Below are 144179 nucleotides of genomic sequence, written 5' to 3'. Positions count from 1 at the left end.
TAAAATGAATAAGTGATGATGCCGCAGACTCCAGTTTAATGACTTCTATCCTGCAGTAGTTCCATCTCCTTACATGGGTGCCAAAGTAGGAACTTGGTAAGTTTTGCTAACTACGTAAGGTTATCAATGTCGTAACCATGTGTTAGGCACATAGATTTCTTTCTTTTTGCTGGAATGACGTTATCTAAACTGCTAGAGCAGATAATCTTGAGCAATCTCATTCAGCCGCCAGACTCAGATCTCAGGAAATTAGGTTATCTAAGAGATATGGGCAGACTTCTAAAAAAAAATAATTCGTTTAAAATTTTTTTTATTTTTTTTAATTGGATGAAAGATTCTTTAAATTCTAATAATGATTTACAATTTTCAGAAGTTTTATACACATGATTTCATATAATCCCGTAATAACCCTTTCTCCCCCCACCTCTGTTATTGCTCTTCCTCTCTGCCCTCTCCCCACAGGTAAACGCTACTTTGTTTTCTGTACCTGTGAGTCTGCTTCTTTTTTATTTTATATACTAGTTTGTTGTATTTTTTAGATTCCACATATAAGTGATATCATATAGTATTTGTTTTTCTTGGTCTGACTTATTTCACTTAGCATAATTGTGCAGACTTTTTACAGCAGTTGATTATATTCAAAGATTTCTTAATTAAAGCAGAATAGAAAATTTGGTGTCCATTCTTCCCTAGAAGTGGACACAAGATAAAAAAAATTAGAGTTGCTACATGTATACAGGTCTGTAAACTAGTGGAAACTTGGTGGGGGAAAGAGACTAATCCAAAACTATTCCTGGCCCGTGCTAACCATCCTCTCCTTAGCAATGACCCAGTGCCTGGAAAATAGTAAGAGGCCAAAAATGTGTTAGCTGAAATAAATTAAAGAGTCAAGGATTTTCTAAAGTAATAGCCTCCCTGCTTCCCCTGTTGCCCTACTGCAGTCTCTTCACATCCAGCAGCCAAGTGATCCTTGAAAAGTATAAACCGGAGCATGTAATCAGAACTCTTCAGTGACTCCCATTCTTACTCTGAACAAAAGCCAAGGTCCTTGTAACAGTTTATAAAGCTCTGCAAGATCGGCCTCTCTGTCTCTTTGAACTCATCTCCTACTTTCAGCTTTGCTCGCACCCCTCCATCCACTCTGCCTTCTTTGCTGTTCCTCCAGCTTGCCAAATATGTTGCCATCTGGGGGAGCACCTCCCCACCTGGAACGCTGCTACCCTAGATTTTGCTGCTGCTCGCATCCTTTGCAGTGCATAATTAAAAACTGAAACAATTCTCCCCCCAGTTCCATATTCACCTCCCTAATTTACTTATCTCTACTATTTATGAATAATAAATAATTTACTTGTTTATTGTGCCTATCATCTATTTTATCCCAACTGGAATGTGAGTACCATGAGTGCAGGGATTTTTGTTTGTTTGTTTTTCTAGTACCAGGAACATAATAAGTATTCAGTAAACACTTACTGAAAAAATAAAAATAGTACAGGGAAATATTCTGAATTCAGTAAAATCAGTGTTTTTGTGGAATGTCAAAAGCAAAGTTAAAGGATCTGTTAACAAAGAAGAGAAAGACGAGAAAATATTTTCAGAATAACCTGGAGAGGAAGTTTTAGGACTATAAAGGAAAAGTGGAGCTTTACGGACAAAAGAAAGAAAGAAAAGAGGGAGGAGAGGAGGGAGGAAAGAAGAAAGGAAAGGAAAGTGACTTTATGTTGGCTTAACAGGGTGCTGTCTAAGACGTTCCTCTTCAAAGAGTGTTTCCAAGCTCCCTTCCATGGAGCATCATTGGTCAGGAGAGGAGGCAGCTAGGACTTCAGGCCCCAACATCCAAATCTGCCCCTTAATTTTATATCTTCAATATTTTGAGTTTCTCAATAAGATTTTGTTTTGAAAAAAAAGTACTTCAGATTAAAAATGATAACACGAGAATGAAACTACTGCCACAAAGTGCGTTATGCTGGGCAACTTCTAAAAGATGTTCACTGAAGCCTGCTGGTAGAAAAGGTCAGAATCACAGAGAGTGGTCTGTAGAGAATCCCTCTCTCAGCAGCCAGCCTTCAAGTTCTGAAGCTCAGGAAAGAGAACGGCTCTAAGGCAAAAAAGAAGGAACACGTGGGTCTTCAGGGAAATGCACAACTGAACCTGGAGTTGAGGTGGTCCGGTGCAGCAAGAACGGAGAGGGCCAAGAAAGGAAAACTGCTCCAACAGTTCGGCGGTTTATCTGAGGGAGTAAGGGTGCTGCGCAGGGCATTTACACCCTCAGAGGACACCAAGATAAGAACACAAAGACATTCTTGGAAACTACTCAGAAAACATGAGTTAGAGCTCTGTGGAATGTGGTGGGAATAAAAAAGCAGTGGGGTTTTTAGTGTTGAGAACAATGGTGTGGCGGTCTCGCTGAATAAGGGTTGTTGATTGTCCTTGCTGGAAGCTGAGGAGTGGGATTCCTTATCCAACAGGAATTTGTGCCTGCACTGAGGGATTTGTGACAAGTATGTATGCAAGGATGTATAGTGCATTTGGAGGAGTTTATACTACCCAGGCTCTTGGCTTTGAGTAGTTCAGTTCCATTTTTAAAAATTATTATTAACTGTTGAAATTTACTTGGAGCTTTGAAGTCTTGTCTACCCTGGTATATCCTATGCTCTTAGCATTTCACTTTATGCTGTTCTAAATATTCCCTGCCCATGCTTAATTTGGTATATGTGATGATTCATGTTGTTTGCACAAAAATAGTAAGTCTGGTAGTCTGAGGAAAGAACAAATAAAGTTGTAAAGAAAGGGCAATATTAATGTCATTCAGTCTCAGTCTTACATATTAATACTATTTTACTTTTTTCTGTTGGAATTGATATTATTAACATGTGACTATTTTGTTGATACTTTGTGCCCTGATATTGCCCTGATTTGGTGATTTGGGTTAAGGAATATAGGAATCTGAGTGTAACATAGAAACAGGGAGGATAAATTTCCTATAAAGATGCATATTGATATGTACAGAAACCATAATAGAAAGTTTTATTTAATGATAAATAAAAGTGGTCCTACCTATATAGAAGTAGAGGGGAATTGTAGCAAATATCTTTGGAAACACAGAGAGAGCTATGAAGCCACTGAAAACCATGCCACATGAGAAGCAGCTGAAAAACTAGGATTTCTTAACTTAGGGAAACTAGACCCACTGAATATAAAAGCTGTCTCCAAGTAGTTGGAGGCTTCTGGAAGAATAAAAGATTGGGCTTGTTAGGTATGGCCTGAGGGGCAGATGATGAGAGATGCAGTTTCCTGAAAAAATGGAGCAGAATGTCTGTGACATTCACATCTCTGCTTCTGGCTCTGAGAGGAAATATAGCACCCGGGTGTGCAACCCAGCCACGGTGGCCACATGCCCGCCAATGGAGAAGACAAATAAAATGGGAACATATTGACAAAGTGTCTGCTCTGCTGACTGTGCCTGCACCATGGCCAGAGATAAACTGTGACCGGCTCCTGACTTGTTCTCCTGAAATCTGGCCCCAGGTGTAAAGGGGGAGATACATAAGCCAAAGTAAAGACAAGGTAGATAACAGGTGATGTCAGATTTTTGTAGAGATTAGCAGAAATCAGGTATCAGGTTTTTGCAAACCTTAGAGACAGTGGCAATTCCAAAGAAAAACCTATGTGAAGACCAAGTACAGATTCTTCCCATCTGGCCAGTGCAGCCATGGACATCCCAGCAGCACCTACATTGATTTGGTCTACTGTATGCTTGCCCCATGCTGGTCTCTGGGAAAACTGCTGCCACAAGGATTTGAATGCTTAGAGTTTGGGAGTGTATATTTGATTTTGTCCTTAAAAGCTTAGTATCTGTTCCTGAAGGTCCTTGCAGCCCACGTGTCAGACGACTTGAGTAGTTAAAAGAACTGAAGGGGTTAAGAACATGTTACCCTATACACACTACCAAATGTAAAATAGATAGCTAGTGGGAAGCAGCCCCATAGCGCAGGGAGACCAGCTCAGTGCTTTGTGACCACCTAGAGGGGTGGGGTAGGGAGGGTGGGAGGGAGGAGATATGGGGATATATGTATACGTGTAGCTGATTCACTTTGTTATACAGCAGAAACTAACACACCATTGTAACGCAATTATACTCCAATAAAGATGTTAAAGAAAAAATGTTACCCCAAAGTATACTACACGCAGGGGCATGGTAGCATGCCTGATGCCACAGGGACTAATTGACATGCAAAACATGCTATAGGACAGTGGTTCCCAACCTTTTTGGCACCAGGGGGACCGGTTTCGTGGAAGACAATTTTTCCATGGACGGGGAGGGTGTGGGGTGGGCGGGGGGAAGGTTCAGGCAGTAATGCGACTGATGGCGAGCGCTGGGGAGCGGCAGATGAAGCTTCACTAGCTAGCCCACTGCTCACCTCCTGCTGTGCGGCCGGGTTCCTCACCTGTCCACGGCCTGGGGATTGGGGACTGCTGCTATAGGATGTGTCTGAGAGGCAAAATGTTGTCCAGGGTGCCAGGGTTAAATCCCACTTCCACAAGTGATTGGCTGTGTGACTTAGGCAAACTCCTTATCTTCTCTGTGCCTTTACTTCCTCTTTTGTAAAATGGAGAGAACAATAATAGTAACTACATCACGAAATGAGGATTAAAGGAGTTAATTCACGGAAAGAGCTTATCTCAGTGCCTGGACATAGCAAGCAATTAATAAATGATTATTATTTGAGTATCAAATTGTTTTTATCATCGCTGTGCTTAAGTCAAAGACAGAATCAGACTCCTGCTTCCCTGTAAGAAAAATAAGCCTAATCTAGTTATCTAAGTATTTGGGTATGATTCTTGACAAAGATGTAGAAAGACATATGCCCAGGGGCATGTTGATGTTTCCTACCTCTTTCTTCCTTGATATCTCTAAACAAGAGTTTACCACAGACTCACTACTTTATTCTGTCCATCTGTCCACTCAGTAATTCTAACTTTAATAAACATTCATTCAAATATTAAATTCCTCAGTAGATCTATAAGTCTAGGTATCTTGCAGATACCTCCCAACATTCCAAACATTGAAGTCTAGTTCTTCTCTTTGCATTTCTAATATTTGACAGTATACTTGGCCCTTTCCAGAATCATCTTTGGCTTAACAATGCTACCTTACCGAATTTCCCTCAAATCCATTTTTCTCTTTAAATTCCCTCAAATCCATTTTTCTCTTTAAATCTTACTATGGACCTACCCAGATTCAGGGCTTCTTGATTTATTGCTTGGACTACTAAAAAGGATTCCAGCTCTAACCTTTTATTGTCTCCTGTCTCTCTCCTTTCTTCTGCATAACACTTCCCTCTTCTACACGGTCATCTAGACCGCTCTAAAATGCAGATTTGATCAAGTTTATATACTCCTCATTGCCTACATTTTAGAGTCTAAAGCTCTGGGTGAGGTATTTATGGTTCTTCATGGTTCCAGTTTACCCTTCCAGTCCTGCCATGTCTTCCTGTGCTATTCAGACTTGAAGACTATTGGCTGATTCTTCCCCACTACCTCCCCTGTCCCAGACAAACACAGATTACCCAGGACCCTTCTGGGCCTTTGCTCATGCCAGTTATTTTCCTTAATGCCCTTTCTCCTTTCTCTACCCTGAAAAGCTCTCCTCAGTCTTTAAGATCCAGCTCAACCATCACTGCTGTAGAGGTTTCTTTGCCTTCGGCTTCCTTGCACAGAATCCCTTGGCATTGCTTTCATATAGCGTTTTGACAGCATTGAAGACATAGCTGGCTTAAAGGCAACAGATTAAATGCATAAGTGGCTTACTGTGTTGATTAGATTCGGTGCTTTTTAAATATATGAATTCTTTCTTCTTCTACATCTTAACCTCAGTAACTAGCTCAATCCTTAGCACACAATAGTTAATCAAGTAGGTTTATTGAATGAATTAATTAATTAATGAAATCTCCCACCTCCAGTATATTTTCACTTTTCATCAGCACAATCAAATAAAAGTTTGATTGGTTTGCTTTAAGTTATCTATTTACTAATTTCTAGCAATCTACTTGTGCATGGGTAAATGCCACACTAGAGAGATGGTTCTGCTTTTCTTTTGGAATGCCAGTGGACTCAGCTACAGGAAAGGGGTGATGACCACCATTTATTTATTCATTGCTTATTATGTGTCAGGCCCTGTTCTAGGCTCAGGTGATTCAGTGGAAAGAAACACAGACAATGCCCTTACTTTCCAAGATCTTTAATTCTATAAAGAAGAGACAGAAAATAATCAAGTAACCAGAAAAACAAGGTAATAGTGTCTAGCGATAAGGACAGAAAATAATCAAGAAACCAGGAAAACAAGGTAATGGTGTCTAGTGGTAAGGACTAAAAGGACCATAAAATTGGGTGATATGGTATATTGTAACTAATTAGGGATGGGGGTTAGAGTGGGTGGTTCCTCTCTGATGAGGTGAGATCTAAATGTTGAAAAGGAGCCAGTCATGTAAGATCTGGGAGTGGAGAGGACAGCCAGGGCAGTCTAAAGATAGGAACTGGGAAAAGAAAGGCAATAAGTGTGGTTGGCACATCATCCGCGAGGAAGACCATATAGTGCCAGATACTTACTACCTGCTTTCCATATTTCTACCTTTACATCTAATCGCATCCTTGGAAGAAGGCTGTCCACATTTTATAGAAGAGGAAACTGAGAGTCACAGCAGTGAAATAACTTTCTCAAAGTCCCATATGTTGGAAATGGAAGGAACAATTATTCTAAACAAATTGTGACTGTCTCAAAAGTTCAGGATCAAAGTCAGGCTTAAGTAAAATGATTTTAGATATCATTGCATCATTACAGTCTTTTGATAAACTACTGTGTGAAAAGAAGCAAATACACTGACATCCCTTAATATATTGCTGATATTAGAAGAGATGATATTGCCCACCTTCAAGGGTAAATGTACTTTTAACTTTAAGCTTTTCCTTGTTTGCAAGTTATATATTTCAAAAATAATTTTTATCCATTTAGAACTATGTTAGAAGCTATGTAACAACAAATTTCATTTTAATGGAATTCTAATAGGTCAAATTAAAATGCCAATTGGTATAAACACCAATAAAATGAAAATTCATGGTTTGATGAGAATATAGACTATTTGAAAGTTTTTTTCTACTGAAGTATAATTCACTTATTATATTGATTTCAGATATATTACATAGTGATTCAATATTTTTATACATTACAAAATGATCACCCAAATCTGGTTACTATCTGTTACCATACAAAGTTATTACAATATTAGTGACTATATTCTCTATGCTGTATATTACTTCCCCATGACGTATTTTATAACTGAAAGTTTGTTCCTCTTAATCCCCTTCACCTATTTTGCCCATCCCCTCACACTCTCTGTTCTGGCAACCACCGGTTTGTTCTCTGGGTATATGAGTCTGTTTCTGTTTTGTTATATTTCTTCACTTGTTTTGTTTTTTGGATTCCACGTATAAGTGAAATCATACAGTATTTGTCTTTCTCTGACTTTGTTTAATATAATGTAATATCATCTAGGTCCATCAATGTTGTCACAAATGGCAAAATTTTATTCCTTTTTTTTTTTTTTGGCTGATCAATATTCCAGTGTGCAACTTCCCTGGAGGTCCAGTGGTTAAGACTCTGTGCTTCCACTCTAGGGGGCACAGGTTGGATCCTTGGTGGGGGAACTAAGATTCCACATGCCGCGTGACACAACCAAAAAAAAAGAATTCCTCTGTGTGTGTGTGTGTACTACATCTTCTGTCCATGAACATAGGTAAATAATGCTGCAGTGAACATTGAGGTGGCATATATCTTTTTGAATCAGTGTTTTCTTTCTCTATGGATAAATACCCAGAAGTGGAATGCTGAATCGTACAGTAGTTCTATTTTTTATTTTGTGTGGAACCTCTATACGTACCATTTTCCATAGAAGCTACACCAATTTACATATCCCCCAGCAGTGCACAGAGGTTCCCTTTTCTCCATATCCTCTTCAGCGCTTTTTGTTTTTGACTCTTTTGATGATAGCCATTCTGACACATAGGAGGTCATAACTTGTAGTGGTTCTGATTTGCATTTCCCTGATGATTAGCTATGTTGAGCATCTTGTCATGTGTCTGTGACCATCTGTACATCCTCAGTAGAAAACCTTCTATTCACGGGCCTCTGTACATTGTTTTTTTGGTCCCACAGCACTGGGATCTTAGTTCCCCGACCAGGGATTGAACCCACTCTACCTGCATTGGAAGCACAGAGTCTTAACCACCGGACTGCCAGGGAAGCCCCTGTACATTTTTTAATTGAATTGGTTTCTTTCTTTCTTGTTCTTCTTCTTCTTGTTCTTCCTCCTCCTCTTCTTCTCCTTCTTCTTCCTCTTCTTCCTCTTCTCCTTCTCCTTCTTTGTCTTCTTCATTTTTTGTTACTGAGTTTTATGAGTTTTCAAAATAAATTTTGGATATTGTTTGCAAATATTATCTACCATTATTGTTTGCAAATATTATCTACCATTCAGTAGATGGCCTTTTGTTTTATTGATGGTTCCCTTTGTTATGCAAAGGCTTTTTAGTTTGATGTAGTCCCATTTGCTTATTTTTGCTTTTGTTTCCCTTGCCTGAGGAGACAGATCCAAAAAAATAATGCTACAACTAATGTCAGAGATGCTACAACTAATGTCAACTAATGCCTATGTTTTTTTCCTAGGAGTTTTACGATTTCAGGTCTTCCATTTAAGTGTTTAATCCATTTTGAGTTGATTTTTGTGTATGGTATAGAAAGTGGTCCAGTTTCATTCTTTTGCATGTAGCTGTCCAGTTTTTCCAACACCATTTATTGAAGAGACTGTGCTTTTAAAGTTTAAGGATAAAATAAGAGGCAATTCAGTGTTAAAACACAACATTTTTCTGTTAAGCCTTGTTTCCTATTGATATTAAAACATTCTACCAACTCTTCAGGGCTGACATAGCACATTAAACTAATAAGAAAATGCAACCATGAAACAATTGTGGGCACTTCAAAAAGAGCATTCAGTTTATAGTGAATACAATGAAAAGATATACCTCTGTTCTGTTTTTAAAAATTAATCTGTCAGTGGTCAGTGATCATGGAAAGGCTGGTTAAAATGTTAAAATCCCATGTAACTTTATTCCCTTGGGCCAGAATAAACTTGAGGTTATATGGAAATTAATTATACTAACACTGGGAGATATTTCTTAAACCAAAGGTACCAACAGATTCAAAATTAGAGTAGTATCTAAATTAATGGATATAGAAAACTTGACCAGCTGCCTTAAAGAATCAGGCTGCCAATTTCTAGAATGTACACGAGGAAAAAGTTGACCTTCAAAGTCTTGTCTAAGAAACATGTCTCCTCTCAGCAGTAAGATTCAAGTTTTGAGAAACTGTCTTGGAGAGGAACTAGTATAGGAAAACTTTATCTATCTGGCAACTACCAGGGTGTCGTGACCATAAATCATAAAAAGGAAGTAAAAAGGATTTGGGCCAGTGTGTTCCTTAACCATCAGAGAAATTTACTAGTGTAAATTCCTGAGTCTTAGACACATGGCAGAATGGGCAAGGGCTGTTTGCTGAGATTTATTTTTCGCTCCAGGTATGCTTTTCCTGTCCCAGTGATCTCCTGGTAATAATAAATATCCTACTTTACATCCAAAAACCTCATTAGAAATAAGGACCATAGTTATCAATTTGATTTTAGGAGCAAGAGATTAGAAGTGATGTTTCCCTGACTTTATACAGTCTGCCTCACTTCAGAAGAGGGACAGAGCTTTGTCCATAAGGGTGTCTCCTTATAAACAAAGAAACAAACAATTTGTAAGGTTTTCTGTACATGCCTTGGAGATCTGTGCTTGATTAGGCTTCGGGAGGCTAAGGAGGAATATGACTCAATTAAGTTCAGATTTTGTTAAGGCACAGATGAAGGAGAACTGAGAGTTTTATTTTTAAACCACCCCCCTAGGGTCTTAATAAAATACGAAGTAGTCATTACTTAACGTACTCTTTGGTCCTTCCTAACAAAACTGGAAGAACTTTAAAGAGCATGTGATTTCCATTTTACCCCATGGGTCCATGTCTCTTGGTCAGTTTGGAAATCAAGCCTAAAACAACAACCAAAGAAACTTTAAATTTACATCCAGGTTAACAAACAGGTTTCATATTTCCTGCCAGATCTCATCAATTAGAGGTGGCTGCCTGGAATTCTGTGTTGAGCAGAACGGTAAAGTAGATTGACTCAGTGGGAAGGAAGCCAGGATGGGTTATTTTTGTTTACCATGGACTCAGGGAGGAACTGTGACAGGGCCTATGCCATGTGTTCACTGACTCTGACGGAGATATTCAAAGAGACAGTGAAGACAGATGATTGTTTCAGGGATCATGACGGAGGAAAAATAAAACTTCCATACCAAGAAGGGAGAAAACATAAAAAGTACATACGTGTATAGGGATTCCAGAGTAAAGTCATTTATTCATTCATTTAAAAAGTTTATTGCATGCTTATTTAATAATAATATTATAAAATATATTACATATAATATAAATATATTTTTATTTAAGATACTAATATATTAAATATATAAATGTAAAAATAATGTAAAGTATGCATTATATATGAATAATGAAACAATAAATATTTACTGAGTGTATTTTCCAGGTGCTAGAGATGTAATAGGAAACAAAACAAATTTCCAACTCTGCTATATTCCTTGTGAGGAAAAAAACAAACAAAAAAAAGCAGTTAAACAAATAAATACATGCCTGTGAGTTATAAAGGCTGAGAATAAAAATAAAGCAAGGAAAGGGAACAAAGATTATTGGGAGTGCTGTTTCATATGAAATGGTTGGTGAAGGCTTATCTGAGAAGGCAGCCTTTTGGGTCCTGTGGAGGACCCAAAAGAAGTCAGGGGCAGAGCTGTGCAGATGTACAGGGAGGGCACTCCTCCTTCAGGGAGGAGCAAGTGCAAAGACCCTGATGCCAGGGTGTCCTTGCTGTTTGAGGAACAGCAAGGATTTCAGTGGGGCTGGAGTCGGGACCACTGAGAGTGGAGGGGATGAGGTGAGAACAGGGGCAGATGATGAGGGCCAAGCCTAGTCGGCCATGGTGAGAAAGTTGTCTCTTATTCGGAGTGAAACAAGTTACCAATAGAGAGTTCTGAGTGGAACAGTACCATGATCGACCTGGCTGTGTAGGGAAGGGAAGGGGAGAAAAATAGAAAAGAGTAGACCACTTAGGAGGCTGCTACGATAACCCAGACAAAAATGATGGTAGCTTGAACCAGTTTAGTTGTGGCAAAGGTGAGGAGAAGTGATTATATCACGATATATATATATATATATATATATATATATACACACACATATTTCCATATCCATATAATATTTACATTTTTAAAATTTTATTCAATTTATTTAAACTGGAAAGATAAACTCAGCTTGCCCATTTCTCCTGCTCCCCACCCCCGCCTCTTGTAGCCACCAATCTGTTCTCTGTATCTATGAGTTTGGGTTTATTTGTTTATTTGTTTAGATTCCACATATAAGGGAGATTTTACGGTATCTGCCTTTCTCTGTCTTACTTATTTTATTTAGCATAGTGTCCTTGAGATCCATCTATGTTGTCACAAGTGGCAAGATTTCATTCCTTTTTAGGGCTGAATAATATTCCATTGTATATATGACTCCATTAAGTTGAGGTTTTGTTAAGGCACAGGTCAAGGAGACTGGGAATTCTTTACAACTTTTCTATTCATTCCTCCATTGTTGAACACTTGGGTTGTCTCCATATCTAGGCTATTGTAAATATGCTACATGGAACATGGTGATATATATATCTTTTTCAAATAGTTTTCATTTGGAACCCTTATACTTTTTTCCACAGTGGTTGCACCAATTTACATTCCCACAATTTACATTCAAAAGGATGTATTTTGAAGGTAAAGGTGATGGAATTTGTTAATGGATTGGAAGTGAGATGTGAGAAAAAAATATCAAGAAAGACTCCAATATTTATGGCCTGAGCAGCTGGAGAAATAGATTTGTCATGTATTGAGATGGGGAAGATTGTGAAAGCAGCAGTTTTTCAGGAAAAATGTTTGGACATGTTAAATTCTTTTTAGCTTTTAAAATCAACTTCATTGTGGTATAATCCACAATAAAATGCACCAATTTAAAGTGTTCAGTTTGGGGCTTCCCTGGTGGCTCAGTGATTGAGAATCCGCCTGCCAATGCAAGGGACACAGGTTGGAGCCCTGGTCTGGGAAGATCCCACATGCTGTGGAGCAACTGAGCCCGTGTGCCACAACTACTGAGCCTGTGCTCTAGAGCCCACGAGCCACAACTACTGAAGCCCGCGTGCCTAGAGTGCGTGCTCTGCAACAAGAGAAGCCACCTCAATGAGAAGCCCACACACCACAACAAAGAGTAGCCCCTGCTCGCCGCGACTAGAGAAAGCCCGCACATGGCAACGAAGACCTAATGCAGCCCAAAATACATAAATTAATTAATTAATTTTAAAATAAATAAATAAAGGGTTCAGTTTGATGAGTTTGGGCAAATGTATACACTTGTATAACTACCATTGCAGTCAAGATATATAATGTTTTCTGTCACTTCCAGAACTTGTCCTAGTCCTTTCCCCAGCCACCATAGGCCCCAGGCAACCACTGATCTGCTTTCTATCCATATAGTTTAGATTTGTCTATTCTAGAGTTTCATATGCATGTGGTCATATAGTATATAATTTTTGGACTGACTCCTTTCAGTCCAGAGCAATATTTCTGTGATTTCATCCATGTTGTGTGTATCAGTAGTTCATTTCCTTTTATTGCTGGGTATTGTTTGCCTTTTTATTACTGAGTTATAAGAGTTCTTACTATATTCTGAATATTACTCCTTTGTCAGATACATGCATAGCAATATTTTCTCTAGTCTGTGGTTTGCTCTTTTTTTGAAGAACAGTGCACATTGATGAGCAGAACTTTTAATTTTGTTGAAGTCTGATTCATCAGATTTCTTCTGTGGTTTGTGTTTTTTGCCAAAAAAATGCTTGCTTACTCCAAGGTTGCAAAACTTTCTTCTATGTTTTCTTCTAGAAGTTTTATAGCTTTAGCTTTCAAGTTAGTTTTTTTTTTTTTTCGGTACACAGGCCTCTCACTGTTGTGGCCTCTCCTGCTGCGGAGCACAGGCTCCGGACGCGCAGACTCATGGGCCCAGCTGCTCTGCAGCATGTGGGATCTTCCCGGGCCGGGGCACGAACCCATGTCCCCTGCATCGGCAGGTGGACTCTCAACCACTGCACCACCAGGGAAGCCCTCAAGTTAGTTTTTATATATGATGTACAGTTTATTTTTTTCAAATGGATATACAGTTTTTCTAGCACCATTTGTTGAAAATAATTTACTCTCCCCACTGAATTATGTGGACACCTTTTTCAAAATTCAATTGACCATAAATGTGAGGGACTACTTTTGGATTCTCTATTCTGGTGAATTGATCTGATTATGCACTCTCATGGCAGTTTCACAGTGTCTTGAGTATTAGTTGTTTTTTTTTTTTTGCGGTACGCGGGCCTCTCACTGCTGTGGCCTCTCCCGTTGCGGAGCACAGGCTCCGGACGTGCAGGCTCAGCGGCCATGGCTCAGCCACTCCATGGCATGTGGGATCCTCCCGGACCCGGGCACGAACCCACGTCCCCTGTATCGGCAGGCGGACTCTCAACAACTGCGCCACCAGGGAAGCCTCTTGAGTATTAATTTTATAGTAAGTTTTGCTTTGTCCTTCCAGGTAGTGGTAGTAGCTTATTGTTGTTACCAATATCTGGATTTTCTCATCAGCCCTTGGTTGGCTTCTCAGCTCTTCTAATTAACTGTGTTACTAACAAATACATTAAATTCCCTTTGCTGTAAATACTTCAAGTGGTTTAGGTTTTCCAGGTTTAATTTGACTAATATAAATTCTTACAAAATTGGTGGGTAAGTCCTATAATTATCCCCACTTTACAGATGAGGAAATTGAGGCACAGAGAAGTTAACTATTTTGCCTATACTTAAAGAGCTAGTAAGTGGTGAAAGGCAAGTTTCAAAGCCAGGTAGTCCAGCTCCTGAGGTTGTGCCTTTAACACACTTCTCTGCTGCTGGCAGACATCATTATACAGATGATATTCAAACCTTGAAGCTGAATGAATATATGCTGAATGGAAATAGGAAGAGATGAGGTCAGAGGACTGAGCCAGGAGAACTCCAATATTTACAGCTCAGAAAGATGAGGAAGAACCAACAAAGGAGACTGAAAAGAAGTAATGCGTGAGAGAGGAAAACCACAGAAAGGAGTGTCCTAAAAAGCAGGGGGAGAAAGTGTTTCAAGAAGGAGGGAGTGATCGACTACGTCAAATGCTGCTGGTAGATCAAATGAGGTGAGAATTGGGAAATGCTCGTTGGATTTGGCAACATAGGTTGTTGATGATCTTGATAAGAACAGCTGTGGTGAAACTGTAGGGGAGAATTAGCCTGATTAGAGTGGGCTCAAGGGGAGATGGGAGAAGAGAAAATGGAGATGGTATACACAATTCTTTAGCTTCATTGGTTTTGGGGGGTATGGGTGGTAGCTTGGAGTGGTAGTAGTAGGGGTAGATGAAGTCACGTTTGTATGATGATGTGGATGATCTAATGAAGAAGAAAATATCTATGATGCAAAAGTGAGGAGAGAAAACTGCAGAACCCAAATCCTGGAGGGGGCAAATGAAGATGGGAGTTAGACCCAATGCCAAGAGGGAGAGTCAGCTGTAGGTAGGAGGAAAAATAACCCCTTTCTAGTAGCAGGAGAATAAGGCAGAGGATGTGGGTACAAGGTGGTTTGACAGGTTTTGTGGTAGGAATGTGTGGAAGTGCTCTTCTGGGAGCTTGTATCTTTTCAGTGAAATAAGAAGTTGGACCATTAGCTGAGAATGAAGAGAGGCAAGAAAGTTACAGCAGCTTAACAAAAATGGAAAAGGTATCAATTATGAGAGTAGGAATTAAATAGATCAGGGAAATATAGTAGAATTGCCAGGTGGTAGCACCAGGGACTTGCTTGAAGGTAATTATCAAACATTCAAACTGAGGTTCAGTCAGTTGATACTGAATAAGTAGCTCTCATTTTTTAAATGGCCACTTTCACTCCAGTAACCATGTTGGGAAAATTTAAAAAGCCAAATCTTTGAATTTTTAAAACGTGGCCAAAGGAATCTCCCTATAATTTTCCAATTAAATTATACTATTATATGAAGATAACTTCCTGATTTTGATCATTTTACTGTGGTTCTGTAAGAGAATTGGTTTTTTTTAGAAAATACACGATGATATTTGAGGGGAAAGGGACATTATCTCTGCAACTTACTCTTAAATGGTTCAGAAAAAGAATAATGGGTATGTAAATGGAATATTATTCAGCCATAAAAAAACGAAATTGAGTAGTGAGGTGGATGGACCTAGAGTCTGTCATGCAGAGTGAAGTAAGTCAGAAAGAGAAAAACAAATACCGTATGCTAATACACATATGTGGACTCAAAAAAAAAAAATGGTTCTGAAGAACCTAGGGGCAGGACAGGAATAAAGATGCAGACGTAGAGAATGGACTTGAGGACACAGGGAGGGGGAAGGTAAGCTGGGACGAAGTGAGAGAGGGGCATGTACATATATACACTACCAAATGTAAAATAGCTAGCTAGTTGGAAGCAGCCTCATAGCACAGGGAGATCAGCTCGGTGCTTTGTGACCACCTAGAGGGGTGGGATAGGTAGGGTGGGAGGGAGACGCAAGAGGGAGGGGATATGGGGATATATGTATACATATAGCTGATTCACTTTGTTATACAGCAGCAACTAGCACAACAATGTAAAGCAATTATACTCCAATAGAGATGTTAAAAAAAAGAATAATGTGTATATATAAATGTACATATACATATATACATGTATATATGTACATTATGTATATTATGTGTATATATATGTATGTGTGTATATAGAGAGACACTGACAGAAAGGCAGGGAGAGCAAGAGGGAGACAGAGAGAGAGAGAGACAGAGAGAGCGTGAAAATAGAGCAAATGTAGCAAGTATTAATATTTGGCAGAATATGGATAAAAAGAATCTAGGATTTGTTTACACTATTCTTGCAACTTATCTGTAAGTTCAAAATTATGTCCAAAAAAAAAAAACCCACAAAAAGACTGGCTAAAGATTTTTAAGCCTATCTTTGAGATGAAACACATTTGAAAAATTACTAAAATCTGATTCTTCCTATAACCTTACAATGCCATGATTCAGAAATTTTAAGTAACTTTTCAGAAGTTATATTTGAGAAAAAAGTCAAGGCAGGATTGGTGCTAGTTTATTTTTAGTCTGTGTCTCAAAGCATTAGGAGTACTCTTCCATTGAGATATAAATGTCTATTATGAAGAAGGAACATGGTTATACTGCTTGTTGCATAGACCCTCTCTGTATTTGCATTTTCCCCAGGACTGTGCAGCATAACAAAGAACAACTTACTCAACACAAAATTCCAAGAACCATAGTTGATCCCTCTCACTCCGTCTGCACATCTAGTGCATCAGAATATGCTGTTGATTTGATCTCCCATATCCATCCTGAATTCCTCACGTCACTCCGTCTCTGTGATCTCTTTGATCATCATTCTAGTCCATGTCACCACCATCACTGCCCTGCAAACCTGTTTTCACTATTGCCTCCCCCTCCAATTCATTTTCTACATTCTAACCAAGGTCTGTTTAAAGTCAGTCATGTTTATGACTGTTAGGGAGTTTGGGATTGACATGTACACACTGCTATATTTTAAATGTATAACCAACAAGGACCTACTGTATAGCACAGGGAACTCTGCTCAATATTATGTAACAACGTAAATGGAAAAAGAATTTGAAAAAGAATAGATACATGTATATGTAAAGAAAAGTTTTTTAAATGATTGATGAGGAGAAATATTTTAGTTTTGAAATTTATTTCTAAATTTTCAAAGAGCAAATTAAAAGAGGACTCCCTTCATCAACAACAGCAAAAAATAGAGTCAGTCGTGTTTAGATACGTAAAATATTCCAATGCATTTGGAGTTTTCTGGGCCCTGCATAGGCGTCCAAGCATCTCTCCTCTCCTCCCATCATTCCTCACACTCCAACCACACCAAATTTTTCATGACTCCTGGAACAAGTCATGTCTGTTCCCATATCCGCTGTCTTGGCTGGAATGCTCTTCTCTCTCACCTCGCACATCTCATCATTCATGCAGCAAAGATTGACGAAGCACTTGTCATGTGCCGGGCAGTGTTCTAGGATTTGAGGTTACAATAATGAGAGTGCAGACATGGCCTTTTCACAGGGCTTACGTTCTTGTCAGTGACATACTCAGGATGCTTAGAGCCTGAAGTTAACATAAATTTGACAGGCCCTCACTGAGAAAAAAAGAACCTACAAATTACAAGTACAAAATTAGGTACAAAAGTTAGCACTTATTTAGAATAACAGAAGAAATTTCAACCACTTTCTTGGCCTTGGAGATCAAGCCTTCCTGATACAGCTTGCCTTCCCCTCTTCACCTTGAACACTGCACAGCTTCCAGAAACTCCCAGCACTTATAGGGCCCCCAGGCAAGACAGGGACTCTGAAGTTTAAACTTCACTAGCTTCATGGGAAACTTGCCCCTAATTCTGTGAACAAGACAGGTAATAAACAATTACACCAATAATATTTTTAGGGAGTGATAAGTACTATAAAAAATATAAAAGTAGGCCATGTGACACAGAGTACCTGGGCAGACAGTATTAAATATATTGGAAGTGAAGATCTTAAACTTGATTCCAGAGTAAGGATCATACAAAAGCCACAAGCCTTTAAAGGTCACAAGTTCTTTGCTTTCTTAACTATTTCTATTGCAGCACATTTTAAAAAAGTATTTCATAGAAGGGTAGCAGAAGGCTATGTTGCATTTATTATGATACAAAATCGTTTATATCTTTAAAGAATCTATACATTTAGTTTTCAGAGAAAGGAAGGATTTTGCCATAAGATAAAGCAAGCAAGATAGGCAACTGTCACTTTTATCTTTGAGATTGTGTTTCAGATCATCTTGCAGGGTATTAAAGGCATATTAACCTACCCAAAGCCCTTTTGGAAATTGTCTTCAAACTCCAGGGCTTCTATTTAAACAGAAGCGCACAGTGCAGTATCTATTAGAGAAATTAATGGAAAGAAGAAATTGTCTTCAATTTTAATAGAAGACAAAGAGCTAGAGATGCGGAAATAGGAAAAGAATATGAAAAACGTTTAAATTCTCAAGTACCTCACTGTAAATGGTAAAGACCCAAAGCCTGTGTGTCAATTTAAGCTACTGAAGGGTACGGTCATTTAGAGTCAGAGAGAAATGGAGATTGTCAGCAGCACTGTACTGTCTCAATCTGGAAGAAGAAAAAGATGAAAACTCTACATGTTTCTAGACTTTCATTGAACCACTTCTTTTAATCTACTTGAAATTGGACTTTGTCATTTTACAAGAACACTACTTAGCTCTGCAAGATTATCTTAACAAAAGAGTATTTCAATTCAGGAGTTTAGAGAAATTAATCAAATGGAGTTGGCTGTCATAATGACCATTCTGGCTTTCATCTTCACTGAGATAAAGTTATACACTTATAAACAGTCAGGAATGAGAGTGCTCCCATCTCCTCTTTCAAATTCTCCTGTCAGAAAAGTTCAGAACAATTGATGCAAACTAGTTGCAGAGAATTTTTATAATGGAATTCCTTCTGTCAGCCAGCTTTTTTGTTTGCTTGTTTGTTTTGCAAAGGGTGGGAGTCTGGCTAATTACTTTTTATTTCAGGTGATATAGACTATGGTAATTTATTTTTTTTAAAGTCAGTAGACAGAAACATATACAATGCAAAGTAAATCTCTCTTCCCATTTCATGCCCAATCTTTCTCCCCAAATGTAACTAATAAGAATAGTTTCTTATGGACCCTTCAGGGAATAGGGGAAAGATATACACACACACGTACACACACGTACACACACACACACACACACACACACACACACACAAAGGTATACACATGTTTAATGTTTTACACAAATTGCATTATACACCAAAGAGTGTTTGAATCTTTATATTGTTCAATTTGAATAACTGTTGCCAGATTACCTTTCAAAGGGATGGTATATTTTATTTTCCCACCAGAAATGTATGAATGTATCTGTTTCTTCATACCCTCTCCAACATTGAATGTTAGGAAACTTAAAAAAATTTTTTAATCTAAAAGGTGAAAAAGATCATCATTTTTGCTTCTGCTAATTATGAATGAAAGTGAATATTTTTTCATTTTTTTTGCCATTTATATTTCTCTTTCCATTAAGTACTTATCACCTTTGCATGTTTCTCTACTATATTTTGTTTTATGTGGCAATGTGTGTAAGCCATTTGTAAGTTTAGAAAAATCACCATTTGTAAATAATATCTCTTACAAATACTTTTCCAAGATTTTAAAAGCACCTCCCATGGTGCTGAGACCCAGTTGTTTCTTCCTCAGAGCTTTGGTATGAATACCCTCATTTTTCTAATTATGCATGAATTGGAAGAATTAAGTTCAGCTTTGGACAATCACAGGTATATGACCTTGCCTATGTGCTCTCTCATATCATTTTGTTAGAAATTCACCATATAAGAAAATGGACAAAAGACTTCAATGAGTACCTCACAAAAGAGGAGATCCAGGGACTTTCCTGGTCGTCCAATGGTTAAGACTCCGTGCTTCCACTGCAGGGGGCATGGGTTCAATCCCTGGTCAGGGAACTAAGATCCCACATGCTGTGTGGCCAAAAAAAAAAAAAATCCACACAGCCATCTCGGAAAATTGTTGGGTAGCACCTATCCACAGAATCTGACAATATGTATACTCACTGACCCAGAAATTCAACTTCTAGATATATACCCAACAGAAGTGTTTCACATGTTCACCAAAAGACATATAAAATGGGTTCATAGCATTTCTAAACTGGGAGCTACTCAAGAATGCTTCAACTATAAAATGTGATATGCTCATGCAATGGAATACTATACAGTAATAAGAATGAACAAACTAAAACTCCACACTATAATATGGATGAATCTCACAAAGATAATGTTCAGAAAAAAATAGAGAGAGAAATCTGTTATGGATTGAATGTGTTCATCCAGAATTCATATGTTGAAGCCCTAACCCCCATTATGACTGTATTTGGAGATAGGACCTTTAGGAGATAATTAAGGTTAAATAAGCTCAAAGAATGGGCCACGATTAGATAGGATTAGTGTTCTTATAAGAAGAGACACTAGGGAGCTCACTTGCTTTCTCTCTCTGCCATGTGAGCGTGCAGCATGAAGAACTGTGAGAAATTAAATTTCTGTTGTTTAAGCCACCCAGACTATGTGGTTTTTTTGTTCTTTTTGTTTTTTAATGGCATCCCAAGCACACTAATACAGAATCTATCATAGTAATCCTCCATTTATGTAAGTTCAAACACAGGCAGAATTAATCTATGGAATTAGAAGTTAAAATAATGGTCACTCTTGGGAGAAGTAGAAAATGACTAGAAGGGAGCCCAGGGAGATGTCTGAGGCACTAGCAATGTTCTGTTTCTTGATGTGATTGCATGGATGTCTTAACTTTGTGAAAATTCATTGAGACATACACTTATGATTTATGCATTTTTCTAAATGTACATTATACCAAAAAAATTACAAAAATTGTCTTTTAAAAAATTTCAGTGCCTTAGTTCACTGCTCCTAGCCAGGACATAGTTTTCTGGGGGTCTTATTTATTTATTTATTTTACATGGAGCTACTCTTAGGAAACAGCTCATTCCCCCCATTCAGCAAATTTAAATAGAGAATCCCAGATCTTCAACTCCCTCACTGTCTTTCAACAGCTGTAATTCACAGTTCCCTCCCATTCAGACATTCTTTTTTAACTACAAAACATTCGTTCACAGAAAAGAAAATTAATTGGATTTCACCTGTAGTTGTCCAAGTGCCTCTTCTCTCAGATGATTTTATCTTATTTTCTTTTCTGGCATCCTCTATATTAGATCCCTAAACAACTTTTAAAAGATCAATTAATTTAGGAATTATTATAATTTTTTAGACTTCTTACCTAGCCTGCCTCCCAGAGGGTGAGCCCTGATGGACTTGCCTACCTCACTGATAGAAAGTGGTTTGTATTTCATACTCTCAAAGGATTTGGTATGTTTTGCCCAAGCTGACATCTTCATTTCTCCATTTTTCTTCAAACTGTGGTGATTGTCTGTAGGAGGGGAGGGGAGGCATGAAGGGGTGGAGATCAGTGATCCTTTAGGATACAATTCATCTTCTTTCCCCCAGATGCTTATGGTATGGATGGAGGATGCCTATCATATTCTGGTTCTCTTTCCCTGGCTTGGTTATATAGCTATTTGTTTAAATCCTGCTGCCATAATAAAATTTTCTTTCAGCCATGTCTGTAGTTTTCACTGTTTTAAACTTATTTTTAATTTTTAATAGTTTTTTTATTTTTGGACAAGGAAAGGTCTACAAATACAAATTTTTTCATTATCTTACCCCCAGAAAGTCCAAGTCAAGTTTTCCTAACTACCAGTTAATTTACTTAGTTACCATATCTTCTAAGATGCATTAGTAGGTAGTTGATTTAAAAACAAAAAACTTGTATAAACCCCTATAAATGACAACAATAATACATTTATGCTAAGTTAAAATTGTCAAAACTTTTAATAAAGACTCCTGATCATGATTGACCCAAAATGTTACATAGTAGAATTCTATCAGTTCAGACCCCAAGAAAGAGGAAGAACATCTCCTTCTCCTCAAAGGACATTTAACCACTGAATTATTTTTTTCTTGATGATGACAGTGTCCTATTTACTGTTCACTGTCCTACCCCCACTGCCAGCACCCTGGACAGTGTCCAGTTCTAAATAAATATTTGTGAGTGAATAAATAAACTGATGAATGGGAACGTAATCATAACCAATAAAATATAAATATAGCATGCTGAAACTATAAAAATAGAAAGGAGAAACATCTCTTAGCCATTTCTTCACACTTTTTTTTTTTTTTTTTTTTGGCGGTACGTGGGCCTCTCACTGCTGCGGTCTCTCCCGTTGCGGAGCACAGGCTCCGGACGCGCAGGCTCAGCAGCCATGGCTCACGGGCCCAGCCACTCCATGGCATGCGGGATCCTCCCGGACTGGGGCACGAACCCACGTCCCCTGCATCGGCAGGCGGACCCCTAACCACTGCACCACCAGGGAAGCCCTCTTCACACTTTTAAAGCACTTTGCCAGAATGGTACCAAAAATCAAACTAAACATTTCACTTAATAAGCTAGAAAATTGAAACCCAAGAATAGAAAATAATTTTAAAGGATGACACCAGGAATGAATGGAAAATAAACACATAAAGAATAAGTTGGTAAACAAAACCATAACCTGACTCTTTGAAAATGCCACAAAATGAACTATTGTTTAAACCTCAACAGGAAAAAGATTGAAAGCAAAACTCTATATTGATATATTTGAAACATCTCAATATTTTGTAAATAGTAAGTGTAATTTTCCAGTAAAACACCCATTTCCAAAATTACTCCAAAAAGGGGAAGAAAATATGAATTTGTCAAAGCACTACCCTCTCCAAAAGATACCGCTTCCAGATGATTTCATAACTGAGTTATTTCAAATCCTCAAGGAATAAATAATTCTTCTGCTTTCTAAGTGTTTCCAGATCTAGAAAAAGAAGGATCACTTCCAAGTATATTTTACGAGGTTAACATATTGATACCAAAACCTGGCTAGAGAATGATATTAAAATAGCTAATACTTAAAATGACCTTTTAGTATAACAAGCACTATTTAACTGTTCTAGGAAGATCAATCCATTTAATTCTCACAAAATGCTTACGAGATAGATGCATATTATCACCCTTTGCAAATAAGAAAACTTAGACACAGAGATGTTAAGTAACTTCTCTAAGATCTCACAATTAGTAAATGGTGGAACTGGAATGCAAGCTAGGTAACTTGGTTCTAGAAAACAAGCTATTAACCATTATACTTCCTGCCTTCCATAGAAAACAGAAACTACAGCCCTACCTCATTTATGAATGAAGATGCCACCATCTGAGATAAATTACTAGCAAGTTTAATTCAAAAGTATATTAAATGGTAAAAGAAGAAAACAAACATATATCATGACCAAGGTAGGATTTATATAAGAAAATCAAAGAAGATCAAGAGTATAAAAACAATTTATATAATTCTAAAATTCTAGGTAAATTAAAATTGTATGTAGTCATTCAATCAGATAAGAGAACAAAATAAATCGTATATGAAAGAAGCAAAAATTATTTTTGTTCTTTCACACACATATATGAAAGAAGCGAAAATTATCATTATTAAAAGAAAATATAGGGAACACAAAACAAAATGAAAAAAATGTTTAATAATATGAAAATTCAGTAAAGAGGTTGTTGAATAGATTTGACTGGGGGCAATTAGACCTAGAGTCTCAAAGCAGGAGTTGTTAATCAGTTGATCACTTTCTTGAATGATAAGGATAGGATAGAAGGTGGCCATAAATACAATATATGCCACCTAAAATTACTTTGGGCACTCAGTCAGAGGTTACTGACTTTAGGAATAGACCTTCATTCATACTTGCCCTTTGGGAAGCTGGGGCAAAAATAATGTTCTGAGAGATTGCAGCAAAAGTATGTAATTTTGTGTACGTAAAACAGCCTCTTTGATCTGCAAATGTCCCTTTGGGCTAGCTAAAAGCTGAAACCACGTTATAAAGATCCTTCTTTTTAGCTAGAAGCGTTCTTTATGTGTTAAGTGAAATGCCTATGGTCATGATGGTTTACTAAGGCATTTCTACCCTAGTGCAGGTAATTTAGAGCAAGTATGTTGGCCTCTTTGGTCTTCAGTTTGTTCATTTGTAAAATGAGAGGGGTTGAACAAGATAATCTAAGGTTTTTTCCAGCCCTAACATTCCATGATTCTAAAGCCCTCAGATCCTTCCCAGAGGGCAGGTACTGATGGCTGTAATGGAGGGAAAGTCCTGAGGTCCTGATGATATTAAGAGAGAACAAAACAAGGGTGGGATGGGGAGGGGACTTGATGCAAGGAGGGCTAAAGACAAATCCAAGTGTTTCAGAACTTTGTCTAAGGTATGCCTCATAAAAGGATAATTTTTTATGTAACATATAAAAAATTAGATGTGTCAGCCATACAAGTAAAAATTATCAAGCATTCTTAATTCAGCTTTGTTCTGAGACATGAAGTCATGGAGGTGACTCTGTTAAATACTATAACAACCATTTATTTCTAAGATCCTGTTACTAATTTCTAGTGTGGGTTTTTTCCCCCACACCAAGCAATTCCCTGGCACCAGCTAGGTGTCTGTAAATTTAACTCAATTCTGACATTATGTACCTGGAGATAGCATCAGATTCCATAGTTAAGAGTTCAGTCCCACAAGACTGCCCTCCATTTTAGGTGCCAATAGCAAGTCCAAATTATTACCTGTGTTTCTAATGAACTGGCTATAAATCAGAGTTTCCCATGACCCCGCTCCTTGTGTTCAACTAATTTGCTACAGTGACTCACAGAACTCAGGAAACCAGTTTACTCACTAGATTACTAGTTTATTATAAAAGGATATAATTCAGGAAGAGCCAGCTGGGAGAGGTCCACAGGGCAAGGTATGAGGAAAGTATGAGGAGCTTCGATGCCTTCTCTGAGCACTACGCTCCCCAAATCTCCATGTGTTCACCAACCCAGAAGCTCTCCAAACCCTGTTGTTTGGGGTTTTTATGGAGACCTCATCACCTAGGCATGATCAATGAAATCTTTGGCCATTGGTTATTAAACTCAGTCTCCAGCGTCACCCGCTTCCCCAGAGGTCAGGGATGGAAGTGGGACTGAAAGTTCCAACTCCAGGGTTGGTTTCTCGGGCAACAAGCTCCATCCTTCGGTGACTAGGGCCTTTCCAAAAGTCACCTCATTAACAAAGACACCTTTATTCTGCTCCTCACTTTGGAAATTCCGAGGGTTTTAGTAGTTCTGTGCCAGATAGAAACAGAGATCAAATATGTATTTCTTACTAAAAAACCAGAATATCACAACTACAAACTTGTATTTGTTACAGGTATATAGAAATGAAGTTGTTTTTTTTTTTGTTTTTTGTTTTTTTTTTGCGGTATGCGGGCCTCGCACTGCCGTGGCCTCTCCCGTTGCGGAGCACAGGCTCCGGACGCGCAGGCTCAGCAGCCATGGCTCACGGGCCCAGCTGCTCTGCGGCATGTGGGATCTTCCCGGATCGGGGCACGAACCCATGTCCCCTGCATCGGCAGGCGGATTCCCAACCACTGCGCCACCAGGGAAGCCCGAAGTTGATTTTTTAATATTTACTTTTTATGTGTCTTATCCTTACTAAACACATTTATTAATTCTAACAATTTATCTGTAGGTTCTTTTAGATTTTCTAGGTACATATCATTACATTTGAGAATAACAACAGTTATATTCGTTGCTTTCTAAAACTTATAACATTTTTATTTCTTCATTCTGCCTTATTGCCCTAGTTAGGATTTTTTTGTTTCATGTTAAATTGAAATGGTGGTAGATGGCATCCTTGTCATATACTGTAATTCTTTTGTACAGTTAATTTTTATACAATTAGCATTTATTTAGATTTACCTGTTTACCTTTGTCTTGCTCATCATTCCTTCCTGCCTTTCTGAGCTTTCACCTGCATACTTTTCCATACTTTAACATTTCTTTTGGTATGGATCTGTTGGTAACAAATTCCTTTAGTTTTTCTTCCTTTTTGAAGAACCTATTCTTTCAAAACTTTGAAGACTATCTTTCCATTGCCTTTGGGCTTCCATTCTTCATGTTGAAAATTTAGCTCTCAGCCTAACTGGTCAAGAGAGTTAGTCCCTAGTTACCTGTAAGAAGCAAACATAAATCTTTGTGGAGAAAGGTAATATAGGCTTGGAATTATATCGCAAAATTTTTTTTGTCTCCAGCACTCAATCAAAACTAACCAGGCATCTGAGAAGAAAAGAGAACAGAAACAAAACTTTGGAGAAACAGTGGACAAAACTGACAAAACTACAGGTAAAATCCTGCTTCCTCAGCCCCCACTGCTCCTCTGTTAACTGCTTTTAAGGCTTTTCTCCTTGACTTTGGCTCTCAACGTGGTCACTCTGACATACCTAGTTATGATTTTCTTCTTTTTTTCTTTTCTTTTTAAATTTAGCTTCAGCTTTCTAAATCTGTGAATGATATCTTTTATCAGTTTGGGAAAATTCTCAGCCACTATCTCCAAATAATGTTTCTTACCCTACTCGCTCTCCTCCTCTGGGAATTCAGTTACAAGTATGTTACATCCTCTCAATGTATTCTGTATCCTCCTGCCTTTTACCTTCTTTTCTTTATTGCCCACCCCTTTGTCTCCCAGTGTTTCATTCTGGGTATTTTTTGGTTTTTGCTTTGTTTTGTTTTATTTTACTTTTCTGACTTAGGTTCAGGGTCATTAATCCTATACTTATCTTCAACTTAGTTCCTTCTTTTTTAAAGTTTCCAGTTGTGTGTCAAAATGCTCATGCTTCTCTTTTATGTCTTGTATCATAATAAGCATAATTGTTTTAAAATCTATTTCTGATAATTCCAGTATCTATTTCTTCTCTATCACTTCTATTAGAGGTCTATTGTTTATGGAAAGTTTTGTTTCTGTTCCCTTTTTTGCTCGTGTGCTTGGTTATTTTTGATTGAGTGCTGAAAATTGTGTATAAAAAATTGTGAAATAATTCCAGGCATAGTATAATATTATTTTTCTCCACAGAGGATTTAGATTTGCTTATTTACTGGTGAGGGAATAACAATCTTGGTTTACCTTAATCCAATTTAAGGGATAGATGTGTTTGACACTGGACTTCAGTTCCTGGAATAAAAACAGATTATTTTCGTACACCCTGATTCTTAACGTTTGGCCCTTTGGGTCTCAACCGAAAGCACAGAGACATTTACTATTTTGTTTGTTTGTTTGTTTCTTTTGGCAGGTGCTAGCCTCAATTTTTTTCTGTCTAGCTGTACAAAACTTTTAAAAGGACTGCTCAATCTCAGGCTCTCAGACATCTTTTCAAGAATTGACATATGACCCTAGAGGAAAAGTGCTCCAAATTGAGGACTCACTTCCTAGGTTACCTTTTTCTCCTAGATCTTGATCCTGTGACTTTTCACTATCACTTTTCACTATCTTCCTTTGTTTTTCTGTTGTTCACAGTGGGAATTTTGTTCTGAATTATGCAGTCTTCTATTATTGATAAATTTATTGATAAATTTTTCTTAACCATAATATAGCTGGATAAAAGTTACTGACTGAGTGATCACAGAAGTACCTTATACATTTTATATTAAAAGAGGTAAAAGGATTTTAAAATTATATTTCTAGTTCTCCAAAGTATAATTCAGATAGAAACATTTATCTTTCAGGCAGCAAAACATGACCCTGTGTTCATTATGCGATTGATTTTGTTATACGAACTGATCTCAGCAAATTTTACACCATATCATCCTCTTACAAGGGATATAATAATTGTTGTCAGGCAAAGGCAACCATACTACAAAATAATATTTAACAGAAAGTTATTTAGAATCACATTGTATCATATGGTGACCTTTCTGTCAGTGAGATATTTAGAATGTAGCAGTTAAATGTATAGCCTTTGGCAACAAAAACACCTGTGTTTGAGTCCTAGGCCCATCATTTGCTGGGGTAAATTAATTTCTCCAATCCTAATTTTCTTATTTGTAAAATGGGATTCATAATGCTATGTACCAAATCAGGAATATCTTGAGGTTAAAGAAACCACTATTTAGAAATGAATTATTTAGCATAATGCTTGGCATATGGTAAATATTTAATAAAGATATTTATTATTAGCCATTATGCTAGATCACAATTTTCCAACCTTGGCTCTATTGACATTTTGGGCTGGATAACTCTTTTTCTGTGCAGGTATTCTATATATAGTAAAATTTTCAGAGGTATCTTGACCTCTATTCACCAGATGCCAGCAATATCCCCTCAGTGGGACAACCAAAGATGTCTCCAGACATTGTCAAATGTTGCCTGGAAAACAAAAATTTCCTGTTTAAGAACCTCTGTGCTAGAAAATCATGTATATACAATTAGTCATCCTATTTAAGTGGGAAAAATGCTAAATTTGAAGTTAGAATATCTGAATTACTATCCTAGATTTTCCCATTATTAATCTATGAACTTCAGAAAATTCCTTAATTTCTCCCATTTGAGCTTCCCCACTGTTTCTGTATACACACATATGCATATATATGTTCATATGTTATATAAATGTGTGCAAATATCTGTAGCTATTTAATATACATGGCAGTTCTTTTTATCCTTAAAAGGATCATACATGAGCAAACTGTGAAAAATAGCTTTGTAAACTTTCTCAATATTTCATTAGCTTGGTAAAGAAGAAAATAATAACTGCATACCTCCAGTTTTGAGACTTATAGAAACAGAAAACTGGGCATCACATGTCTTTTACAGTGAAGTAGAATCTTACTGAGAAGTTAGGTCAATTCAGTGGGTAGACAAAAATTAGGTAGAGCCAAAATTACCCTTGAAAACCTATTAGAAAGGTGCTAAATTGGAGACCTTTTAATGACCTCTTAGTAATTAAAATATATCCAACGTTTAGTTCATATTGGAATAGATATCTATTTCTTTAATTGAGTACCAGATGAAGTGTTTGGAGGCACATTTTTTTTTTTTAGGAGGCACATTTTTTTTTAACTACTGTATTATGTTTAACAACTGTATTAACCCTCCAATTAGCAAAACACTCAATGATGGGAGGCATAAGCGACAGGCTAAAGAAAAGAAAAAAATCAGGCTAAAGTTTGTGTTTCATTTCTATTGTTCATTCTGAGACAGATATACTCCATTGCATGGTATGATGAGGATCATCACACACTGGTTGTTTATTCATTATTCATTTAACCACACATATGTCGAATTTAAGTAACTCAGTTGTATCGATGGGACTCTGAATACTCTTCGATTCCTTTGCCTTTGAACATGCTGTTACCTTTACCTGGAAGACTTTCTCCTCAATCTACCTAGTGAGCTTCTAGGTATCTGGATTCGTTTCCTAGGGCATCTTTAGCAAAGTACCACCACTGCCAGCTTAAAACAATCAGAAATTTATTGTCTCACAGCTCTGGAGGGCAGAAGTCCAAATGCAAGGTGTAGGTAGGGCCAGGCTCCCTCTAAAACTTGTAAGGGAGAATTCACTCTTGCCTCTTCTAACTTCTGGTATTTGTTGGCAACCCTTGGCATTCCTGGGCTTGTAGATGCACCACTCCATTCTCTTCCTTGATTTGTTGCATGGTTGCCTTTTCCCTGTGTGACTCTGCTCTGGGTCTCTTCTCTTTTTATAAGGATACCAGGCATATTAGATTAAGGCTCACTCTAATATGATCACATCTTAACTAATTATATCTGCAATGACCCTATTTCCAAATAAATTCACATTCTGAGGTTTCAAGAAAGACATGAATTTGGGAGGAACACTATTAAGCACAGTAGAGTAGCGTTCGGCAGTTTCCTCAAAGATAATCCCTGTGAATTCTTTTTTGTGTTTTTAAATTGACGACTTTGGGCCTTCTTTCATCAGCACACTCAGGTAGCTGTAGCAACTGTTTCTCATTATCACTCTCTCCCCTACCAGACTGAGACTCTTAAGGAGAGAGAACACATTCTGTTTATTTTTATATCTTAAGCACCTACTATATACACTAGCACATGTATGTCCTTGATAAATGTTTGTGAAATGAAATGAATGAATTACGCTTCACCTAGATCCTGAAGACCCTCCAGATATAAAGACAGGTGGAACTGTTCTCCTTTAAATCTCAGCTAAGGTAAAGTGGAATGGAATATAGTAATACACAACTTTCAACAAAGTACAGGCTATAATTATCCTTAATTCTTTATAAAATCTATGTCAATAAAGTGAAATTTTGTCTCTTTATCTGTTACTACATAACAAAAAATAGCATAACAGAGTCTCACAAAATTTGAAGGGACATTGTCTAATTTAAAACATGAGCTATATGACATAAACAAAATCTACTTTGTAGAGCCCTGGGAGGTGCTTTAAATAGACAGGCAGTCATCGTCCAGAGCAGCCAAAGCTGAGGTAAAGTGAGGGCAGTGACTAATTAGAAGAAGCATTCCATACATAATAAGACACTGTGGTCATAAAAGAACAGTGTTTTCAAATTTGAACCAAACTGTACTGATATGGGCTGATGTTCCAGATTACTGTTGTTGCTGTATATGGAGCTGCTTTCACACAGGCAGCTTCGTACGTATGTATAGTGTCTTCCAGGATGAATAAAGAGGGATTGATTTTTTTAAGCCATTTGGGAGCTTCTAGCTGGTTCACTTAACAGAATCAAGGACTGTTAGACCAGGAAAGTATGTTAGATATCATATAGTCCAACTTGCATTTTGTAGAAGTGAAACTGAGGTTCACAGCTTAAATAAATATTCTGAGTTTCAAAAGTCAACTTTTAAAGGCTATTTAAGATAGAAAATAAATATTTCCCAGTATTTATCTCTTAAAGAAGTATATAAAATTGTGACATAACCTCATTTATAAAATAATGTATATGAACATAGAAAAAGAGTGGAAGATGTATAGTAAAAGCATATACAAATACAGATGATTATTGTCTTCTTTACATTTTCTGATGTTTCCTATTTCCTATAAATAAATAACATGAGCTGCTGTGGTTGATCCCAAGGCTGGGCTCCCTAAAGTTGTTTGTTCACCTCTCCTTGCTCACCCATTGCCAATAGTGAAGGCACCTCCATGTAAAACTTAATTTTCTGTGGAGCAGAGTTTTAAAGTAATTAGGATAAACATTAAAGCAGTTTTTCCCAAATTTCAGTCATTTGTATATCATGTTAGTGAGTTTAAAATATCTGAGTACCAGCTGAATATTACTTACCTTACTGAAAGTTTTTAAAAATTATTTTTGAACAGACACTTTAGCAACAAGATATAAGGATACCAAACAGGCACATGAGAAGTTATTCAAAGTCACTAGTCCTTAAAGAAATGTAAATTGAAACCACAATGAGACATACTACACACCTGTTCCAATGGCTAAAATTAAAAGATTGACCATACCAGTGCTGGCAAGGATGTGAACCAAACGGAACTCTCATACATTACTGGTGAGAATAAAGAAAGCTCAAACCACTTTGGAAAACAGTTTAGCAGTTTGTTAAAAAGTTAAGTATGACTATCATATCCAGCCATTGCACTCCTAGGTATTTATCCAAGAGAAATGAAAGCATATGTTCATATAAAGGCTTGTACATTAGTTTTCATAGCAGCTTTATTTGTAATAGCCTAAGTAGGAAACAACACAAATGCTAATGGATAAACAAACTGTGGTGTATCCATACAATGGAACACTACTCAACAATAAAAAGAATGAACTTTTGCTATTACATGGTTGAATATAAGAATAACTATATTAAGTGAAAAAGCCATACAAAAGAGTATACTTTTATAAATCTAACTACATATATATGTATATATATATATATATATATATATATGTAATGATTACATTTACATAAAATTCTAGAAGGTGAAAACTATCATATAGTGACAGAGAGCCAAAAATTGTTGCCTGACCATGAGAGAAAGTTAGGGGAGGGCAGGAGAGAAAGATTATCAACGGGCAGGAGGAACTTTTGGAGAAGGATGGATAAATTTATTATCTTGATTGTGGTGATTCTTTCATGGATATGTACATATGTCAAAACTTATCAAATTGTACACTTAAGTATGTGCAATGAATTATATGTCAATTAAACATTTATCACGGTGTTGAAGCCAAAATAATTCCCCCCAAAACTTGGATACTGTAAGCCTGTCTGATACAGTATCATTGGTGTTATTAATCAGCTACTTCTTTTGACGTCGCTATACTTATAACCACCTTTTCCATTCCATTCTAGCTGGACTACCACTCACTTAACAGAACAAGTTTTACTAAATTTGGCTTAGCGTAAGTGACATTTGAGACCACAGAATTTTACAGCAGTAGGGAGTAATTGAAAGTTTTTGCACAGCTGAGGAGTGAAATAATCTGAGCTTCTGTTTAAAATAATCAACCAGGGAGTAAAGTGAACAATAAATTGGGATAAATAAAAGATGAAATTGTGCATTTGTAAGGATAATGATTAAAATGTTAGTATAATAATTCAGAAAAAAATAAGAGCATTCATGCTGGTTAATGTTGGCTTTGGGAATGGCACGTAGGGGAAGAATTCAAGAGATCCTGTGGAGATAAAAATGTTAGTACTTGGAAACTTCCTGTATGGGTAGTAATATAGAAATCATTAAAGATCACTTGGATGTGTCAAGCCTAGATGAACTTGGACAATGTTGATTCTATGAAATGTATGGGTCCACAAAAGCATGGGTATGTGAAGTGTCCTGCAGATGGAAGGATAGGTGGGTCTACCACTCAGGAAATACACTGGACAAACTGATGTAGACTTGGTAGTTGTCTGTCATGAGATCATAGCTGAGATAATGAGAAGGGATAAAAATAATCAAGGAAGAAATGGTAGAGAGAGATTGGTTCAAGATGGTGGAGTAGAAGGACATGCGCTCACTCCCACATGTGAGAGCATTGGAATCACAGTTAACTGCTGAACAATCATCAAAGGAAGACACTGGAACTACCAGAAAAGATACGCCACATCCAAAGACAAAGGAGAAGCTGCAATGAGATGGTATGAGGGGCGCAATCACAATAAAATCAAATCCTATAACCACTGGGTGGGTGACTCACAACTGGAGAACAATTATACCACAGAAGTCCACTAACTGGAGTGAAGGTTCTGAGCCCCACATCAGGCTTCCCAACATGGGGGTCCGGCAATGAGAGGAGGAATTCCCAGAGAATCAGACTTGGAAGCCTAGCAGGATTTGATTGCAGGACTTCGACAGGACTGGGGGAAATAGAGACTCCACTCTTGGAGGGCACACACAAAGTAGTATGAGCATCAGGACCCAGGGGGAAGGAGCAGTGACCCCAGGGGAGACTGAACCACACCTACCTGCTAGTGTTGGAGGGTCTCCTGCAGAGATAGGGGATGGCTGTGGCTCACCACGGGGACAAGGACACTGGCAGCAGAAGTTCTGGGAAGAAGATGGTGGAGTAGAAGGATGTGCGCTCACTCCCTCTTGCAAGAGCACTGGAATCACAACTAACTCTGAACAATCATCGATAGGAAGACACTGGAACTCACCAAAAAAGATACCCCACATCCAAAGACTAAGGAGAAGCCACAGTGAGATGGTAAGGGGGCGCAGTCACAATAAAATCAAGTCCCATAACTGCTGGGTGGGTGATTCACAAACTGGAGAACATTTATACCACAGAACTCCACCCACTGGAGTGAAGGTTCTGAGCCCCACGTCAGGCTTCCCAACCTGGGGGTCTGGCAATGGGAGGAGGAGTTCCAGGAGAATCAGACTTTGAAGGCTAGCGGGATTTAATTGCAGGACTTCGACAGGACTGGGGGAAACAGAGACTCCACTCTTGGAGGGCACACACAAAGTAGTGTGCTCATCAGGACCCAGGGGAAGGAGCAGTGACCCCAGGGGAGACTGAACCAGACGTACCTGCTAGTGTTGGAGGGTCTCCTGCAGAGCGGGGGATGGCTATGTCTCACTGTGAGGACCAGGACACTGGCAGCAGAGGTTCTGGGAAGTACTCCTCAGCATGAGCCCTCCCAGAGTCTGCCATTAGCCCCACCAAAGAGCCTGGGTAGGCTCCAGTGTTGGGTCGCCTCAGGCCAAACAACCAACAGGGAGGGAACCCAGCCCCACGCATCAGCAGACAAGTGGATTAAAGTTTTACTCACCTCTGCCTGCCAGAGCAACACCCAGCTCTACCCACTGCCACTCCCTCCCATCAGGAAACTTGCACAAGCCTATTAGATAGCATCATCCATCAGAGGGCAGACAGCAGAAGCAAGAAGAACTATAATCCTGCATCCTATGGAACAAAAACCACATTCACAGAAAGATAGACAAGATGAAAAGGCAGAGGGCTATGTATCAGTTGAAGGAACAAGATAAAACCCTAGAAAAACAACTAAATGAAATGGAGATAGGCAACCTTCCAGAAAAAGAATTCAGAGTAATGATAGCGAAGATGATCCAGGACCTTGGAAAAAGAATGGAGGCAAAGATCTGAGAAGATGCAAGAAATGTTTAACAAAGACCTAGAAGAATTAAAGAACAAACAAACAGAGATGAACAACACAATAACTGAAATGAAAGTTACACTAGAAGAAATCAATAGCAGAATAACTGAGGCAGAAGAATGGATAAGTGACCTGGAAGACAGAATGGTGGAATTCACTGCCACGGAACAGAATAAAGAAAAAAGAATGAAAATAAATGAAGACAGCCTAAGACCTCTGGGATAACATTAAAGGCAACAACATTCACATTATAGGGGTCCCAGAAGGAGAAGAGGGAGAGAAAAGACCCAAGAAAATATTTGAAGAGATTATAGTCAAAAACTTCCCTAACATGGGAAAGGAAATAGCCACCCAAGTCCATGAAGTGCAGAGAGTCCCAGGCAGGATAAACCCAAGGAGAAACATGCCGAGACACATACTAATCAAACTGACAAAAATTAAAGACAAAGAAAAATTATTGAAAGCAACAAGGGAAAAAAAAAAAAAAAACATACAAGGGAACTCCCATAAGGTTAACAGCAGATTTCTCAGCAGAAACTCTACAACCCAGAAGGGAGTGACATGATATATTTAAAGTGATGAAAGGGAAGAACCTACAACTAAGATGACTCTACCCAGCAAGGATCTCATTCAGATTCGAAAGACAAATCAAAAGCTTTACAGAAAAGCAAAAGCTAAGAGAATTCAGCACCACAAAACCAGCTCTACAACAAATGCTAAAGGAACTTCTCTAAGTGGGAAACACAAGGGAAGAAAAGGACCTACAAAAACAAACCCATAACAATTAAGAAAATGTTAATAGGAACATACATATCAATAATTACCTTAAACGTGAATGGATTAAATGCTCCAACCAAAAGACACAGGCTTGCTGAATAGATACAAAAGCAAGATCCATATATATCCTTTCTACAAGAGACCCACTTCAGATCTAGGGACACACAGACTGAAAGTGAGGGGATGGAAAAAGATATTCCATGCAAATGGAAATCAAAAGAAAACTTTAGTAGCAATACTCACATCAGATAAAATAGAATTTAAAATAAGGAATATTACAAGAGACAAGGAAGGACACTGCATAATGATCAAGGTATCAATCCAAGAAGATGATATAACATTTATAAATATATATGCATGCAACATAGGAGCACCTCAATACATAAGACAACTGCTAATAGCTATAAAAGAGGAAATCGACAGTAACACAATCATAGTGGGGGACTATTATTATTAATAGTGGGGGACTTTAACACCTCACTTAACACCAATGGACAGATCATCCAAACAGAAAATTAATAAGGAAACACTGCTTTAAATGACACAATAGACCAGATAGCTTTAATTGATATTTATAGGACATTCCATCCAAAAACAGCAGATTACACTTTATTCTCAAGTGCGCACAGAACATTCTCCAGGATAGATCACATCTTGGGTCAAAACTCAAGCCTTGGTAAATTTAAGAAAATTGAATTCATATCAAGTATCTTTTCTGACCACAACACTATGAGATTAGAAATCAGTTACAGGAAAAATATGTAAAAAACACAAACACATGGAGGCTAAACAATATGTTACTAGATAACCAAGAGATCACTGAAGAAATCAAAGAGGAAATCAAAAAATACCTAGAGACAAATGACAATGAAAACACGATGATCTTAGAACTGCTTTTGCTGCATCTATGGGATGCAGCAAAAGCAGTTGTAAGAGGGAAATTTATAGCAATACAAGCCTATCTCAAGAAACAAGAAAAATCTCAAGTAAACAATCTAACCTTACACCTAAAGGAACTAGAGAAAGAAGAACCAACAAAACCCAAGGATAGTAGAAGGAAAGAAATCATAAAGATTAGAGCAGAAATAAATGAAATAGAAACAAAGAAAACAATAGCAAAGATCAATAAACTAAAAGCTAGTTCTTTGAGAAGATAAACAAAATTGATAAACCATTAGCCAGACTCATCAGAAAAAGAGGGAGAGGACTCAAATCAATAAAATTAGAAATAAAAATGGAGCAGTTACAACAGACACCACAGAAATACAAAGCATCATAAGAGACTACTAAAAGCAACTCTATGCCAATAATATAGACAACCTGGAAGAAATGGACAAATTCTTGGAAAGGTATAACCTTCCAAGACTGAGTCAGGAAGAAATAGAAAATATGAACCAACCAATCACAAGTACTGAAATTGAAACTGTGATGAAAAATCTTACAACAAACAGAAGTCCAGGACCAGAAGGCTTCACAGGTCAATTCTATCAAACATTTAGAGAAGAGCTAACAGCCATCTTTCTCAAACTCTTCCAAAAAATTGCAGAGGAAGGAAAACTCCCAAACTCATTCTATGAGGCTGCCATCACCCTGATACCAAAACCAAAGATACTAGAAAAAAAGAAAATTACAGACCAATATCACTGATGAATATAGATGCAGAAATCCTCAACAAAATACTAGCAAACAGAATCCAACAACACATTAAAAGGATCATACACCATGATCAAGTGGGATTTATCCCAGGGATGCAAGGATTCTTCAATATATGCAAATTAATCAATGTGATACACCATATTAACAAACTGAAGAATAAAAACCATGTGATCATCTCAATATATGCAGAAAAAAACCTATGACAAAATTCAACACCCATTTATGATAAAAACTCTCCAGAAAGTGGGCATAGATGGAACCTACCTCAACATAATAAAGGCCATATATGACAAATCCACAGCGAACATCCTTCTCAATGGTGAAAAACTGAAAGCATTTCATCTAAGATCAGGAACAAGGCAAGGATGTCCACTCTTGCTACTATTAATTCAACATAGTTTTGGAAATCCCAGCCACGGCATTCAGAGAGGAAAAAGAAATAAAAGGAATACAAATTGGAAAAGAAGAAGTAAAACAGTCACTGTTTCCAGATGACATGCTACTACCCATAGAGAATCCTAAATATGCCACCAGAAAACTACTACAGGTAATCAATGAATCTGGTAAAGTTTCAGGATACAAAATTAATGCACAGAAATCTCTTGCATTTCTATACACTAATGATGAAAAATCTGAAAGAGAAATTAAGGAAACACTCCCATTTACCATTGCAACAAAAAGAATAAAATACCTAGGAATAAACCTACCTAGGGAGACAAAAGACCTATATGCAGAAAACTATAAGACACTGATGAAGGAAACTAAAGGTGATACAAACAGATGGAGAGATATACCATGTTCTTGGATTGGAAGAATCAATATGTCAAAATGACTATACTACCCAAAGCAATCTACAGATTCAGTGCAGTCCCTATCAAATTGCCAATGGCATTTTTTAAAGAACTAGAACAAAAAAATCTTAAAGTTTGTATGGAGACACAAAAGACCCCGAATGGCCAAAGCAATGTTGAGAAAGAAAAACGGAGCTGGAGGAATGAGGCTCCCTGACTTCAGACGATAATACAAAGCTACAGTAATCAAGACAATATGATACTGGTACAAGAACAGAAATATAGATCAATGGAACAGGATAGAAAGCCCAGAGATAAAGCCACACACCTATGGTCAACTAATCCATGACAAAGGAGGCAAGGATATACACTGGAGAAAAGACAGTCTCTTCAATAAGTGGTGCTGGGAAAACTAAACAGCTACATGTAAAAGAATGAAATTAGAGCACTCCCTAACACCATACACAAAAATAAACTCAAAATGGATTAATGACCTAAATGTAAGATGGGACACCATAAAACTCTTAGAGGGAAACATAGGAAGAACACTCTTTGACATAAATCACAGCAAGATCTTTTTTGACCCACCTCCTAGAGTAATGGAAATAAAAACAAAAATAAACAAATGGGACTAATGAAACAAAAGCTTTTGCACAGCAAAGGAAACTATAAACAAGATGAAAAGACAGCCCTCAGAATGGGAGAAAATATTTGCAAATGAATCAACAGACAAAGGATTAATCTCCAAAATATATAAACAGCTCATGCAGTTCAATATTTAAAAAACAAACAACCCAATCAGAAATGGGCAGAAGACCTAAATAGACATTTCTCCAAAGAAGACATACAGATGGCCAAGAAGTACATGAAAAGCTGCTCAACATCACTAATTATTAGAGAAATGCAAATCAAAACTAAAATGAGGTATCACCACCTCACACCAGTTAGAATGGGCATCATCAGAAAATCTACAAACAACAAATGCTGGAGAAGGTGTGGAGAAAAGGGAACCCTCTTGCACTGTTGGTGGGAATGTAAATTGATGCAGCCACTATGGAGAACAGTATGGAGGTTCCTTAAAAAAGTAAGAATAGAATTACCATATGACCCAGTAATCCCACCACTGGGCATATACCCAGAGAAAACCATAATTCATAAAGACACATGCACCCCAATGTTCATTGCAGCATTATTCACAGTAGCCAGGTCATGGAAGCAACCTAAATGCCCATCGACAGATGAATGGATAAAGAAGATGTGGCACATATATACAATGGAATATTACTCAGCCATAAAAAGGAATGAAATTGGGTCATTTGTAGAGATGTGGATGGACCTAGAGACTGTCATACAGAGTGAACTAAGTCAGAAAGAGAAAAACAAATATTGTATATTAACGCATATATATGGAATCTAGAAAAATGGTACAGATGAACCAGTTTACAAGGCAGAAATAGAGACACAGTTGTAGAGAACAGACGTATGGACACCAAGTGGAGAAAGTGGGGTTGGGGGGGTGGGGGGATGAATTGGGAGATTGGGATTGACATGTATACACTAATATGTATCAAATAGATAATAACCTGCTGTATAAAAAAATAGATAAAATTCAACAAAACAAAAGAAAAAAATAAGAAAAAGAAAAGAAATGGTAGAGAGATGAAAAGAGAAGAAAAGATGCTTAATTTACTGGACACAGAGAGGGAAAAGAGGACAGGGGAGGCTAGTGTAGGCACAATGATAGCATAGTGTTGCAGAAGCTGAGAACTGAAAGTTCAAGAAATATATGTGTTAAAGATTTCCGGACTAGAAATGATGGAGAAAATTAAAGCAGGTTTTCAGTAAGAAGGGTGAGAGTGGACAGCTCAGAGTTAAGAGAGGTTTGTCCAGGCCCGGGATAAGGTAGGAGGGAACGTGGGCATCCCTATAACAGAAGAGCACTAACCTGACACTATTTTTTTGAGGCACTTTAGGAGAATATTAATCATTTCTTGCTAGAATGTGAAATGGTGCCCTAGCAATTTATTGAAGATATTGGAGGAGGAGAAAAATTGTATTTTATGGAGAAATCTTTTTTATTTTTATATTAACACCTACTTCAAAGAGTTACTGGAGAAATTAATCTGGCCCTGGATTCCTTAGCAGAAAGAAACTCACTAAGTTTCAAATGAGTAAAAAGCAGCCTAATGGACTGGGAAGAGGCTCCATTACCTTCAGCTATTTTAATACCCAGATACTGGCTCAATTTAGCAAGAATGTGACTGAACTTATCCCTTATCTTGTGACGTCAGGCAATCCTAGCAAGAACACCTTACTGAGATCTGCCTTCCTACCCAGCTCCAGAAGCAGCTAGAAGTGGGCATAACCAGAGAGATCAGGAAGAGATTATTTTCCCTTGGGAATGTAACTGCCACCTCTACCCAAAGCCAACAGGTATCACAGGTGGACTAGGGGAACAGACAATAACTCTTCTATAAAAATACAATTTGTTTGATAGGACAGAAAACATGACAAACCACATTGTTTAATAGTTTTGAATCTTTCAAGTACATCAGTTTTGTCCTATTCAAATTTCTTTAATTTTCCTGGCGTAGTTTTGAAAGTTACAACGTATTAATGTGTATTGAACAAACTATTGTGAAGTAGCACTCCCAAATCACCATACTTGAAAAGATTTTTTACTTTAAAAAGTATCTTGGGGCTTTCCTGGTGGCGCAGTGGTTGAGAGTCCGCCTGCCGATGCAGGGGACGCAGGTTCGTGACCCGATCCGGGAAGATCCCACATGCCGCGGAGCGGCTGGGCCCGTGAGCCATGGCTGCTGAGCCTGCGCGTCCGGAGCCTGTGCTCTGAAACGGGAGAGGCCACGGCAGTGAGAGGCCCGCGTACCGCAAAAAAAAAAAAAAAAAAGAAAAAAAAACAGCATCTTGCAGCAATGAGCTGTTAGTTTTACTTAGGAACTGTCATTCAAATATTTTAAGCATTCTTAAATAATACATGCACTAAAAGCCACTATGTACATACATCTGCATGTACAGATCAGATTGAATTTTAACAAGTTTTCTTTACAGTTGAATTAAAGAATGTAGGTAAATGCAATAATCTGAGTCGGTAAGAATGTCTGGTGGAAAGGATAAAGCGATGGGGTTAAAATAAGCTTTATCTTTGCAAATGAACTGGTGTAGCATAAAGCAGAAAACATGAGTCTAAAATCAAGATATTTCTATTTCACTTGGCACTTTTCCTGGAAACATTAGGGATTCAGGAGAAGTTGGGAATCAATTATATTTAAAATATGAGTATATCAAGGTAAGATGCAAACTTTCCCCTTCACGGGTTACTTAGAAGCCACATTTCTTTCCTTTATCTTACTTGTCCTAGTTTTGACTATTTGTAAACAGCCCTCTCCCCCTTCCGCAATCAGAGTCAGAAAGTACCAGAGATTTAAATGTAAACTGTGCCAAGGCTAAACAGCTGTCCCCAATCTGGGTTCTTCCTGTGGCTGCTGCTGTGTAGTACTCAACTCCCTGCTCCTACCCCGAGTCAGGGCCACAGATGTCCACAGGAAATGCATCAGAGAGGTCTGATGGGAGTGAATCAGATGCATATGTTTCTTGGTATGTGGTGATAGGCATCCTCAAAGTGCCTGTCACAGGCAGTACTCCCTCCAGGCCAGAATTTGTGAATTTAGGTTCCAGGCTTGTGGATGCCAAGCATCCACACAAGTTTGCTGTAAAACTACCTCTCCTTCCCCTTTTCTGTACATGATCAGTTACGGAACTTTGGAGAGTTGCCGTGATGAAACGTGTAATCATTTTGGGATGTGGAGGGATGAGCACATCTTTGCAATTGAGCTTAGTCACGTCCTCATGTGAGGGGGGAGTGCAGGCTGTCCCCAGAGGGACTTTACTGCCCCGCAATATCAGAGCACATGGAACAGTTTAGCCAGAGAATAGGCTCAATTCCACGTTTTAAAATGTAATTTTCATTCAGTTATAGTCCGTCAAAAAACTGCTTGATGGCTGAAGCTTGAAGTTACAATGTTTCTGAGCCTTATTTGTCCATCATCACAATTAAGTATTGCCTTTGGCACATAACAAATATTTAGATGTTTTGCCAGATTGTCAGAAACAACAAACATCCCATTGTTATGTTCTGTCATATGACAGAAATGCTACAATTTCAACAATTTGTTCAACATTATATCTACAACTTACCACCACCAGCACCAAGTATTCCCTGTCTCAGTGAAGTGATAGATCCAACTATTTGCCCCAAACTACAGGAGTCCTTCTAGATTCCTTCTTCTGTACCTTCAATATTAAAAAATCCTAAGGCCTATGGTTTCCACCTCAAAAATCTCTCCTTTGATTGCCTTTGATCATGTGTTTTTAAGACACCTCTCATAAGAATTACTGCGCTCGCTTTCTAACATCTCTCTGCCTTCATTTTTGCCTCCTCTGGCCATGCTTCTCATTACCATCAGTGCGGCATAGGTATTCTCATGTACAACTCCGACCTTATTGCTCCCTTGCACAAATTTTACCATGCTTTGTATTGCATACATCCAAATGTAAGCAATTTACAGAGCATACAAATTCCTTTATTATCTGGTTCCTACCTCTTCAGTCTTCTCTTGAGAAACTGCTCCCCCCTCTCCTCCCTCCCCATGCCTTTTATACTTCAGCAGTACCAAACTGCTCAAAGTCAGCAAAAGTTTGCAATGTACCTCATACAATATTCAAGACATAGAGAAGGTTCTCTATGTTCTCTCTGTCTTGAACGTTCTTATCCTCTCCTTTTTCTGCCAAATACCTCCAATCAAGTAAGAAATGTGTTAAGTGATGGAGTGTTCTAATGTACCCAATGGTAAAAAGTTGCCCTCTCACATATTTCAAATGAACTTTGTATATATTACTCAGTTATAAAAATAACCATGTTCTATTGTAAATGCTTGTTTGCATTTCTCTTACCCACTAAACTATGGCTTCCTTGATTACCTAATCATCTTATCTTTTGTTTTCTTTGTATCTACTCAGTCTTGCAAAGGATTTGCTTGCTTTTTCACTCAACGTTATCTTTCTGAGTCATCCATATCGATTCGTTTAGCTGCAGTTGGTTATTTGGCATTCTGGGTAGTATTCTAGTATTCCATTTTATGAATGTATTACAATATTTTATCCATTTTTCCATCAATGGACTTTTGTTTTCTTTCTAGTTTTTTTCTTCTTATTATTATAGACAGTGCTGCTATGAAGCCTTGCACACATCTCCAGATGCACATGTGCACAAGTATGTATTTGAAGGTAGACTTGCTGGATTGTGAATCATGTACTTCTTCCATTTTTCTAGATAATGCAAGTATTTTCCAAAGCAGTTTGCTAAAGTGTAGTTTTGTTTTTTTTCAAAACTATATTGGCCAGTCAAAATTTTATTGGCCAATGTCAGTTAAATGTTATGTTTGGGGTTATCTTTTCAATGGAAATCAGTAGAATCTATGTCAGAAAAAGTTTATTTGCATTGTTTTAAAAACAATCATTTCTATTGCTGTCGGTTTCCTACAAATTACTAAATCTTTGAATACATTTACATTACTTTTGATTTCAGAGTTGTAAAATAGCATGGCCTGTAGAGAGTCAACTGCTGTATAGACCAATAGAATCAGTTAATCCTGGAGGATCTGCTAGCCAGGGATCTGCAAACTATAGCTGGCTGGCCAAATCCGGTAGTAGCCTGCTTTTTAGGCCCAACATACTAAGATTTTTTTTTTACATTTTTAAAGAGTTGTAAAAAAAAAAAAAAGCAACAAACATATGTGGACAAAGCCTAAAACAATAACTATGTGGCCCTTTACGGAGTAAGTTTTCCTACCTTTGTGCTAGCCAATTCCCCAAATTCCATTAAAAATAATCTCTTTTTTTTTGGGTAATTTATTTATTTATTTATCTCAGTTTCCCCATTTTTTTTAATTTTATTTTTTTAACACACACACACTGTATTTTATTTTTACAAGAGATAAATCAGCTGACACCAAGCATTGTTAATGGATGACCACAACAAAAGCAACAATGATCGCAATTACCAAACACAAAACACACTCATACTATGTCATAATATTGACATGCAGTCCAGTAATCCTCCACTGTAACAGCTCCTTTACTTTGCAGTGAAAATTGATTTGTATATTTTTTGCCTCTGAGTCCTTGTGGGATCTCTTTTGTCCTTTATAAGGACAATTTTTTTTTCCTCCAGGCAGATTGTACAAATTAATATTCTTACCAGTGGTGTGTAAGAAGTCAGATGAGTAAAATTTGGTTTTATGTTGGAATTTTAATTGGCATTTGCCTATTAATTAGTGAGATTGTGTATCTTCTTATATGCTATGGTCATTTCTATTTAATATTCATTTTAATGCCTGATTATGTCTCTTATTCATTTGGGGTGATTATTTGGCCTCCATTTGCAGTTCTTTATATACTCTAATAATTTTCCACTTTTATGTGTTGGAGATATCTTTCCCTAGTGCATCGCTTGTCTTTGTATTTTCTTTGCAAAGTTTCTTTGGCAAGCAAATAGAATTTAATTTGTAATTAAACTTATCAGTCTCTTTATGTTTTGAACTTTTTGGGCTTTGAAATCACTCCATATCACAAGGTCATAAAGATATTCTCATATATATTTCTAACACTTTTAACACTTTAAAAAATTTTGCTTACCACATTTAAATTTCTAATTCATGTATAACTAAGTTTTTGTACTGTGTAGAAATGCAGTATTTTTCCAGCTGAGGTCTCATCACAATTTAAAGAATTTTAAATTCTTTCTATTTGTAATATCAACTCTGCATATATCAAGTTTTCTTAAATACATGAGTCTACTTTTTCTATCCCTATTTTATTCCACTGATATATTTTCTTTGAACCAATAAACTACTGCTAATTAGTAAATTATTATTAAAATTACTTTGTAAGTCTTGTCATCTAGAAGGTCAAATCCTTTCTAGTGGTTCTTCTTTTTCAGGATTGTCTTGGCTATAATTTTCTCTTTGTTCTTTCGTGAACATTTTATAATCAGCTTATCATCTTTCAAAAAAATGTTTTGGGCATTTGATTGACATCTAATTTAATCTATAAGAATAACTGATATTTCTATGATATTGAATATTCAACTCTGAGTTCTTGATTTGTCCCTTAGTTTACCTGGTTTTCTTCAGTAACTTTCAGTGAAGATTTATAACTTGCATGTCTTTTATGAGATTTATTTCTAGGAAATATCTTTCTGTATCTATAATTATATTTATATCTATCTATCTATACAAATATCTGTATTTGTTACTGTAGACAGGTCTTTTTAAGGTTACATTTTCTAAATTTTTATTTCTGTTGTAGAAAAATGCAATTAACTTTTTAATACTGACCTTATATTCATTGATCATATTACTCTTTTACAAATACTAATTTTTTTTATTGATTGCTTTCATTTTCCAGTATTGACGATCATACTATTTTCAAACAATGGAAGTTTTGCCATCATTTGCTTAGTTCTTTCCTTCTTTATTCTTTTCTCCTTCCTCCTGCCTTCCTTTCCCTGCCTCCTCTCTTTCTTTCTTTGATTACTTTCTAACTGTATCGTCTCAGTCCTCTAAATACTGTACTTAATGTTGAACCAAACTTGTATTCCTAGTTTTTGGGTCATTCTTATACATTGCCTGCATTCCGTTTGCTATTATTTTGTTTTTGCTTTGAAACTCATGAGTGAGTCTGATCTTAATTTTCCCTTCAGATACTCTCCTGTTATTGGTGTCAAGGTTATATTAACCCATAAAATGAATTAGGAAGTATTCTTCAGGAAAGTTTGTATGAGAATGGAATTGTCCATTAATAAGGTAGAATTTGCCTAAAAAAAAAGTCTAGGCCTGTTTCTTTTTTCTTTCTTTATGGGAAGATTCTTAACTGTTAGTTAATTTTATTTAATGATTATAAGATTATTTAGGTTCTCTATTTCTTCTTGAAACAGTTTTTGTAATTTGTATTTTCCTACGCAACCGTTCATTTTATCAATTTCTTAAATATATTGGATATAGCAGAATATAACATTTTCATGCTTTTTTAATTTCTGCTCTATTTTTTGTTTTTTCTTTTATTCATGCCATATAATGTTCAATTACAACCTCCCGACTCATCCATCTTATTTAGCCTTGCCAGTTTTATTTGTCTTTTCAAAGATCCAACTTTGGATTTGTTGCTCTTCCCTATTATATATATTTCATGAATTTATTATTCTAAGGTAATTATTTATTTCCTTCCATTTTCTTATGATTTATTCTGTTGTTCTTCTTCTAACTCCTTAAGTTAGATGCTCACCTCATGAACTTTCAGCTTTTTTCTTCTAAAATAAAAACTTTTAAGGCTGTAAATCTCCTTCTAGATAAGTCAATTGTTATTGATATGCAGTATTTTCACTGTCATCCAGTTATGTTTTTTTAACTTTCGCTATGATTTCATCTTTCATTCATGTGTTATTTTAAAACACAGTTCAATTGAGTAAAATATAAAGATCTAATGGTATTTATCCAACGATTCAGGAAAGAGGCAGCATTCAACCTAGCAGGTAGATTGGAGCTCTGAAGAGCTATACAGGGCAAGAAATTTTATAGACATAAGGGAGCAGGAATATGGCAGTTGTACTAGGGGAAGAAAAGCAGATTAGATATTCCTTTGGAGGATGGTAGTGGTCCACCAGGCAGATTACCTAACTAGTGCTGATCAGGCAATCCTGACTGGCTAGTTTAAAATTCCATTTTTGGAGTAGCCAAACCTGTAATTACGTTCAGTCTCACTTTGGTGTTGTGGGGCTTAACATAAGCTAAACTCCATTTGGGGCCTGTTATCTTGTCTTTAACATATTTAAAAGTGTCTGTGTGCATCATTTAACAATTTCTAAATGTACATGTGGTTTTGATTTAGCTTTCCTTAGTTGTGCTAAGTTCCAAGAATGTGTTATTTATAATGAAAAGTCTTTGAAATTCATTGGACCTTGTTTAATGGCTTGGTGTATAATCAATGTTGATAAATATTCGATGGATGCTTTAAAAACGTGTGTTCTCCAATTCTTGGGTAAAATATTCAATACATTTCCATTAGACAAGCTTTTAGTATTGTTATTCAGATCTTCTGTATCATTACTGATGTGTGCACATGCTTTATCAAATATTGTGAACAGTGTATTAAAATCACCCATTATCATGGGGAATTATCAGTTTCCTCTTGCAGTTCTTCTGTTATTTTTTATAGTACACAGTTCAACTTTATGCTATTGGATGTAACCAAGTTTAGAATTGTATCACCCTTCTGAACTGATTACTGTCTTCTTTGGTAAATTGTAAGTTTATTTTGTCTGATTACAATATAGCTACACTACACCAACTCTCTTTTGGTTCAAATTTGTTTGACATATCTTTTTTCCATCATTTTGCTTCAACCATTCTATATTATTATGTTATAGGGGTGTCTCTTAAACAGAAGATAGCTGGATTTTGTTTATTTGTTGTATTACAATCTTTGTCCTCTAACTGGAGAATTGGATCCAATTATATTTATTGTGATTAATATATTTGGATTTATTTCTACCATCTTATTTCTAATATTTCATTTTTTCTCTTTCCTTATCTTCATTTAGATTGCTTTTTATTTAATTCTAGTTTTTTTCCTTATGCGAAATTTGACCTTATACACTCTATTCCTATTTTTTTGGTGGTTACACTAGTAATTTTTACATGTATAATTAATTTAATAAAGTCTAAAATTAATCAGTATCATTATCCTCCTTTGCAACAACATAAGTAAGCACTTTAGAGTGCTTTAACTTAATTAACACTTTCCCAAGTTACAATCACCATTGTCCAGTATTTTAGTTGACGTTTTCTCCCCCACACATTTTTTTAGTCAATGTTTTCTTAGATTTACCTATATTGTTACTGTTTGCTTACCATTCCTTTTTGCATATCAGATCTTCTATCTAGTATTATTTTGTTTCACAAATTCATTCTCAACAAGTTCCTTCAGTGAGAGACAGGTGGCGATAATTCTCTCAATTTTTGTTTGGCACAGTCTAGATGGGACCACTTTACTATAATTTTTAACTTGGGAATTTTCAGGTCCACAATTAATATAAATCTCAGCCCTACATCCATCTGAAGTCTGATCTGATCATGAATTTTCACCAGAAGCTTTTTGGTATAAATTTACCTGCCTGAAGTAGAGGCTAAAAAAGCAAATATATTTATGTTTGGGGACTGGGAAAGAGTGGAAATGGGATTTGAGTTTTTTCTTTTTTCTAGTTCACCTCTTCACTGCAGATGTTTCTTTTCAGTAGTCTCTGCTTTATGTAGGAATCTCTGACCTGATTTTCACCTTGTTCTGCACTAGGTTTTGTAAGAAGTCACAAGCTGTGTTAAAATTGAAGCTCTAGGTCACCTAGGTTTGACAGGGCCTCCTGAGATAGGTAAATGTCCCTAGGGCAGCACCATCTTCATCACTCAAATACCCTTCTGGATTCCTAGCTCTCCATTTTTTGGCTTCTCATGTTTTCCTTCCCTTTCTTGCTGGCTCAATGGTGCATTTAAAGGGGCTTTAAAAAATACTTTATCAAGCATTTGTAAGTGTTGCATACAAGTACAGCTTTTAAGGATCTATTCTGCATCTTTCTAGAACCAATGCATTCCACTCTTAATAACTTATGCATGGCAGCCAGGAGGACTACTGTTGTTACCAAAAGGGGGACCCCTTCCAGGGCCCGAGAGTGGGCTCTTGTCTAACACTTGGAAATGAATTGTCTGAGGAGAAATACGTGCTGACAAAGCAAAAGACTTTATTGGGAAAGGGCACCCAGGTGCCCTAGTAGGTGCCCTACTACCCTGGAGAGTAGCAGGGTAAGGGAACCCAGGAGAACTGCTCTGCCACGTAGCTTGCTGTCTCACGTTTTATGGTAACGGGGTTACTTTCCGTGTTGTCTCTGGCCAATCATCTTCTCCGTGCCCATATTTAGCCTGATTCAAGGCCCTCCCTGACAGTGCGCAAGAATTTCTCAGACAGGATGGTTTCCAGCACAAGGATTTCTGGGAGGTTGGTGGGACATATTATGGACTGACATCTCCTCCCTCCTTTTGGCCTCTCCCGAATTCTCCAAGTTAGTTTTCAGCGGCAGCACTGTGTTCCTTATCGTGACCTCCTGTTGTAAAACAACTTACGCAAGTGGTTATTACCATGACTGGCCAAGGCGGGCAGTTTCAGTCAGCAGTTCCCTAACATTTTCTCCTCCATCCCTGTAACTCACCAAACTGCATGCCTTTGGACAACCTCCGCAAACCTCAGTTTTCTGAGTTTCCTTATCTGGTGCCTCCTTATTAGATCCGTTAAAACAGAAATTTTTTCCGTTTACATAACCTCCTTCAGGGAAGAGATTTAGCATTTTTGATAAAACCCTTAAAGTTCTGGGGACCTTTAATAAAATTAAGACTTCTTGTAGGAAACACACACTTGCTAACAGGTGAAAGTCTCAGTCTAAAAATAACTTTACACTTTGATTTTCGTTAACTGTATACTCTATCCCCATTCTTTTCCCCTATGAAATACCCTTATCAAGAGTGAATCTTTGAATTGGATTCCTGCAGGGCTTTTTTTTTAATCTTACAATAAGATAGACCTAAATATATGATATATGATCATAACTGAATAGTCTGAAAAGTTTTTATTAGCTAATCTTTCATTTATAAGAAAATTTAAATGAATTTGTTTTCATCTTTCAGCTCTAAGTTTAGAGGCACTATAAACAAATCAGACTATCTTAGTTTCTACTGGAAATAAGATATTCCTGAACTGCAAAGATAAATATTACCTTCCAAAGGAACTTTTTCTGTTTTAAAATTTTGTGCAAATTTGAAAACAGAACCTAGCTTGAAAAGTTTAAACAGAAATGTTAAGACCAAGCCCATAAGTTTTACTTGCATTTCCTGTTGATATGCAAATTTGGTGATTATTCTGGCCAAGGCATTCCCCCTCTACCACAAACTTTCATCATTATGTTAATCAGAAGAAATGTATTAAATTTTTAATGACCATGGCTCCTTACGAAGAAACTAAGGACTGGCTACATGAAAAAAAGAAAAGACTTTTCTAGCTCATTTTAATTTATTGTTAATTATGTAAGTTTGAAATAACATGTTGATGATATAGCTGAAAAGTAATAAAAATTAAGTACTGGAGTGTTAGAAAAGCTAGATTTCTCACAGATTGAATTTGAGTAAATCACCTTTCTATGCTTCAGTATTTTCTATAAAGGGAGGATAACAGTATCTCAGCATTTGAGTCAGAATGAACTGGATTCAAATTCCTGGCAGTTTGAACTTAGAAGAGCTCCTTATGCTTCTTTGTGGGGTAGTTACATCCATACTGTAAGGATTAAGTAGTGTCTGCACCATGCACCAAGAAAGAGTAAAGAATAAAGATATGAGGAGAGTACTTTTGCTGCCGGTGAATTTAAGGTCCTTTCCTCCTCGTGAAAGAATTCAGAGACAAAGTGATAGGTAAAAAGTGGATTTATTTAGAGACACCACAGACAGAACATGGGCCATCTCAGAAGGCGAGAAGCCTTGGGGGAAACACACTCCACAGACAGAGTGTGGGCCATCTAGGAAGGCAAGAAGCAAGAGGCCTTGAAATATGGGGTGGTTAGTTTTTAATGGGCTGGATAATTTCATAGGCTAATGAGAGGATTATTCCAACTATTTTGGGGAAGGGGCGGGGATTTCCAGGAATTGGGCTATGGTTGACCTCAAAACTGTCATGGCACTGGTGGGTGTGTCATTTAGCTTATGCTAACGTATTACAATGAACATATGATGAGGCTCAAGGTCTACTGAAAGTCAAATCTTCTGCCATCTTGGATCCAGTTGGTTCTCACTAGTTGTCATGTACTGTGGCTATGTCATTCTTTTAAAGGTTGTGCCCTGCCCCCTTCCCTCCTGTTTCATTTTTGATTTTGCTATATTAATCTAATTATTTAATGATTGTTTTAACTTTTTCTTAATGTCTCTCCACTGTATTCCCTTTACCCTTTCATTAGCAAGTACCACTTTTTCTCCTTGCTTTTCAACTTTCTCTACTATAAAAAGGATGCAAAATTTGTCAGTGCAAAGGGACATCTCTCAAGCACTGCATCATTTTGATGTTAAAAATAGCAACTGCATGTTCAGGAAAACCCACCTGTATTTCCCTATTAATTCCCCAGGGTGTGTGTGTGTGTGTGTGTGTGTGTGTGTGTGTGTGTGTGTGTGTGTGTGTGTGTGTGTGTGTTTGCAAATATATAAGGAAAAGGGGATCAATGTTAAAGCTACTTATATACTTGGCATTGATTCATTGAACCAAAAATCATGGAAGCAAAAAAAGAAAAAATTAGGAGAGCTTTAGTTCTTCTGAGTTTATAGCTGCTAAAAACAGCTTTTATAAAGGAATCGCCTTTGTGCAAAAAGTATTTTCTTGTTTTTTACGCCCTTGAAAAGGAATCACATATCATACATGAAAATGGTGTGCTGCTTGACTGCATCAAAATGACAAGGGTCCAGCAGACACATTATAGCTAAATTTTAGTAGGTAGAGCAGACACACTTGAGCTTATTTTTCTCTGACTTTCTCACTCCCCATTCCAGCCCCTCGGGTACGCACGTTACACGATTCCCTAGAGTCAGAAGATGGGATTGGAGAGTTTCAGTACAGAATGTAGCTCTGGACATCACCAAGAAAAAGGAAGGGAAGAAAGAGAAGAGAGGGTAAGCAAAAGGGAGGGGGAAAAGGAAAGGAAGGAGAGAAGGAAAAAAGGAGGGAGGGAGCGCAAGAAAAGAATGAAAGAAAAAAAAACAGAAAGCAAGGAGAGAAAAAAAATAAAGAAAAACTGAGAAAGGAAGAAGCTTCGCTGAAGGGAGGAAAAGGAGCGAGGAAGTGGAGAAGGAAGAGTGTGAGAAATGTTTTTGTCTCAGGTCCATTAGAGAGAGAAATAGAACCCTTATCAGCACTACAGAATCTCGAAGAGGCAGTGTATTTTCTTGAAAGCCCCGAAGCTAAGCAATTCCAAGAATGTTTGGCAAAGCCCTTTGGCGAAGGGTGAGGGGGGGGCGGGCGTGGGGGTGGGGGCTTTCTCACACCCCCACCCCTGGCCCCCTCACAGGATGTGACAGGATTTGGGAGACCTAGAGGAAACCTTCAGGTCACCCAGGGAACTGCTCCTCTCGCTGGTCCTGCAGTGGCGAGGCGGGGTGGGGGTGGGGGGGTGAGAGCGCCGAGACGCGCGGGGCGCGGAGATGTGCAAGTGGCGAAGCTGGACCCAGCGCAGGCGGGAGAAGCCGCCCGACTCCCGGCGCGGGATCTGCTGAGAGACCAAGGTGAGTCTCTCCGGGTGCGGGTCCGAGAGATGTCCGGGTTCCCCGTCGCCCCCGGGCCCGGGCCGAGGCGGGCCCGGAACCTCCCTGGAGTCCGGCCTGGGCTCGGCGCCGCCGCCCGCCGCCAGGAGCCCGCGCTGCTCGGGACGCGCCTGGGCGGACGCACCGACCGACCAGCGCTCTGCGGCGCTCCCCGCCGCCCGCAGACCCAGTGCGCTCATTGGTCGGGATGTGTCTGCTCAGCAGCCTCCAACTTCTCCCGAATCCCATGGGTGAGTCCCGAGAAAGCGAGCTGGCACCTGGGAGCTGGGGGGAGATGGGTCCAAAGGGCGCGAGATTTCCCTCGGGGGCGGTGGGAGCCGTTGGGACGGGAGCCGGAGGGGAGCGGCGGCCGCGCGGAGCGCCTGCGTGGAAGGCGCACGGAGCAGGGTCCGTGGCTCAGGTCCGGCGAGATCAGAGCGCCCGGGACCCCGCGGCTGTGGGCGAGGGAGGCGTGCCCTGGGAAGAAGCTGCAACTGAGACTTGAAGAGTGAGGGACTGGGGTTAGAGAGGGTGACCTGGACGAGGGCTCTGCAAGTGATGTCAGGTCGACTCTTCAGATTCATTTCCATAGCTTCCTGCAGCCTCTGCCTGGGAGAGTTACGTCCGGTTACTGAGATCAGCGCTACGAAATTGCAGGCTGGCTGATTTGGGGGCTGGGAATTTGCCATTCCGCTGTAAAGACACTGTTTGTTTTTGTTTTTTGTTTGTATTTTAAAGTAAGGTTTGTTTTCATTTTGGTTTCTGTCAGATTTTCTTCTCATTTGTAACTCACTTGCCTATTTTTACTTTCCCTACCCTGAAGATCTTTTCATTATCCTGCTTCTTCATCTTGCTTTAAACCTTAGTTTCCTCTTACATAATTTATGCTGAGAGAGTGCTTAAATCTCGAGGGTTGGTTGGTGGGAGTGGTGGTGGGAGTTCTTTTGCAGATGAAAGTTTCCTTAATCTGTCTTAACCTATTTGTAGTATTTGAACAAAAGAGTAATTGCAACTGAAGTGTTCTCTTTATTTATTTATTTTCCAATAAATTTATTTATTTTTGTCTGAGTTGGGTCTTCTTTGCTGCGCGCAGGCTTTCTCTTGTTGTGGAGCACAGGCTCGCGGGCTCAGTAGTTGTGGCTTGCGGGCTCTAGAGCGCAGGCTCAGTAGTTGTACAGGACTGGCTTAGTTGCTTCGCGGCATGTGGAATCTTCCCAGACCAGGGCTTGAAACCCTGTCCCCTGCATTGGCAGGTGGATTTTTAACCGCTGCACCACCACGGAAGTCCCAAATTGTTCTCTTTAGCCTCTTGGTCAAGTTTACTCCTCCTCCATATACGATGCAAATGGTAATTTTATTAAACTGAAAAGAAGTACCTCGATATGCAGTGTCAGCATTTGGAAGCTACTAGTCTGCACACCGACTATGAAGGCATCTAGCTGGCATTATTGCTGGGTTCCAGCACTTAATCTTGGACTCCATGCTGTGTCTTTTGTTGTATAGCAACACTGCACATGGGAGTAATATGTTTGGGGCTTTGCGTTCAGAACTCCGTATTATCAGATCCAGGAAACACCTACAAGTTTCCCTTGTCCGGGGAAACAAGGAGGTGATTCCTCTACCATATGTGCCTCCTCAAATCTGCAGCTATCGTCTAAATATGGAACCTGTTTCTCTCTGTATTTTTTGAATTGAAGTACAGTTGATTTACAATATTGTGTTAGTTTAAGGTGTATAGCATACTGATTCAGTATTTTTGTAGATTATACTCCATTATAGGTGGAACCTGTTTCTCTTGCTTCCTGTGCCTCAGTTTCCGTAATACAAACTGTAATTGCATAGTGTAACCTCAGAGACTTGCAGAAATGTTAATGTACTAATGTGTTGTGAAGATGAACATTGCTTTGGTTTATACTTTTCAACAAGCCAGTTATCCTCTGGGTTCTTTGATTTGATGATGTGATAAAGTAATGTGTACACTCAACTGGTATAAAAATTGCTGCTGTATATTGCTTTGAAACTCAGTTTCTATTTAGGCAAAATAATCTTTTATTCTTTTGGAGATGTTGTCAAGCTGAAGTTTGCAGTATTCTCGTTAGGGTAGATGTCCTAATCCTCTATCCTCTCTTGCGGAAGTGTCTACTTTTTGGCTTGAACTTTCCAACATATCTCCAATTGAGGTGGAATACTTTAAGGATGTAGGTATGTTTGGGGATATCCTGCTTTATATGGGACTACAAGTATCGACTTTATAATTTTTGTATTCTTTTGTATAATTGCCTCCTTTTCCCCCTCTCTAAAATGGGGTTGGGTGTGGTTGCATTGGACATCCAGGTATCTGAGGGATGGTGATATGTTTTTTCCTGAGGTTCAAGATTCTGACCCCTATTTTCTTAAAAGAAAATAGTGAATCAATTGGAATTACTGGAAATGAATGACAAAGTTAATTAGGAGGTTAAACTTGCCTCATTTCTGCTTTGGTCAGTGCTGTTGAAAAGTGCTTCTTAGGAGCAAAAGACTGAAAATTTACAGGATGTTTATAGGAGGGGCAGATGGAGAGTTTGCAAGTGATTCAAAGATGATATTATTTTGATTCAGGTATAAGGACTAAACAGCTTCAGTCACTGCCTTTATTTTCCCCTGTAACAATTTCTGCTAAGGTGCGGAACCATTAAGAGCCCAGCTGCCTCAGTACCCCAGTCTCAAGGGTAAGAAGTAGACGCCCGGGAAAAGTAACCCAGAAGGGAGAAAGACATAACTGCCTACTAGTTTTCCTGCATGGTGAAAACCTGGTGGCGCAAATGAGCAGCTTCAATTTAACCCATGGCTGCCCTGGTTCCTGGCCCTAGATTTTACTAGAGAAACTAATTGTTTTTTCTAAGAAAGAACTAAAAAGAGAAGTGGGTCATATTATAATATATCAGGAGAACGTTTCTCTAGATTGTTTTCTGAAATATTATCAGAGCAGGGGGAGAAATACTCAGGAAATGGAAATACTCAAGCAAATGCGATTAATATTCAGGTGCTCTTGAAGTCAGTCTTGAATTCATCTGGGAGAAGCGGGAAAATTATTCTTTATTGTTTACCTCTCTGTATGGTGTCCAAGCGTTAAGTATGTTTCCATCTTTTCTTTCCCCACCCACCTCCCCTATTAAAAATCCAAGGGCTACTATCAATGCAATTCCATATCATAACCCAAGAAAGAGGCTGTGAGACTAAGCCAACATGAGTCATATAACCATTAAGACATTTTAACATTCAGGTACACTACATTCCACTTTTATTGAGCAGACATGGTTTTCATGGTCTAATAAAATATTTTTATTTGATAGTCTGTCCTTGGTTATAGCCTCATGTAATCCCAGGGACAGCATGCTTAAGACTTTGTATCCAGAACTTTAAAGTCCACCTGTGACTCACTTATTAATAACTCACTGGGGAAATTAAATTCCTAGTTATCTGCTGATAACTGATGGCCTGATCACCCAGGCCATACTTCAAACGTAGAATCCGTTTCTACTTTATCCTGTGCCTCAGTTTCCGCAAAACACACTCTCAGAAAATTATGTGTATTCAACAAAGATTTCTAACTATGAGAGCATCTCTGAGCAGTCACTTCATCTAGGAACTAAATTATATGCTTAATTTGCATCAGGCTATACACAGCTAATCTGTTAGTTTACAATGCTCTTTTCTACAGTCAGGCAGAAAAATTGAACTTGTGTGTTCTAAGCTTTGGTGAATAGCTGATAAAGAGTCACTAGGCCTCTAAAAGAAATATAATGAAATCTAATATTTAGGCTAATATCCCCTTAATTTTACCCCCTAGACTTCTGCAATAAGGTTTAAAGTAGCTATCATTGTATGATGATGCAATTTTCTTTCAGAATGTGTTCTTTGTAATTGTATTCTTTGAAATGTGTTCATTGTAAATGTGTTCTTACTTGTGTAGCTTTGGGCAAGTTACCTGGCTTTTCTGTGCCCCACTATCCTAAGGTATAGAACTGGAATATTCAAATCCGCCTTACAAAGATTCAGTGAAGTAGTACATGCAAAGCACCAAGAACTGTGAGTGGCACATGGGAAGTACTCAATAAGTATCAGCTATAATTAGCAGAAGTATTAATATTATTAATTTAAGAACAAGTTAAGTATCTTAATTGTTATCCTGACCTGCAAGGTTGAATTTTTTTAATCATATTTTTTTCTTCTTCAGTTGCACAAAGAAACAGTACTTACGGTTAGTATCTTTCATCCCAGATTGTAAACCATGACTTTTGGTCCAGTGAGTGACCATTTTCAAAATGTTGTCTAAACAGTTAATAGATACCCATATTAGCAGTTGTTGTAATTTTGAACTGTAAAATTAAAGATGTTTTTAAGATGAAAAAAAATACTACAAGTGTTTGTTCCTTTTTGTTTTTATCTGTATTCATATTTAAAATTATTGCTTAGTCAAAACCTCGAAGTATTAGTCATTGATTTCTAAGCTTATAAAGGAAGTCAGTGGAGCAAGCTATAAAATTCACCTTTGATGTTGTACAAAGTTCAGAAGGGTGAGTTTAAAACTTTCCTTAATGATGGTACAGAAGTTATTTGCTTATGAACTGCTGAAGGAATCGTCCGTGAGTATTTAACTGAGTCTCCTTGTCTGATTTTGCTTGGATCTTCAGTGATATGTCAAAAAAATCCAAAAGATTGTGACCAGAATCTGTCTAACTTATGTGACTATAGACTCTTTGCTTTCAGAATCAAAATTTTGACTTTCAGCAAAAAAACTTTTATTTCTAATTTAAAATGAGTTAAGCTTTTACTTTATTCAGCCACATTAAGCATTTAGAAAATTGTATATAGATCTCTTCTTTTTATCTATTGATTAATTTATTATGATTAGTTTGAAAAAAACTTTTTAACGTGTTTTTTTTTTTTTCCAGACTTTAGGTAATGGGCAGATCAGAAAGTCAGATGGATATAACTGATATCAGCACTCCAAAGCCAAAGAAGAAACAGCGATGGACCCCACTGGAGATCAGTCTCTCCGTCCTTGTCCTGCTGCTTGCCGTCATTGCAGTGACAATGATAGCTCTCTATGCAACCTATGATGGTGAGTTACTCACACACCTGTGCCCACAAACATGCAGAAGACAGTGAAACCTTCATCTTAGGTTTTTCCCATCTATTAAACAATGTGTTAAGGAAAGAGACACTTAAAGATGGTGATATAAAGATTCATTTATAAAATGTAACATCAGTATGCCAAAACACCTAACTTTGACTAAAGTACAATGTGTTTTATGCTTGAGGTAAGTTATTAATTGCCAAGTATGTTTCGTGCACTCGTATGTATTTTAATGAAGATTCTAATGTATAATTTTACTTGATGAAAGTATTCACAATTTTATAGCCAACTTCAATTAGTCAACTTCTGTTGTGTCATTGAAATTCGAAACGGCTTTACAAGAATTTAAGAGGTCTAATTTGAGCCTTAGAAGTTTTTCACAATAAGGATTAGAAAAGGTTGGTTCATTAATGGAAAAAAAAATGATTACCAGACTAAAACAACTGATGTTTCAACTTAATAGACCTAGGGCTTAGTGGTCAGGGATGATATAAGAAATACATTTTTTTCCTTCATTTAAAAAATTTTAAATTTAGGATTTGCTTATTTTATTCCTCTATATTTTCTTCTAACTACTGTCAATGATATATAATACTTAGGTTTTAGTTCTTGCTTTAAGGAATTGATTATTTAATTGGCCGTTTATAAAAGAACAAAAGGTAGGGAGAAAGAATATGTGTATTGCAAATATTTATGCATATATCCTCCTTTTTCTAGATGGTATTTGCAAGTCATCAGACTGCATACAATCAGGTAAGAAGATAGTTTTTAAATTTAATAGTTTTACAATTGATGTATAACATTTAAAAATCAAATGCTAATAGATCTCTATATTTGCTTTGTGTATATTTTTATTTGTTATAGGTCATTAATTAATAGTCAAAGAACATCAAAATATACTTAAGTAATAGATTTGTTAATTTATTCATTCCAAAAAAGAATTCACTCTTTTCAACCCCAGAGTATATGGTAGGGTAGAGATAGAGAACTATATCTGTAGCTTTATGGAGCTTGCCATGTAATTGGAGAAAAAAAATCAGCACTTGAAATGGCACGCATCATACCATTAAGTGCTAAATTTCTCAATTCAGATCATTAGAGGGGTAAGAATGAAAAAGGGAGTGACATATAGTTCCGTAAAGCAAGGTGGAAAAGTTAATTTGGGAGGGGTCTTGAAGCAGGGCTAGGATTTGGAAGTGGAGGTACAGAAGAGGGAATTCCAAACTAGAAGAAAGAACAGGAGTAAATCGTGTAGAGAAGCAGTGAAAATGTAGGCATGATAGATAGGGACACGTTATGGAGAGTTTGAAAATTCATATTTAGCCTTGATTTTGTAGTAAAAGAGAAAAGGATATTTTCCTGAACAGATCACTCGTTAAGGTAAAAGTTGGAAGATGATTCTGAGAACGCTAGGCTGGGTGGATTGAGTGAAAAGCTAGGGAGGGAGGGCAGGTAGGGGCTGCTTCTGTAATCCAGGTGTGAGCTTAGGAGGGCTGCTTGCAGTGGGATGAAAGAGCTCTGAGACAATGTGAGGAACAATTGGATGGCTTAATAGCACTGACTTGCTAAATGAAGGCTATGAATACTTTGAAAATGACACCAACTTTGAAACCTCAAGGGACTCAGGAGACCGTGGCAGCTCACACTGAAATAGCAAAGTTACGAGGTAAGTTTGTTTTAGGGAGGTTGTGATTAATGTGGATTTAGACCTATTGCGTCTAAGTCAGGGGTAACATCCAAGTGGTGATAGACAGCAAGAAAGTAGAGATCAAGTGAATTTAGGATCTGTCAGCCAAGGGGTGATAGCTGAAGCCTTGGGAATATTTGAGTTCCTAAAAGTAGAAGTGTAAGAGCTGAACTTAAGAGGACATCAAGAATTAGAGTAGAAGGAAAAGAAAAGTCAGAGAAGGGAACAGAGAAGTGTATGGAGCTATAGAAGTCACATCAATTAGAATGTGGTGAAAAAAAGAACATTTTGACAAGGAGAAGAAAGGTGGTAGCTGGCATAGCACCTTGGATATGATCACAGTGTTTATGCCCTTTGACAAGAGATTCTAAACTTCCTTTCTGATGTCTACATTTCTTCCAAGAAATAATCTGTCCCAAATGATTTTTAACCATTTTCTGTTGGATTGTCTTATCTGGGTTTTTGTTATTCACTGACCTTTGCAAAATAGTAATGGGAAAATATTGTGGGATTCTAGGTTATAGTCTAATGTCCTTAGTATGTATGTGCTCTTTGTTTTTCTGTATTGCTTTTTGCCTTTTTTCCCCCCCGCACTGCATCTCAAGTACACTGACCACATGTACACTCTGGGACATGATGTGGGTAGCTTGAGGGAGACCTGATTGGGATACCAGCCATTTGCTCCTCAGTGTAATAACATGCACTTTCCCATCCAAGGGCCTTCCCAGAAACAAAAGAAGTTTCTTTATTCCTCAGGGAAATGGCTGCACAGGTGCCTTGGCTGGGAGATGTCCAGGGTCTCTGTGCCAGAGTTGGTATGTGCCCAAGTTGTCAAAGTTACCATTTGCTTCTCCCTAAATCCTCTCTCTCCTTTCTCTCTACCAGCTGCCCTATTATATGCTCATGCTATTCTGTTTTGAGTAACTCCCACTTATGTGTTGCCCTCTAATTATCTCTAAGTGTCTCAGTCCTCAGTATACTTGATGCATCTATTAAGTCTCTTAATCTGTAGGTTCTCTCAGATTTTTCTCCCTCTCACTCTTTTTTCTTGGATTTTATTTTTGAAGAAACTAGATCCTTTGACTAGGTAGGCATATCTTTGTAAAATCCTACAGGTGATTGTACCCCAGAGATCTGAGCAGGTTCCTTTAGTGGTACCCACCTAAGGAGCAATATGACATTTGGAATCTGGAATCTTACATGTGACTTAATGTTTAGAGGTATGGCTTTGGCTTTTTTTTATACTGGTTGGCAAGGCTTAACTCATTAAAATGTATTTAAACTGTATCCTTTAATTGTAGTTTAGAAATCATACCAAATGTAAAAAGCACCGCACAGAACTATACCTTGGCAGAGAAATGTATACAATAGAAGTAGCTTCAGTGGTAAACAAGGTTGCTGAATAGCTGTGTGTTTTTCTTCATTCTGCTCTTTTGGTTCACAAGCTGCTAGAATACTTTCATATTCATAGTTACTCTTCCTCCCTGGGGGGAAAATGATGAAACTCACTCTTATGGATAAAGTTTTTACGCCCTACACACACACACACACACACACAGAGAGAGAGAGAGAGAGAGAGTCCTCTACTGGTTAGAAAATATTTTCTGCCACAGAAAACATAACTATTGCTTTTAGAAGTTGCTTCAGATTAAGAAAACTCTAGGGGAAATCTAGGACAGAAAAAAAAGGGAGAGAGTGAAAGAGTGGAGTGGATGGAAAGAAAAGAAAGACAGAATAAAAGATGTTGAAAAAAATATAAAGTCTCCTACCAGCAATTCTATAGATTACTTTAAAAGATTGGGAGAATTCAAACCTGAGCACAGAAATTGTTGAGAATTAGAAAAGTTAGGTATTGATACCCAAGGCGCTTATTTCAAGTGAAAGTTGGTTTTAGCTGAAATCTTTCTCCTCATGGAAGGGAAAGTCATGGCAAATGCACTTCTCTCTTTGATCCTTTGAAGTCAAGGCATGGAGGTCAAGCCACACCAAGGCAAAAATAAAATACTGCAGAAAGCTTTGGATCATCTTGACATTTGTTTGGTGTTGGGTCCTTTAAATCTGAGCCTCTATAAATTTAAATATTTGTAATATACATAAAATGCTGTTTACAAGACGTACTTTAAATTAACTTGCCTGTATAAGAAATGCATCCCTCTGAAAGATTACACCAGACCTAAAATGAAACAAACACTTCTTAACAAATTACAAGTTAAGGCAGTGTTCAAAACCCTACTATTAAAGTATGAGTAATACTATTCATCTCTTATTTACTATATAAGATTGTTAAAAACATGGAATTATAGAGCTTGGATGTGATTTCTCAAACGTCTCTGTGTAAATCTAAATCCTGAAACTGGCTTCCATTGCATTGCAACCTTACTAAGATTTCAAGGAATCATATACTTTAAATCAGAATTTCTCAGCTTCATCACTGTTAACATTTTGGGCTGGATAATTCTTTGTTATGGAGAAGGGGCCTGTTCTGTGCATGGTAGGGTGTTTTACAGCACCCTTGGCCTCTACCCACTAGGTGACTATCAGCACCTTCTCCCAGCTGTGATAACCAAAAAGTATCTCCAGACATTGCCACATGTCTCCTTGGGGCAGCAGTATCATCTCCACTTGGGTACCACTGGCTTAAATAATCTCAAGAGATCATCTAATGCTTTTCCCTTTGTGGTAGACAGAATAATGCCTCCCTAGAGATGTCCACTTCCTATCCCTGGATCTTATGAATATGTTACCTTATAAGGCCAAAGGTACTTTGCAAAGGTGATTATTAAGTTAAGGATATTGGGGAAATTATCCTGAATTATCGGGATGGTCTTATGTGATCACAAGGTTCTTATAAGGGGAAGGGAACAGGAGGGTCAGAATCAGAGAGAAAAATGTAACAACAGAAGCAGAGGAAGCCAAGTTTGGAGTAATATAGCCATGAGCCAGGGAATGTGTGCAGTCTCTAGAAGCTGGAAAGGGAAAGGGATGGTTCTTCCCTAGAGCATCCAGAAGGAATGCAGCCCTGTTGACCCCTAGAGCCATAAGATAATAAATTCGCGTTGTTCTGAGTCACTGCATTTGTGGCAATGTGTTGTAGCAGCAATAGGGAACTAATAATACACCCTTCCATAGTTCTTTTATTTGGGGGCTGTCTTTGAAGAGTTAAAACACACACACAGTGTTTCTTGCTAAACTAGTGTTTTATTACTAAATTGAGGTATGTAATATAATAAAGTAAAAATAGAAGATAAAATAGAATAATAATAGCTAACACTTACTGAATGTTTATGTGTCTGACACTATTGTAAGCAGTTTACATTGGATCCTCATAATGACCTTGTGAGGTAGGTACCATTATACATTCCTTTTACAGATGAACAAACTTGAGCTAGGATTGCACTCCAGGCAGCCTGACTCCAGAACCTGTATTCATGACCACTTTTCCCTGTTGCCTCAAAGGAGACCAGGAGTCTATCAAACTTTTAATACTCTATGCCTGTACGTACAGTATTTGAGAACAGATTGCCTCCGCTCATGCTAGAACTTGGAACTAAAGGACATAAGATGACTCTCAGAGAGTTGAAATAATTAAATACAGACTAAGAAGGAGGAGAATGAATATTTCTTTGACCAAGAAACAAGCTACTTTACTGAGAACAGCGGATCAGCTTCATCAGTGATTTTAGTACATCAAACACAACATGGAATTAAGGGGTTTAAAGAAGCAAACATTAGCAGTGTAGTCCTAAACTCTCCAGGGGATAGAGAAACCAAGTTAAGATACACGAGCCATACAGTTCTCAAGAGAGAGCAAGACCATCTGTACAGTTGTGCAGGTTGTACACTGCACAATTGTGGCAGCCCTGAGGGACAGGTTTGTGGAGCATCAGGACCTGGATGAAACCCCTCATAACTATCCATTTCCTTTACTTTAATTCTTTACTCATCAAGCAAACTTTGGATGAGTATTTAAATATTAATACAGGGAAAGGAGGCATTCTGTTCACTTGAAAGATATGTTAAGCTTGGTGAGATTATGTATTCATATTCTGATTTAAAATCACTTTTGTGTGGCTTGAGCTGTAACCCTTGAAGTAAATGAACCTTCCAAATATCTGAACATTTCTTCAAGGACCAGATCCTGGTAGTGCCCTAAGTGAAGTATCTTGTTACCAGCTGGCCTTTTCATGGCAGCAACAAGGAATCTCTGCATTGCTGTGGGCCATGGTCCCTCCTTTCTTGCCTGTTAACACCCCAGAAGCCTCCACGAAGAAAAATGACACAACTAGATGAGTACAGGAAAGACCGCAGACAGACTCTTGAGGGCTGCTAGGCATGTAACAGCCTTTCAGAGTGGGAGATGAGGCTATTTCATTATGTAATTCAGCTTGAAAAAATCCTTCAGGCAGTAACGCAGCCGGCATCCTAGTGGAAAGGCTGCTGAAGCACACCTTTGTTAATTTAACTGTGGCATGTGGCAATTTGCTTTGGGCGGCTTCCCTGACACCATTCTCCTGACAATTGTGTAGCAATACTTGCTTCAAAAATTCTCCAGTCAAAATTAGCATCTGTCAATCACATCCTTTCCAAGAAAGGGAGTCAGTGATGTGATGTGATAAATACACACATATGTAACTTTTTTTTTTTTTTTTAACCTTCTGGGTAGATTTTAAGCAGTAGTGCACCATCTTTTTTTAGTGCAAGGTCAAGGTATTGAAAACATAGTATAGTTGGACTAAGTGGTTAAAAGGAAAGAAAATTAGCAATGCCTGATAAGCTTATTTGGAATCTTAAGGTTTATTTTACAACTGCGAACATTACCTGTGAGTAAAGGAGTGGATATAAACGCTAGCTTGCAGGGGGTGGGGTGAGGACCCCAGCTTTATGTTCAACATTGTAGAATGAGAAATATGGGAGGGCCCCTCTGCAGTTGAAGGGTCTTGCTTTGTCCTGCTCACCAAAATCCATGGTGTAGCAAGGTGCTTCCCAATAAGCCTTTGATATAATATGAAGCTCCAGTTAATAATATTGATAGATTTTTAAAGGGAAATTGAAAAATAAAGAGTTACAAAGACTGTAAGGGGAAAGTTACACAAGCCCTTGAATCTTGAAAAATTTTGTTCTCTGAGATCATTCAGAAAAGGAAATTCTGGGGTGGGGGGTGGTTGTTTTGAGCCGATTTCTGACTGATTGAAAACTGGAATAAATTCTCTTTGTTCAAAACACCCTCACCCCATACCCACTAGAAGGGCTATAATAAAAAAGATAGACAATACCACGTGTTGGTGAGGATGTGGAGATTAGAACTATCATACATAGCTGGTGGGAACGTAAAATATTTCAGTCCATCCCAGTGCGATATATAAAAAGCATTTTGGAAAACATTTGGCAGTTTATGTGGAAAATTAAACATACACTTTCCATAAACCCAACAATTTCACTCCTAGGTATTTACCTAAGAAAAATGAAAATACATGTCCTCAAAAGCATTTCATGTGATTTTTAAATTACAGCGTTATTCATAGTAGCCAAAACATGGAAACAACCCAAATACCCCTCAACAGGTGAATAAACAAAATATGGTATGGGTATAAACGGGAATACTACACAACAGCAAAGAGGAGCAAACTGTGATACATGCAACAATAGGAACCTCAAGAATGTTATACTAAGTAAAATAAGTCAGACAATAATAAAACCTGCATATTATATAATTTCATTTATATGAATTTACAGAAAAGGCAAAATTGTAGAGGCAGAAAGTAGAATAGCTATTGCCTAGGGCCTGGGAGTGGAGCAGGGATTCCTGCAAATGGGCAAAAGGAAACCTTTTGGGGTGATGGAATTTTTCTAAATTGGATTGTGGTGATCACTGCACAGCTGTATAAGTGTATTAAAAGTCATTGGGTGAATCTTATGGTATGCGGATAAAAAGCAACAAAATCACCCTTATCCCTTTTTTTCCCATCTCTCCAGTGTCCATTTGTAAGTAATTATCTTCTGTTTTGATCTTATGCTTGTTATTGTAATTAAATATTGAGTCCGTTGATTCCTATTTCCACAATTCAAAGTGATTCTGTGTAGTTTTCAGTGCCTACCAAATCACTAAATAACTTAAGCGTCTCAGTTTGAGTGAGTACCTATTATTTCATCATATTAGTGTTATGTTGATGAAAAGTCTGTGGAAATTGTAAATCAACTAGGAAGTTGAAGTTATTTCGGAATTAGACATTGGAAGCATTGTTTCCATGTGCTGGAGTTTCACTTTCAGAGCAAGTGAGAGATATATGTGGTATGGTAGGGCCAGGTGGACCTGTCATCTGTCAATCAAAGGCGGAATACTGAGTCTACCACAAAGTGGATACTGGTGACAATCATACTTCTGGGAAAATGTGTTGGCTTTTATAAGGGTTCTATGAAGTGTTTCCCTTTTCACCTTGACTACTAGTGTGTCAAGAGATCTGTTTTTAACCTATAATTATAATCTTTGTATACATTTGATTCATTAGCATTATTCATGCCCTCCTCCTTCTTTCTCAGCTAATGTATTTGATTTTATTTCCTGTATCCCTGTAAGGCCACTTTGAATTCTTTTATGAACAATGTAGGTTAATAATTAGATGACTAGAATATAGATAAATTCCAACAATAGATATGTGCAGGAACAAGGCTGTTAAATAGTAAACTTTATTTCAAAGAGATGCAAGTGTTATGAATAATTAAGGCACAATCTTTTGAAAGATTACAGCTTCTTTTTCCACTAAGCCAACAACATGGTAGAACTAAGATGTAAGTCCAGGCCACATCCTGTGTTGTTAGTATGCGATCTTAATTAAGTCAGTTTAGCCCTCCGCGTTTCATTTTCCTTACCTACAAAATTGAAATTAAAAGTGTCTTATTTTACAGAGAAAACAGCAAAGATTAATGACAGCCTATTTCATGTTATGCATCCTTCAAGGAGATGCACCACAGGTATAATGCACAGATATATCCCATTTAATGTGTTCTTTCATGAAAGTAACAGATGCGCTACTTAAAGCTATTTATTGAGGGGGAAAAAAGCTATTTAGTGAGAATCAAAAGAAAGCAGTCAATATATTTTTTAAGTGGAAGGTGTAGCCAAAAATAGAGAGAGGGTAGGGGGTGGAGGGAGGGAGAGAGAGAGAGAAAGTACATTTTAGATAGTCTCGGGTAAAAATGTCATCTCTTATTAACATTTTCCTTGACTACTGTGCTCTATGTTAGCACAGGGAGTGACAGTTCAGCCTGTGAATGAACTGTGAAATGAACACAATCAGAAATGGGCACTTGGATCCATGTTTCCTGTAAAGCAAAATGCTTTTTTTTGTTTGTTTTCTGTAAAGCCAGTCAAGCACAACTTGATTTGAACATGTAGCTATTCTGTGCTCACCCTTGCAGACATTCACTGTTAGCCCTTCCCTCCCCAGTGATTAACCCCTCAAAGTAAATAAGCCAGAGGCCTGTGGTAAGAGGAGAATAACTAGATTCTTGTTATTCAAAGCGTGGTCCACGGTACCATCAGCATCAGCTGGGAACTTGCAAAAATGCAAATTCTCAGGCCCCACCTCAGACCTATTGAATCTGCAGCTGCATTTTTAGTAAAGTCCCCAGGAGAGGAGAGTGCACAGTAAAGTTTGAAAAGCGCTGAAGACTAGTGATTCTCAACTGTGGCTGCTTATTAGGATAATTGGGGAAACTTTTCGAATATACCCATGCCAGACCTCCCTCCTCTCTGACACACAGAGTTCCAATTCCTTCAGCGGAGTGGTCTCTGATAAGTGTTGGGGGAAAGGAATTTAAGTAAATAAATTGACATTAAGAAATGTAGGAATTCCCTGGACATTTGCATTTTTAAAAGACGGTATATGTTAACCAACTGGTTGCTTTAACGGGTGCGATTTCAGACTGTGCCGCTCAGTAAAAACTAAGTCAGAGCAGAGGGTCACTAGGCCTGTTTTTCTACTAATAATGGAGAAGCTGAACCTGGACTGTCCCCCTGAATTTCCCCAGTAGAATGCGGGCACAGATGTTTTCATAGAGACTTCAGAACAATGTCTTTCCTCATCCATTCATCTATTCATTCATTTTTTTATATTTCTCAAAATCATTAATTGTGCACCTTCTAAATGTTGAGCACTTTTCTAGACACTGGGAGTGTGAACTAAGATAAACCCTGTCGTCAGGAAAGTGACAGTCTGGTCAGCATGACAGACCAATAAACAAAATTACCATACGGTTTGGGTAAGTGCTAAGGCAGAGAGAAGCAGTGCTACAGTCATTCTGAGAACAGGGCGCCTAAACCACATCAGTCATTATAGACTGGCAGCTAGAGTGATTGTAACTAACAGGGCCAGGAAAGCATTCGCAAGAGGAAATGTCATCTGCTAGTTCAGAAGGCCACTCAGAGGTTGCCAGGCCAGTGGAGCAGAGGGCAGCATGTGCACAGGCTGGATGCAAGATGCATGCAAAGGCTGGGTGAGTGTAGGATCTGCAAGTGGTTCATGATGGCTGGCGTGTAATGTGAAATGCACTGGGTTATAATTCCTCTTCAAGTCTATAGAAATGAATAAATATGTTATGGGGAGCATCTAAAGGATTTTAAGCAGAAGTGGAACATATTCAAGCTTGCCTGCTGGCTAGCACAGACTTGGTGAAGCGGAGACAAAGATTTACCCACACAAGGGAATACTATTTCCAGGTCCCGGGTATGAGGGAGAGCTTAGCAAGGTTAAAGAACTGGAAGAATGGCTATAGGGCTGAGTCACAGTGGGCATGAATGTGGATGTGAGAGTGGGGGTGAGAAGGGTGTTTGAGTGCTGGCACAAGAGATAGGCAGAAACTGAATCTTGTAGTCTGTGGTAAAGTGTTTGAGCCTTCCTAATAGCAATGGGAAGTTATAGAAGGAAGGGTTTTCAGTGAAACATGACTTGATCCGAATTGTTGAGAAGGGTCACTGACTGTACCTAAAGAATGACTCTGGGCAAGGAATTGGGCTACTGCGCACTTAATCTGGATGAGAGCTAAGGGTTGCCTGGATTTGATGGTAACAGGGTGGAAAGAATAGATGGATTTGAGAAATATTTAGGAGGTAGAATTTATAAGGCATAGTGTTTATGTAAATATGTGAGGTTGTGAAAAAGGAGTGAAATGTAACTCAAGTTTCTGGCGTGAGAAACTAGGTGGTAAGTGTTGCCAGTCACTGAGCCAGGGAACACAGAGGAAGAGCTGGTTGGATAATAGGCTGGGGCCCATGCAGCAAAAAGTTCCCTTTGAGACAGTGTAGATTTGGGATACTGGTGAGTCTTCTGTGTGGCGTAGTTCAGGGAAGTCTAGGTTGGAGATAAGGATTCAGCAGTCATCAGCATAGGGGAGAGGTGGTTGAGATTTCCCAGGAAGGAATGGAGATGTTTTCAAAGAAACTGAAGAGGAAGAGCCAGGGAGGTACAAGGAAAATCAGTAAAGTGTAAAATCACTGAAGCAAAAGTTAGAGAGTATGTTCAAAATCAGAGTCTGATCACTGGAGTTAAATGCAGCTGAGAGGTTGAGTAGGACAAGAAATGAAGGCAGAAAGGAAGAGGTTGAAGATTCCATTGAAGATGGGAAAGTTGATGGATCTTGTTCCTGGGGATGTAAGAGAGGATATATCCAGAGAAAAGATGGCAGGACCCCTCTTAAACAGAGGAGGACCCCCTCTTCCTCTCTTACCAGGGGGAAAGCAGCGATGATAGTGTGCATGCAAGTACGGTTAGAGGCTGAGAAGGATGGGAAGCCATGTGGCTCATCCAGTTACTTCAGTTTTCTCTGTGTAAGAGGAAGTAAGGGTATTGAAGGCTGGAAAGGGCCAGTGTATGGAGTGGAAGGGAAGGCTAAGCAGGACCACGTAGAAAGGCTGTGCACAGAATTGATGGCCCTGTTGAAGCTGAAGGCCATAATTTGAAATGGCATTAAACCAGGAAGTTATGGGGTTTTCCCAGCATCACAGGTAATATCTTCCACAGATATTTATGGAGTACTGTTCTAGTTGCTGCAGATGCAGAAGTGAACAACACAAAGTCCCTGCTCATAAGGAGCTTGCAATAAAGAAGTCAATCAATAAATCTGTAAAAAACATTCTTAAATATCTTAGCCTAGAGTTGGAAGGGAAAAGGTAGGCAGCTGGGAAGATTCAGGGTAGGCTCATGTGCAGGGGCGAGGGAATGAAATACTTTGCTGAGTTGATGGTTTAAATGATGACACCACAGGATGTAGGCTGGATAGAAGGTGAAAGAAAGGCAAAGGAAGAACAGAGTGAGCATGAAGTGAGAATTCTCAGGAAAGTAGAAGAGCAGGTGCAGAGGGAATAAAGAAATGAAAAAACTTCTAAGGATGGGAAGGCCAAAGTGTAGGTTACTCAAGTTGAATATTTCTTGGTGTTAACAACATTAGGACCATGAAAATGCAGGTACAGATGTGGAATGGAGGTGAAGGTCATGAGAGTTTCTAAGGTTAAGAAATTCTTAAGCCAGAGAGTAGCAGAGATTGTCCACATAGTCCCTGATGTTACTTGGGAAGATGGTAGAACATTTGTGGAAGGGAAGACAGAGCGAGGTGTTGAGTCTTTAATAAACAAAGATGAATGTCTAGGAAGTTAGTGGATGACAGAGATAAAGTAGATGAGGTGGGTGGGGCTGGTCAGCTGGCAGAATCCTAAATAAACACAGTGGAGAGGAATGATTTGGAGGCTGCATAGAGTGATAGAAGAAGACTGGTTTTGTTTTTCAGTGTGCAGAGTGCTGAGGGAGAGAGAGCTTCAAGGGAGAGGGTTTCCCTTAAATCAGAGAGCTGAAGGGAGTATCCGTGAGTAGGCTCAGGGCTTAATAAATCATGCCTTCTTGCCCAAGATGACTCTAGAAATGCTCTTCTAATCCTGTTTCCTCATACAACCCAAAGCCCTTTCTTTCATTCTCTAGAGGTAGGATTGTAGGAGATACCCTTCTGAATGGAGGGAAGTGTTTGCTGACAAGAGTCAGATTCTAGAATCATAGGATATGCCACCCGATCTAGAAATTAGTCCACACGGGGTAGGGTTTTCGACTTCTTTGTTGTCATATGTGATAATGTCACTCCAGTGGATCAACAGCAGCCGGTAAAAGGACACACTGGAGGGCTGCCTGTCTGGCATGTTGTGCGGGAACTCCGTTTGATGGAATTCGAATTACTCATGAATTCATTTTTATTTGTTTTTTCACCAGCTTAGATAAAAACTCAAAGTGAATCAGTGAGTTCTTATCTCAAAACAAAATGTTTGTTTAAACATTTTTCAGAGGCACCATCTCCCTTCAAAATTAAAAGAAACAAAAAAGTCCAAACGGAACTATCACATTTCAGATACTTTTCAATCCAGAGAAGTCTGACAGTAGGTACCTTAGCTTGAAACTAATAAAGAGAGGTTTGGTCCACAGCACAGACTAAAGGATTAGGAAGTCAAACTGAAATCAATTAGCAGGTAACCAGTAGCCAGCAGTGCATCTGTTCCTTTGTGCTTGATGCTTAAAGCAAAAACAAGCAAGCCAACTATAAAATGGTGAAGATGGCTTAGGCCATATCTTTTAAGTAGTTCCCTTTGTTAATCAAGGCTTTCTTGAACTTCAAAGAAATTCTTATTGAAAGAACTCCCAAATCATTAAAGACTTATAATAAGATGTGCTTGAGGATCTAGTAGTTATTTAAAAATACTTCCAGGAAAGAAAGTTTTTGTAAAATCTAGGGGCTTAATCTTCTGGTATAATGAAATTAATTGAGTGAAATTAGGATGTTTCTGATACCTCTGCCAGTCTGAAGCCAAAATGAATTCATTATCCCTGAACACATGTATATAGCAATCAATGATTTCACTAACTTAGAAGCCAAGAAACAAAGTATTAACAATTGTATTTGTTCAGAGAAATAATTTAATTATATTTAAGTGAATCAAATAAAAAAGCAATATATGAAAAGTCATTAACTGAACAGAATATTTCTCAAAGCCCGGTGTATATAATATTCTGTAGCAAGGAAATGACAATGTGTTGAGAAGAAATGGCACAAGTGAAACCTTGAAAGTCTCCTTAAACTCGTATCCATGCAAATATGAATCTTTAAAAGAGAATATAAGTTAGCAGCTATAGATACTATGCAACTTTACATGATGTATTTCAACAACTATGTAATAAAATTAAAACAAAGAAAAGAAGTGGGAGGATTTGCAAAGCTGACGAACTGGTTGAGTTCCATGAAGGCCCTTGTTGCAGGATCAGCCCCTTTGCAGGCCCAGGCCCTTACTAAGAACAAGGTCAGCGACTCTGGTTCCATCTCCAGTCAGTCTCACGTCTGGTGAGCTGCCTCTGACCCCAGCTGTAGTGAGTGGGTTCCTACCTTGTCCCCTGGGACCTCACTTCTGGCTCATTCCCTAGCTATGGAAATTGAGTTTCTGCTTTTTCTTCCCCGTCTTCTGGGACTGAAACCCAGCTTAATTCTTAACCTCATTGCCTTTTGCCTGAAGAACTTTCTTGGATCACCACACTGTCTGCTGGGTACAGCCCCCTCGTCACAGCTGCCTGCAGTTCCTTGTCCCTGTGTAGCTTCTCTCCATTGCTCTTAGCCAGGAACTTCCTCTGTTGCTGATTCCTTGTGGTCTATCTAAAATAAGATTCAGTCTCACTGGATTGGCTCAGACTGCTTCTACCTGAGCCCAGTTTATGTACATGACACACATTTTATATGGAAGAAAAATGTTTCTTCATTTGCTGAGGAAGAAACAGCTCACTAATGTTATATGCCAACACAGAAAGCCAAGGATCCGGCTTTTCCCTCAACCATCAGCCAACCACACCTATTAATTTTAAAAACTTAAGGAGGGAGGAATCAGTTCTTTGTCTTGTTTTATTTAAATATAAGAAAATCTAATTAAGTGTTGAAAGTTCAAAATTTTTCAGATACTGCCTATCCGACTTTAAATGAACAATAAAAGCCATTTTTATTCGAGTGTAGTAACAGGCATAAGAAACCAGTATCAAAATATTTTAAGATCTGATAAAGTAAAAGTATGGCTTTTAAATAACAGGTGGTGATAATTTCCTAACAGAAGACTTAACTGAGAATGAAGGATTCTTTTGGAGTGTCTGTTATGAACTAGTCATTGTGCAAGGTGTTGGAATTAGAATCGTTGCTGTGGGTAGAGGGTGTACCTATAATTATCATTGTTTTTATATTCTGCGGATTACCTGGTAATATACTTTGAGCTATTTCTTAGAAACTGCACATCTCATACTGATAACTTATTTCATGGTTGATGGTCTAAGGCTCCATCTCTCACCTAGCCATACAGTCATACGAATGATGCCATGATGTATGAACCTTACAGAAGAGGTCGTCCCGCAGCTTAACATCTGCAATCCACGAGAACTCTGTCTAGATTCATGGGGACACCTTGTCCAAACTAGGGCTCCTGAAAGCCTAAGTTGACTTGGCAAGGGCATGTGTTGAAGAGATGATTTGGAACTTTTTGACCAGCCATACAGATAGATTGAGGATGAAAGGACCCGCTTCTATTAGATGCCCAAGATAAGGACTTCTAGGACAAGGCTGGCTGTTTCCTGCAAGCTCAGCAAGAGTAAATCTTTCTTCCCATGATCAGATCTCTTTCCTAAACTGGACAGGGTGACAAAGGCCAAGCCCCTGACTATTAGTTCCCACAGGTCTCTTTCCACCAATCAAAGACAGGTAGGGTTCCTCCTGGGATTCTGAGGCCCTGGGGATCTAGCTCTTCATTCTTTATCTATCCTGTGTCCTTCCTTCTGAGAATGGCCTATCTTTCCACACTCACAGAGAGCCGCTCTACACTCCAGTCCTCTTTCGGTTGCCTCTTTTATCAAGGCTGTCACTCACCTTCTCTGCCTGGACCACAACTCTGTTCCTGACTCACATATCTGTTGAATGAATGAAGGAATGAAATGGCTTCCCTCTTCCATCTTTGCCTAGCTAACTCTTTCGCTCCCAGCACATCCTGTATGCTTACCCATGACTCACGTCTCACTTGTAGTTAGTTGTGCAATGTCTAGTTTTGCCCCTGTAATAACTATTTCTATCTTACTTATCACTCTGTTTCCAGCAGCTAGCAAGGTGCATGGCACATAGTAAGTTGTCAATAAATATTGGTTGCATAAATGAATATTTAATTTATTTTTTATATTTATTCTGTCAGGTTCCTTATCTTGGTCACAAAACCAATGTTGTCTAGGCAAGGTGTTTGTTAGGGCACCTGATACACAAATACAGCAGCAAAGAAGTGGTCTCATTCGGGCTTTGTCTCACATACGTAAATTAGATTTCTCAGTTCTGTATCTCCCTCTCAAACTCTTTTCTGTCTGATCTATCTCCTTTGCTAGCAGTAAAGTCAATTACTCTCTTCCTTGGTTGTTTAATTTACCTAGTTAATTCTACCCTCCTAAGCTAGAACTGGGTCAACAAGGAAACAGTTTCTGTATGCATTTCTCTTTCCCACTATTTTCCTGTTTCAGGGAGATTTTTCAACTAATCTCCTACTCAGGTAAGCATTTCCAGCTCCCTGCGACCAAAATCTCCATTAGTCTGGGCTTTCTTTTCCAATTCCAGTTCTCTCAGAGCTTCTTCCTTCTCAGTAACTCATCTCTGCTCTCCTTTAATGAGGCCCTGTGCTCGCCTTCCCTTGAGTGTCTCTGTTTGGCTAAGTGCTGCTGGTTTTTGACCATCGTCCTCGAAGGTTCCTCTATCCCAGGTTGCTTCACTCATAGTACGCTCATTCAGACTCCTGGTCAGCTCACACATACACGCATAATAAGCTTATTTATAGATGCACACTGCAAGTGACTCCTTACCTCTAAGTTACATAAAATAGGAGCTTTACTTGTCAACTGAATACTACATAAGTTCAGGAATTGGAAATGAGAACAGAGCATAACAACCCTTCATTTCTAGATATAGTTACACTATAGGAGTTCATATGCATCATAAAAGAAACAGTCTTGTGTCAGAGGAAGACCTGCAAATTCTGTGAGGGCAGGGATTATATCTGTTTATTCGCCATGACATATATTCAGATCCCAATAGTGTCAGACATGTAGGGGTACTCAAAAATCGTTGTTGAAATGAAATGAAAAGTTTCAGAGTCTTTTCATGGTCCACAGGGAAAAAAATCTTTTTGGAGAAGACAAATGATTTAGCATAACCCTCTGGGTCTTCTATAATAGAACAGAGATACATATTCATTAAAAAAATATAAACATGTGGAGCCTAATACCACCTTGTGTCAACTAAATGCCTAGTTTGTTAATACATACTAAATTTCATAGTGCCCACTGGAGAAGAGTTTTTTTTTTGTTTTTACAATTTTGACCTCGTTTGAGGTAGCATTCTACAGCACCAGTGACCCAGCTAATCCTTTTGCTATGATCTTCTTGTACCACGCCCTAACCAAAATTGATGCAAAGGCAGAATGTTTTGAGTTACTCTCAGTAATTACGTATTACTGAAGTTGGACTGATCATTTCTGTTCAACAATGTGATCCAAAATTGCAAAATGTTTAAATGGGAGAAACATGGGTATGTAATTTCATTGCTTCCTCTTCAGAAACATCCACCAGTGTCCAGGAAGCTTGGGATCTAACTGATGAGAGTTACTTAGGGAACAGTGTAGCCTTTTCATAACCTTCTATATCTTTCCTTAAAAAAGGAACATTATTATTCATTAACATTATAATCAACACACAGCCTTGATAACTTATTTTAAGTGATATATTGTATTTAAATTGCAGTATAATCTCTAATAGCTTTTTGCCAGCAAAGACTCTTTTTGGATTTAAAATGCAAATTGGACTTGAAAAAGAAAATTTATTTTTAGACTTACGACACTTTAACTTAACTGTAACACAGTTTCAGGGCTTCCATTTGTTCACAGAATGTTTCTGGTTGTCAATTTTGGAGGAATCCCTACTGGAAAATTATTGAATGTCCTCTCTTGGCTGTGAGCCATTCATTTAAATGGGCTATGAGATAAGGCTGAAGAATTTCACTAGTTTGGGGAGAGCCAACTAAAGATTATTACTGTAGGTCCATTAGACTTGAGATTTCTGTAATTATCTCAACAAGTGCTAGGGTCAGATGAGGTGAAAAAGTTTATGTAGCTATGCTCATGTTATGGAGCAATAAAATCTTAATTGGGCATCAGAAAGACAGTGATTGCTACATAATTTAATTTGGATTCTCTCTCTGTGGAGCTTCCAAAATTTTTTTAATGCTATTTGGAGTTACAGAAGGATGATACTGTAGAAAAACATCAGTTTAAAATTAGACCTAGACTCTATCTAAAGTCATATTGGTGGCTTTGGGCATGTAACCACTCTATGCCTAGGTTTCCTTAAAACAGAGGTAACATGTCCTATTTATAGAGCAATGGGAAGATATCATAAGGAAGAAATATAATCAAAACCAGAGAAGCAGTTTAACATCATAGTTAAGAGCCTAGGCTTTGGCCACCAGACTGCTTGAGGATAAACTTCAGTTTTGCTACTTACCAACTGTGTGACTTTGGATACAGATTCCTTACCATCAATTTCTATAGCTAGAAAGTGGGGACAAAAATATTGTTACCATATACAGTTTAAATGATAAACAAAGTCAAGGAATTTAGAAAATTGACTCGCGTGAAGTAAGCACTTGGCGCCTGACACAGGTCAAACATTGACTTGTTATTATTATTATTACATAAGCATCTTTGGCTGAACCCTAATGAAAATCCTATAGTTTACATTTTGCCTATAAATCTGACAGTGAGTTTATCTGTAAATCTGATAGCAACTGGATTCCAGGTTAACTATGTATAGCTTGTGCCTATGTGTATGTGGGTGTGAGTGTGCGTTTGTGCTTATGCGTTCAAGGTAAATTGGTCACATGTGTACATGAAATACAATTATAAACTACTCCTCAAGCTAAAACACAAAAAATAGGTCTCCTTTCCTGAGAATTGCAGCTCTACAGAAAAAATTCACTATCTTGGAACTTGCCTCAAATCTACCTGTGTAAATACACAGATAATTTCTGCACAGTTATATAGAGATGACTTTTCTTGGTGCTGACCAATTGGGCTAGTGCAAGACTTGACCTTGGCTTAGCTGGAACTTACCCAGTGGCTGACAGGGAGTGTTTGACTAAATGATTAACTAGCAGTCCTGATTACATCCAGCATTGGGTGTTCCCTCCCATTCTTCCCCCCAACCTTTCTTCAACCAAGATATCGCAAAAGCAATTTGAAACAGGGATTTCGTTTAAAAGGGAGGATTGGATTTTGCAAGAATCCAGAATGTTTGTAATGAAAACTGTTTGGTTTTATAAGTATTAGTTGGTGTGCTTGCTAATATTCAGTCGTTTTCTCTTTAGGAATGGTCCCCCAGATTCTAGTTTCCACATTGTTGCCTTCTGAATGGAGTCCTTTGTGACCCATTGTGATTACATTGCATTTTCCTTGTGTTCTTTCAAAACGTTCTGACTCTGCCTTAATTTTGGTCAGGGGATGGTGGGAGGAGGGTGGCAGCGGGGAATGAGGTCAGCAATACTTTCAGAATGTTGTCAAAGGAGATTTTTAAATTGTCAAAAATTGCCTAGTAAGTAATATCAAGCTTGGTATCTATTAATAAAGCAAACATTTAGGATAGGAGTTTGGGTCAGAAATGAATGTCCTAAGGCCTTCACAGGAGCATTTGCTCCTGGGTGCCCCAGCATTTCTCTGACCTCTTCTGGACACTTCCATAGCAGTCATAAGCCAGGCTGATGATTACAGTGATTTTTAAGATACCAAAATGAAAATGTTGGGCGAAAATGTTTTGGGAGCAAAAAACCAAGGGCGTAGGCCGATTGGGAGAGAACAGAGCTGAAAACAGTTTTGCTCATAAAGGCTTCCTTAAACCTTACTTATGCAGGGCAAGAACCATCAGTGAAGAAATTGTGCCACCAAGCCAGATATGTGGCATATATGTTATAAATAGATGCCTGGCCTATTTAAAATGTTCAACACCAAAATATATAGTGGCCAGGACTTTTTGAAAAATACAGTAGTAATTGAGAAAGAAGTGATTTGAAACCATTCCCACTTGATATTGTTGCTTCTTGTGCACATTTTCCTGGATATTTTTTAAAAGCCTCAAAGAAAAAATGGACAAAAGTGTAGTCAATCCTAATCATTTACAGATTTCCTATTTGCTAATTCGCCTACTGGCTAAAATTTATTTGTTACCCCCAAATCAATACTCACGGTGCTTTCGAGGTCATTTACAGACATACACAGATTGATGAAAGATTTCCATCACTCTGCACACATGTACCCAGCTGAGGTCCAACAAGGAGACTGTAAACAAGGGTCCTTCTCTCAGTCTATTTAGTGCCACGTTTTTCACATATTCTGTGCTTTTTGTTAGTGATTTAACTGTTTAAAATGGCCCCCAAGCCTAGAGCTGAAGTGCTGTCTAGTGTTCCTAAGTGCAAGAAGGCTGTGATGTGCCTTACAGAGAAAAGACATGTGTTGAATAAGCCTCATTCAGGTATGAGTTGTAGTGCTATTGGCTGTGACTTCAATGTTAATGAATCGATGATATATATTAAATCAGAAATTAAACAGAAACAGACATAAAACAAGATTATGTATTGATCAGTTGATGAAAATACTGTGTGATCAGAGGCTCACAGGAACCTAACACTATTTTCCAAAGGTCAATGATTCAGTATTTGTTAATTCAATGTTAGTGTTGACTTTAGAACAAAACCCATCAAATAACGAGAAGCAGCCCTATTCATAATTCCTGTTAATCCATTCGCATGGGAAAGCATCAGTGATCTACTAAGTAGGGATCCACGTTAAATAAACTTAAACCCACAATTAAGTGCGAGCAGAGAGGTTCATGCTATCCACTTTATTCATTTGCTGCTTGTGGCAATCATATTTATTTGAGATTTTCATTATTTTACTGAGAGTTTCCCCAGGATTACTTGACACATGCAGAAATCTCTTTAAAACACACATGAACATTCACACACACAGCACCAGAAAAGTAGCCTCTGTGGAATGTACATGTATCAACATAGAAATATTTCTTGTGTATAGTGCCTAAAATTCTATTTTCAGTTAGCAAGCTATTGATGCTGTTGGAAAGCATGGCATATAGATAAGAAAGGGGGATCATGTGACATTGGAAGCCATTGGCATTCAAAGACAGGCCAAGGATTGCCCCTTCTTGAGGTAGACATGTAGCAGGTTTCCAGTGTATCTGGAATTCTGCCATGTCTAATCATGTCTGGCAATGAGTAGAGTGGTTGTGTCTCTGGTCTGTTGCCTGAGAGGGCCAGGAGCCTCCTAAGATAGAGAGAGCTCATCTCAGAGGAATAAAAAGTCAAGCTCAACAAAAATGTCCCTTGAATAAAGCCTTTCCCATCAGAGAAGTGATTCTGAATATAGTTCAGCTTTTGCTGTTGCAGTCTTCCCCCAAACCAGGCCCATTGGTCCTTGTGGTTCTTGGGAGAGGGAGGTATGGAGATAAAATCTAAGAGAGCTCTTCACCTGGAGGCACCATGAGCCCTCCTGGGAACTCCTCTAGGACAATGATGATGGAAGAGAGGCATTCTCCCTGTATCACAGGGCTCCAACCCCAGAGGTTATGGATGGGGTCTGGGGCAGGAGGTAGTAGAGGTAAAGCCAGTATAGAGAGTGGAGACCTGAGGAGAGTGGACTTGTACAGGAGACACACGTGTGGCTCCCTGCCATCCTGTGCCAGGGACTCAGAAGGGACAATTGTACTTAGAAATATGGGTTGTCATGACATGGGCCCATTTGTACTTACAGACTGGAAAGGCAAGAAGAAATAGGCCTGATTCATCTAAGTATGGGACCGTCTTTACTTCCTGATATTAGATTCCCCTGTTTTCATTTTCCGTGTTTCTCTATTGTCTAATCTGATAGTTCTCCCCTGGATGGACATTAGAATCACTGAGGAAGCCTTAAAAAATGCCTAGACCACCTCAAAGATTCTGATTTAAGTGATCAGGGATCTATCCTTGGCATCTGTATGTTTAAAGGCTTCTAAGGTGATTCACATGGTTAGCCAGGGTTGAAAAATACTGCTGTACAACATATCACTGAGAATTTTCACCCTCCATCATCCATCCTGTTCTATCCAGAGGAAGGTTAGGCAAGAACCCTGCTACGTGTCCACCTCAAGAAGATGCACTTCGGGGTGTGCCTTTGAGTACGAAACGCCTCCATGCCACTTTCCTGTCTGTTTGCCCCACTGTGAAGAATTCATCTGTTTTTTACCCTTTCTTCCCGGCCACTACAGACTCCAAATTCTGATGCTTTCTTCTTCCGTGGACTCAGCACTAGTTGCTGGTGATAAGGCTGACACTGAGGAGGGAGGGACGCTGTGGCGACAGAAAGGCAGGGAGCAGACAAAGTAAAGAAGGGGGCGTGGCAAGGGGAGAATAAAGGCTAATTGGGAAAGAGTGGAGGAGGAGAAAGCAATGGAGCATGCTCACTGCTTCTCACACACTCCCACCTAATGTAGCCAAAGTGTGGAGGGGAGAGGGTGAGCTTGGAGCCACGCACACCTAAGTGCAAGTCCTGGGTTTCCATCATTTACTAGCTGCTTGATCTTGGGGAAACTACTTATTCTCGTACAACAAAGAAGTGGGAAAGCTCAGGGATTCAAAACAAGTCTGCCTGATTTAAGCACTCCAAACACTTTCTCAGCGTATACAGCATGTCCTAATCCATACCCTCACAATAGACCCTGGTAATGAATACAGTAATTAATAACATCCCAGATGGTAGTTGAGCTTGTTTTTAAATTCCTATGATCAAATAAGTTGGGGAAATGTTACAAGAAGATTAGTTGGGAAAAAAATGATGTGCCACTTATTATCAGCGTAGAACATTCAGAATTGTCATTCATAAGAAGTAAGCTCATTACTAATAGATTACTTTTCTTGTCTTTATGTGACTATTTTCTTGAATTAAAAACAAACTTTTTTCTTACTGCAAAAGCAACACATGTTCATCTAATACAAATTGGAAAATAATGATAAGCAAATAAAACAAAATTAAACACACTCATAATCCCTCCACCCAGATATAACTGCTGTAAAGGCCTTTTAGACTTTCTTTGTCTATACAGATTTTTAAAAATCGTAATATACACTTTCTTTCACTTTATAAACATCTGGTCAACAGCATTCCACGCCAATACATTGGCCTTTACTACATCATTTTTTATGTCTGCTTACTAAGGTGAAATAATTTTATTTGTTTTTAAACCACATTTGTTTACTCAGATGTCAGAAACCCACAGATAAGGAAACATCTGAAGAGCCCAGGTGTGTCTATGTGGAGAGGTTGAGTAATTCAACGTGCAAAATATAAAACCAATTTTAACCAGTTTGACAGTGGTGCGTCTGTTTCCTATGGCCCGTCTACCCATGAGTCTACCGCCAACTTCAAAGAAAAGTCAGCACAGAGGGGGTCCAGAGGATAAGGTGCAAAACGAGAATCAAACCCATGATAAGAGATTAAAGGAAGGTTGATCAAGGCCCCAGCATAAAAGTGCTAGCCCATGACTTGCCTTGGCCCATGGCCCCAAAATATTCATCAGAGCAGAGCTCTCTTTGAAGTGATTGGAAGCGCCTGTGCTCAGATGAGCTCTCTGCTCAAAGTGGCATAGAAGGGGTTGGCAGAGCTGCCTCTCCCTCTCTTGTCTTCACATCCCTCACAAATTGCTTGAATGCTGCTTCTTTGGTTTGTTGTCCAGATGTAAGTAGTGTAACTGGGTATCAAGTGAGCAATTCAACCTAAGAGGGAAAGGATCAACTTTTTCCATTATGGGAGATGTGGGAAGTAGGGCTGCAAGAACGTGGCAGTGGACTTGCGCTCATGAGCATGGAACTGCAGCCACTGCTCGTCCTTTTCAGGCAAGGCAGGTGGTACTTCCAGAGAGGCAGTGAGACTTGTTCATTCCTCTCCCTGTTCGTTCTACTTGCTCGTTACTTGTTTGCTGCTCTCCCAAATAGGAGTTTTTGGCTCTTTGTGGTGTTAGGACATAAACCATCCATTTCCTCAGAGAAGAGAGGAAAATAGAAGTGCTCCCAAAATGGCAGTTGCCTTTACAACATTCAGCTTACATTTTTAAAAGTATGTTAAAAGACAAGAGTTATATAAAATTGCTAAAAATGTGTGCTTAGAATGTCTTTAGGTAGCAGTTCTTTCAGGCTCCAATTTTCTGGTTTTTCACTCTACACGATAATCTTCTGTTCTTTAGGGTCTTTATTTTTACTTCCCCTGTCATCTAATCTTCATTTCCTTCAAAGTGCAAGGGATTTGCATTTTCTCTCTACCTTTTTAAGGTCAATTTCTTACTCTTTACTTGAGGTTTCAAGTTAGAAATTTTACTGACAAGTCTTTACTGAGCACAACGTTAGGCCCTGAGAGAAAACTGGAAAATGTATCTCCTCCTTTACTGGAACCACAGTCCCGGTGAAGAGACAATGGATTTTCCAACAAAAAAATGAATGTGATGTCAGCCGATATGGGCTTTGTAAGGACGATCCTTCATGAAGAAGGAGAATTTGAACTGGGCCTTGAATATACCTGAATTATGGTCAAAGTTACAGAAGCAGAGAACTGTAAGGTGTTTCATAGCAGAAAATGAATACATTCATTAAATTGGGGCAGATGGCTCATGTTAGAAAGTAGTGAAAGAAGCTTCACTAGGTATAGTGAAGTAGAATAGTTCAGAACTATAGTTCATAGTTAGAATGTGCTGTGACTCTGGATTTTATTATGAATGCAAGAGGATTATACTGAAAACTTGGAAGTGGAAAATAGCGTACTGAAATGACAGGACAATGTGAATCTGACTGACACACAGGATGAATGGGGTGGGGAGAGACCCGGGGCCATAGTTTGGTTGAAAGGGCATGAATAGAGCCTGAGAGAGGAGGGCCCAAGAAAGAATAGAAACTGGGACCTGGAAGGATGGATGGACTCTGGAGGCTGTGAAATGAGAGCTGGTCTGACCTGCAGGAGCTGGGGAGGGGGGCGTGTAGGAGGAGGGAAGAAGAGGCTCACTGATGATTCAGTAATGTCATCACACATAAACTTAACTGCATGACTTTTACTGAAGTGCTAGGTGATGGGATTACAAAGAGGTTAAGTTCATCAACAGAATGGTTAGGAAGACACAGTAGGTATTCACCTGAGAAATTCAAAGTAGCCTCATCTAAAGCCTCTTTAAGACTGAGTGAGGCAGTGAGCTCTCAGGAGTTCAGAGAAAGAAGTTTTCCCTAAAGTTTGGAGTCATGGGAGCTTCAGGAAGAGATGGGACATAAGATGAACCTTGAATAGTGGGTAGAATTTGGAAAGAATGGGAGGAGGAGTTAAAAGGGTGGGGTGAGGGGGAGAGAAACAAAGGCATGAGGTAGAGAAGCACAGGAGTGTTTGTGGCACGTGGAGTTATAGCCCATCTGGCTGGAGCAGAGTTTGTATGAAAACTCAGAGAGGAAAAAAAAAGAGAAGGTAGAGACTTTTGATTAGCCAAGTTAAAGAGTTTGTAATTTAACCTGGGCAACGTCAAGCCACTGACATTTTTGAGCAAGGGAGTGGCCAGAGCAAAAGGGTATTTGGTGAAGTTTAATCTGTGAACGATGCTCGACATATGTATAAAAGTAGGGAGACAATACTAGCAAGAGGAGTAGTTAGATGAGTTCTGGTCAAAAGGGATGAAGATGTAAAACTGATCATCTAAAGAGTATAGAAAAGAGGCAAAAGAGTTACTGATAAGCCCAAGGGAGAGCAAGAAATACAGAATTTTACTCGAGATTTCAAACACCGAAGGCTGTGATAACGATTGTGCTGTAGACCAAAGTATGAACGTCCAGAGAGGACTGGTTTGGAGGCAGCCCAGAGAGTTTAGTCTTAAAGAGATGGAACCTGAGATGACAGCCAGGCAAACGTGTCCAGAAGCGGGGGCTCGAGGCTCAGCTGAAAGACAGATTTACCATTCCAAGTTGGAAAATTCCACAGAGCTCAGCAATTCTTAAAAGTGTTTAATTAACTTATTTATTCAGAAAGTGAAGTATTTTCAGGAGCTCACTTGAGAATTTATACTCTCTTGATGCAGATGAATTCTCAATTGCTCTTTTGTTTTCCTTGCGAAACAGTTCCACTTGTATGAGAAAGAACGAGGGGAGGGCAGTGGAAGGGTTTCCTCACTATTCCAGGTGTCGAAGTTGTGGGCATTGAGCCTCCTGTGCGTAATATTCTTCTCTTCAGTGGTAATACTTTATGAAGATTTTATACATCTTTCTGTCAATTGCCACACCCACCACAGTCAGTGTTTTGCACACTGTAAATACTCAGTGTTGGTTGATTTGCACTTTCGTCATAAATCTCAAAGATAAAATAGTGGACATAAGAAAAACTAACAAGCTTACAGCTAATCTTATAATGACAGACTCTACATAGACAAATGCAGAGCGGATATCAAATTTGAATTGCAAAAATTTTGTAAGCGAAGTACAAGAAGCAATCACTGTAGCTTCAGATCTTTACTAAAACGATAAAATCCATTAACAATCCCACATGCCTTGGAGCCAGCCTCCTAGACATTCAAAGGTCACAGCACCTTGAAGAGCGGAGTCAGCAGCCCAAGTTATCAGAGTGAAGAGTGACTCCAGGCCCAGGACGGCTAAGGCAGACCTTTATTCTTTTTTTTTTTTTTTTTTGCGGTACGCGGGCCTCTCTCTGTTGTGGTCTCTCCCGTTGCGGAGCACAGGCTCTGGACGCGCAGGCTCAGCGGCCATGGCTCACGGGCCCAGCCGCTCCGCGGCATGTGGGATCTTCCCGGACCGGGGCACGAACCCGTGTCCCCTGCATCGGCAGGCAGACTCTCAACCACTGAGCCACCAGGGAAGCCCTGCATTCATTTTTTCATCTGACATAGGAACTAGCAAGAAGCTCAGTTATTTAAAGGAGGGGGTGAGATATAGGATAGGAGGACCCAGACCTCTCAAGAATAAAACCAACCAACTACAGTAAAGGAAGGAGGACTATACACAGATAATATTCGTCATTCTACCTGAATCCACGGTTACACAAGTAAAAAGAGGAGCATCAGTCTGGTTGACTAGATCATAAAGAAGCAATGTGTCTCTTTTTTCCCCTTCCAAACTTACAAAAATGCACCCTTCATTTTATCTTATCCTTTCTCTGGTCTTTCAGCCGCTCGACTGATCCAGAACATGGATGCCACTGCTGAGCCTTGTACAGACTTTTTCAAATACGCCTGCGGAGGCTGGTTGAAACGCAACGTCATTCCTGAGACCAGCTCCCGTTACAGTAACTTTGACATTCTAAGGGATGAATTAGAAGTCATTTTGAAAGGTTAGTGGAGTTTGTGTCTATGCATCAAAGATTTCTCTCTTAATATATCCATTTCTTAAGATACAGCTCTTAGCGATTACAGGGAGTATCGCAAAAGACTAAAGTCGATAATCCCTCCAAGGTTTGTGGACCACCGCTGAGTCACTCTGAGGGTGGTAGACGCTGAAATGGGTATGTTGGTATCTCTTAGCATTCCTGCTTTCATTTGTAGGTACACACGATAAAGCTCTATTATCCCTGGAGATGGGACCTTTATGCCATTTTACAGAAGAAATTAAATTATTGCCAGTAAACACCACCTGCATGTTCTTTCTACCCTGGCCCTGTGTTGAGGTCACTGTGAGATGTTACTGAGATTTGCCTTCCCAGAGTAGGTATATCTGTTCTAACCCAGTTAAGACACTCTCCCTGGGAAGTTGAGAAAGCAGTGTCTAGTCCTTTGCTATCCTCCGTTCTCTGTTCTCCTCTTTTAGAAGTTACTTTGTAAAAAAAAAAAAAAAAAAAAAATTCGCTATTTTCTAATATCCAAACAAGAAGAACAGTACATTCATTTCATCTGGAGCATGGACAGTACTATCACACAAAGACAGTTATTTTCAAACCATCAAGAAGACTATCACATTAAATTCCAAATTCCTCTGTAGTATTTGTTTTCTTTTTAATGTCCATTTCCAAAAAGTAACTTCTCTATGGAACATCACTGTTCACACACACACACACACACACACACACACACACACACACAAAAAGCTAAGCTGGGTGACGAAACTAACTCTCAGTTCTGCACCAGGAATAATGATCTGGTGTAAGGGGTTTGGTTTTTCCTATAGGGTTTTGGAATGGGAGATGTGTGAACATATGTACAAAAGTTTTTTTTTTACCAACCCTGCATTGAAAATGTTAATTGCAGCTGCAAATAAGCAATTATACTGATGTGTTTTATCAATACCCTATTTCAGATGTCCTTCAGGAACCCAAAACTGAAGACATAGTAGCAGTGCAGAAAGCAAAAACACTGTATAGATCTTGTATAAATGAATGTAAGTGCTCTGTATTTTATTTCATTAGGAGTGTGCCAAAATATGCATAGTCTTCATAATATATTTATATTCATTATTTTCAAAAGCTGCTATTGATAGCAGAGGCGGAGTTCCTCTACTCAGACTGTTACCAGATATATATGATTGGCCAGTAGTGACAGAAAACTGGAACCAAACATATGGTAAGGCAATTTTCCTTCTTTTAAAAAAGAATTATTTCCATATAAAATCTGTTATTATTACAGTATCATATTAATGCACTAAAGCATCTAATGATATACTTCACCTTTCATTGCTTTAGGCTCTTCTTGGACAGCTGAGAAATCTATTGCACAGCTGAATTCTAAATATGGGAAAAAAGTCATTATTAATTTCTTTGTTGGCACTGATGATAAAAACTCTATGAACCATGTAATTCATGTAAGTTTGTGTGGCCAACAGCCAAAGTTACTTTAAATTGCAGTAAAACTTCCACACACATTGTTGTTATTGATATTTAGAAATAATGCATATTCTCATTTGAATTGCATGAGCAAGGTGGTAATAAGTTCAAGGACAGATGCCTGGATTCCCAATTTTGAAAGTGTTTTCTTGATGCTGTGGTTTAGACATTCAACTCTCCTTCCTGCTACCTTTGTTTTAGATACCTCTCCCTTTATAAAAACAAATGATAAGAAAGGAAAGACTCCAGGTCTCTCCTGTTTAGAAAAAGCACCTGATTTCTCTGTATGTTCATGAAAGGAGCATGGTCTGGTTTACATAAGTAATACAGGTCAGAAATTAGAAATTCCTAATTGATTCCAAAAAGATCATAGAAATGGGATTTTTAACACAATTTTGGTTCTTGCTAAAGGATGTCTGTACTTTTTTCTCAATTAAGGTAAACAGAATCCCATTCTTTTTAAGTGGCTTTATTTGATTTTTTTAAAGTGTAAGCCACTCATTTAGGTTTACCTAGGACAAGATTTACTTAACTGAGTATGTTCGGAATAGAGTGAAACATCTAGGGACTTTTGTTTAGTCTCCTGTAAAAGAAACTAACCAAAAGTTGCAGGTCACAGAAGCATAATTATGTCACTGTTGCATAAATCTTTATAGTCATTTTTATTAAAATCATGAAAGAGACTGAACCCAACTCTTGCCTACAGTGGACCCCTTTCTCTCTTCCTACGTTCTCTCCTTTGGCTCTCAAGTGCCAGTATCCTGCATGATCGCCATGAGGGGGTTTCCTAAGGAGGGTCAGGAGGTTGAAGAAGGGGCAGGGCTCTTCCCGTGGGGATGCCTTTTGGCTCTTTCCTTACTAGTCCTCTGGGTTCTGTTTCTTTTGTATTGGCCTGGCCCTTTACAGCTGCTAGGATTCTCACTCTCACCCATAAATGCTCTAGTTTACCTCATCCATCTTACCGTGCGGCGCGTAAGAGGGACTCTGACAAAGCCGCGAGTATGTCCACAAGTTTTTGCTAGGTATCCAAGGTGTCCAGAAGTTTCTGCTAGGTATCCAAGGTGGACTGGACACACTAGAACCGAGATGAGTTACCTCTTTCACACACTCAGCTGGCAGCTGGGTCTGCTGGCGTCCTGAGCAGGACAGCTTTGGAGAGAACTGAGGAGGAATCTCCTCTATCCCCTTAGGGTAGAGGATCTCAAAATAATCAAGATTTCTGCTAGCTTAGAATTTCTTGACTTACCATAGAGGTTTTCCACCTTTTTTTTTTTTTTTTTTCTGTCCCAATTAAGGGTGGGGGTAGAAGAGAATGTCCCTCAGGGAGCATATTAGAATCTCAGGAAGCCAAAATGTCCTGTAAAAGTGTAATGCTCCCTAGTCCTAGATTCTAACATGTATTTGTTCACCTCCCCCTTTGTTATGCATTAAAAATCCTTCCCCGTGTGTGGTTTTTTTTTGTTCAAGATTTCTTTGGTTTTTCTCAAATATCTGCAGCACAGACTTCCAGATTATCTAGCTACCCATCAGTTTAACACTTGGAAGCAGTAGCGTGGAAACCATTTCCTATGTATTCACTCAGTGTCTGCTTGTTACCCTTATAAAGAACAAGAATGCTAGGATCTTTTTTGTTTTTTTAACATCTTTATTGGAGTATAATTGCTTTACACTGGTGTGTTAGTTTCTGCTTTATAACAAAGTGAATCAGCTATACATATACAAATATCCCCATATCCCCTCCCTCTTGCGTCTCCCTCCCTCCTACCCTCCCTATCCCACCCCTCCAGGCGGTCACAAAGCACCGAGCCGATCTCCCTGTGTTATGCGGCTGCTTCCCACTAGCTATCTATTCTACATTTGCTAGAACACTAGGATCTTGCTCATACATAGATAGGCGTGCTTGTAATTTGTCCAACTGTTCTATATCAACTGAATATTTTCTTCTTCGCATATTTTTGTATAGATTGACCAGCCTCGACTTGGCCTGCCTTCCAGAGACTACTATGAATGCACTGGAATATATAAAGAGGTAAAAACAAAAACAGAAATCCAACAAAATAAAATGAAACTACAGAATTTAAACTTAACGCTCTATGTCCTTCACTCAGGCAGATACTGAAAATCACACATAATAGTGAGCTTCCTTTGACTGAATGAATATTCTAAACTAAGAAACAAAGAAACTTGAAATTCCTTGTTCGTGTCTTGACCTTAGTACTTAAGTCACGTGACCCATTTTGAAAAGTCAATTTTAAATGTTTTATTTTCTCTATAAATTTGATCATTTAAAAAATGAACAGGTTAATCATGGTCTAGGTCAGTGCCAGTGAGGACCAGGGAATGGTCCAGTATCAGACACATCATACTCTGCAGCACTTTTCTAGAACCTTGTGATTTGACTTTCAGAGGACTACCCAGATAGGGGCACTGGGTTCAGACAAACCTTTGCAGTCACCTTCTGATTCTAACATTCATCATACCGCACAGAACTGCTTCGCTTTGCCTCACAGCCTTGCCTCCCTCAAGCTGGTGTTGATGTGCTTTTGCTTCTTGATATAAAGGAACCATAGATGATAAACTTAGCAGTGTAATATATTATTAGGTATTTGGGGAAGGTGTTGGTTCCATAAATGTTTTCCTCATTATTTTGTAGCTCAGAAGTAAGTTAAGTTTACCTTTGATTATTCTGATGGGTCACGATGGTGGTGTGGCTGAAATTACTTCTTAATTAAAATTATTAGCTTTATATGTTTATACCGAGTGTGCATTTTGCCTCATTATTAAATTCAAAATAGCATGGAATAAGTTCATTGTAAAGTATCTTTTTGAGTAGCTACACAGCATTGAAATGAAGAAAAAGATGTATTGTAAAAGTCCACAGTTAATAACACAGTCAAATGGGTATGGGACATTTGAGTTCATTACAGGTATTGTGTGGCTTGCAGCTATTGGCTTTATGAGCTGTCTAGCTGCTTCCTATTGCAGAGTTGAGGGTGAGTGAAGAATTTTGGCTCATTATACTACATTTTCATTGTCATCAACTAGGATGTTTTTCAAATTTAGGATTTTGTCCTAAAAACATAGCAAATTTGTCCAATCCTAAAAAGATGTATTTTTTTTTTTGTATTTTAACATTCCTGATATCAAAGTATACCCACCAGTTAGTGTATACATTTAATGTGGTAAAGTTTCTTTTTTGTTTTTTTTCTTTTGGAAAGGATCCTGTTGTTAAGATGATGGTGTATTTGTGCATTTTATGTTCAACGCTATCTCATAATCGAGAAAAGGTCATAATCTAGAGCTGTCTTTCATAGGCTTGGGTCATATGGAAGCATTTTGTTTAACCTGTGGCTGTTTTTTTTTTTTTTAATTTTAGATTAGATTATATTTTGAGAAATGCATATTGTATTCCTCTGGTTATTTTAAACTTAAATACCTCAGTTCCTTTTTGTTTTCTGTACTTTCCTTCCTAAAGAGAGAACAGGCCTTAAGGCAATAGAAACTCAAAGGTATTTATTCTTGTAGTTTTTACATGGCAGAATGGTATGTTTTCTTACTAATTAAGGTTACTCATGCACAGACTTTAAGAGCTAAGTGGGACATCAGAGAATTTAGTTCAACCCCTCATTTTACAAATGAGAAAACAGAGACCCAAATAAGTAAAATGATTTGCTTAAGTCATGGATTAGAAGATCTATGTGTCAGGAACATTAATTGTAAGCAATGGAAACCTACTCTAACTTAAATTCTGTAAAAAAAAAATGTTTTCTGTTTGTCACACCTAAATGTAAAGTTCTAGGGATGAATCAGGCATGGTTGGTTCCAGGGGTTCAACTGAACCATGTTATCTCTTTTCCTGTTCTCAAGGTGCTACTTTCTTCTGTGTTGGAGTCCTTCTCTAGCAGGCTTTCTCCATTGTAGCATCAGAGATGATCCCTGGCAGCCTTACAATCCAGAAAAAAGAAATTCTATCTCTCTTATTCCTATCAGTTTCTGAGGAAAGGGCTCTGATTGTTCCTGCTTGAGCTACCTGCCCTTCTCTTGACCAATCACTGTGTCCCGGGAACTGGGCTCTCTGATTGGGTAGTTGGTACTGCCAACCCATCTCTACAGCTCAGGAAGGGAGACCCCTTGATCAATAGTTCCACCAAGAGGAAAGAGAATAGAGGGTTCTGTTATGAGCAGATGAGGAGAAATATCTACTATAGCCCTCCTCATCATGATCCTGTCTCCTGGTTCCCAATCTATTTTTCCTTCTAGATGGTGCTATTTCTATAGAAAAACCTGGAGAGCAAATCTCATTGAAAATTATGAATTAAGCCGGCTCATGTGGATGACACAAGGTGCCAAACAAGACTACATAAACACTCTTTTTCCAGGAGTTTATAATGTAAATTTAATAACACAGTGTTCCTACCAAATGTAAAATAGCTAGCTAGTGGGAAGCAGCCGCATAGCACAGGGAGATCAGCTCGGTGCTGTGTGACCGCCTAGGGGGGTGGGATAGGGAGGGTGGGAGGGAGACGCAAGAGGGAGGAGATACGGGGATGTATGTATATGCATAGCTGATTCACTTTGTTATATAGCAGAAACTAACACACCATTGTAAAGCAACTATACTCCAATAAAGACGTTACAAAAAAAAAATAACACAGTGTTCTATAGGCCAAATATTAGGCAGAAGGCCACATAGCCATCTATATAAATACTGAACAAATCCATACATTTATTTTAAAAATTGGGATTTATCTGTGTGGCACCTTGTTGTATAAAGTGTCCTTTCCCAGGAAATAAATAGAACTTCCTAAATGTCGTGGCAGACGAAACTGTTCTCAAAATGGGTTCATCAAGGAGCCACTCGTGCTGGATGTCTCTTGTTAAAGAGATAGAACCTTATTTCTGAGGTATTCTGATTATCTGAAGAGATCACTTAATGACACATTGCTACCTCAAAGGACAGAAGTAGTGAGATTTGAAACAATCCTATCCCATACAAGAGTATACATTTCCATGCTAGGAAAACAATATGAAAGATACATATTGCCCATAAAAAATAATCATCCCATTCATGGAGTTTTAAAATGGAACCAACCAATTACTTCAGGTGAGAAAGCTCTCGCTTATTGATTCACTGAAAGGAATGACAACCTTAATTTTCTTGAAAAATCACCACCTCCAGAAGAGTCTCTGAACTCTATGGGGATGAATTGGAATTTGTTCTTAAAGTTTCCCTTTCTCTACCTCTTTAGCTTTTCAAGGCTGATTGCTGCCTTGTCCTTCTTCATAAGGAATCTGCAGGTTAGGTACCCAAAATATTTGAGCATAATTGGATCACAGATATGTTTATGTTCTGTGTCTGTCTGAAAAGGTAAAATTAGCCAGGGTAGTGGTTTCTGAACCTAAGGACCACTTTGTGTGTGCCAATGACAGTGCTCTGTGTAGCCACACCTTCATGTTTACGTTCTTCAAGATTCATTTTACTTATTTATACATTAACAAAACATTATTTGAACAGAGCATCTCAGGGCTAAAAGAAAAGTGAGAAAACCACTGATCTAGCAAGTGAGAGCCCTAGGAGGTAACAAAGGAGTTGGAGATTAGAAGCTATATAGTATAATGCTATGGGGCCTGGCAGGGGTGGAGGAGGCCAGAGTCATGAAGAAATTTACAGTGCTTAGAAAAATTTGATGTTCATTAAAAAAAAAAAGGGAAACATTTCAGGGATGAAGATAGAGGACTTGGAATATGGCCAGAATGGTTAGAAGCCAAAAAAGAGGTGATCCGGGGCCTCTTTCAAACACAGTCCAGGGAAATTCTCTAAGCTGTACCTGCTCTGGAAAGAGCATAAGCTGAGTTTTGCAGTCCTTTAGATGAGCAGGTATTGGAACTGAGGGTAAACCTAGAGAGGATTTTGTTTGCCCACTTACCCAAAATACAAGCTCAGAGAAACTGCTCCGGACTTGGACTGCGATTAGAAATCTGATGACATAGGAGGTGAGGGAAACTTACTCAATATACTTACAATTTAACTTTATTTTTATTGAGCTTCTACTATGTGACAGATGCTTTTCTAGGCAGTAAGGATACCAAGGAAACAAGGCAGAAATGGTCCTTATTCACATGGAACTCATGTTCTAATCGGAGGAGATAGATGATAAAGAAACAAGTAAATAAATTAAAGAAACAAGATAAATGGAGATAGTGTTATAAAAGAAATAAAACTGGATGATATGATACAAGATGAATGACTGGGGGTAGGGGTCGGTGGATAATTTAGATGTGATTTGATTTGGTTTTTAAAAAGATTGCTGTGACTGCTGCTTGGTTGACTTGGTAAAACGGATCCTGCAAAGGAAGCGGCTGACCTCATTTTGTACTTTCTGGGCACCAGGTGACTAATAGTCAGGAGGTTTCACCCAGTCCACAAAACCTAAAGGAGCTTTTGAACTTGAGACTTCCTGGATATGACAAAACAAATTTTTTAGATCAACTGAACTCAGTTTGTACAAAGAACTACATGCACTTTCCCAAACATATGCAACAAACCTTAGAAGTTACACAATAAGTTCTCTCATATGAATCTGCAGGCTCTCTCATTAATAACTTGATGAAAGCCCCCACCAGTCCCCATGCTGGTCCGTAGTGGATCCTCTTGTAACCTGTGTTTCTCCTACTCCAGAGCCCTGCTAGGATTGGGGGCTGTTTCTCACTTCCTGTCCCCAGGAATGGCTGCGGGATTCTCTGTGTCTGTGCCCTTCTTTGGGGAGTAAGCCTCTGTGTTCTGGCAGCTGCATGATCCCTGACATGCTGCTTCAAGTGGGAAAAAATCCCAAGCCTTCTGAGAGGAAATATCTCTCTCCTGCTGGGGGCCCCTGTGTGTTCCCTCAGGAAACTTTTCTGTGTAACACTATTAAATAACACCACCGGCATCAGTGGCTAGGAATAAGACAGTTCTGTGACTTTTCGGTCACTGCATGCTCCACATTATGTCTTGGAAAGGGAAGGGCAGAAAATTGGTAAGAGCTAGGTGTCCCGGAACAGAAACTTTCAAAGTGAAACCCCTGGTCCATAGCTGTTGGCACACCAAGGTACAGAAATATTGGCCAACCTGTCCAGAGAGCTCTCTGTTCCTCCCTGGCACTTGCTGTTACTTATTAACAAAGATACCAAGTATGAAGGACAATAGTGGAATGGCATCACTCTCTTGCTCTTTGGCAACTCTAACAAATATCAGCTTTCTTCTAAGCAGGAGAAGTCCAACTTCTGAACAGAGCCAATATATAAATATTATTGCCTGGTCCTGCAATATGAACATAGTCCTAATTAGAGTAACAGTTCATGGTGTTGGGTACCGGTAAATATCATCTCACCAATAGTGTGTAATTTAAAAGTTCACAAAACTGCAATTAGGGATTTTACCCAACCATTTAAAACCAATTAGCGTCTTTGAACCTGCTATTATAAGCATTAGAATTTGCAGTGTTTTATTTTTAAAGGAAGGACTACATAGACATTTAGGTTTTGGGGGTTTTTTCATTTGTTTTTGTTTTTGTTTTGTCACATAAAGGATTCACTGTATCAAAGCTTCAACTAGGCTACCTTACGACTGTCGAAAAAGGTAGCTAGCTGCCTCTGACCCTTATCGTAATAACTAGTTGCTCTCTTAGTGACAGAAAAGAAAAATTGACATCTGATTTAAAAAATATCCTGGCCAATGTACTTTTTAAATGTTAAAATATGTGTTGATTACTTTTTCGCCAAATTATGACAATTGCTATTATTTGGCATTTTAAAAATCTAGAAGTATCTCAAGGAAGAAAATCAATACCTTAAGGTAGAATCATATCTTGTAGAAAGGGTTTAACAGCAGCAGTAAGCCTGGGTTCTGACAGCTACTAGATAAATTTGGAAGCCAGGAAAGATAATCAAGATACTAAGACATGTTTTAATCAGTCACATTGTAATAGGTTGCCAGGTAGTGGAGCTCATTAAAGGAAGTAGTGTATTCCATGTAAGTGTATTAAATATTCAAGCATCTCAGAAGTTCATGGTATAATATGCTTCCAGTTTTCTGGGAAACTTTACCAGCTCAGAAGACTAGAAGCATTTTCCAAAGTTCTTCTGCTTGCCAAATTCTATGGTCTTTAAATAGATCTGTAAGGATAAAGATACTGGAGTTAAAACCAGTTTGCAGAGTCAACGAAATGGAGGAGAACACTCTTATTATTGTTTTCTCACCTCATTAATGAAAAAGCATCCCATAGAGTAAAAAAAAAAACTCAGTAGATTGATACTGGAAAATTTTAATTACCATTTCCTTCATAGTCAGTAGTAATTCCCTGCTGAATGCAGATGAATTTATATGATTTGAAATGCAGTTAATTCAAAGCACTGCATGCTTGTACTTTGGAATAGTTGGTCCCATGAGGTATGAACTCAGACATATTTGTTTTCTTCAAAGTGAAACAAGAATTCTGATTACTTTTTAATAGGAAAAGAATGGAGTTGGCAAGAATATACATAAAAACATCCTTTTATCCCTGTTACCTTAGTGATTTGGTTTTTAATACAGACACATGGCTGAAAAATAGTTTGTTCTATTGAGTAGCAGATCCATGGATAGAGATGCCAGCGAGACAGGCTCACAGTCGCTGGGTATCCTTGAAAGAGAGAGCCCTCTCCCTGGGAAATTGTTTACTTAGCATTTAGTAAAGGTCATGGGATGCCAGTATCTAAAGGTGTCTTCTTGAATTTCAAATTAATAATGACTTTGTACATTTTACTTAGGTTCTTGCTTGATAAAATATTTTCATTTTCCCTATAAGTTTTATGTTTGATTCTCTTAATGAGTCACTGTGAATTTAGATGTGCCTTTGCACTCACAGTGACTAGAAGGGTGCCCCTTTCACTGATAATCAACTAGTAGGGTTGTAAAAGCCCCTTGAAAGTGTGGAATTGTTAAGCACTCTACAGCTTTCCTTCATATTTACCCTGTGTGGACAAGTCTTTGAAGCATAGGACTACCCATCGATCCCAAACTTGTGTGGTATGGCTTTCCTAATTCGGTCATCTGCGTGTCACCAAACTGGTGCTGGGACTTGAATGTGGTGGGATCATAATTTATTTTAACTGCTCATAGAAAATAATAGCTAAATAGCAATGTTATGAAAGTGGTATTAAATTTCCTGGGTTCAGTGCCACTCTGAACTTGAATAAGGTATTTATATATTCTATAAAAGGTCAATAATAAAACTAGTTTATAGCTTATCTTCATAAAGTTAAAATGTGTGTGAAGATAAAATGGAAAGAATTTGAGTTCTCAGAAGAAAGCTGATATTCAAATCTATGGTATCTTAGAAATTTCACAGTAATGACAGCCAGCTTTGGAATTAACTAAAACCCACAGATTTGTGTTGGAGGAGCTCACGAGAATGCATTCTCATTAAAAAAAAAAAAAAATACTGCTTGGCCAGAGAAGACAAATAAAAGATGTCCTGATAATGTAATATGTTTGTGGCCATCTCTTCATGGATAGTTGAAAAATATATATATATGTGTGTGTGCAGAGAAAACCTGTTAAAAGGAAATTTGGCAAAAGAATTTATTATTTAAGGAAAAAATACTAGGTTATTGCTTACCAAATGTTTTACATCTGCATTCTTATTAAAGCAATTTGTTTGATTAAAAGTTGAAAGTTATAAAATCTCCGTAACCAAATGGTTATAAGTTACTTAATACTTTCAGAGTGATCCTTTATTGTTCTGCTATAATTCAAAGACACATTGACTTTCTGAGAATCTGTACAGGTCATTTCTTTTAGGATTCAGGAATGAATGGAAAATAAGTTTTAAGTTAAAGCACCATGATGAATATTTAGAAGATTCTTCAGCAATGTACTGTCATTTATTTCTTGCAGGCTTGTACAGCATATGTGGATTTTATGATTTCTGTGGCCAAATTGATTCGTCAGGAAAGGGGACTGCCTGTCGATGAAAAAGAGATTTCTTTGGAAATGAATAAAGTTATGGAATTGGAAAAAGAAATTGCCAATGTAAAACACATTTTCTCTGATACACTGAACAATGTCAACCACTTTTTATTTCTTTCTCTTCTCTATCGTATTTTAAGGGTAAAATGTACATCTCCTTAACCGAGTGATAAAAATGCATAGCTCGGGAATGGATCATTGACTTCAAGAGGACCTTTAAAACTGGAATTTTACAGTAAACCAGGTTCCAGACATCCAGGAGACATACTTAATTTGACAAATATTAAACTAGATCTACTTAATGACCTATTATAAGTGGATTACATCAATATCCTAACCATTTACAGTCAAACTGTTGTTGAGATGCCCTTGAGATTCAGGACACACTTGATTGCTAGCTATTCAGCAAAGCTGTTTTAGTTTTGATATGTACAGTTTTACTTTATTTTATTGTAAAGTTTAAGGTGACCACAGAAATTGTCTCTATCCCTTTGCTAAGAAGTATTTAGCCTCTGAACGTGGCCACACTACAGTACGATATCACTGAGTTCAAACTGTCAGGCTGCTTATTAGCTCAGGGGAGATCCAAGAGGAGGAGTTTATCAGCAAAGCCCAAGGGGTGTGTTCCTGAGTTTCCCCTAGTTCCAGGTCAATCCTTAGAGTCTGAGTTGGCACATTCTTGTCTGAAGTTCCTCTGACGGGGTCTGCAGTCTCAAGCGAGTGAGCTCTGTAAACAGCATCCGGGTTATTGATTGAACTCACGGTCAGTTTCAGTCTAGGATCCACAGAGCTCTCTGACATTGCAAACAGCAACCTGCACTCCTAAATCCCCGTCTGCTTGTCACTTTATCATCAGAATCTCGAAGACTGAAGATCTTGCAGGGAAATTTTGGCTTTCCTGGGGCTACATGAAACCAAAAGTGTAGAATCAGAACCAGACTTTGCTTGGAGCTGCAGCTGGATGAATGGCAGTTTGATGGGTTACATGTGGTTCTGTGTTGGAAACAGAATTTTTAGAGGAGAACAGTTTATTACCCTGGGTTTTTACCTCTGGCACCTTCCAAGACCGTGTTCTCCTTTGATCAGCCTCAGCTTCTGTAATAGTTGTATCTTACCTCAGAATTCTTTGTGTCTACATTTTCTCTCCCCTCTGACACTCTGAGATTGTAGTGGGGTCTCAGTCCTCCCTGAATCACCTATGTGTCTCTAACAGTGTCCAGCACGTTATTGCGTGCAGATGTTACAAACATAATTTTTAAATGAATAAATAAGTGACCTAAAGGGGAAATTGGAGCCATTGTCACTTGAGAAATAATTCCCATTTTTACATTTTGTTTCTTTTCGCTTAAAATTGCTTTTACTCCTTTCAACCACTAGTTGAGCAGTTGTTATTGAAATTTTCTTTTTTGATTCAATGAAAAAAGTAATACTGGATGCTGTTGATAACACTGAACTCGTTAGGCCAGATGAGCGGACAGTCACAAAAGTAGATGCTAGAACTCTCCAGATAATTTGCCACCTACCTGCGTTATGTACTAGGAATTTTCTCAGTCTTACTTGCTTTAAATTCTTGTAGAAATCATTGTGCTTTTTTCTACTCTTTTTCCCGTCTGAATTTTAACTGGGACATTGAATGGTGGTAGGTGAGAGAAAGAGTATTTGAGAGAGAAACTGGAAATGACTATATTCCAGAAAGTCATTATCATATGAAATAGCCACAGACACAACTGAGCTGCCCATTTGGCCATAGAAGGAAAGAGGCCTGTAAATATTGCTGATGTGGTTTGGCAGTTATGAAAATATAAAAAGATTTTTGAAAAATTTTATACTTGACACTGCAGCCAAATCTTGATAATTGTTACTGAATATACTTAAAATCTCTTATATTTCTCTCTTCTTCTTGATAAGACAAAATAAATTATAACACAAATACAGAATAGAACTTAAATATAATTTTGTTGTACCTATGCTATATTTCTTTTTCCCTTGTATATAGTTATATTTTTCTAAAGAGTTCTTGACCTAAAATAATGATAAGAAATTAAATCCATAGGCTACAACTAAATCTGAAGATCGAAATGATCCAATGCTTCTTTATAACAAAATGACATTAGCCCAGATCCAAAATAACTTTTCACTAGAGATCAGTGGGAAGGTAAGTAGCAGTTTTATGTACTCTCTTATTGTGCCATTTTCTAAAATTATAATATTAAAATGCAGTTTGTTAAAATTTAATGATTTTTTAATTTATTGAAATAAATTGAACATCAAAATGAATTTAGACGACATCAACCATTTGACTTCATGAAAAGACTTGAAAAAAAACTATTTGACATAATTATATTTAATTAGTGTGAATTTCAAAGGTAAAAGTCCTTTCAAGGCAGCTATGTAATAATATTAGAAATTATCATAGAAAAGGGTTTGGAAACGTTAAAAGCAAAAATCCTTCTGAAGGACCATTATATAGCCATTGGACTTGGACAGTCAAATAATATAAGTACCAGATTTCTTTTTAACTCTGAAAAAGGATAATTTATTCATAGAACTTGCCATGTTCTCATCAAGGCCATCTATGGAGGTGTTCAGAGCAATAATGGAGAAATAGAACATAAGAAACAGAAAAATCTATAGGTTCCATTTATAAACATCAATTGACATCTTTTTGCTTAGTTGTAATTCCTTAGCTAGTATTTGATAATCTCTTTTAAGGCTATGAATGTATTCTGTGTATTAGTTGATGCACACAATCAGGTAATGAAGCAACATTCATGGAAAAATCTACAAACCACCACATTCAGTGATGGAATTCTCTTTGTCACTAATTGCTGAAAACAAGGACTTTTTAAAGGCATAGCCTACTGAGTTAGGAATTTCTTACATAGAGCTTTTTAATATAATAAGTTTTTAATAAATATGTTTTGAAATAATGGGCCAAACTGCCGAAGGAAATCAAGAAAAGTATGTAGCATCTCACACTTAGTAAGTGATCAGTGTATTTATATACTTCTAGGCATATATATATAAAATTACAGAGCATAAGATATTGGTAATCTTAAACATTCTCAAACATTGAAATGTGGCATTTCAGCAAGATCTGCATAATCTCCACTTCTGCTGTTTTTTCTTATATCCATTGGTGGTTGGATAACCACAATTCCCATTTAAAGAATAATAGATAAGACTCCATCTTCTGGCAACTCCAAATCCAGCTTCTGACGTGTGAGAACTGCATGCCTGTAGACCTGATATTGATGGCTTAAAGTACATTTTGTTCATCTTCATTGGACCATCTGTGTTGTATCTATACATTTACTATACCTCTGCTAGGACAACAGTGTGCTTTCATTTACAACACCAGCTCCACTGAGATGTATTACTGTGTTTAAATTGATTATTTATTAATATCCACCTTTAAGAGGTAAACATTTTATACCCATTTAAATTTTTGCATAAACCTAGGAAACTTTATCTTTACAGCTAAATTTCTTTTTCTTTTTCTTTCATATTGGTTAGACCAAGAATTTGACACTGAGCCTAATTTCTAGCATATGTTCACTACACTTAGAAGCTTTGCTTTTGCTCTTAAATGGTTGGTTTAATTCTTTTATTTAAATAATTATGCTACAGAACTAATTTTTATTCAAAAACTGATTGAAGCAATTAGAGAAAAATCCCGAACAGATATCAAGCTGACTATTGTGATAATTATATAGTGATGCAACTGACACTGTAACCATGTCTGACCCTGTAACCATAACTGAGTCTTGGACCCAAGAAGAGAAATCCATAATTACTCAATGTCTTGTGCCTGCTTTTTTCCAGCCATTCAGCTGGTCAAATTTCACAAATGAAATCATGTCAACTGTGAATATTAATATTCCAAATGAGGAAGCTGTGGTTGTTTATGCTCCAGAATATTTAACCAAACTTAAGCTCATTCTTACCAAATATTCTGCCAGGTGGGTATGTCAGAGTGCCCGTGTTCCCAAAGTTTACATTTAATATCACGCTTTAGAAGCTTTGCAGCCTCATCTTTTCTGTTGCTGGGTGGTGGGTTTTTTTATGCAGAGATCTTCAAAATTTAATGTCCTGGCGGTTCATAATGGATCTTGTAAGCAGCCTCAGCCGAACCTACAAGGAGTCCAGAAATGCTTTCCGCAAGGTGAAGAAAAAATCTCTCTTTTCTTAAGACTTAAAGCATAAAGCGATCCATGGTTATGAAGGCTTGCCATGTACATTACTAGAAGTGGTAAACTTTGCCAAGAGACAAAATGCCAAATGCTGGGTACGTTGCCTGTACTTAAGCCATGTTGCCTAGGAAAGCCAGTTTCCAGGTGCTCTGTGGTCCTATGATTGTCTTCTCTGGCACCGTGATTGAATTGCCCGGGAAGGGCATGTATTGGTTATTTGAGCAGTTCGTGGAAGAATACTAGCTTGGTTTTTTGTTGTGTTCAAAGTAATTTCAGGGGTATCTATCTCAATTAATTTGATTTTTCTGGTGCTTATAACATACTAGACATTCAGACAGTTGGACTACATTGATGTGGACAATCCCCTGAGAATATACCTACCTGGAGATAGCCTTAAGACCTTTTACTAGACTGTACCTGCATTATTTAAAGAATCATCATTTTCGTCCTATTGTGAGGGGAGAGGGCAGGAGGGATTGAGGAAGGAGAAATTCTCACAAATGTATTGGTTGGTGTCACGGAAAGGAAATAACTCCCTGATTGATTGAAATTTTTAGCTTTTACCCTTTAAAAGAAAATGTAGACATATTTTTTAAATTAGAGAATGTAAAAATGGTGTTTTGCTAAATTTCCCTTCCGTAAGTTAATCCCTTTATTGGTTCTTAAATTTGTACACATGCAGTTCTTCTAAGTACTGGAACTTCAGCAAAAACTTTAGAAAAGAGGAATGTGTTTTCTTGTATACCAGATCTCTCCCCTGTTACATTTATTGAATATTACTTCACATTTATGTTTATACAGTGGCAACAGTGTTATTTTGTTTGTTTGGTGGAGAGGGTTGTTGTTTCTAACCCTGTCTAGAAAGATATTAACTTGCAATAGCCAACAGTTTTTCTAGGACGTGCTACTGAAAGTATACCTTATTTCCAGATCATAGTAAGTAATAATTCAATTGGATTACATTTTATCCTATGCAAGGACATCCTGACATGTGAGGAGAAGCAATGAATATTGCAAGAATTTAGGAGACATAAAGAACAGAGTCCTGTGAAATTTGTGCTCTTACCACGCTTCGGCCATGTACTCCTGGTCAAATGCCATTTCCTTTTTCTCTCCCATAGGCTCTTTATGGCACAACATCAGAAACAGCGACTTGGAGACGTTGTGCAAACTATGTCAATGGGAATATGGAAAATGCTGTGGGAAGGCTCTATGTGGAAGCGGCATTTCCTGGAGAGAGTAAACATGTGGTAATGTTTTCTGCACAATACTCTATCAGCGTGTGTTTGCAATGATGGGCAATTACAATAGTCCATCATTTGGTTAAAATTTTATTAATTGGCAGAGAACTTCTGAATCACAATTTGCTATTATTTCCCAATAAATCTTATTCTCCCTCCCCCATGGGTCTGGTTATGTTTCTGATCCTAATATTGTTTAACCCAAAACCAATTGTCTGTTTTCCAGAAGCAATGTATTCACAATACCCAGTCACGTGTTCTAATGATATAGTCATTTGTAATCTCTTCTGTTATCAAAATTGACTAAGAATTAGTATTTTCTTAAAAACCAGAAAGTAAACCAGGGTTTATTTGAAGTGTAAGACATGTACTTTATTTTTTATTGTTACTGAAATGAAGACAAGGGAACTTAAAGACATGGTGAAAGAATCTATTGAAATGCTACCTCATGCTTAACTAAACTACTAATAGTAATGACAGTATTTTATGTTAGTTCGTCTTTCGTGATAATGGAAACCATACATTCTGAAGATGATTTTTATTAATGTATGCATTAAGACCTATTTAATCATCAGTGTTGATAGTAGCAGTGTTGCTTTAAAAATATAATTACCCACATATATCCATTTGTTTAGATCACCAGTTTATTAGTTTACATTTATTAACATATCATTGAATCATATAAAGACAGCTTATAGCTCTATTTTTTTTTAAATTTGTGTTAGAAAAAATTAATTCATGGCCTAAATTTGCCTTCTGTTCTTTTGGTTTAAGGTTGAGGATTTAATTGCACAGATCCGGGAAGTTTTTATTCAGACTTTAGATGACCTTACTTGGATGGATGCTGAAACGAAAAAGAGAGCTGAAGAAAAGGTAAAGAGCAAAAGGCAGGGCGAATTATCAAAGAAAAAGCTATAAGAAAAGATTAACTTTTAAGAAATTTGGGGAAAACATAGTATTCAAAGATTGCGTAAAATAAAAGCAAGCTCCTTCAAGCTGCAGTGTGTCCAGGAACACTTTTCAGGGATGAAGAATTTTTTTTCTATGACTTTCATCTTTTATTATCTCTTTGTAACTAGCTCCTACTTTCCATGTTTGGCTCAAAACTTTGAAAGAGCTCCAATTTTCCTCTTTTTTTTTTTTTAAAGGAAGTCTTCACAAAACAAGAGGAAAATCTTGTGTGAACAAGAAAGCATTAGAAGATATTATCAGTGGTTCATGTTTTTCCTCCTTTTATGAAAAATATTTAAAAGACCTCACCAATATCTAATAATATCCCCTAATCTTTAATGTAAATTTCTAGCTAAATTTTTTTTAAGCATGCACTACTTAGTTTTTTTTTTAAATGACCTAGGGAGAAAAATACTAAATTTCTATTCAAGCAAATGTAAGGTAGTGCATTGAGTACTATAAGGTGACCTACAGTTAGAGGGATGTTGAAGGAGCTTTTTATAACTATTCTTATTTACCCCCATTGTGCACCTTTTATTGGGACTCTTAGTATCTTGCATTAGAATAAAAGTGAGATGTCTAAGGAAATCTCAGGTTTAAATTTACTATGCCATTGTGTTGATAACTATATAAACCTAAAAGGAACATGTCCAGTGAAAACTGTATGTGTTTATGAGCAGTATTCACATGCAGCCTGATTATTCCTCTGTAGTTAGGGTAACAGGAAGAACAGACCGTTCTTCGAACTAACACAGAAAGAGTCCATAAATCTATTATAATAAGAGAATCAAGCTGTAGTCTAGTTCTCTTTCAGGATTAGATCACATGAAAGGATTATCTTTTTCAGCTATCACAGAGCCCTGAGTGGGTCAGGTCTAGAATTTGGCACCCCAGTATAGCTATCTTTCCATAATTCTGTAGGTCCTCAGAAGTTCAGGCTGGATTTGCTCCTTTCATGTTCTAGCTATCAAACATGGTACTATTTGATGGTAGCCAATCAAATTGTTCTAGGTAATCATTTCCCAAGGTGGTGTCATGAAACTCTGGACCTGCCAAGTAGCTCTGTGAAAGATTCCCATGGTCAAAAAGAGTTTAGGAAACATTTCCTGCAGGAAGGCTTCCCTGATCCCACCCTCGACTAGGTTCTATACCTGTAGGGTCTGATCTTATGGCACCATACATCACACTTGAGAGTTAAGATTCATTTTATTGCCTACCATTGACCTTTATAGTAAACTCTCCAGGGGTAGAAATTTTTGCCTAGCATTGTATCCTCAGCCTCTTACAAAGTACCTGGCTTGTTGTATACCCTTGAAGACAAATTGAATGAATAAATAGACAAATTAATTCATCCCATTGGGCACTTACAATTACTTAATTTTAAACTCTAAGTAGTCTTTCAATGAAGAAGCCTGCTTAACGTTTTTGTCACAGTATCTACCCCAAATATTTGACAATATATCCTTTTCATGTAGTACCTCTTATTTCTGTAGATTTTGTATCCCTTAGGACACCTTTTGGGGAAATACCTTCTAGCAAATAAAGTGCCATTGAGAGGGAGATGATTCGTTATGGGCTGATGGTATGGAAAGGAAATGGGCTTGGCCAAACTGCTTTAGTGACACATCTGTCTGATCCACTGGGGAAATCCTAGGCTTATGAAACAGATTTGTAACAAAACCACATCCGTTTGATGGTAAAACAAATAATTCAGAGATGCAAGCTTAATACCCCATGAAAATATTAAATTAGTTAAATTATTTAAGAGCAATGTGATATGATAAAATCAAAAGTCAGCTATCTTTGAGAAAAATGAGAGACATAAAAAATAGAAATAGGAATAGCAAATAGTAAACAAGTGGTACTGATGAAATAATTACAATAAGTAAGCAATTTTAAAATAATAAAAATAGAAATAGTAGTAAGGTAGTGGTAAATATGAGATGGTATAACAAGGAAAACGCTGTTTTCTACTTGTTTAACTAATGTCATTCATTTAACTGCGGGAAGTTAGGTACACTACCTCTGGAGACCAAAGGAGAACATAAAAACTCCAGGAACCAATATTTAGGAAGAATATTAGCATTAAACCTGTAAGCCCACATCTGTTTTCTCAGCCAAATCAGTGAAGTGGAAAGATAATTATAAGCTGCTAGAATGGAAGTTCTAAATATTACCCCTCCTGTAAAATTGAAGAAAAAAGCCTTTCAGAGAAAAAGTTCATAAAAGTACAATACATGTGGAACAGTGACTTGTCAGTTTTCAGTTTGGTTTTCTTGGGAAAGCTGTAGCCTATGAGAATAGGGTATTAGAAGCTAAATTTCAGAACTATTTTTTGTTTATTTTGAACTCCAGGAAAAAGCCAATGCAAAGATCTCTGTTTAAACGTTGTCAGATAGTCATCTTGTAAACAGTATGGCTCAGGTTATTCAACTGCTGTCAAGGGCAAATTATAATGTTTGCATTTGGAAGTTCATAATCATGCTCACATTCAATATTCTAATTTTCATAGGCCTTAGCAATTAAAGAAAGGATCGGCTATCCTGATGACATTATTTCAAATGACAACAAACTGAATAATGAATACCTTGAGGTAAGTCTTTATAAAGACTGCACTGATGATGCCTGGGGCTGGTGCCAATGTCATTTCTAGCTATGAGGGGGGCCAGAAATTATATGAAATGCCTACACCCAGAGGTCTTATTATATTGATACTAAGCCTTTAACACTGAAGCCAGAACTATGTTTGTTTTAGTTTTAACCTATTGTTTCATGGGCTGGTCTGTATTTGGTTTTGTTATTTTGCTTTCCATATATTCCATTTTAAGAGTAGTGATAAAAATCTGGTGTTTTTTAAAGAGCATTAAGACATAGACATTTAAATGATGAACAGGCAGTACTCAGGCTTCTTATCTCATTTTATACATGTCTGAAAGTCAAATCTTCAGCTTTCCTTCCACTTTCTAATTATTCCTCCACTGGGTAAACCAGGTCATGCCTTCTCTATTTGAAAGAAAATCTACTATTTGAGAATGGGGAACTATTTTATTCTCCTTTGGTAATGTAACAATGAAAAGAAAACAGAGTTGATTGAAGTCACTACAGTATTGATTTCAGACTCAGCTAAAGGTCCTGTCATTAACCTTGCAGTCACCACAACTACTTGAAACCCTGGTCACAAGGTGACCCTTGCCTAGATCTGGGGATGACAGTGATTCCTAATCTGTTGATTACTAGCATAACACGGGAGTTTGCAAGGCATAGTGTCCTCTTTTCTTTTTCCATTTGCAGAAAAGCTTGACTTTTTATAAAATGAGCTGGCTGTAGCATGTGAGTCCCCGGGGCCCTCGTGGCCGGAGTCTAATGGCTGAGCACACAGTCTCACCGCTGAATTGCTTGGGTTCAAATCTCAGCTACACCTCTCACTAGCTGGCTAAGAGCATAAGCTCAAAGTCAGACTCCTAGGGTTCAGATCTCAGCTCCATCACTCATTAACTTGGGCAAGTGACTTAATTGCGCTTCAGTCTCCTCAGCTTTAAAATGGTGGTAACAGCCCATTTTCATAAGATTATTATGGGGATTCAAAAATGTGATATATGAAGTTCTTATAACATAGTAGGTACTAAATATGAATGCTTTTATCTTGTCTGTCCTGTAAGGATTAATATCAATATAGAAAAGCTTGTTTGACATTTAGTTTCGTTTAATTACAAAAGAATAGACTGAAGTAGTGATTCAGCCAGCGCAGCAGTGATCTGTAATATAGAACTAAGCTCGTTGGAACTTAACTTTTCTTTGGCAAGTTTTGGTGTTCTCTGTTAACTTTATTAAGTGATAGAATGTAAGAAAATATCTCTTAATGTCATTTAGCAAAAACTTTGAAGATACCGGTTTTAATATTTTTCCCCAAATCTTTTAAATCACTATAGTTGAGCTACAGGGAAGATGAATACTTTGAGAACATAATCCAAAACTTGAAGTTCAGCCAAAATAAACAGCTAAAGAAGCTTCGAGAAAAGGTGGACAAGGATGAGTATGTATATTTCAGTTTTTTCTAAAAATATGTTCATTCAGAAGAGGGACCTTGTTGGATTAAGAGAAAGAACCTGGTTTAGAATAATGTTAAAAGGTGTCATGTTCTCTTTCTATCGAGTACTTCTAAGAGCATCTAAGACTATACCAAAGATGAGTCAGGGATTTAATCAAAATTTAAACTTTTTTCATTAAGGTGTCCTTAGATTACCTTCGGTTTCTCCTCATATGATTGTCTGTCCCCTCTACTTTGTTTGTGGACAGGGCTCTCAAGAACTCTTTAGCCTAAGTAATCCATAGCTCCTGCAAGCCTTCTCTGAGGCTGTATTACTGTACACGGCATTATCACCTGCCCTCAGCCCCACCTGTTTTCTATCGGTCCATCATCCTGCAGCTCCATGCCCTTCCTAGATTGCTCCAGGTAACACTTCTGTCAACCTTGTGGTAGCCAAATATGAGATATCAGGACTCACTCTCATTTGTAGTTTTCAAATGCTCTTAATCTCTGCTTACTAGTGGCATTAGTACATTGTAGTACCTATTAGTTTAATGTTCATTTTTCAGTTAAATGGATGTGTCTAACATATTTATCAACATAAGTGTTTATGCACTTAAATCCCTAGAACTGCTTGTGCTTTTAGCTCCTAGAGAGCAAGGGACCATTCAGCACAGTGCTGAACACATAGGAGGTTTTCAGTTAAAACTAAATTAATGAATGAGTGAGCAAGTGAAAAGTAAATATACTAGTTTGCTTTTTGTGGTAACTGACACAATGCCATACCAAGTCCAGGTGTCATTGGGAACTGGGAGAATCAAAGGTGAACTTTGATTGTATTACATTACATTACAGCAGCAGAGGGTATGAAAGACGTGTTATAATAAACTGTATCACCAGGAGGAAAATGTGCCAAGAAAGGTACAAAGTGCAGAAGGACTATTTGATAACAGGACTCTTCTGTTAGTAAACCAAGTCCAGGTTGGACAAAATTCCTAATATGGAAATGCCAGTTTATTTCAATCCCTGTACGACATTTTGAGCCCTTAAGGTACCCTGAAAAAGAGATTGATTTCTTTTGCTGACCTCTATGTTTACACTGGAGCAAATGTTATATTGTCTGGTGCTAAAAATGAGACAGCAAATGTCACACAATGTTTAGTGTCCCAGGTGGGAAAGAAAGATGGAGAATGGGCACATATGGTTTGTGTTATAATCAGTTGTCAGTCCTAGCTCTAGAAACAAACAAAAAGTCATCAAAAATAATATCCTGTGGGAAAATTTATAATCTGAGAATCCTTATAAGTCTGAATATTTTTATTTCTTTAAAACTACATATAGTTACACTTAATGGTTGTTAGCACTGAGTAAAATATCTACATAGAAATATCATCGAATATTCTTTCTGAAAATAGCTAATATAACCTGCACCCACCTGACCCCAGAAGATTTCTTCATAATTTAAAAAATAGTTGTTGAATTATTGCTTGATGTTTTCTTTAGAAGTTAATATAGTCCCAGCTCCATAGTCATTTCGTAAAATGGTGTGCAGTTTTCATTCCTTTTTATCGTATGTGTTGACTTTCTCTGAGTTTTTTTTTCTTTACTGTAGATAATCGAAAGTGACAATTGTATATAATATTTAAATGAATATTTGCTCAGTAGCATGCATAGCTCAGTAGTACTTTTTGGATCCTTTCTGTGAGCTTCTGACTGTTAATCACAAGTGCAATATGATGTATAAGGTCTTCTCTGCCATACCAGGCTAGTTTTTCTTCCTTCCCTATCTTCTACCTGTATGCTGAGTACAAGGGTTCAAAACTCAGGCTGCACTTTAGAGTCACCTGGGGCAGAAACAGAGACACAGATGTAGAGAACAAACGTATGGACAGCAAGGGGGGAAAGTGGCTGGGTGGGGGTGTGGTGAGATGAATTGGGAGATTAGGATTGACATGTATACAGTAATATGTATAAAATAGATAACTAATAAGAAACTGCTGTATAAAAAATAAACAAAATAAAGTTAAAAAAAAAAAGAAATAGTACTGATTCCCCAACTCTACACCACCCTAGATTGTGATGTACATACCTGTAGGCGGGGACCCAGGTATTGGTATTCTTTTTAAGTCCCACGCCCCCTTCTCAAGTCAGAACCCCTGCGTTAGTGTTTGTTCCTTTTTGTGTTGACTCATACTTGCTCATATTCAATTTTGTGAAATTTTTTTACAAGGTGATATCTTTAATTTGGCAATTTAGCTTTAAAATTTAGTGTTTGTCTTCCAAAATATTGGAAGTACTTTTGACAGTGATTGCATTAAATCATTAGGACTGTACCCTGTAGATTACAGCATAATAAAAGTTCTTCCTATTTTATTGAGTTTTCTTATAGTGAAAGTTTTTGACTTAATTTGTACCTGCTTAATAGCAATAAAGTCACTATGTTTTCTTTCCTTTTTTATATAGCATCAAGTTCAAGTCCTCACTGTGTATGTTCAGGCAGATAACATCTATTGCTTCTACTTTATTCATGTAACCTGCAGTTAACTCAGAGAATTACATTTTCAGATGCTCAAGTCCTCACTCCTAGGGTCTTGCAGGACAAACAGGTGTCCATATCCACAGTACAGGAGACAGAGATGAGAAAAGCTATTGATTATAGTAGGGTTATATTGTAGGGTATTATAGAGAAATGATGATGCATTAAATTTTCAAGGCAGCAATTAATTTAAATAAATTCAGTCAATTAACCAAAGAGTAAGCTTCAGGACTTTTTCTTTTCTCACTCCACATGCTCTCACTGGGCAAACTTGTATACTTATTTGCATCCTCTACTATCGTTATGACCCCTGAATACATGTATCTGGCCCAGGTCTGTTTGCTGTGCTCCAGATCCAAATGTCTAGCTGTCAATGAAACATCTCCATGCAGGTGTTCCATTGACCCTACAAACACAGCATTTGCCTTTTCGAGAAAAAACTTATCATCTTTCTCCCTTGATCCCCCTAGTTTCCAACTTCTATCTTATTGCTACCAAGACAGAAACCAGGGGTTCATCATCCTAGACCAATCCCTTTCTGTCATCTCTGATATCTACAGTGATACCTACTTCAAATCCCATTCAAAAAAGAAAAAAAGTTTACATCCACCAGCTGCTAATTAAATATTTTATAGGCATGAGGGGGTGTGGATCTCCATCTTAACCATCTCCATTGTCATGCCGTAATTCAGACATTTCTCATTGTTCACCAGAGTGATGATAATATTTTCCTAATCTTATCATCAATCATCTCACAATCCTTCAGCTAACTCTCCATGCTACTGCCTTAGAGAGCTTTTAAAGACACAAATTGAGTCATGTCATTTTCTGATGAAAACCTTTCCATACGTTTGTTTTGCCCGTCTCATGAAGCGTGTACCGAGCTCTGCGTACCTCCCTGTAACAGCACTCCAGAATTCCTCTAGAGTCACCCTACCCCACAGCATTGCCCCAAATCTCCACCCGTAGGAATTACTGTAAAGTCATCGCTGCATCTCTTCCTCCTCCTTATCCCTTACCAGGGCCACCCTTTCTGCCCTGTTCATTTAACAGAAACCAGCACATGGTGTGATTCAACTTGAGCGTTATCTCCTTACTCATAGCACCCCCTTACATGATCCTCTTCATCTTGTCCCTGTGCTATCCCTTACACACATTTTAGTCACAGCACCAGTACATCTGATTACATTTAGCTGGAGTAGGCCTTGTTGAAAGCAGAAACAGTGTATTTGTGTCACCAGAGATTGAACATTGATGAGCAGAACGTCGACCTCTCCTCAATGATGATGGAGTGAATGATTGATAAAATTGCCAGTTTGTAATAATGCTTACAAAGTGAACTCAGCCACTAAAGTAAATATTGACACATCCAAGCATTTCACCATCATTGTTGGTGAAGATGTCCAACATGATCTCTGCTGTTCTCTCTGCTTAAAAATTCAAAACATTAAGGAGGTCCGGAAGTCTGCATGTGATATGCCTGAGTTAATCATCTGGCTAAAAGGACTTCTGCCCATTTGAGCCCCTGGCAACTGCAAAGGACAAAGGTTTAAATTTAAAAGGCTCTTGGCTCATGTGGTTTCTGAGTGCCTAGCTTGTGTTTCCAAAATTATCTCAAACATCATGTTCTCTGGGGACTTAATGACAGTTTGTAAAGAGTTTCAAACGCATCATGTTATCAAATAGTAATAATGTTAAATTGAGACTGTAATATCCATTGGCAAAATTACTTAGTGATATATCTAAAATGACTTACTGCCAGTAACATGATTATTCACTTAGACTCCATGGAACAAACGTAAACCTCTGAAAAGAAACAGTGTACGGGAACAAAATAAAATGAATTCCTTTTCTTATTTTTAGACTTGATATTATCTTGTTAGTTTCTCAGGACAGAATTTTCTGTAATATAATTGGGACAGATAGTGCCAGTGTTTGTAAATTATGACCACTGAGCATGTGGAGTTGCATTTTGTAAACTACGAGGACTTATTCCATTGCTGCTTCTTTCCTGCTGTTGTACATCAAAATAAAAACAAGCTGACATTAACAGCAGCCAGCTCAATAAACATTTTATCCAGCAGCTACAGTGTGCAAAGCACTGTGCTAAGGATATAGCACAGTAAAGTAATGAGTAAGGATAAAGAGGATAAAGTAATGAGTAAGACTCACAGCCTGTAATCTAGTAGAAGAGGCAGGTGAGCAGCAATGAAAGCTGATAGAAAGCAGGGTTGGTTGGTGCTATTACAAGACAACAAAGTGCTAAGATAGCACTTTTTTAAGCCACAATTAAACCTTTGCTTATTAGTAAAACAACTAATTGTTGTTTTACTAATTGTTGTTTCTCTGGAAACAACATGTCTGCATTTAAATTAATATTGAGGTGAACAGAGGATTCACTTAAAACAAAACCAGACAAAATGGTTGGTTCATTTCTGTCTTCTTCATTGCTTCAAGTCTGCTGTCTTTTCTAATCTGGGCTAATTGAATGTTTGCAAGCCCCTGAAATGAGTGTTGGTACTGAGGTTGGCAGCCCAACAGCTGTGGCTTTATGTGGTTCTTCCTGAAAGGCCAACACCATCAAAAATAGCAGGGTGGCTGGTACCAGCATAGTTTTGCCACTGCTGTGAGTTACTATCACTTTTCCATGTCTCAGTTCTGCCAGTTACTATCTATGGCCTTTTAAAAGCCATGAAGTTTCCTTATTTATAACATGAGCAGGTTGATTTAGACTTCGTAACATCTCTAAGGTTCTTTCCAGCACTAAAATTTTATGGCCCTTACTGTGAAGTTTTGACAAGAGCCAGGATGTTTTACTCTCTGGCTTCTCCACATCAAGTGGCCCAAGAGAAAAAGAACATATTCTTGGGAGTTAGGGAAGTACCTCACTTCTTTCTAAAATATCTCTTCTGATATTTACCCTTCACTAATGTTTCTAGACTCAATCTTGTAACTAACTCTGTATCATTGAACTTAAAGAAGAATAGCTATAGAGGACTTATGTGGGTAAATGAGAGGGCACACAGGTGGAGAGTTGATAGGACCTGTCCAGGGTGGGCACGCAGACTGCTGGAGACTTGGGACACAAGTGACTCTCCATGATGTAGATGTATGGGGAAGATACACAAAACAGATTATTCGGCTCATCAAGTACTACTCAGCCAGAAAGACAGAATAACAGATAAACTAAACTTGGACAAGTCACTCTAATTCCCTATGGCAGTATCTGCCCTGGTGTGCCCATGTTCTACACATATTATAATAGATTAAAATGTTAGAGTTCCATCTTTTAGATTCCCATTAGGCCAACAGACTATGCAATTTTTCAACATGTTTTTGGGTTATAAGCAAAATACATTTTACCACTAAAAACATTTCTGCATTTTAATTAGCACCCAAGCAGGGTTTTGTTTTCAGAGGGGGAAGAAGAGGTAGGGAGGGAAGATAAAAGTTAAAAGGTCTAAACAGGGAGAACTTTGCAAAAGAAGTCTAGAACTTTATACCAGTGAACCCTCTTGAGAGGGCAATGTCCAGATAGTACATGACTTCCAGTTTCCATGGCTCTCTACAGCCTGCATAACACCTAGGCTTAGTGCCCTCCACCCTCCCAGGGTCCCAAGGATGAGAAGGGTCAGTACTCTTGGGGCTTGGAAGGACCCACTGATATGCCAAGACCCAAATATGTGTTGAGTGCCTATCATGTTCCCAACACTGTGCTAAGCCCTAGAGATACTATTAAGAACAAAACATGAAATACACAGTTGGGACTACATTGAGATTAAAAGCTTCTGCATAGCAGAAGAAATGAAAAGGCAACCTAAGGAATGGTAGGAAATATTTGCAAATCACATATCTGGTAAGGGGTCAATCTCCAAAATATACGTCACTCCTACAATTCAATAGCAAAAAACCTAATAACCCAATTAAAAAATGAGCTAAGAATTTGAATAGACATTTCTCCAAAGAAGACATACAAATGGCCACCAGGTATATGAAAAGATGTTCAACATCACTAATCATCAAGAAAATGCAAATCAAAACCCCAATGAGTTATCACATCACTACCGTTAGGATTGCATATTGTTTTTTTTAAAAAAAAAGACAAAAAGTGTTGGTGATGATATGGAGAAATTTGAACCCTCGCACAAATGGTTGGAATACAAAAGGGTGCAGTAGCTATGGAGAACAATATGGAGTTTCTTCAAAAAATTAGATATAGAACCACATGACCCAGTAATCCCACTTCGGGGCATATAGCCAAAAGAATTGAAATCAGGATCTCAGAGAGATATTAGCACTCCCATGTTCATTGCAGCACCATTCATGTTAGCTAGGATGTGGCAACAACTTGTTTCCATCGACAGATGAAAGGTGAAAGAAAATGTGGTCTGTATATGAAATGGAATACTACTCAGCCTTTAAGAAGGAGATTCTGCAGTATGCAACAACATGGATGAACTTAAGAACATTATGCTAAGTGAAATAAGCCAGACACAGAAAAATAAATACTGCACGATTCCACTTATATGAGGTATCTAAAATAGCCAAATTAATAAAATCAAAGGAGAGAATCATGATTACTGGGAGCTGAGGGGAGGAGGACATGAGGAGTTGTTCATCAACAGGCATAAAAATTCAGTTAAGCAAGACTAATAAGGTATAGCATCGTACCTAAAGTCAACAATAATGTATTGTACACTTAAAACGTGTCAAGAGGATAGACCTCATGGTGAGTGTTCTTACCAAAATTTTAAAAAAGAACAAAACATGGAACACCCCTGCCTTCATGGAGTCACTGTCTAATGAGCTAGACAACAATGGACTTATAACATCACGTTATATCATTGCTAAGAGTTATACAGGATGTAAGAGCTTTCAATTCTTTCCTGAAAGATCGCAAGGTTTTTCTTAACCAGGAGAACAAGTACCAAAAGAAAATTCTGACAGAAAAAATCCACCCGCCCATATATGTTCCAAATTGGGCATTTCTCTGAATTTGGCCCGTGACCCACATGAGGGCACACGTGCGTGCATGTACACACATATAGAATTATTGAAGACTAAAAAGATGGAGTCTTGCTGCCAAACTTAGAACCACACACAACCAACTGATGACTTCTAGGAAGAAAATTAGAGTAGTGATTTGTGTTGCTTTCTGTTGAAAGAGAAGTGGATTCTCCCAATGTCATGTCAGCATAGGAGTCCTGGCTCTCACCTCTCAGAGGATCAGGTGAGTCACTCAGAGTACTTCAGTCATGTAAACAACTCTTATGCAAAAACAATGAACAGTGGAATAGGCTCTTTGGTCCTACTGTGCTTTTGCCTTTGGGTAAAATATTGTACCTTAGGCAGCAGTGGAAAGAGCTTGTGCTCTGGCGTCGGGGCAGTGATGGGAGGTGGGGGCTAGAGGGAGTGCGCAGTCCTGAGGTAAGATTCTTCCTCTGCCATTTATTCGCTGTGTGAACTTAGACAACCTACATAATACCTCTGAGCCTCAATGATTCCTTTATAAACTGAGGATAATAGCATTTATTTTTGCCTTGTGGGTCATTGTGTTGTGTAATGTGCTTGCCACGTAACTTAGGTGTTCATTAAACAGTAGCTATTGTTGTTAAGATCTGGTCATGATGAGACTTCAGGGTGGCATAGAGGCCAGCATCCTAAAGCTTCTTAGGGAAAGGGGCAGCCCTAAATGTGAAGCAGTCTAAAAATGAGCACTTTCATTTTAGAAGAGGATGGCAAGGAAATGGCATTCATTTTTGTGATGAAATTTTATGTGTGATGCAGATCAACATGTTAGAAGTAGGGGATTTGATTGGAAGATGAGAGTGTCCTCTTTCTCCCTAGTTTATATATCCTTTTCCCTGTTGTATTGCTAAATCTGTAAGTAGGAAAAAGAGTTTGAGCTATGATGTGCCTTAGTTTCTACACCTGAAAATTGGAGGTGTCATCTATCTTATTCGTATGGTTTGAAAGGTGAATGAAAATATATAGAAAAGCTTGAAGTTTTGATGAGGGAATATTAATAAATGTAAAGCATTACAGTGGCAACTGCAATTACAAAATGAGAATTCTCCTTTCCAGAAGTACTTGAGGAAGACAGAGAAAACCAATGTATTGTACTGCTGATGTCAAAGGAGTTGCTTCAAGGCCACAAGATGCTAAGAAATTGAATGCTTTCAGGGAAAGGAGCATTAATGATTTTGTTGCTTAAATTTTTTAAGTTGCACATGAGTGAGCAAAAGAAGTTTTATTCCAGGTGCCTTTGCAATCCAGTGGGTTTATTATATCCATAAGGCTATAGGATCAGTCTGTAGACTTCTGCTTTTCTTCCCTGCAGTAAAAATGATGTCTCTGTTCTTTCATCTCATCACCACTTAGGTTCTTCAGGGTAATAAGAGATAGAAGAGAAACACACCTGGTCCCCCTCTCAAGGGTATATCATTCATATTTCCCAGCTACATTGTTAGTTCAGCTTCGAGGGCCATGCTGCTTATAGTGGCCTGTGTCCTACTGTAAATGCCCCCAAACAAGAATAAGATTACCTGACAAAATTATGTCTCAGAAATTTTAAATAAAGTTTGCTTACTTCTTGCTTCCCCACCCTTCACTTTATACCACACACACCCATCCATACTCCTACACACATACCTGAGGCAGGAAGAGAATTCAAAGAACAGGGTGATAGCTACTCCATCTCTCAGGTTCAATACCTGCTCTAGGAGATGCTCGTGTCTGGCCTCCATACTTTAAAGGTATCTTCAGATAACCTGCACTATCCATTATGTTAGTGGATACTTGGTTTTCTCTTTAGTTGTGCAATTTCTCTTTCCTATGCTGCTATTCATGGTCAGATTTGTCTGTTTTCCATAAATGAAAGCTTCTCCTGAAACTTGGAGGCTGCATCCAAATCAGAAGAACTTACATATTTTGTTACATCACCATTTACTTTGAAAAATATTTTTTGTCCTATTAATTTAGCTTTTATAGTAACATAGTGAAATATTTCATGATTGACCACAAATATTAGACATTGAGTCTGTAGCTGTTATCATCACACTAAGATGTAATGATCCAGTCACAGTACCTCGAGTTCTGATCATTCCCAGGGACAAAGTGCCCTGTACTTTTGAATCTGGGTAATTACCCAGGGGTAGTCTGAGGACGCACTGTGAAAGATCTCAAGGAAGAAAAGGCAAACACTGCACACTAGTGCTCTGTGAACCTAACCACCATAATTCTAATTTTATTTGAGTGTCCTGTGGTCATAAATAGCTACCTATTTTCGTGAAGGTGTAATTCACAGTGGACATTTTAATATGTAAAACCCTCCCTGCTGGAAAGTTACAAACATTAATCAAAGTGCAATCTTAACCCCCCTCAAAGTAATGTAACAGAAGAGCAGAAAAATCACTAAAACAAAAGATGTGACATTTATTTTTACAAAAGCAATAAACATGAGATGGGTAATATAAACTTCATTCATCTGTGTCCTACTTCTGAGATCTGTTGCTATCTGAAACATTAGTTTCCTGTATCTAATTCCTTCCCTCTGTAATATAATAATTTAAAAAAAAAAGCATTTTGAATTGGGACCTTTTGTATTTCATTATTAGCATTGTGCCTGAGTCCAGAACCAGCAATTTGCATATTATTTGTTATTACCCATTAAAGTCCATGCAGAGTATACCATCACTAAATCAGAAGTTCATAATTGAACAAATGAGACCTGAAAATATGTTAAATTCATTTTTATAACAATTGAAATTTAATAACTTTAATAATTATAAGCTGTTTATGCATAAAATCTGCTGCCATATTTGCTATTACCAGGGAGGAAGAAATTTTCCTCTACCCTTCCAGGATCTTCTGGCTGGTCTAAGAATTAAATTGACATGAGACAGATTAACAGGAGAAAAGTCAAACAAAGTTTAATAACATGTATATATGGGAGAGACCCAGGAAAACTGAGTAACTTGCCAGGATGGCTGAATCCCTCACCTTAGGTACCATCTTCAGCTAAATACAAAAGGAGATTGGGGTAGTGGCTGGAGACTTCAACGGGGAGGAGGGCAATTCACAAGGAGATGGAAAAGCAAGTGTTTGGTAAACACTTGTTCTCTGGGTCATGCTGAAACAATGGAATACAGAGTGGACTCTGACCTCTGGGCTCTGTCAAGTTTCTCCCACCACACCTGGCCCATATTCTTTGAACTTACCTCTGGTGATGGCTCTATTCCAGGAACAGGACCTCTATCTAAAAATTTTTTAGGCAGTTAGGAGGCAGGTCAAAGTCTCTTCCTGAGTCTTTTGGGCCTTGATTTGTTTTCAAGTCAAAATAATCCTCATACCAAATAGACATTTGGGGGTGGCAAGTTTTGCTCTCCTACACTATCAGAATGTTGAGGACACATCAGAAATATCTTTCTAAAGTCACTGCAAGGAACAGCGTTTCTCCTCAGGAGTAGTATGAGCACATTTCCTATTTTGCCCCTCCTGCCAGACAACCTTGAACCATACTTGAGTCATAATAACTGTGTGAATATATATAAACAGAGTCCTAATACATCATTTTCCCTGATCCTGAGTTTTATTTATACAAATGTTTTGTTTCATGATCTTTTGGGTCACACAAACAAAATCTACCTGTCCTATGTAGTTTCTGATCTCTAGATTTTAGTCTAACACCCCTGGGATTACAAGTATACGTTTTTGTTGTGAGTCACCACAAAGCATGTGGGAAAAGGTGGAGTTTAATTAAAATAAATAAAATTATATGCTTATAATCAACAACCTGCAAGAAATTAAAATATTGATGACTCAGCTGTGATGAAATTAGGGAGGACTAAGCTATCTGTCACACCATCCTGTATGAAAATGTTTTCTGTTTACAACAACAATATCAAACCAAAGAAGAAACACATTGATCAACTATTCCCCCACCCACACCCTCCATCTTCAAAGTTATTTTCTTCCTAAAGAAAAATTCACAGAGATTCTATCTGGATTTTCTTTTCAAGTCCCAAATCCTTTATATGAATGTCTTAGTCATGTTATTGGAGACAGAATTCATGCTTAATTAGAATTTATCAGATAGTTATTATATGTCGCCCTCCCTGAGTTATTTTTAAGAGATCAAAATAGGACTCACATCTGAAATCTGACAGTAGTTATTGAAATTGTAGCTAAAATGCTGATTTAGGGGTGCTGACCTTGTATTGCTTATCTTGCAAAGCAGGGTCTGGAAACAGTTCTGATTTAACCTCATTGCACTAATTACTATAAACTCCTTCCATGAGTAGGATAATAATTGCCATTCTAATTGTTGCCCTAAAAGTGGAATAACTACAATGCAGCCATTAGATAATAATATATGATTGTCTTAAGTGTATGCATGTGTGCTGACATTTAAGGAGGTATCTGAAGTCAAGCAGTACCCATTTTTCAATGAGTATATGAGGATATGTGTAATAGTCTATTAAGATGGTAATATTACTCCTGTTGCACAAAAGTGTTTAACAATGATTATTGATGTGCGGTCTTCATAACATCTGAGCAGAAAGACATTGGAACACTGGCACCATCCTTTAGCTTAACGCTGGCTGGGTTGTTGTTGTTTTTTTTCTCATTCTGTCTTGTATTATAGTTATTTATGCCTCTTTATCATCTCCTCAACTAGAGTTTTCTAAAGTCAGGAATTGTATTTTATAAAATCTTTAGATTCAATATAGAGCCTAATTCATGGCATACACGGGCAAATCTACTTAAGAACCACCTGAATTTCATTTTACAGTCATTATACAAAAATATCCCTTTGCTCTCATAGCTGGTATGCCATATTTTAAAGAAATAATTTTAAATGGCAATAATCAGAGGAGGCACATTACCCAAAACTAAATACCTGCCAAAGGGATCTCTTAGTCCCCAAAAAGGCTCCTCGTAAACTATGAATTTAAAAAAATTTAATTCACAGTTTACAAAGAGTCTGAAATTTTAGCAGCCTGCATTTCGATATTCTGTCAACTGCTCCAGAATTGTTGGCATAGTTTACCTAGTATCAGGAACACGGAGCTAAACACATTTCAATATAATTTTAATCCATTGCAGTTTCCAAAGAGATACATTAGAATGGGTTTTGTACTGTCAATTGCCTCCATTAAAAATTTATGCAAATTAAAAAACAGATTGCAGACCTGGATATATTCCTGTATTTCAAGAAGTGGAAATACTTTGAATGAACTCTCTCACCTAGTGAGCTAATTTTAATTTGTTGATCATATTTCAAACAGAAAGTTAAGATTCATCTAGGAACAGTGATAATGCTTTTATTGTGGTGAGCAGATTAAATCAGGTAATGCAGTATCGTTTGTAACAAGTTCTTATGTTTTCTATAGGTGGATAAGCGGAGCAGCTGTAGTCAATGCATTTTATTCTTCAGGCAGAAACCAGATAGGTAAGGTCTACTCCTAAATAATTATTTAATATTTCTCTGTTGTTCCCAAGCGGTAGTGCTTTGCGTGACCAATTTATTATACTCCCCATAAAAGCACAGCGAGGCTGAGTTACGGATTTATTGAATATCCTCCTTGAAAGTAAATGCATCCATGTACCTCTTTTCACTATAATAGCAAAATTTAAATCAGTGTAAATCACACTAAGTAGTTTTGTTTCTTTTACAATATTCTCATTTATAGTTGAATGGTTTGTCTTATTTCTAACTACTTTTATTTTATTTTTAAATACTTTTTTAAAGTCCCTTATATCGCCATAAAGTTATATTAACTTTAGGACTTTCTAAGTGTCAGCATCTTAGGTAGCTTAACATTCCAAGAACCAAATTTTCAGAAATCCAATTTTTTTGTCGATTTTGTACACTGGCACTGGTAGAGATGGTCCTGTTCTTTATCATCTTTTTTTCTAGAAGATTCCAAGAGGCTCAGAAAGTTGAAAAGTCAATTATGCTAGGTTGAACCATATGAAATTTTATTTATTAACCACTTCTGATCAAAAAAATTTTATATGTTCCCTAGTAGTAGTATCACAGAAATATGCATAGAAATTAATACATGAGTGAATAATATAATGAATAATGAAATGGCTTAATATAACAAAGATATATTTTTTTCTCTTCCTGGGAATACTGCGACATCTTGAAACTCTCTCTTAAGTATCTCACAGATAGACCCATTTTTTCCCAAGGGTTTTTAGTATGTAGAAAGGCAACCAACTGATTCAGTACTTCAGTGGGAGTATTCTAAACAAACAGTACAGCCAGCTTCTCCAGGTGTACTCAGTCCAGCCCTTCATTTCTCAGTGTAGTCAAGAATCAAGAGGGAAGATAAAATTTGATGACACTTTCCCCCGTTGCCTTTATTTTATTTTTATTTTATTTATTTATTTTTTTGGCCACGCCACGCAGCTTGTGGAATCTAAGTTCCCCGACAAGGGATTGAATCCAGGCCCTTGGCAGTGAAAGTTGTTGAGTCCTGACCACTGGACCACCAGGGAATTCCCCCCCACCCCCATTGCTTTTAAACCTAGGAAGTGTTAAATTAAGAAATCATCCACATTTTCTTCTAGTATTTTTATAGATTTTTATTTTTGGAGCAAATCTTTAGTCTATCTGGAGCTTATTTTGGTACATGAGATGAAAATGAATTATGATCAGAAAAGTTTGTCTTTATATAACAAATAGTTAATAATTAAGGCATGTGTACTGGGTTAAAGTCAGTTAGTTTGAAGTCTAGGGTAATATATCTCCCAGCTAGTGAAATGATTACCTAAACCTAGATCAGAGCCTGTTTAATGATCAACTCAGAACCCATGCAGTCTATCTTTGTTATGTATTCCTAGACACCATTCAGACCTTTTCTTAGAAGCTCCATTATCTTGGGAGAGTCTTCACTTTGAAGACCTCTTGAGGTCTGTCAGTGTAAGATCTAGTTCATTGTAGACTTGGACAGAACAGGATAATTAACTTTTAATGGAATCCCAGGGCAAATTGAGGTGGCCTTGACTTGAATTCTGCATTAGGGCAGACTAAGGGATATTGCTTTATTTTAATCCAGCTCAGGATCCTATCAGACCTGACACTGATTCATCCCCATAAGAAGAGCCATACAGACCTGTGGGACCATTCTGGCATGTTCATCCTTTCATTTCTTCTCTAGAGCAGGTCCACCCAGTTTAGGTCAAGATGGGCCTAGTTTGGCTTTGAATTACCCCATAGCCCTGAGGCTGGCTCAAAATTGGTCTGCCTCAGAGATTTCCTGATCTGAGAAGACCTGGGAATGTTCTCATTTTGAATTTAATACATTCAAACCAAACAAGCGTACAGCAAAAGGAAAAAGAAGGTAAAAGGGTGCTAACATTTCACAAAGTAGACAAATATCCTCTGAATAGTCAAGAAATGGCTGTGATAAACATTCTTAATATATAAGAAAGACCTTTTAAAGATACTCAAGGTAAATTCATATGATGGAAATAAGAAATCTGAAAAATTGCTAACGTCTTTTCATATGCTTTTCATATGCTTATCTGCTAATAAAAGCAGTTCAGAGAAAGGGAAAGTGTCATGCAAGAGGAGAAATATTTGACATGTATACGTTTTCTCCTTAACAATTCATTTAAATCTCCAGAGTGGGGATTGTCTTAACTAAAAACAATTGAAGATCCAGATCTGTATCTTTCTTCTTGATAAAAGTGTATTTGTGTGTCTATCTATACCTAGAGATATAACTTTTGCAGCACTGTCTTAATGAGCTTGATATGATGTGCATTACATAATTAGAATTGGTATAGAATAACATGTCTCATAAATGATCCTCCCACCTTCACACAAATACCCTAAGCTAGATCACATACAATTTCTAATGGGATTGGTCTTTTTGTGTTATGGTGATAAATAACTTGTTTTATTATTGTATAGGGAGTTATTCATATTAGTAATTTCTACTGTTTAATTCAATTCCCACCACTTTTGTCATAACTCATAGTTACTCCATGGAGCTTTAGGAATCTTTCATGCCGTTAGGAAAGCTGTGCTTGCAAGTTTTGTCAAATGTTTCTCTGTAAGTTTCAGACACCACTCAATCATCCTATTAAACTTTCAAGTCGTTTCCAAGGAAATGATCAAGTCATTTGGGAAGTCTTACTACTGCTGCATTCTCCTTTTTCATTAACAAGAAATTTTTTTTAATTTTAGGAAATTTATGGATTATTTAGTGTACTCAGTCTGGGTGATCTATGACTACCTTGACATAATTAAATTTTCTAAACTTGTCTTAGTCATTCTTAGGAGTCTTATTTTCAGACTTGAGAATTAAGAGTAAATGTTTCTGAACATATTGCTATTTCATTTAATATAAAAAACAATGTTTAATTTTTTCCACCAAAATTGAGTTTATCTGAATGCACTCTTGAGCTTTATATCAAAGATTCTAAAGTCGAATTGCTTGCAGCCTTAAAAAAATAAACCAGGGCAGTGAGGGGCTGGGGGTGAGTAGAAACAGCCTTTTGTTTCATGGACCAATGACTTATTTAATTAACTAACTTGTTGACAATCATGAACATAAAAAATGCACAACTAAGCAGTTGGTTATTATCAAGAGTTGTGATGCCTACTAGTAACAGTGATAAGGCTAATGGGGAAAATCCTCATCATAGACATTTAGCTGACAGAGTAAAAGGAGAAATCATAATTTGCAAAGTTGAACCTGAAGACTAGTATTTAATATGAGCCATAAAAATCTTATCACTTGCCTGAAGAATGGCATATCAGGGTATAATTAAAGCAGCAGGATCTTTACAGTTAATGTTTAGTCTTGATAGCATATTTCATAAGAGCATTTTATATAATGGATGGATTTTAATCAAAGTACATAGTGTGGGAGATAGTGTTCACTTTAAGTTAATAAAGTACTGCACATAATTTTTATACTTCAAGCTAAAAATAATTTCTTGGCACTGTTGATAGCTCAGGCAGCTACACGTGAGGTATAACGTTCATCAAAATCCTCCAAGGACAAAAGTATTTTTTTTTTGTAATTTTGAATGTTATGGCAACTTTCAAGATTTTTTTTAAAGATCTGGAGAGCACTTAAGTTGCCCAGTGTATTTTAAAGTCTCCTCTGTAAATATCTGATATTTATCCCTGAAACCTTGCAAGGTTATGTCATACTCACTCCACCTGAATGACAAAGAAACAACATTTGCTACTCTGTATTAACTAGGTCTTAAATTTCTTAAGGTCAGGGCCTTTCTCTTGTATTCTTGATATCCCATGTAGCAATGGCCCGGGGCTTTGCATGCATAGTAGGTGTTGAAACTAATGATTTTTTTTTCGATTACAGAACATAATGCTTCAGTGGATACTAGAATTGTAGAACATGAAAGATACAATTACAAAACCATGGACGTTATGAGGGAAGGGGAGAGTATGGGGGAGGCAGAGAAATAGAAGTCCATAGAGACAAAGGCCAGTAAGAAGAGGCTGTATCTAGTTAGATTATCTAGATTATCTATCATGGCAATGATAAGCCATCAGAGGTGTTCTAGCAGAGGAGAAATAATGACTACAGTGGCACTTTTATTGGCAGACAAGATAGGTTGGATTTAGGATAGATTGTAGTAGGGTGAGACTGGAAGTAAGAAGACCGATTAGGAAATTAAGTTCTTGAGGCAAGGAATGAGAGTGTGAACTAGGAAGGTGGCAGTAGGACTGATAGGAGGAGATAAACAGAAGAGATGCTACTGGAAAGAAGGTACATGACCTGATCTTTTCCTAAATAGATCATATGAGACTTCGTAAAAGAAAGGAGACATCGAAGATAGACAGAAAAATGTTCAGTTTGGGTGACTGAGACCCTTCACATGCTATTAGCAGAAATAATAAAGTCAGAGTGATGGCTTCGAAGGGAAAATGATGAGTTTGATGTCTGACACATGAAATTTAAATAGTGTGAGACACCTAAGTGTAGAAAGTTAGCAAGGTAAGACAGATGTCAGGGTAGACATAAAAATTACAGTTTATTTATTTGCAAAGTCTTTAGGACACCGTAGGAAATTCATTCATTCATTCATCATCATTGATTATTCATTTATTCAGCACATTTCCTGAGCACCTGTTATGTTCCAGGCACCATCCAGTTTTAGGTGCTGGAGATAACGAACTGAGAGTTCAAATGGACTCAAAAACAAACACACACATGTATGTACAAACAAATCTGTGCTCTCAATGAGCTAATATTTGAGGTGCCATGGGGACAGACAAGAAAAAGAAGGACAAAACACCCATAAATAGTCATACATGCCTTGATGAAAATAAATAAGGGTGGTGTAATTGGGGGATGCTTTCGATTGAGTGGCTCTGTTTATTTACTAAGCTATTGTAGATGGATAAAATGTTAGACACATTAAAAGTAATACTTCCATTGTTAAGTAACTATTTCTCCCAAATATTTGCAGTTGGGGAAAAGACCTTCTGCATGAAGATGATAATTTTCCTTCGCTCTAAACTCCTTACAGTGGGGAAACAATCTTAATAGATGTTACAAAGTCAATTATGATTATAAATCACAGATGTGGTGCCATTCTGGGATGAACTCTTTACTGTCATCAACAATAAAAGACCCGCATTTGTTTCTATCACAGAAGATTTTTGTACACAATTAAGTGAAACTGACATACTGGAAAACAGCTTAGCAGGCAAGAAGCCAACCCCAGGCCTGTCATCACAGAATAAAACCACAAGTAGTCTTAACTGTCTTCTTTCTTCATAGTCTTCCCAGCTGGCATTCTGCAGCCCCCGTTCTTCAGTGCCCAGCAGTCTAACTCATTGAACTATGGGGGCATCGGCATGGTCATAGGACACGAAATCACCCATGGCTTCGATGACAATGGTAAAGTGCAATTGATGCTTTTCTTTGGCTGAGATATACCCTAGTAAACCTCATTAAGAGTTATTATAATTTATCAATACAAAAACACATTTATTCATCAGCATATCATTGGTCTAATAATCACCACACTTTTAGTGTTCCTTTTAAATTGTTGCTTAAGAAGATCAGAATTTTCTAATAGCGAGGTTAGCAATGTGTGCTTTTTACTCTGACAGAATAAAACAAATATTCACATTGAGAAAACACTGTGATATTTGTCAACACCAATGATAATGTTTGGTCTTATTTCATGATTGTTTATGTCTTATCTCTCTAGACTTTTAGAGGGCAGAGTCCACGTCTTAAAAATCAGATGTAAACTCAGAAAGTAAGGTGCCCACAGGACTTTTAACTGCTTGTGGTCAGAGACATATTTTTTGCTGCATCTTGCACCTACTACCTAGTTCAGGGCCTTGAAAACAGTAGGCAGTTAAATGTTTACATGCTGCCCAAAATGCAAAATAGTTTTAGAAATGAAATTTGAGAGGAATAGAAGTAAGGATGTAAAATATGTGAAGAGGTAATGGTTGAAGTTATAACAAAGATTGATTCACAAGTGGAAAGAAAATAACAAGAGAACAGTAGAGGGAAAATAATGAAGCCTTAATCCAACTTTAGAGGGACAGAGGAAGAAAAGGAGACAGGAAGGACTTAACTAAGCTTCTGTTAACTCAAACTATACAACAAACTTCACAGGTAGGTATTAATACTCTTTCCATTTTTCAAACAGAAAAATATAGATGCACATAAGACTTGCTCAAAATTACAAAACTGGAAATTGGTGGAACCAGGATGTGGGTTCAGGTAGCTTGTCTTTATATCCCTTTTCTTATTCACTACACCATAGATAACTGTTTAAAAGATAATAAAATCAAGTATCAAACATATGACGTATATAAATGCTGCTAAAGCTCAAAAGGGGAAAGATCAATGTAGTTAAGATTAGCAAAGGGGAAGGGTTGGGCGGAAGGGATAGTTAGGGAGTTTGGGATTGACATGTACACACTGCTATATTTAAAATGGGTAACCAACAAGGACCTACTGTATAGCACAGGGAATTCTGCTCAATATCATGTAACAACCTAAATAGGAAACGAATTTGAAAAAGAATAGATACATGTATAACTGGACCACTTTGCTGTACATCTGAAACTATCACAACATTGTTAGTCAACTATACTCCAATATAAAATAAAAAGTAAAAAAAAAAAAAAATTAGCAAAAAAGCTCCAGGAGAAAAGGTGACTTTTTCTTTGTACTTGAAGTATAGCAAAACTATGAGTCTGCAATGTCTAATGAAGGGTTTGAGATATGAAATGAATGCCAGAGTGAAATATTGACATCTTTACAATCTCAAAACATCAAATTAAACAGACCATCCAACAGAAGCAAGTCATGATTTCAGGAGTGTTTGTCTGATGGCCTTGGCTGAGACATCAACAGCCAAGTGGGTGACATACCTGGATTAATACTAAGGCATATCAGCAAAGAGAGTCCCAGCAGCCGGGGTTTCATCAATTCTGGTTGAGAAAGCAGAACAGTTTATCTCATCATCTGTCCAGTTTAATGTTCTCTCACATACTGGTATTTCAGTCCTTGCACTTTGAATTAAAGATATCTTATTGCAATTGTAATAAGTTCCCATTTTAGTTAAATAAATATATATTCCAGGCAGAAACTTTAACAAGGATGGAGACCTCGTTGACTGGTGGACTCAACAGTCTGCAAATAATTTTAAAGACCAATCCCAATGCATGGTGTACCAGTATGGAAACTTCTCCTGGGACCTAGCAGGTGGACAGCATGTATGTCATCAGCATTCTCTTGAAAAGTTATATTCAATCTTAAGTGAATTATTGATGCTTTCTTTTTTTTTTTTTTTTTTTTTTTGCGGTACGCGGGCCTCTCACTGTTGCGGCCTCTCCCGTTGCGGAGCACAAGCTCTGGACGCGCAGGCCCAGCGGCCATGGCTCACGGGCTTAGTTGCTCCGCGGCATGTGGGATCTTCCCGGACCGGGGCACGAACCCATGTCCCCTGCATCGGCAGGCGGACTCTCAACCACTGCTCCACCAGGGAAGCCCTGTTGATACTTTCTTAACAATCTAAACATAGTTAAGGGTCTTTAAGTGTCTTTTTTTTTTTAACAGCTCAATGGAATTAACACACTAGGAGAAAACATTGCTGATAATGGTGGTATTGGCCAAGCATACAGAGTGAGTAATATTTTCTTCCCCTTTTAGTGATTGGAGTGTATATTGATCATATTTAATCACTCATTTAAAGCCTTTTGCAAAAGACATAAAATGTAAGCAATAAATGGATGACAAGAAAATGGAAAATTCACAAGGAGAAAGGAGATTGTAAATATGCTAACCAGAAGGGGCAATACAGTTGATATGATTGAGCTGAATACCAGTCTCTAAGCTTTGAAGAAGCCAAGGAGAAAAGGAAACACAGAATATTTTAATGATAGAATTGAGATAAGCAAGTTCCACAGAGGAGGCGATATTTTTCTAAGAAATAACCTCTGAAATAGTTATTTTAGAAAAGATAGTATATAGAAAGGTTTATTTCAGAGTCATTGATTGATGTACTGAGCATGACCCTCAGTTTCATGGCAGATGAAGCAGTATTTGGGAACAATAATCAACATAAACCACAGGCATAATATTAAACTACAGTCCATTACAATGACAGTGAGGGACTGAAGTGATGTGGTCCCAGCATGGGGCCTTGTAATGGTGTAAACCATTAGACTCAGAGGAATGTATTGTTGGAGCATCCCTTAGAATCTCATTTGGACTTCCCTTCATTCTTAACGTTCGACGATACTTTCTGAGGGCTTTACTATGTGTTTGGCCCTTGGTACTGGAGATCCAGCTTCGCACCCTCCATAAAATATGCCATTATTTGATGATTTGAACAAGGATTAAACATGGTCTAGTGGATACTATGTGCACAAGAAAAAGTAGGGGTTTTCACAAAACAGTGGAGGAATAATGGTCGTGGAAGCAGCAAGGAGTGAGCATGATTTTGAGTTGTTTTCCCAATGCTGAGGTAGCCCACATGTGGGAGAAAAAACAGAGTCCACTTGAGAGGATACAGGGGACAAGGTGTCCACAGGATAGAATCAGGCTACTGACATAAAGATGGATGGAATATTCATTGGAGTGGGGGAGGATATAGGGTTATTTGTTCTCCATCGAGATGTTTGGGTTGGAGGGGAGGAGGGAATTATCAGAGTAATGCAGGAGAGTTGACTGGTGGGGCCTGTGACTTGGCAGTGACCCTGGATGATCAAAGTGTGAGGCTTGGGAAATTAATCTGGCTGCAAAGTTTCCAAAAGAATGAGTTCCAGCCAAGTCCTGGGAGATGGTAGATTACTGCTTCTTTGAATACTTGGAAATTTTTTTGCTGGATGCCAGACGTTGTGCATTTTACCTTTTTGGGTGGTGGATATTTTTGTTTTCCTCTAAATATTCTTGACTTTATTCTAGGATGCCATTAAATTCCTCAGAAATGGCTTGGTCCTTTTAGATCTTGCTTTTACAATTTGTTAGGCATGTCTGGGGTAGTGCTCAGTCTAGGGATAATTATTCTTCACTGCTGAGGCAAGGACCTACAGTGTGAATCTTTTGTTCTTGTCTTGTGTGATACCAGACGTTTTTATCTCTAATCCTTTTCTGTAGTTTCTTCCCTAGCCTTGGGTAGTTTGCTCACATGCACACTCAGGTACTCAGCTGAATACCTGAGGGGCCATTGATCTCTGAGAGTCTGTTTCTCTGCAGCTTTCTCCTCTTCATTACCCTTTCCTTGGTGTCCCTGAATTCTCAGCACCTTCTCCTCACCCTCTCAAGGAGTCTGCCAGGCTCCCACTGGGGTTTCCTGCTCTATTCTGTGGCCTGGAAATGCTCAAGTCAAAAAGCTGGGGCAATCGTAGGGCTCCTCCATTTGTTTACCATCTCCCAGAGATGACTTTCCTTTTTGCCTGATGTCTAGTGTCATGCAAACCATTGTTTAATATATTTTATCTATCATTTGGTCATTTCAGTGGGAGGGTAAATTCAGTCCCTGTCACTCCATCTTGCCTGGAAGTGGAAGGCATTGGGCCTTCCTCCATGGTGATTCTAATATGCAACCAGATTGGGAATCACTGCTGTAAAAATTCAGCCTAAGTCTGGGTTAAGGGTACTTGCATGGAGATCCTCATGTAGAACAAGTACAGATTTATAATAATGAAGCAAATTACAATTGTACAAATATGTTATTATATATGAAATCTTGACTTGTAATGCTCCCTGCTAGATTATGAGCTCCCTAAGAGGAGTAGGCTCAAGTTTTTCCCATATCCCCAGCATCTTTGCACATTACAGACTCAATAAATCTATGTTGATGGCAAGTAAGAAGAAAAGAAATATATCTTCTGTGTATCTAATATCACCTTTCTTTGTATTAAACTGAAACTAACACATCTCAGAAAGTTTGTTGTCAATCCTTTTCGTAAGTGTATTTAGTAGAGGAAAACTACATTTTTCAATAGTGTCTATAGATCCTTAAGAATTAAGAAAATTTCCTGATGTTCATGTAATCTAAATTCCTTTTTCTTAATGTGACTGAGGTTCAATCTATTTTGCCCTGTCTTCAGGGGGCCGTAATAATTGCACATCCTTATTCTTAGAATCATAGGGTGCTAGGCCTCTAAGGGCTGTTAAGAGACTCCCTTGACTTTTGTCAGGAATCACTCATATGAAGTCTGGTGTGAGTCTCTTTTGCTGAGAGTAGTACCCAGGCCAAGTACAGCAATTACAGACTCCATTGGCAATCTTTTCTTCCAACTGGCTAGACTCACCCATCTATATAACAACATTTAGATAAGTTTTTCATCAGTATTTAAGTCATCCATTCATTCAGCTAACATTTGCTGATCATCTGACATATGCTAGGCTTTTATCATCTGTTAGTCATTAATCTTGTTCTTTTCAGAGCATTTGTAAGTAAATACTAGTTTTCTTTCTAATCCATTAAATACTTGTAGGTTGCCATAACTAAATATATTATTATGGTGATTCTGATATAAAAGTTTAATTACTTGGTTACATGATCTTTGCATAGATTTATATATAAATTTGGAAATTATAAACATCATGTTTCTCTTTCATTAACTGCCTAGGCCTATCAAAATTATGTTAAAAAGCATGGTGAAGAAAAATTACTTCCTGGACTTGACCTAAATCACAAACAACTGTTCTTCTTGAATTTTGCCCAGGTATTGTATCTTTCTTGATTGATAGATATGAAAATCATCTTGAGTTATAATTTCATAGTACGTTAGATATTGCATACTGAGTTTTCTCGTTTTAATCCATTGTGGCATAGCATTTGATTGACTAACTTTCATTGTGTGTAACAGACCGTCAGACCGTATTAATGATAATTATGTTCCTGGCTGCCTATTATTGAACATTATTTGAAGAGTAATTGGTTGAGGAATGCAGAATTCCAATTTAACTTTTGCGATAGGAAGTTTGCTTTTCCTCCAGATTGCCCAAACAAATAATCCTTGATGGAACCTAAGTATGCTGCTTTCTTTTTTCTATTTCTGTCCCTAGGTGTGGTGTGGGACCTATAGGCCAGAGTATGCAGTCAACTCCATTAAAACAGATGTGCACAGTCCAGGCAATTTTAGGTGCGTGGTTATGAATATCTGTTGAGGTGCTCCAATATTGGCTCCATTATTTCAAATTTGGAGGGTTTTTTCTAACTCAATGATTCTGTAAAATTTGGAAATCCAGTACTTCTCTTTTTCCTTCTTTTTTTTTTTCTTTTTTCTTTTTTCTTTTTGAGGGTCTCAGAAAGGAGTAACAGAACACTTCAAGATAAATGTCATGTTTACACAAGCATAGCCGTGACTGCTGTTATCCTCAGAATATATGTGACCTAGGTCCAGTGCTTGATGAATTCCAACAAAGATGTCACCTCAGAAGAGTGACTCTATTTAAAGCTAGAGAGACATTTCTAAGAGGTTGCAAAAGGCTTAGGCCTAGAACCAATGAGTAGCTGTTCCAAAGAAAGATTTCCATTTAACACAGAGAGAAACTTTCCAGTAATTAGAGGTCTCAACCTCTAATAACTTTGGAGCAAAGTTATCCCCAAAGCTCCAGGAGAGAGTACCATGAAGGAGAAGTCAGAGAACAATCTGCTAGGGATGCTGGAGAAAAATTCTGTGCAGAGTGGAAAGTTGAGTTATAAGATATCTAAAATCCATCCCAAATCAGAAAACCTAAGAGAATACTGGATTGAAAGAGAATCAAGCAACCAGCATTTGAATGTCAAATTCTAGACCCCCATGTATCTATTTTAGGACTGAATTCCTAATTCCTACCTCTTCCGCAGGCACTAAAATCTTCATCACTGATTCATTGATCAACAGCAGCACCTCTCAGGCATGAGTGTGTGAAAAACCAGTTAAAAATTTTGTAGGTTTGTTGGAAAACAGAGTTTGAGAACAAAAGAAAACTAATGGGCCAATTTTAAAAGATCTTCCTAAAATAGATATGAACATACTGCCCAGACTATTCACTCCTGGGGAAAAAACTCATGCAATTGTGAAACAATAAAATAGCACATTTAAAATTAAAGAATTTTCTCAGCTTGTTCTAGTATCATCATCATCATCATTTGGTGTTTGCCTTAGCAGTTTTTTCAAAATTCATTCACTCAACAATTGATTATTGTACGCCTATTATATGCATAGTGCAAGCTAAATTTAGTCTTGCTAGGATATACAAATTAGCTTCTTTTTCGGTAATGAGCAACGAAAGTCCCTGGATCAATTGTCATTATGGTTTTGTAACTTTTAGTTTTAATTTTTCTTTTCTTTTCTTTTTAAAATTTTTCTTCCAGTTTTATTGAGATAATTAACATATAGCACTGTATAAGTTTAAGAGGTACAGCATAAGGGTTTGACTTGCATACATCATGAAGTGATTACCATAATAACTTTATTGAACATCCATCATCTATCTCATATAGATACAAAATTAGATGAAAAAAACATTTTTTCTTTGTAATGAGAACTCATAGGTTTTACTCTCTTAACTGTCATATATAACATACAGCAGTGTTAATTATATGTATCATGTATATTACATCCCTGGTACTTATTTATCTTATAACTGGAAGTTTGTACCTTAAGTTTGTACCTTTTGACTACCTTTATCCAATTCCCCTCCTCCCCACCTCCCACCTCTGGTAACCACAAATCTGATAGCGTTTTCTCTGAGTGTATTTGTTTGTTTTTGAGCATAATTGACTTACAACACCATGTTAATTCCTGGTGTACAACAATAATTCAATAGCTTTAATTTTTTAAAGTTGTCTTTTTCCGTACTAACGTTTCAGAGGTTAAGATCTAACAATCTGAGGATAACAGATAAGCTCACACAAATGACCATAACAATCTAATTTGTCAAAGCTCTGCACTACATATCCTCATGAACAAAAACATATATCCATAAAAAGCCTAGGTGGATTTAAATAATATTAATATAGTACCTTCTACATCTGGCATCCTCAGAGAACAAGAGGTGGCACATTAATTTTTGACAGCTAACATTTGTCTCTTGAGTATTAACATTTTTATCTTAACCCGTGGATTAAAATTTCTCTGTTTAAAATAACTTTTCTAACTTCCTGCCTTATTAACACAGTATCCTGAAGAAAACCTAAGTTTTCTTTTTTTGATGACACAGACTTCTGTTATGACTATTACTTATAGTTTCACTGTTTACTGAGTTAGTGAAAGCCTCAGAAGCTATAACATGTGGCGTTATTTATTCCTACCCTACAGAGCCATTAATGGTGATTTTCTTGACTTTTCAGTTTATTTTTTTTATTAGAGTTTTTCTATTTGTTTGTCTCTTCCCTAGTTCTCTTTCTTGTTAAGGTGTTGCCTGCATTCAACTGTGCCATTCCTCCATTCCAATTAGCTCAGAAAACATATCATTATACTTTATAGTAAAAAATGAATGCAAGCTTTGAAGTAAGAAACCCTTGAGTTCCATCAATGGCTCTGCCGTTTATGAGCTATTCCTTAACCTCTGGGTCTCAATTTCTTGATACATAAAGTGAGGATTAAATTATCATGAGAGCTGCTAGGAGGATTAATGTTAATATATATGAAGTGCCTGTTACATATATGTGTTTGAAAATTAGTACTTGAATTACTTTTACATGAGAGAGATACGAACAGGATAAGAGTTCCTATGAATAAAGTATATGGATTTTGCAACATTCCATGTTAGCTGACAGTTAAGGGCTTTTTTTTTTTTCCCCTCATTTCTTATGTCTGCATAGCTCAAAATGTCAGTAACTGATCACTGGTTAAGTGATCATGTAGGTAAATATGTAATTGTTTTATACCCCCAATTTTAAATTGAAAAAAGTATTTTATTAGAAACATGTAGAATTATTTGTAACTTTTATTTTCTTTGTTCTGGTCCAAAAGATGCCTCTTTGACCATTTTTCATTCATAATAAGAGAAGAATGTGTTGATTTTTTAAAAGGGTAAATGGAATGCCAACCTTTTGTCAAGGAAATTATTATTTTCTCTGGATGTAAAGGGATTTCCTTGGCAAAAGGTTGAGGTCACACTTAGTTTTGGAAACAGGCTGCTTCCTGGCTGTACAAAGTAAAACACATTTTTTTAAAGAACCTTAAAAACTAATAGACATTGAGTTGCTATTGAAAAATTGTGCATGGTAGTTTCTGTAGAAACATTTCTGAAACAAAGGGCGATTTTGTAACCTTATGCTTAAATAACCACAGTATCAAAAGCAAAAGGCAAAGTATAACTGTAAAGAATCTATAAAACTATATAAAGCTGAATCTATAAAACCATGTTAGGTCTAAGCTATAATTATTTTATTCTTCCTAACTAAAGTTTTTTGTACTTTAAAATAAACTTCTAAAACTTTAGTATTTAAAGCAAAGCCGTTTCCTTATGATATTCTAGAAATTTAAATGACTTCATTTTGGAAATCCACCTTCTGTTAGCTGTCTACAGTCACTTCAGGGAACGGTTGTTATGATAATATTTACTATATGATCTATAAATGTGTTTCTAAAGTTATTCAGATATAATATTTCTTTTTTTAACATCTTTATTGGAGTATAATTGCTTTACAATGGTGTGTTAGTTTCTGCTTTATAACAAAGTGGATCAGTTATACATATACATATGTTCCCATATCTCTTCCCTCTTGCGTCTCCCTCCCTCCCACCCTCCCTATCCCACCCCTCTAGGTGGTCACAAAGCACCGAGCTGATCTCCCTGTGCTATGCGGCTGCTTCTCACTAGCTATCTATTTTACATTTGGTAGTGTATATATGTCCATGCCACTCTCTCGCTTTGTCACAGCTTACCCTTCCCCATCCCCACGTCCTCAAGTCCATTCTCTACATCTGCGTCTTTATTCCTTTACGGCCCCAGGTTCCTCATAACCATTTTTTTTAATTCCATATATATGTGTTAGCATACAGTATTTGTTTTTCTCTTTCTGACTTCACTCTGTAGGACAGACTCTAGGTCCATCCACCTCACTACAAATAACTCAATTTCATTTCTTTTTATGGCTGAGTAATATTCCATTGTATATATGTGCCACATCTTCTTTATCCATTCATCTGTCGATGGACACTTAGGTTGCTTCCATGTCCTGGTTATTGTAAATAGAGCTGCAATGAACATTGTGGCACATGACTCTTTTTTTTTTTTTTTAATATGTGGTCTTAATTAATTAATTAATTATTTTTGGCTGTGTTGGGTCTTCGTTTCTGTGTGAGGGCTTTCTCTAGTTGCGGCAAGTGGGGGCCACTCTTCATCACAGTGTGTGGGCCTCTCACTATCGCGGCCTCTCTTGTTGCGGAGCACAGACTCCAGAGGCACAGGCTCAGTAGTTGTGGCTCACGGGCCCAGTTGCTCTGCGGCATGTGGGATCTTCCCAGACCAGGGCTCGAACCCGTGTCCCCTGCATTGGCAGGCAGATTCTCAACCACTGCATCACCAGGGCAGCCCACATGACTCTTTTTGAATTATGGTTTTCTCAGGGCATATGACCAGTAGTGGGATTGCTGGGTCATATGGTAGTTCTATTTGTAGTTTACTAAGGAACCTCCACACTGTTCTCCATAGTGGCTATATCAATGTACATTCCCACCAACAGTGCAAGAGGGTTCCCTTTTCTCCACACCCTCTCTAGCATTTATTGTTTCTAGATTTTTTGATGATGGCCATTCTGACTGGTGTGAGGTGATACCTCATTGTAGTTTTGATTTGCATCTCTCTAATGATTAGTGATGTTGAGCATTCTTTCATGGGTTTGTTGGCAATCTGTATATCTTCTTTGGAGAAATGTCTATTAGGATTTCTACCCATTTTTGGATTGGGTTGTTTGTTTTTTTGATATTGAGCTGCATGAGCTGCTTGTAAATTTTGGAGATTAGTTCTCTGTCAGTTGCTTCATTTGCAAATATTTTCTCCCATTCTGTAGGTTGTCTTTTCATTTTGTTTATGGTTTCCTTTGCTGTGCAAAAGCTTTTAAGTTTCATTAGGTCCCATTTGTTTATTTTTGTTTTTATTTCTGTTTCTCTAGGAGGTGGGTCAAAAAGGATCTTGCTGTGATTTATGTCATAGAGTGTTCTGCCTATGTTTTCCTCTAAGAGTTTGATAGTGTCTGGCCTTACATTTAGGTCTTTAATCCATTTTGAGTTTATTTTTGTGTATGGTGTTAGGGAGTGTTCTAATTTCATTCTTTTACATGTAGCTGTCCAGTTTTCCCAGCACCACTTATTGAAGAGACTGTCTTTTCTCCATTTTATAGTCTTGCCTCCTTCTTCAAGAATAAGTTGACCATAGGTGCGTGGGTTTATCTCTGGGCTTTCTATCCTGTTTCCTTCATCTATCTTTCTGTTTTTGTGCCAGTACCATACTGTCTTGAGTACTGTAGCTTTGTAGTATAGTCTGAAGTCCGGTATCCTGATTCCTCCAGCTCCATTTTTCTTCCTCAAGATTGCTTTGGCTATCTGGGGTCCTTTGTGTTTCCATACAAGTTGTGAAATTTTTTGTTCTAGTTCTGTGAAAAATGCCATTGGTAGTTTGATAGGGATAGGGATTGCATTGAATCTGTAGATTGCTTTGGATTGTATAGTCATTTTCACAATGTTGACTCTTCCAAACCAAGAACATGGCACATCTCTCCATCTGTTTGTATCATCTTTAGTTTCCTTCATCAGGGTCTTATAGTTTTCTGCATATAGGTATTTTGTCTCCTTAGGTAGGCTTATTCCTAGGTATTTTATTCTTTTTGTTGCAGTGGTAAATGGGAGTGTTTCCTCAATTTCTCTTTCAGATTTTTCATCATTAGTGTATAGGAATGCCAGAGATTTCTGTCCATTAATTTTGTATCCTGCTACTTTACCAAATTCATTGATTAGTTCTAGGAGTTTTCTCGTAGCATCTTTAGGATTCTCTATGTATAGTATCATGTCATCTGCAAGCAGTGACAGCTTAATTTCTTCTTTATCGATTTGTATTGCTTTTATTTCTTTTTCTTCTCTGATTGCTGTGGCTAAAACTTCCAAAAGTATGTTGAATAATAGTGGTGAGAGTGGACAACCTTGTCTTGTTCCTGATCTTAGAGGAAATGGTTTCAGCTTTTCACCATTGAGAATGATGTTGGCTGTGGGTTTGTCATATACGGCCTTTATTATGTTGAGGTAATTTCCCTCTATGCCTACTTTCTGGAGGATTCTTATCATAAATGGGTGTTGAATTTCGTCAAAAGATTTTTCTGCATCTATTGAGATGATCATATGGTTTTTCTCCGTCAGTTTGTTAATATGGTGTATCCCTGACTGATTTGCATATATTGAAGAATCCTTGCATTCCTGGGATAAACCCCACTTGATCATGGTGTATAGATATAATATTTCTGTATAAGATATAAGGGTCTGATCATTTTTTTAAATAAATTTATTTATTTATTTTTATTTTTGGCTGCATTGGGTCTTTGTTGCTATGTGCAGGCTTTCTCTAGTTGTGCAGGCTTTCTCTAGTTGTGGCTGCTCTTCGTTGCGGTGCACGGGCTGTTCTTCATTGCGGTGTGCAGGCTTCTCATCATGCTGATTTCTCTTGTTGCGGAGCACGAGCTGTACACACACGGTCTTCCATAGTTGTGTCATGAGGGCTCAGTAGCTGTGGCTCATGGGCTCTAGAGTGTAGGCTCAGTAGTTGTGGCGCACAGGCTTAGTTGCTCTGCCGCATGTGGGATCTTCCCGGACCAGGGTTCGAACCCATGTCTCCTGCCTTGGCAGGCAGATTCTTATCCACTGCACCACCAGGGAAGTCACTGATAATTTCTTAAAGTAAGTCCAAATAGACAAAGTGATATCAGTGTCTGCTACCTAAATAGTATGGTGCTAATTTAGATACCTATATTGCTTGAGATCATCTTCCAGTCAGAATAAAGGACACTTTATAGAACCTACACCACTAATAATGCTAGAAATGTTTTCCACAGCTTAATTTCTAATACTTTTAAAAAAATATTCTTTCTAGCCTTTTATTTAGACATTTTAAAGTAATATGGCTATTTTGTTCCTTATTATTCTATGATTTAGTATGCCTAAGCTAAACCCTCTTTGAAATACTGATGTTTCCTCCATTTACCTTAAATATTAGCATTGGTTTCTGACATTTTATAAATGGTGTGGATTTTGGTGGGCCTTGAAGAATTTCTATTAGCACTTATTAATCTTTAGCCCATACCTGGGAATCTATTCAGGCATTTATTTCTTCATGAATTTATAGAGGAACATGTGTAGACCAATGTGACCTTACTTTAAAAGAATCCTGAACATCAGTTAATGATAAAAATTGGACAGTTTACTCATGAATGAAGCTGGTTAACCTTGTAGCCTAGTTGTTTATTTAAGAGACGTAGCAAAAGATTGTCAGAGAACTCATTAATTGTAAAATGCTCATTCAGTAATGAAAAAGAAAAAAAACAGTTAAATTCAAGCAGGAGTAGTCAGATATAAAGTTCATTGTTGGTTACATGATGTTCAGCTCCACATATCTTAGGTATTTTCAATACAAGTGATTATTTGCCATGGGAATAAATAGCAGTAGTATGATAAAACAGCAGCAGTATATATTTTATATATTAAAGTAAAAATTTCAAGTAACTTACTCTAGGAAATAATCAATAAAAACTTTTATTATATTCTGTTATTATAAACACAACACAAAAACTACGTAGTTTTCATATAGCATGAAATTCATTTAAAAATGAATTATGATCCCACTCTTAGTGAAGGGATTCACTTTAATAATGTATCCACATTTTGAAATAGATTATGTCATCCATCCAAAGATTTGATGTTATAAACAACCAAACACTAATTAGAGTCCTAGGAAAATAAGTGAAGCCTTGGTACATTGTTGACCTAATTATTCAGAATCATATTATCTAAATGGAAGTTTTTGGATGGAAAGAGAGGAGCTGGAATGGAGACAGAGGGCTGAGTGTGCATTAGTTTGGGTGTTGCTGCATGGCTAAATCCCAATGGAGTCTTGTGAAGACTTTCTTGTTTTAAGGTTTGCGGGTTTTTTTTAATTTCTTTAATATTTTTAAGAGAAATGTAGAATTAAGTCTTGGGTTTGGACATTTTTACTGAAGTACTTATCTCCATGCGGTGATATCTAAGACAACAATCCCTTGAAAAAATGTTAATAAAGTAAAAAACAAAAGAAAAAGCAGCTCTTTCAGCCAACGACCCTCAAATGCTTACCCTGTCCATCAGGGAGCTTGCTCCCCAGCTAGAGGAACAGTCAGACCACCAGAATACTGTCCCTCAGCCAGTGTATAGGGCTTCCTAATGTAGGAAGAGGATCAGATTAAATGAATCAAAGCACCTCTGTAACTCCGAGTCTGTGAGCCTAGAACCTTAAAGGTACTAATATAAATCCCCGACATCTAAAATCTTTATATTCTTACATATATGATCACTTTGACCATGTATCAAGTGAACTTGTTCGAACTTTCAGGTGTAAGAAATGACATATTATTATTATTATTAATCAAATTAATTCAAACTCTAGGCTCCCACCCGAAGCCAAGAGGTGAGAAATTTAATTTCAGTCATTTTCAGTGTACTCCTTTCTAGGGTTATACTGGAATCCAAAGGCATCTCATGAGCCTAGAAATTAGGGAATAACCTCCTTTCCCAGCCTGCGATGGGTGCTGACATCCTTGCAGTCTGATCGCCCTATCTGAAGTCAGGTGGCTCCATTTCCTTCCATTGGTCACGGTCAAGGGAGGCAAGAACTGCCCCTCTGGACGTTCAGCCTCCTCGACAGCCACGTACCATCCTATCAGAAGTCCTCTCGGGGCCCTGCTCACAGTGACAGGCACGTCCTTGTCATTCATATAACCTGCCTTTACTGGGCCCCTCTTCAGTCTTGGGGAGGCCAGTCTTCTCCCTCTCCAGCCAGTGGACGAATAGATGTAAATTCTTCTGCTCTACCCTCCCCAACTTCAACCCCCAACCCTTCATACCAGAGAGATTCCTTTCCATCTTTAAGAGTCCTCTAGGAGTCCTCAAAAACATACAACCAAAAAGGTTTTCCTCCCTGAAGGATAGTGGGGTTTGAGAAATAGCTGATGTGGTGATGGGTGACACAGTAGGAAGGAGAACTTTTAGAAATTCGACGTGGAATGGAGATAGGGAAAGGAAATGCTTTCTTCCTCTCTCTGGTTGGTCCACAGTAGCAAATAAACCAAAAACACTGAGCAGTATTTTTCTTCGTAATGCCCTGTTACTCTCTGCATATAATCACCATGGCCAGGTGACGGGCTCATTCATTATTTCCGGAGTCCTGCAATAAGCAAAGCACTGTGCTGGTCTTTGGCGGTGCAGCCGGGACCAAGGTATACACAGTATTTTGTCCTCATAGAGATTATAGTGTAGAGAGTATGTCGGGAAGTAAAGAAGAAGAGAAAAATCATTGCACATCGTGATAAGTGCTGTGACAGCCTAGCACAGGTGGGAGAGACTCACGTGGACTGTATTCCAAGAAGACCTCTGAGGAGGTGTGTTGAAGCAGCGGCATGAAGGCTGAGAAGGAGTTAGCCGTGTAGGCACTAGGGAGTAACTTTGCAGGCAGTGTGGTTGGCAGGAACAGCAGGTCCAGAAGAGGGCAAGAGCTTGGCAAGTTTGCGTAATGAAAAGTGAATCTGTGTAGTTTGAGCTTCATGAGGAACCGGAGGAGAGACAGACCATGAGGAGGCTTGGAAGGTAGGCTGGAGCCATAAGGACGCTGGAGACGTGGAGAGGAGTTTGAATATCCTTCAAGCCCCTGGAGGGTTTTAAGTAAGAGAATGACTGAACTTGATTCAAATTTTAAAGCTCACTCTGACTGCTGTGTGGAGAAGGGGTCAGAGGGGAGAGAAACGCTAGGATGTATACATGTCCACACATCTACCATGTAGGGAGAGCTCAGTAAGCCCAAGGTGGCTGAGATGGGATGGTCCCAGTGGGAAGAGAAGGGAAGGAGCTGGTTCAGGGTTGATGGGAAAACATCACCTCTGCATCACTGTACTGACCTGTCTGTCCCTCAAATGCTGCTTGGTGCCAGTAATGGGCTGGACAGTGTTGTTTTTGCCTATTGGGGTTAGAGTTAAGAGGAAATTGACATGTTGCCAACCCTTTCAGGCTGAATCCAGTTTCTGATATCTATGGGGTTCTTTTGGGAAAAAAGAAAATAATTGTTATCTTCCCTATTAAATCAAATATCTATTTAAAGTCTATTATATTGAAAGTTATTGTGTGAGGCCTTTCAAGATACAGTAAGAAATCATAATTTTATTCTTTAACCAAATTCTTCTTAAAATAACTGCAATTCCAAATATGAATTATTCACTTTTCTTACAAACACATATAGAGTGTTTATAAATTGACTCCCCATACCAAGCCTAAGATACAGGTAATATTATTATATGCATTTTACTGAAAAGGAAACTGAGGCACAGAGAAGCTAAATAAATACGACTCATAACCAGGATTCAAACCATGCCATCTGTCTTCAAAATCTGCTTTTAACTCCTGTAGTTTGCTACCTCTCCATTTAAACATTCTGTTAATGAAAAGGAAAGGGCTCATTCTACCAGTTGTTTTTTTGTTTGTTTTCTTTTTAAATTTCCTTTTAAACTGAAAGTTCCAAACCTACACAGCTGGCCTACATAAAAAAAATTCTGTAGAGCTCCTGCATGGTATGGACGTGAGTATCAAATGCTGATGGTGACTTTTGTTTGTTTCACAGGATTATTGGGACTTTGCAGAACTCTCCTGAGTTTTCAGAAGCATTTCATTGCCACAAGAACTCGTACATGAATCCAGAAAAGAAATGCAGGGTTTGGTAATCTTCAGAAGAAGCGGTGCAGTCCTTGGCTAGACTTGCCCACATCACAGAAATGGGGAACTCTATCTGAGAGAAAAAGGACCAGAGAGGTCACTGATTACGTGGAGGTGGTTCACAGGGATGAGAGCAATAAAAATGAAGCTAGGTTACTCTGGAAAAATGTGGAGGGAGGAGAGGTCTAATGTCTATCAAATCAATCACTTCTCACTGTATAAATAATGCTTAATCTCTAAAGAGAATATTGCCATTCATTGCTGTTTCTCATATGATCTGCCAGTTTGATGTTTTCTCTTGATGTAGACCGGCATTTCTAATCAAAGGGAGAAAGAAGAAGTGGAAGAATTCAGTTGACACCAAAAGCACAGCAGTGACGTGAGAGTTAAAAACATGTTGCCAATGTACTTATTTTTACTTTTATTTGCAAAATTTATGCTCCTTCAAAACTCTTCCAAAGAATTCTTATACATATTGGGGCCTTGGGCCGTAAAGTAGTTTTAATCTAATTTTGCCAATCATCAGTTACTCATTCTGAGAGCATTGTATTTTAAGCACTCTTAGGGCAAAAGTGAGTGTCTAAAACTGTTTTTTGTTGTTCCTGCTTTGACTGATAATGAGGTTCTTGAGGCTCCCTGCAATTTTCTAAGCAATTTCTTGTTCTCTCTCTCTCAAAACTTGGTCTTTTTAAGAGATTTGTAGTAATGTGTAAATAATAATTTTTATATTTAATTATTAACTACACTTATGACTAAGGAATTGTTATTATAGGTAATCATTGAATATTGAAGCTTCAGACCAAGATAAATAGTTATGAACCAAGATCTGTAAAGTGATGTACAGATGAAGATTTGAGACTTTTTAAACTTATAAATCATATTGATGAAAAGCTTTAAGCACAAACTTTGGGTTAAAAATTGCCATTGGACAGTGGTCTAAAGATACATGAGAGTTGTGGTTTACAAGCAGGATTTTCAAAATTAAATCTGTCCCTGAAGGTGGCCATGATAAAAGGGCAACACTGCATCTATGTAGCTCTGCATCTCCTTATCTTTTCAGGTTTGTCATCTGATGGAAATATTTTGATAATAAATTGAAATTGTGAACCCATTACTCACTAAACTTATTGTGCCAACCATCTAGCTTTGGAAAGCGCATTTCTGGATAGAAATGAGAGGCTTCTACACATCCAATGGACTTGCTTCTAAAATTCTAACTCACCTAGAGTTCTGGGAGGGGGAGGTCTAGTCCCTGATAGCAACTCAGCTCTCAAGGCTTTTATGTTCTGTTTTCCTGTCCTGTTTGCAAGTTTAGTTCATTTCATTACTTGATTAATATTTTACAAAAGGAGTCCAAAATCCTTATTTTTCCTAACAAAGCATGAAAATGAAGGAACATCCAAAATATGAGTGTTGGTTTTCCTGCCTCTTGAAAAATGTCCATTTACATGTTTTTTTAAAATGGTATTAAAATATAACATATATAACAAAATTTAAAAACATAAGCGTACAGCTCAATGAACTTTCTCCCACTGAACATGTCCCTGTAACCAGGACTTCTGAGAAACAGAACATTACTAGCGCCATAGAAGCCCCTTCTCCCAACTATCACTTCACTCTTCCAAGGACAACTACTGTCCTGACTTCTAATATCATCCATTAGTTTTGCCTGTTTTTGTCTTTTATGTAAAGAGAATCATTCAGCATGTATTCTTTTGCGTCTGGCTTCTTTCACTCAGCTTTCCGTTTGTGAGATTCATCTGTATCGTTGCATGTGATTGTGGATTCTTTGTGCTCATTGCTGAACACTATTCTGTTGTGTGTGACTGTACTACAATTCATCCCTTCCATTGTTGATCCACTTGAGGAGTTTCCAGTTTGGGGCTGTTACAAGTAGTGCAATTATGAACATCCTTGTGTATTATCATCTTTATGTACTTGAGATTTTAATGGACTAATTTCCACAAATCCTTCCTAAAATTATTATAAATATTGAAAATACAGTTTCAAGCTATTCATGGATAAAACTTTATCTTTTTCTCCTTTATCACTACCACCTTTATTGTGGATAATTCAAAGTATACTTATGTGTATATTTCCTTAAAGTAAACTTAAGACATTCCTAAGTAGTATTAATAGTTGGAGCATCCAGTGCTGAAGAGAAAAGCTATCTCTGAATTATTTAATTTCCATCCTGTCAGAGCAGCTGAAGAACCAGAACTGAAGAGTGACTAGTACAGATTATAAAAAGGCACTAGACTCCCCAGCTCTATAAAACATCCGGCTCCCATCCTTATGAAATAATCTGAGTGAAGTTTTCTGGAAAAAAAAGTTTCTCCAGTGCCTGGATCTTTTATCTCTAGAAATATAAGACTTTCTGAGGCCAAGGGCTAGACCAAAGTCAGAATACTAATACCTCCCCTGCCCTCACACGTGCAGCCATCACTAAGTATACGTGGCACAGTTGTTGAGTTGTATGGGACGTTATGGTCTCTCATAAACACTCCCAATCACTTGGTGTTATCCCATCAGTTAAAACCTATCTGTAATGATCTCACACGTTAAGTCTAACCATGCCCGACTCTGGGTCAAGAAAAGAGTTAATAAGCTGAGACACCAAGGGTTGGGAGCTGATGTCACTCAGGGATGAAGATAGAAATGTTCTTGGCAACATCATTGGTAAGGTGTCTGCTCCATGCTGCACTGTCTACGTAAATTCTAAGTGCAAGGTGGAAAGGACACTATGCTGGGAGAAGAGTCTTTTCTTATTCTAATCTGATTCTGCCACTAATGACAAAGTGACCTTGGGCATTTTCTATCTTCTCTTGGGCCTCTGCTTTCCCCACCTGAAATAAAGAGAATTAGGTTTTGTTAGTAGTTCTTAGTAAGAGAGGGAGAATACATCCAGTGCTGTCTTAATCTATTCCCCAGTTAAGACCCATT

At 37.9% G+C, this 144179-nt stretch overlaps 1 protein-coding gene across 7 annotated transcripts; it reads left to right on the top strand.

Annotated features, from left to right (window-relative positions):
* The first annotated feature begins 51977 nt into the window (after nt 1–51977).
* Nucleotides 51978–142347, top strand: MME (membrane metalloendopeptidase). Of its 7 annotated transcripts, none has more exons than XM_073803689.1 (24): nt 51989–52095; nt 56330–56353; nt 57048–57217; nt 57950–57985; nt 84244–84405; nt 85365–85445; nt 85532–85627; nt 85747–85865; nt 87851–87916; nt 95804–95938; nt 97929–98030; nt 99701–99837; nt 99947–100040; nt 101190–101318; nt 102084–102182; nt 104773–104853; nt 106190–106293; nt 119218–119276; nt 124603–124722; nt 126433–126566; nt 126910–126975; nt 129933–130028; nt 130372–130448; nt 141145–142347. In XM_073803689.1, exons 3-24 carry the CDS (start codon nt 57058–57060, stop codon nt 141242–141244), a joined length of 2253 nt encoding a protein of 750 aa, XP_073659790.1. In that variant the 5' UTR covers nt 51989–52095; nt 56330–56353; nt 57048–57057; the 3' UTR covers nt 141245–142347. The 7 variants fall into 7 exon arrangements, with proteins under 7 accessions (XP_019789693.1, XP_033711187.1, XP_073659794.1 ...); XM_073803690.1 differs by lacking the exon at nt 51989–52095 and adding an exon at nt 52248–52364; XM_073803691.1 differs by lacking the exon at nt 51989–52095 and adding an exon at nt 52451–52850.
* The last annotated feature ends 1832 nt before the right edge of the window (nt 142348–144179 follow it).

The sequence above is a fragment of the Tursiops truncatus genome, chromosome 4 (assembly GCF_011762595.2).
Source record: "Tursiops truncatus isolate mTurTru1 chromosome 4, mTurTru1.mat.Y, whole genome shotgun sequence".
NCBI classification, from domain to species: domain Eukaryota; kingdom Metazoa; phylum Chordata; class Mammalia; order Artiodactyla; family Delphinidae; genus Tursiops; species Tursiops truncatus.
This window is presented reverse-complemented; position numbering and strand designations above follow the sequence as displayed.

What these genes read in the sequence shown, in the direction of transcription:
- MME (XM_019934134.3), top strand. Translation starts at nt 57,058, where the DNA reads ATGGGCAGATCAGAAAGTCAGATGGATATAACTGATATCAGCACTCCA. An exon ending in CCAGAAATGCTTTCCGCAAG is followed by an intron (nt 100,041 to 101,189) that starts GTGAAGAAAAAA and finishes TCTCTCCCATAG; the next exon opens with GCTCTTTATGGCACAACATC. An exon ending in TGAATAATGAATACCTTGAG is followed by an intron (nt 104,854 to 106,189) that starts GTAAGTCTTTAT and finishes AAATCACTATAG; the next exon opens with TTGAGCTACAGGGAAGATGA.